This window comes from Capricornis sumatraensis, chromosome 19 (assembly GCF_032405125.1).
Source record: "Capricornis sumatraensis isolate serow.1 chromosome 19, serow.2, whole genome shotgun sequence".
NCBI classification, from domain to species: domain Eukaryota; kingdom Metazoa; phylum Chordata; class Mammalia; order Artiodactyla; family Bovidae; genus Capricornis; species Capricornis sumatraensis.
This window is the reverse complement of record NC_091087.1, coordinates 22135378-22272765: the sequence shown is the minus strand read 5'-3', so window position 1 is coordinate 22272765 and position 137388 is coordinate 22135378. Positions and strand designations below refer to the sequence as shown.

At 46.9% G+C, this 137388-nt stretch overlaps 1 protein-coding gene and 1 non-coding gene across 2 annotated transcripts; both read right to left on the bottom strand.

Annotated features, from left to right (window-relative positions):
- Positions 1-26907: 26907 nt before the first annotated feature.
- Positions 26908-136435, bottom strand: LOC138094831 (A-kinase anchor protein 13-like). The gene is made up of 29 exons (XM_068990808.1): positions 136355-136435; positions 120606-120681; positions 114227-114363; positions 106740-107110; positions 99145-99337; positions 96153-96261; positions 85899-85941; positions 84060-84189; positions 77616-77790; positions 63793-63860; positions 61531-61594; positions 57389-57524; positions 55926-56038; positions 55173-55325; positions 54325-54575; positions 52607-52732; positions 52373-52490; positions 51098-51346; positions 47787-47863; positions 46844-47025; positions 46663-46745; positions 44044-44238; positions 39476-39637; positions 38729-38799; positions 38230-38274; positions 35649-35699; positions 34206-34628; positions 32337-32670; positions 26908-31265 (listed from the first exon to the last, which is right to left on the bottom strand). The coding sequence occupies exons 1-29, from the start codon at positions 136433-136435 to the stop codon at positions 31216-31218; spliced, it is 4266 nt and encodes a 1421-aa protein (XP_068846909.1). The 3' UTR covers positions 26908-31215.
- Positions 118508-118579, bottom strand: TRNAW-CCA (transfer RNA tryptophan (anticodon CCA)). Its single transcript has one exon. It is a non-coding gene; the product is annotated as a tRNA-Trp (tRNA).
- Positions 136436-137388: the final 953 nt, after the last annotated feature.

Genomic DNA, 137388 nt, shown 5'->3' with positions numbered 1-137388 from the left:
GTGCTGAGTATTCCTTCCCTGAAAAGCCCCTGCATGAGTGTCAACTTAAAGATGATTGCCACGTTTGTGTGCTGTGAGCCCCCAGTTAATGCTAATTTGTGTGAAAGTAACAAGCAGTGTTAAGGGAGGCATCACTACTCGAGTGTCTAGCATCAATTACAACACTAATGCCCATGCTCACACATTTTCGTAGCTATTAGGCTCTGTAAACTCAAAAGGTGGGACAGACAGGGTTGTGACGACCACAGAGTAAAGAGGAGGCCCTGCACAATGTCCCACCACAGGCTCTGGACACCACACACACCCCTGATCAAGGGGACAGTGGCCAGCACACCTTGGGGAAGGATGAGGCTGGCGTCCCTTCCAACAGTGGCCCTCACACCTAAAATACTGGACTCACACAGTCTACACAAGGATGCTCCCACAGGAAGACACCCCCTTCGGAACCACAGTAAGTAACTTTTCCTTCTAAATTTATAGACACGAAAGTAAAATGGAAAAGCAGAGGACCTGATCCCCATTAAAAGAACGAGAAATTCTGTGAAAGTACCAGTAATGAAGCGGACCTCACCAGTCTACTAGACCCCAAGTTCAAAGAGCCGGTAAGAGAAGTGCTAAAGTCATTAAGAAAGATTATTGATAGAAATTATACTTCAAGCATCTTTGCTGAACGCAGTGGGTATGAAGCTCAAGATCAATCACAGAAAGAAAAAGGGGGAAAAAATAAATACATGGAGACTAAACAACACGCTACTGAAGAAGCACCGCTCAAGGATCACATCACAGAGGAAATCAGGAAACACCTCGAGACAAAAGCAATGAGAACACAAGTGCAGGAAACCTGTGGGGCGCAGCGCAACAGTCCTAACAGGGAATTTCACAGTGGTACAGGCCTCCTGAAGAAATTAGAGACTCTCAAGCAACCTCAAAGGATAAACAAAGCTAAAGTCAGCAGAAGGAAAGGAATAAAAAGTTCAGAGAGAAAACAGATTTAAAAAGAACAATGAGTGAAGTCACTCAGTCGTGTCCAACTCTTTGCAATGGACTGTAGTCTATCAGGCTCCTCCGTCCATGGGATTTTCCAGGCAAGAGTGCTAGAGTGGATTGCCATTTCCTTCTCCAGGGGATCTTCCCGACCCGGGAATCGAACCCGGGTCTCCCACATTGCAGGCAGACGCTTTACCGTCTGAGCCACCAGGGAAGCCCCAAATGGGGAAAAAAAAAAAAAACAGTGAAACTAAGCTATTTTAAAAAAAATAAAATTGACAAACCTCTAGTCAGGCTCACCAGGAAAAAATCCCAAATAATCAAAATAGGAACGGAAGAAGCGAAATACCTTCCAGTACCACAGAAACACAAACATCATGCTAGAATACTAGGAACAGCTGGTGCTGGTGAAGTCGCTAAGTTGTGTCCGACTCTTGTGACCCCATGGACTGTAGCCCACCAGGCTCCTCTGTCTATGGGATTTCCCAGGCAAGAACACTGGAGTGGGGTGCCATTTCCTTCTCCAGGGGATCTTCCCAACCCGGGGATCAAACCCAGTCTCCTGCATTGCAGGCAGATTCTTTACTGACTAAGCTATGGGGGAATCCAGTGGACAGTTAGACAGCAACAAATTGGACAACAGACGAAACAGGCACGTTTATAGAGACCTACAGCTGCCAAAATTGAGTCAGGAAGAAGTGTCGCTTTAACAAACCAATCACTAAAAGTGAAGCAGAATCTGTAGTTGTAAAAACTCCCTGCAAACTGAAGTCCAGGACTGGACAGCTTCACTGGGGAATTCCACCAAACAAAGGATTTATCCTGATCCTTCTCAAACCCTCCAAAAAGACTGACGAGGAGGGAACAATCCCAAAGTCATCCTATGAAACCACCATCACCCCGATACCAAAACTAGACAAAGCCACTAAAAAAAAAAACTACAGACGAATATCTTTGATGAATATTGATGCAAAATTCCTCGACAAAATATTAGCAAACCTTGACAACCAGCAGTCTAGTGAGAAGGATGTATCGGGATCACACTGCAGGGATTCACTGTGGGATCCCTGGCATGTGGCCTGCTCCATATCTTTCTGGTGTGCATTTCTTGGCCTGGGATTGGGGCTGGGGACCAGGAGACAGGGACTTGGTTACCTTTTACTGAATGTTCCTGGGCCAAGCAAAACTGCCAGGTGAGGGTGGACAGGGTGGGTTCCTCTCCAGCATGTCTCCTGTGCGGGCTGATTCCAGACACTGGAGTTTCACTGCAGGCATCCTGCTGGGGCCACCCTCAGCCAGCCCAAGCACTCAGAAATTTTCACCAACAGAAAGACGTCCTTCCTAAAGCAGCTTCTATCATTTGGACACCCTTTGTGCATGGAGAAAGTACTTTTTATCCTCCACTGTTGCTGGAATGAAAAAAAGTCAATAAGACTAATAAAAATATGGGAATACTTTAAAAAATCAGCAGACTGAGGGACTTCCCTAGTGGTCCTGTGGTTAAGACTCCTCGCTCCCAATACAGGGGACAAAGTTTTGATCCTAGGTTGGGGGACTAACATCCCACATGCTACATAGTATGGTCCTAAAAAAAAAAGATTAGCAAACAATTCAGCAGTACATAAGAAGGATTATACACCGTAGTCCAGTTGAATTCATTTCAGGTCTCAAGGATGGGTCAACATCCACAACAAATGTGATACACTCCACTAACAAATGACACAAACTACATGATCACCTCAATAGAGAAAAGGTGTTTGATAAAATTTAATATCCATTCGTGATAAAAGCTCTCACCAAAGTGGGTGTTGAGGGAACATATCTCAACATCATAAAAGCAATTTATAACATCCCCACAGCTAGTACGACAGTCAGTGATGAAAAGATAAAAACCTTGCTAAAACTGAGCAAGACAAGGATGCCCACTCTCACAACTTCTGTTCAACCCAGTATTGAAAGTCCTAGCTGTGGTGAATGAAACAAGAAATAATAGGTATTCAAATTGGAAAGGAAGAGGTCAAACTCCCCACAAACCTAAGGCCTAGAATAGAGAGCCCAGAAATAAACCCACCCACCTATGGTCAATCTACAAGGAAAGCCAGAGTGTACGGTGCAGAAAAGTCTCTTCAGCGGTGGTAGGAAAGCTGGACAGCTACATGTATTAACACATGAAATTAGACCACTTCATATACAAAAAGACAAAAAAGTTTAAAGACCAAAAATAAAAGATAACATCATAAGACTCCAAGAAAACATGGGCAAAACATTCTGTCATAAATTGTAGCAATATTTTCTTAGATCAGCCTCCCAACATGAAATAAAAAATAAATGATACCTAATTAAACTTAAAAGCTTTTTGCACAGCAAAGGAAACCATCAGCAAAATGAAAAGGCAACATATGGAATGGGAGAAAATATTTGCAAACAATGCAGATGATAAGAGGGTAATATGCAAAATATACAAACAGCGCATACAACTCAATAGGAAAAGAACAAACTCCTCAGTCAAAAAAAAGGGCAGAAAACCTAACTAGACATCTCTGCAAAGAAGACAGTGCCAATTGCCAATAGGTAACATGAGAAGATGCTCAACATCACCATTAGAGAAACATAAGCCAAGACCACAGTGAGGCATCACCTCACAAGGGTCGGGACCATGATCAAAAAGTCTATAAACGAATGCTAGAGAGGGTGTGGAGACGCTGGTACAGTCACCACAGAGAACAGTACGGAGGGTCCTTTCAAAATTAAAAATAGAGCCACCATATCATCCAGCAGCCTCCCCCCACCCCGGGCACATATCCAGAGAAGGTGAAAAGTAATTTAAAAAGACACGCACCCTAGAGTTCATAGAAGCACTATTTACGGTAGTCAAGACGTGGAGACCGCCGAGGCGTGCACCAGCGGACGACTGGCTTAGAATGTGGTCTATATGAATAAATATTAATCAGCTGTAAAAAATCATGAAATACTGCCATTTTTAGCAACATGGACAGACCTAGAAATGATCACACTAGGTGAAGTAAGAGAAAGACAAATAGGATACCACTTCTATGTGGAATCTAAAAAAATAATACAAGTTAATCTGTATACAACACAGAAGCAGACTCACAGAGGAGAAAACAAAACTTGCCGTCATCCAAGGGGAAAGGGAGGGGTGGGGAGAAATACATTTGGAGTATGGGATTAACAGATACAAGCTGCTATACATAAAATAAGCAACAAAGATTTACCATATAGCATGGGGAACTATATTTAATATTTTGTAATGATCTATCCTGGAAAACTATCTGGAAATGGTTTCAGGTATACACACATACATAGCTGAGTCACTTTTCTGTATACCCCAAACCAACACAATATTATAACTCAACTATACTTCAATTTTTAAAAAATTGTGGGCACAGGCAAGACACACCACTGGGCGCTGTGGGTGACCTGACCTCATGGTGCGCCCTGGTGGCAGAGTGAGGGCACCTCTGCTCTCAACCTCAGGGTGCCCAGGCCTCCAGAGCCCAAACTGGGCTTTAACACTGTGAAGTAATGCTTCAGATGCTGAGGTTGAGGTATTACAGCACGTTCCTCATAAAATTAATCACCTGAATGAGAGTGATCTCAAAAGTACAGTGCTGGTAGAATAGCCAGGAACAGCTGCCCTGCGCGGCCTCCAGCGCCGCCCCCGGGAGGACACTCCGGCCCCATCACACTGTTCACTCCTGCTGCAGTGCTGAGAACAGCCAAGGCAAGCACCTTCTCCTCCCGGGCCTGGTATCTGGACACTTGGGATTGGCCTTGCGTCAGGCTGCTGTAGAAAAGGCCGACAGGAAGCAGAGGTGTGTTTCTGCTTTATGCAGCTGTGCTGTGAGTGTAAAGAAGCCAAGACCAGAGTGGCTGCACAGGGTTGGGCCCAACCTCCTGTCTGGTGGATCTGCTGGCTTGCACTGAGGCTTCTACCTCCTGGCCCAATATGGCCACCTAGGCCCTGCCATCTCATCTGCATTCCAGGCACTGGGAGGGGAAGATTATGCTATAACCAGCAAACCTCTTTAAGGACACATAAGCCTCTTTAAGGACACTTAATTTCTGCACACTCCCAAGGAAGGCTGGGAAGTGTCAGTAAACCTGTATTACTGAACAAAGGGGAGAGATGCTATCAAGGGACAATACCATCTCCATCTACCTGCCTGGTGTGCAGTGGAACCTGCCTATGTGGACCTGCTTCTTCTTCTCTGAGCAGGACATGTGAGTCCAGCTATCAGCCCCTTGCAGAGCCTGGCCCTGCATGTGCTGGCATCCGTCAGCTGCAACTCTGCTGCCCCCTGACCAGTGCTTTACCTCACCTCCTTTAATCCTCACAGTGACCCCCTTAGTGGTGGGCATCCTTGTCCCCTTCCTGCTGGCGAGGAAACAGGCCAAGAGGTTAAAGCTGCTCGTCACAGGCTCACACTGGTGGGAGGCACCAGCCTGCAGTGGGCAGAAGGTGGCCTTCGGGGCTAAGCCCACTGGTTTGGGTCCCAGCTGTCTCATCTGTGTGCAGGCTCGGATAAACCATTTGGTTCTCTGATAGAGGCTTACCGAAGGCAGGGTTAACAGAAGGGATTGAGGTCAAGCTCTGTAAAGCACCAAACACCAGGGAGCCCTGGATACAGTTGGATGGCCACCACCATCGCAGTGGGCGGGATATGCGCCCAGTCTGTGCCCTGCAGGCCTGACTCCAGGCTCCTTGGCTTCCCAGGGGCCGGACCAACTCTGGGATGCGAGCAGGAGTCCTCCCACCCGGGATGGAATAAGGGGTCCTGGGAACCTCGGACCCAAAAGGACTGACAGGGCCTTCAAGGGGTGTGGCTTCCAAGGCAGGAAAGAGGACAGGACTAATTGGCCATAAGGCACCTTTGCCATAAAAAATAATGAAAAAGAAAAGGTCTGTTTGGTCAAAGCTATGGTTTTTCCACTAGTCAGGTATGGATGTGAGAGTTGGATCATAAAGAAGGCTGAGCACTGAAGAATTGGTACTTTCGAACTGTGGTGTTGGAGAAGACTCTTTTGAGAGTCCCTTGGACTGCAAGGAGATCCAACCAGTCCATCCTAAAGGTAATCAACCCTGAATATTCACTGGAAGGACTGATGCTGAAGCTTCAATACTTGGGCCACCTGATGAGAAGAGCTGACTCGTTAGAAAAGACCCTGATGCTGGGAAAGACTGAGGGCAGGAGAAGGGGATAGAAGAAGATGAGATGGATGGCATCACCGACTCAATGGACATGAGTTTGAGTGAACTCCGGGGGACAGTGAAGGACAGGGAGGCCTGGCGTGCTGCAGTCCATGGGGTCACAAAGAGTCGGACACGACTGAGTGACTGACAACAGAGAGCAATGTTTGAAAGGGCATGACAAAGCATGAGAGATGAAGGACAAAATTAAACGCCCTCCAACAGCAGGGTCAGTGTCTCTGGAGCTGCCGAGTTTCCCAGGGTGAGGAGAGGCGCCCACTGCCTCCCCTCCCTGCTCCTCAGCCGGGCCTTCCTGGGCCAGGGGGCCCTCCCGGAGGTTCCAGAAACTTACTCCATAAGGATCTTTGCCATCAACATCTTTGTCCCCAGCATTTTCACAGCCTAATAGGCCATAAGGCAGTGTTGGTGTAGAAAGTAAAATAACTGGTTGACAGTTTCACAACTGGTTTCATTTACCCCTTGATGCCATCCTCCTATTTGCATATCACGTAAATCTTAGGAACTTTCAGGAACCACTGGCATTTAGCATTTTCATAACCACGTATGCAGTGACAGGTAGATGTAGGGGGTCTGAAAATGGTGGATGACGGACCTCCCTGGTGGTCCAGTGGCAAGACTGAGCTCCCAATGCAGGGGGCCTGGGTTGGATTCCTCAGGGAACTAGATCCCACATACTACAGCCAAGAGATCACATGTCTCAACTAAAGATCCTGATGTAACAACTAAGACCTGGCACAGTCAAATAAATGTATATTTTTTTAATCGTGGATAAAACCACTACGTATATGGCCACGACATATACAACAGAGGGTGAGATGGTTGGATGGCATCACCGACTCGATGGACATGAGTTTGAGTAAGCTCCCAGACTTAGTGATGGACAGGGGGTCCTGGCGTGCTGCAGTCCATGGGGTCGCAAAGAGTCGGACAGGACTGAGCGACTGAACTGATATGGCCATGATGGGGCTTCCCAGGTGGCGCATTGGTAAGGAATCTGCTGCCGAAGCAGGAGGTGTGGATTCAATCCCTGGGTTGGGAAGATCCCCTGGAGGAGGAAACGGCAACCCAGCCCAGCATTCCTGCCTGGGAAACCCCATGGACAGTCCACGGGGCTCAAAAGACTGAGCAGCCGAGCACACACACAATATGGATGCGACGAAACTTACTGGAGGTGGGAAGTGAGAGAGTGAAGCCGTACTGCCTGCTGTACTAGGCAATGGTGACAGCAGTTTGCAAACCCTTCTGTGATTTGAAGACGCAGAGCTGAAGCTACATTTCCAGTAGAACTTTGGAACATCTATCAGTGGACATGTGACAAAACGCCAGAAACAGTCGTGAAAGAAGTTTTCACAACACAACACAGAGCTCACCTATGAATATGCTCTTTGTGCTTGGAAAACAGATATTTAATACCTTTCTTAATGAAGGAGGAAAGTTGAATGAAAAAAGTGTGATGTCAGCAAAACAAATGAGTGAGTCAAAAAATGTATAAAATACTATGACTTGGAAGATAAGTTCAGTTCAGTTCAGTTGCTCAGTCATGTCCAACTCTTTGCCACCCCATGAACTGCAGCACGCCAGGCCTCCCTGTCCATCACCAACTCCCGGAGTTCACTCAGACTCACGTCCATCGAGTCAGTGATGCCATCCAGCCATCTCATCCTCTGTCATCCCCTTCTCCTCCTGCCCCCAATCCCTCCCAGCATCAGAGTCTTTTCCAATGAGTCAACTCTTCACATGAGGTGGCCAAAGTACTGGAGTTTCAGCTTCAGCATCATTCCTTCCAAAGAAATCCCAGGGCTGATCGCCTTTAGAATGGACTGGTTGGATCTCCTTGCAGTCCAAGGGACTCTCAAGAGTCTTCTCCAACACCACACTTCAAAAGCATCAATTCTTCGGCGCTCAGCTGTCTTCACAATCCAACTCTCACATCCATACATGATCACAGGAAAAACCATAGCCTTGACTACATGGACCTTAGTCCAAAGTAATGTCTCTGCTTTTGAATATGCTATCTAGGTTGGTCATAACTTTTCTTCCAAGGAGTAACCTTCTAATTTCATGGCTGCAGTCACCATCTGCACTGATTTTGGAGCCTGAAAAAATAAAGTCTGACACTGTTTCCACTGTTTCCCCATCTATTTCCCATGAAGTGATGGGACCAGATGCCATGATCTTCGTTTTCTGAATGTTGAGCTTTAAGCCAACTTTTTCGCTCTCCACTTTCACTTTCATCAAGAGGCTTTTTAGTTCCTCGTCACTTTCTGCCATAAGGGTGGTGTCATGTGCATATCTGAGGTTATTGATATTTCTCCCGGCAATCTTGATTCCAGCTTGTGTTTCTTCCAGTCCAGCGTTTCTCATGATGTACTCTGCATAGAAGTTAAATAAGCAGGGTGACAATATACAGCCTTGACGTACTCCTTTTCCTATTTGGAACCAGTCTGTTGTTCCATGTCCAGTTCTAACTGTGGCTTCCTGACCTGCATATAGGTTTCTCAAGGGGCAGGTCAGGTGGTCTGGTATTCCCATCTCTTTCAGAATTTTCCACAGTTTATTGTGATCCACACAGTCAAAGGCTTTGGCATAGTCAATAAAGCAGAAATAGATGTTTTTCTGGAATTCTCTTGCTTTTTCCATGATCCAGCGGATGTTGGCAATTTGATCTCTGGTTCCTCTGCCTTTTCTAAAACCAGCTTGAACATCAGGGAGTTCATGGTTCATGTATTGCTGAAGCCTGGCTTGGAGAATTTTGAGCATTACTTTACTAGCATGTGAAATGAGTGCAATTGTGCAGTAGTTTGAGCATTCTTTGGCATTGCCTTTCTTTGGGATTGGAATGAAAACTGACCTTTTCCAGTCCTGTGGCCACTGCTGACTTTTCCAAACTTGCTGGCATATTGAGTGCAGCACTTTCACAGCATCATCTTTCAGGATTTGAAAGAGCTCAACTGGAATTCATCACCTCCACTAGCTTTGTTTGTAGTGATGCTTTCTAAGGCCCACTTGACTTCACATTCCAGGATGTCTGGCTCTAGATGAGTGATCACACCATCGTGATTATCTGGGTTGTGAAGCTCTTTCTTGTACAGTTCTTCTGCATATTCTTGCCACCTCTCCTTACTATCTTCTGCTTCTGTCAGGCCCAGACCATTTCTGTCTTTGGTACAACTCACAAAGTCAGTTATTTCTGCACTATTGCCATGAACCTACACATATTTTAAATATATTCAAATATTCTGTGTGTCACAAGAAAGTGTTTTTAATTTTGTTACTCATTTCTCATGTTTTACTATGTCCTTTTTAATGTCCCTCTTATTTTTCATTATTTTATCTCCTTGGACAAAGTTGCTTTATAGCCAATTAGTTATGCAGTGGAAATACTTGGAGGAAACATGCACAGGGCAAAAGAACCAGACATGCATCCTGGTACACCTGAGCCTGTAAATTATAGTCAGGAAAGAAGGACCTTAAAAAATAGAAAATAAGAGTGTAGCTGATTTACATTATTGTGTTAGTTTCAGATGCACAGCAGTGATTCAGTTATACGTTCAGGCGTTTTATCTGTGTGTATATACATGTGTGCGTGCTGAGTCATTTTAGTCGCGTCCGACTCTTTGTAACCCTATGGACTGGAGCCCACCAGGCTCCTCCATCCATGGGATTTTCCAGGTAAGAATACTGAGTGCGTATTGGATTCATCAAGAATACTGAAGATACCTCCAGGGGAACCTTCCCAACCCAGGAATCGAACCCACGTCTCCTGCGGCTCCGGCACTTCAGGAGGATTCTTTACGCTGAGTCATCTGGGGAAGCCCAGATGTATATTGTTCAGTCGCCCAGTAGTGGCCGACTCTTTATGACCCCGTGGACTGCAGCACGCCAGGCCTCTCTGTCGCTCATCATCTCCCGAAGTTTGCCCAAGTTCATGTCCATTGCATTGGTGATGCCATCCAGCCATCTCATCCTCTGATGCCCTGTTCTCAAATATATACGAGACCTCAAATATATTTCGTTTTCCATTATAGAAGGAGCTGGCAGGTCCCGTGGGACAGGAGCCCACAGCCCAGGCTCACTGTACCCTTCAGGGCCAGCTGGGGCCCCAGCCCCCCCGGCAACCCTCCCGCCCCTGGTACAGGAATGACAGGGCCCGCCTGGCCTTGAGGTCCACTCCAGGGCCCAGGTGGGCAGGCCTGGGCAGGAGTTGGGGTCCCTCTCCTCCCTGCCGGCTCGTGTGGCCCTGCTCCAGGGGCCCTGGCCAGACCTCAGGTGACGTGCCCAAGCGCCGGCAACCCCGTCCAGGGGTCCCAGGGCAGCACTCACTCGCTGAGCCTTCTGACCCTCAGTGCTCCCCGGGGGCCACGGCTGCACGAGCCGCTCCTGGGCTCACTTCCAGCCTTATGCACCCTGACGCAGCAGGCAGGCCCTGGACCCTGGCTGGGAGACGTGCCAGCTGTGCCTGTTGGGCCCCCTGAGTACAGCGTGTGAATCTGTAACAGGTCCACGAAGCCAAGATCCCGTTTCCCTGATCCTGAGAAGGACGTGAGGGCCAGTCAGAGCCACAAGCCCTCCCCAGGGCCGGGGCAGAGCCTGCAGGTGGGATGGTGCTGGGTCCTTGCGGCCCGTCTTCCTGTGCCCGCTCACCTGGCCGCCAGGTGCTTGCCCAGGCCAGGGCCTCCTGGCCACTTTGTAAGAAGTGACTGTGAAGGATCCAGTGGAGAAGTTTGCACCAGGTGCTCTTCATCCTTCTAGATTCACGTGCATCTGACACCAGGCTCGGGGATAACCCTCCAGCACCAGCTTTTGTATTGTTTGGCTTTTGTGTGTCCCCCTGTCCCGCTGCTCCAGACAGATAGGACCCTGTGGCTCTCACACACTTGGGCCTTGCAGCAGACACTCCAGGTCCCTGTGCTTCAACTGAGTGCATGCTGAGGCACTTCAGCCGTGTCCGACTCTCTGTGACCCCATGGATCTTAGCCCGCCAGGCTCCTCTGTCCATGGGATTCTCCAGGCAAGAATACTGGAGTGGGTTCCCATTTCCTTCTCCAGGGGATCTTCCTGATCCAGGGATTGATCCCGCAATCTCTTATGTCTCCTGCACTGGCCATTTCACTGGGTCCTTAGGAGAACTGAACACATGTGAGTCTTAGACAAAGTCCTGAGACCCGCACCTGGCACTTAGGAAACGCTCCACAAAGGTGAAAGTGAAAGTCGCTCAGTCATGTCCAGCTCTTTGCAACCCCATGGACGGTATAGTCCAAGGAATTCTCCAGGTCAGAATACTGGAGTGGGTAGCCTTTCTCTTCTCCAGGGGATCTTCCCAACCCAGGGATCGAACCCAGGTCTCCTGCACTGCAGGTAGATTCTTCACCAGGTAAGCCAACAGGGAAGCCCAAGAATACTGGAGTGGGTGGCTTATCCCTTCTCTAGCAGATCTTCCTGATCCAGGAATCAACCCGGGGTCTCCTGCACTGCAGGCGGATTCTTTACCAACTGAGCTCTGGGGCAAGCCCCACAAAGGTGAGCCATTGTTAACTCTTATCGTGAGCTTCCTGTTGGTCAGTACCTTTCCCTGAGTTGAGACCCCAGCTCGTTCCCACACACGTATCAGTGTACATCACCTGTGGTTTCGAGGTTAGGGGTTATCAGTTGGATCACCACAGGTATTTTTGTGACCATCACTCTTTCTCCTGTTGGTGCTTCGGGCCATGTTATACCCAGAGGTCAGAGTGCCGCGCAGTTTTCATGGAAAAGGCGCGGAGGTGAAAGGGAGGTGAAAGGGAGGTGAGGGTCTGCACCGGAAAAGCGTGCAGCTTCACAGCTACGCAGATCCGGGCGGATCTCTGGCATCGCCCTCAGCAGCCTGGCCTTGGGCAAGAGACTTTCTAAGACTCGTTTTTCTCGTTTGTAAAATAAAGAAGAATCCTTTTACCTACCTGGAAGCATTGGTGGTGGCGGTAGTGGTGGTGATTTAGTCGCTAAATTGTGTCCAACTCTTTGTAGCCCACCGGGCTCTTCTGTCCAGGGGATTCTCCAGGTAAGAATACTAGAGTGGGTTGCCATTTCCTCCTCCAGGGGATCGTTCCAACTCAGGGATCGAACCCACATCTCCTGCATTGCAGGAGGATTCTTTACTGCTGAGCCACCAGGGAGCCTGGAAAGATTGTTAAGGGGCTTTGTATAAGAACATGCGTATTTTTTTCTTTCCTTAACAATCGAGTTGGGTGGGGAGAAATCTGGGGGTTGTCGAGGGCGGAGGGGGGGTGGTCCTCCAGCTTCAGGCTCTGCAGGGGGCTTCAATCCCTTTGGGATGCAGACCTCGGGCCCTCAGGCATCAGGGACCTTGCTTGTCAGCTCAGGTGTCTGTCCTGTCTAGCTTAGGGCATTTTTTTCTAGGTGGGCTGCAGAGGGGGGTGGCGCGGAGTTGGGGGGATGCAGGGGAGGCCTTCAGAAGAAGGCTGAGTGAAACAGCTGTGGTCAGGACCTGGGTGGTACCAGGGAGCCTCAGCACCAAGTGGGTGGGGTGGGATGGCATTTTCTGGGGAGCATTTGGTTTAGAGAGAGTGGGTGTTTGTGCCTGTGTCCAGGACGACCACATGTCCTGGTCTCAGGATGTGGGAAAGCCCCCTGGAGACCAGAACAGTCGCTCGCTCCTCCCAAGGTCCCTCTGCCGACCCCTGGCCTTCCAGGCCCCCTGAGCCAAGGAAGCCTGGCTCTGGGGCTGCGGCTGACCTGGGCACGGCAGCTGGAAGTCAGAGCCCTGGGGTCACAGCAGAGGAGGGGGCTCTTGGGCCTCCGGCCACGTGAGGGCCACGGGAGGACCCCAGCACCTCTCTGGTCCCACGTCTGTCAGGAGGACCGGTTGCTGCTTTGCGGGGTTGATTACACACACTCCTGTCTGAACGCGCCCGGGGCGGTCCCCCAAGGCAGGCACTCAGTCACTGGCTTGTTGAGCTGAACTGGGTAAGAAGGGAGTTGTGCTGGCCTTTCTGCAACAAAGAGAGAGGAAGGGCCTTGCTCTGGGAACCCAGAAGAAGCTTCCGGACACCCCGGTACTGCACAACTAATTCATCTGATGCAGGGGGCACCACCCCACACCGGGCACTGGCTCCAGGTGGGGGCCTGTTACCCTCCCGGGGTCCTCCCCTCCCTGTGGGTGACAGGCCCACTCATGTGCTCACATCACACCTCTGCCCGCCTGTCCCCCCCCCCCTGCCCCAGCCAGACCCCCATGATTGTAAAGTTGTTTCCAGGTAGACCTGTGACACCCAGGGTGGTCCCACCCAAGCAGCACCCTCCGGGGTGGGGGTCCAGGGGAGGAAGACGGGCAGCTCTCCTGTCCCCAAGATTCATCCGAAGGCCAGCACAGAGGGGAAAGTGGGCTGAGACCGGGTGGCTTCTCTCCCCCTCGGGGGCTCATTTCAGCTTCGCAATATCTTTGAGACAAGCCTACCCGTGTCTGCAGAGAGGATACTCTGGTGCTGTGGGTCACATCTCCTACGAGGGTCTTGTCTCTTCTCCTCTCCAGCCCCAGTTCTCAGGGAGAGACATCAGAGTTTAACACGAGCGAAGAGACGGTACCCCAGAGGCCGGGCTGCGGAGTGCAATTGGGGGACCAGCTCCCCCGTTCTCCAGGCTGTGCTCTGATGCTCCGGCGGGCCATGGCACCCCTGGCCCCCGGCCCCTCCCGAGGGAGGCTGAGCTGTGCTTCAGCCTCGCAGGTGGTGTGTGCTATCCCACACCTGAGCCCCCAGGGTGCGCGGCGCAAGGTGGTCTAGGAGTACATGGGGAGTCAGGGCAGCGGGGGCCCAGGTTGCAGCCCCCCCTGTCTGTGGGTACCCTTATCCAGAAGTTTCCTTCACTCCTCAGGAAAATAAAGACCTCCTTCCACAGTGTCCTGTGCCCCCAGAGATGTTTCCAACAGTGTCATTTTGGGGGACGTGTTAGGAAAAGCATTATCAGAAAGGAGAAAGCACTCCAGAATTCTGGGGGTGTGGGAAGGGTCAGAGGAAACTCCATCAGAAATCCACGTTTGCCCCTGAACCCTGGCTGCAGGAAGCCCAGAGCTGCCTGGGAGCCTCAGCGCTGAGGCCACCATCTCCCACGTCTTGGTACACACGCCTCCTCCTCCTGCCGCGGCTCACTTCAGGAGCCAATGGTTCCTACAGTCATAGGACCTTGGCTCCTGCCTGGAAAGCGAGCAGTCTTAAGGAACCCACTCTGGCTCCTGACGCAGAGACTTTTCTCCTCCGGAAGCTGAGTGCCTCCAGGAAGGGCTCAAGCTGCAACTAAAGACTCTGCACGCTGCAGCTGAGACCCGGCACAGCCAAATAAATAAACGTGTTGGCCGCTCAGTCGTGTCTCTTTGTGAGCCCATGGACTGTAGCCCGCCAGGCTCCTCTGTCCCTGGGATTCTCCAGGCAAGAATACTGGAGTGGGCTGCCATTTCCTTCTGGGGATTTTCCCGACCCAGGGACTGAATCCGGATCTCCGGCATTGCAGGCAGCTTCTTTGCCATCTGAATCACCAGGGAAGCCCCAAATAAATAAATAAATCAGTTTTTTTTTTTTTTTAAATCAAACTTCTTCCAGGGGAAACAAATTCCAAATTGGCCAGTTTGCCAGTAAGGACTGGCCTCGTTGATTAGGTTACGTGGTAGACTTCTCCTATGAAGCAGACAGCTTAAATCTTCAGCCCTGAATCTACTCAAAGCACATAAATACTGTGACAACTTTTAAACTTTGTAACTGCTAAACTTGTGACATTACTTTAGAGACCAACTTAAAAACGCAAGAAGGGCATGTTGTTCTGCAATTATTTTCAGGGCACACGACCCTGAAAGTCTGCTGATCCCTGCCTGGGCTGCCCGCCCTGTGCTGGCACAGGGCCCAGGTGAATTTCTCTCTGCCTTCTGGGCCCCCTGGGGTAGAAGAGCCCCTGAAGCCAGAAAGGCTCAGAAGGATCATTTTGGATTCCCCTGATTGGAACAAATTTACTGCATTATTGGACTTCCCTGGTGGTACAGCGGATAAGAGTCTGCCTGCCAGTGCAGGGGAAGTGGGTTTGATCCCTGGCCCGGAGGATCCCACATGCCTCGGAGCGACTGAAGCCTGTGTGCCACAACGATGGAGCCTGTGCTCTAGAGCCCATGAGCTACCGATACTGAGCCCGCGCGCCGCAACTACCGGAGCCTGTGACCCTAGAGCCTGTGCTCAGCGACAAGAGAAGCCACCAAAATGAGAGGCCCACACACCGCAGCTAGAGTCCCCCCCTCACAGTAAGAAGCCCACGGACGGGGGAGCCTGGCAGGCTACAGTCCCCCCTCTCACAGCAAGGATCCCACGGACGGGGGAGCCTGGCAGGCTACAGTTCCAAGAGTCAGACACGGCTGAAAGACTAAGCACGTATGCATGCATCACGACTAGAGAAAGCCTGGACACAGCAGTGAAGGCCCCGCACAACCAAAAAAAAGATTAATAAATAACAAAAAATTTACTGCATTATTGAACGTAAAAGGCTATGTGGCCATCAAATATTTCCTAAGCTTTTAATGATGTGGAATGACGATCATGACACATTACCAAATGGAAAAAGAGCAGGCTTATCTCATTTTGTAAAATAAACTGCTTTCATTGAAAAGAGATTGGAAGAATATATCAAACTGTGAAGTGTGCTTATTTCTAGATGCTCACTGTAGGTGATTTTTAGAAATAGTTTTATGGGGTGTAATAGATATGCCATAAACTGCACATACTTAAACTGTACAATTTTATACCATTTGAGATACGAATATACCCATGAAATCATCACAGTCATCAACTGTCGTGTTACATCCTTCACCAAGAAAGTCCTACACCAAGGGTGTAACTCAGGGGCTGTTAGTGTACGCAGAGTTACGTGACCTTGATCAGAGTCTATGTTAGAATATTTTCATTCATCCCAAAAGAAACCCCATCCCCATGAGCAGTCACTTTCCTTCCCCACCAACTGCCGCGGTCCTAGGCAACTGAGGATCTCCCTGCCTTTGCCTGTACTCTGGACGTTTTGTATAAACGGAATAAAACAGTATGTGGTCCTCTGTGACTGGGCTCTGACTCTGCATGATGTTTTCAGGCTCATCCTTGTAGCAAGTATCCGTACACTATGGTTAACCGCTCGAGAAACTGTCAGAACATTTTCAAAAGTGGCTGCGTCACTTTATATTCCCAGGAGCAGCACACGAGGGTTCTCATTTCTCTATACCCTCCTGCACACTTGTTATCTGTTTTTTGTTTTTTTTTTTTTAACCATTATAGCCTTCCTAGTGAGTGTGAATTGATATTTCATGTTTTGTGGTTTTGATTTGCATTTCTCTGATAACTAATGATGTTGAACATCTTTGCATGAGCTTATTGGCCATTTATGTCTCTTCTTTGGAGAAATGTCTGTTCAATGGCTTTGCCCATTTTGAAATTTGGTCACTTGTCCTTTTATTATTCAGTTGAAAGTATTCTTAATATATTCTAGATAAAATTCCCATGTCAGATTAACAGTTTTTAAAAATATTTTCACCCGTTCTCTGTGCTGTCTTTTCACTTTCTTGATGGTAGCTTTTGAGGCACAAAAGTTTTTAAATCTGATGAAGCCCATCTTATTATTTTTTGCCATTTGTGGTTTTAGCCTCATATCTACGAAAGCTGTGCCTAACCTCAAGGCATGAAGATTTGACCCTGTTTTTTCCTTAGCTCTTACAGTAGTGTTAGTCCCTCAGTCATGTCCAACTCTTTGTGACCCCATGGACTGTAGCCCACCTGGTTCCTCTGTCCATGGGATTCCCCAGGTATGAATACTGGAGTGGGGTGCCCTTTCCTTCTCCATGGGATTTTCCTGACCCACGGAGAACCCATTACAGGCAGGCAGATTCTTTACCATCTGAGCCACAGGGCCCAGGTTACTTACTATGTGTGGTGTGTGTGTGGGGGTAGTATGTGTCTAATTTCAATTTTTTTCACATGTAGGTATTCAGCTGTCCCAGTATGATTTATTGAGAAGACTGCTCTTTCTACATTGAATAGTCCTGACAGCCTTGTCAAAAATCAGTTGATCACTGGAATTCCCTGGAGATCCAGTGGCCAAGAATTCACCAGTGCAGGGGACACAGATTCGATCTCTGGTCAGGGAAGATTCCACATGCTGCGGGGCAGCTAAGACCATGTGTCACAACCACTGAGCCCCCACATTCCAGAGACTGCACCCTGCAACAAGAAGCCCCTGCAATGCGAAGGTGTGTGCCACAACCCGAGAGTAGCCCCTACCCCGGCGCAGCCAGAGGAAGCCCGTGCCCGGCAACGAAGACCCGGCACAGCCAAAGCAGAGAAATAAAAGCTTCAAAACTCCACTGACCATAAACGTGACAGCCCAGTTTTGGACTCTCAATTCTATTCTGCTGGCTTAAGGACAGATCTCCGTGTCTGTCCTTGAGCCAGTAACACCGTCTTGATAACCGTAACTCTGTAGTGAGTCTTGAAACTGGGAAGTGTGTGTCTTCGAACTTGGCTCTTCTTTTTCAAGACTGTTGTAGCTGTTCTGGATCGCTGGAATTCCCATACGAAGTTTAGGGTCAGCTTGTCAGTGTCTGCAGGGAATCCCAGTTGCTGCTGGGTTTTTGACAAGGACCGTGTGAACCCATAGATTAATTTGGGGAATACTGGCCTATTAACAATGTTAAGTCTTCTGATCCATGGACACAGATGTGTTTTCACTTACTTAGGTCTTCTTTTATTTCTTTCAACACTATGTTGTTGCCTTTGGAGTATCAGTTTTTCACGTCTTTTTGTTAAATTTGTGGAACACAGTTATACTGACTTCTAACATCCTTGTCTGGTGATTCTAACATCTGTGTCAGTTCTGCATCAGGTTACAGGATTTTTATCCTCACTATGGATTAAATTTTTCCTTACATGTGTCCCGGATGCCAGACACTGTGACTGTAACTCTTGTGTGCTGGCTGTTTGCCTGGATACTCCTGAACTTCGTTCTGGGACATGGCTAAGTTATTTGGGAACAGCTGGATCCTCTTGCACGTGTGTGTACTCGGTCGTGTCCGACTGTTTGCGACCCCGTGGACTGTAGCCCACCAGGCTCCTCTGTCCGTGGGATTCTCAGGCCAGAAGACTGGACTGGCTTGCCATTTCCTCCTGCAGATCTTCCTGACCCAGGGATCGGACCTGCATCTGCTGCACTGGCAGGGAGATTCTTTACCACTGCGCCATCTGAGAAGCCCAGGCCTTGCTTTTCAAGACTCAGTAGAGCTGGAGCAGTGCTTACTCTAGCGCTAATGAGTCCCTGTTTCCTAAGAGCGAGCCTCTGTGTGTCCTCTGCCTTGTGCCCTGGGAATGGTTTTACCAGGCCAGCTGGTGGGAACAGGCCCTACGCCTGGTCCAGGGGGACACAGGCACTTTGATTCTAATCCTCTGCGCTCATTCGCCTCAGTCGTGCCTGCCTCTGCGCGACCCTATGGACTGCAGCCCGCCAGGCTCCTCTGTCTGTGGGATTCTTCAGGCAAGAATACCGGAGTGGACTGCCATGCCCTCTTCCAAGGGAGCTTCCCGACCCAGGGATGGAACCCGTTTCCCTTGTGTCTCCTGCATCGGCAGGTGGGTTCTTTACACTGGTGCCACGGGCCCATTTACTTGGCTGCACCAGGTTTTCCTGCTGGGATCTGTCATCATGGCCCTCTGATTCCTTGTGGTGGCATGCGGGCTTCTCTCTAGCTGTGGCACATGAGCTCTGTAGTTGCAGTGCAGGCACGTGGTATCTTAGTTCCCCAACCGTGGATCGAACCCATGGCCCCTGCATTGGGAGGCACACTCTTAACCTCTGGAGCACCAGGGAAGCCCCCTGTCCTGCCAGCTCCATCTTATAGCTCTCAGCTCCATCCCCGCAACTCGGGGAGTCTCCCAGATTCTACCTGTGTCTTCATCCTTGGCTGCCGCTGGGAAACTCAGGGCAGTTGCAAGGCTTAAGGTGGGCTCAGACAGGACCTTGGTCTCTCAGGGGTAACTGTAGTTTGTTGTTTGATTTCCAGTGTCCTTTAAACCGTCATTCCACGTATTTCATCTGGAGTTTTGGTTGTTGTAGGAGGTGAGGAAATCTGGTCACTATTACTCCATCTTGGTTGGAGGCAGAGCTTCCTACCATAATTTTTATTTATTTATTCTACTTATTAATAGTTTCCACATTGTCTCTAATAAATACGTGTTTACTTTGAAATAGGGGGAAAAGCAGTGGTATAAACCAGCCCTGCATGTTATTTGTAAGAGTTAAAAGTTGGAAACACCTGAATTCCCAACAGTGACGTATGTATACAGTGGGATATTAGGTACCCAGTGTTCATATGAAAATGTGAAATGAAGTAAGTAGGATATAAGTCTCTATATAGAACATGGCTTTAACTCTGATAAATAAAAATGTGTACAAAGACTGTTGGTGCGAATGTAAATTGGTGTAGCCACTATGGAGAACAGTGTGGAGGATCCTTATAAATAAAAACAGTTACCATGTGATCCAGCCATCCCATTCCTGGGAGTATAGTTAGAAAAGATGAAAACTCTAATTTAAAATGATACATGTGGGGCTTCCCTGGTGGTCCAGTGGCGACGACTCTGTGCTCCCAATGCAGGGGCCTGGGTTTGATCCCTGATCAGGAAATCAGACCCCTGCAACTAAACTGATCCTTGCAACACGCCTGTGACTGAAGATCCTGCATGCCACGATGAAAAAGATCTGGGATGCTGCCACTAAAAAAGCCCCCAAACAAAAGGGCACACGCACCCGAACGTTCACACGGCACAGGTTACAATAGCCAAGACACAGAGATGGCCAGTGCCCACCAGCAGACGGCTGGCTTAGGGAGACACAGTACACGGACACAGTGTGCTGCCACTCGGGCGTAAGAAAGCGCGAAACGGTGCCATCTGCAGCAACACGGATGGACCAAGAGAATGTTACGCTCAGTGAAGTAAGATGCAGAAAGACAAATACTATATACCACATCACTTATATGTGGAATTTTAAAACTACAAATTAATCTATATACAAAACAGATTGACAGACATAGAAAACAAACTTAACATTACCAAATGGGACTGGCTGGAGGGAGGAATTAGGAGTATGGGATTAACAGATACAAAGTACTATACATAAAACAGGTAAGTAATGAGCTTCCCAGGTGGCTCAGATGATAAAGAATCTGACTGCAAAGCAGGTGACCCAGGTTCGATTCCTGGGTCAGGAAGATTCTCTGGAGGAGGAAATGGTAACCCACTGCAGTATTCTTGCTTGGAGAATCTCATAGACAGAGGAGCCTGGAGGGCTACAGTCCATGGGGTTCACTAAGGTTTGGACATGACTGAGAGACTGACACACACACACGGATTAAATAAAACAGATAGCAATTGAGGATTTACTGCACAGTATCATGGCATCTGGTCCCATCGCTTCATGGGAAATAGATGGAGAAACAGTGGAAATAGTGTCAGACTTTATTTTTTTGGGCTCCAAAATCAGTGCAGATGGTGACTGCAGCCATGAAATTAAAAGACACTTACTCCTTGGAAGGAAAGTTATGACCAACCTAGATGGTATATTCAAAAGCAGAGACATTACTTTGCCGACTAAGGTCCGTCTAGTCAAGGCTATGGTTTTTCCAGTGGTCATGTAAGGATGTGAGAGTTGGACTGTGAAGAAAGCTGAGCACTGAAGAACTGATGCTTTTGAACTGTGGAGTTGGAGAAGACTCTTGAGAGTCCCTTAGACTGCAAGGAGATCCAACCAGTCCATTCTAAAGGAGATCAGTCTTGGGTGTTCTTTGGAAGGACTGATGCTAAAGCTGAAACTTCAACACTTTGGCCACCTCATGAGAAGAGTTGACTCATTGGAAAAGACTCTGATGCTGGGAGGGATTGGGGGCAGGAGGAGAAGGGGACGACAGAGGATGAGATGGCTGGATGGCATCACCGACTTAATGGACATGAGTTTGGGTGAATTCCGGGAGTTGGTGATGGACAGGGAGGCCTGGTGTGCTGCAATTCATGGGGTCACAAAGAGTCGGACACGACTGAGCAACTGAACTGAACAGGGCCAATATCTTATAATAATCTATAATGGAATATCATTTGCCAAAACAAACCAACCCCAAATCACTATGATGTACACCTGATTTACATATAAATTAACTATACTTCAATTTTTTCAGTATTATAAATGAACTATACTTCAATTTAAAAAAATGAGTACAAAGAAAACATGATGAAATACTAGCGGATAGTTTCTTTTCTGGCTGATGGGATTATAGGTGTTTAAAAATATTTTTAAAATAAGTCTCAATATGTCCCACATGTTTTAGAGAATATGAATTATAATATCAAACAAGGAGACCCTGCCCCCAAATGTTAAGACAGCACCCTTGCAGAGGAGCGGCTCCTATCAGGTTGGTGGAGAGGCTGTGGGTGAAGCTCTTGAAGGGCAGGTGGGGCTGAAGAAGCAGCCCTATGGTCTAGAATCCTTGGTGGAAACTCAGCTGGAGGTGGGCACCAGCTGGGACTTGTAGGCGGCACTTGACTCAGCCCCCAGAGTGGGCTGGGTGCCCTGTCTTCTCTGCCCCCCCTTTCACTACTTCTGGAGGCCCCTGGTTGGCCCCTGGGGCTATGCTCCCCAGGGCAGCACTTCAGCCTCCTGTTTGCGTGATGTTCTCAGCTGCTCTGTCGTGCCCGACTCTGTGCGGCCCCATGGACTGTAGCCTGCCAGGCTCCTCTTTCCATGGGATTCTCCAAGTAGGAATTCTGGAATGGGTTGCCATTTCCTCCTCCAAATGGGTCTTCCCCGCCCGGGGCTCAAATCTGAGTCTCCTGCATTGCAGGCAGATTCTTTACTGCAGAACCACCAGGGAAGCCCTTGGCAGCCTCTGGCGGGCGTCAAAGGCCCAAGGGGAGAGCTGTCCCCCTTCCGGCCTGGAGCACCGACTGCTCGCTCAACGCTTAGACCCTCAGCAGAGACAGAGCCAGCTCCGTCCATCCCAGGGGCTCCTGGAGACACCCAGGGAGGGAGCCTCGTCTGCAGAGCAGAGCTGACCTCTGGGATCAAGCTTGGGGATCAGTGAGCCTCTCAACCTCAGCCACACACAGGAACCAACCAGAACTGCTCAAATGTCGGGGTGCTCAGACCCCCATCTCCAAGGTTCTGGGCGGGGTGGTTCCCCATCCACCCGCCGATGAGTCCAATTTGCGCAAGGCCAAGAGCCGAGCTCTATCTAGTCCACCACCTGCTCTGTGGATGTGACCCAGCCCTCCAGTGAGAAAGAAGGTCTGCGCACACAGCAACGGGAGGAGGAATCTCCGGCGCCGTGATTCTGTGCTGCCCCGTCATCTCAGCAGCTCGGCGGGGCTGTAGGGGTCCCACCTTGCAGATGGAGAGACTGAAGCCTGTCTCTTCAGCCCAGGGTCAGGCAGCAGCTCCCATGACTTGTCAACAGACTCGTCAACAGCCAGAATGTTCACAGAGAATTACCTGCAGAGCAAGAGTGGGGTTCCATGGAGGGAAGTTCTGTTTGGAGAGTGGAGAGGACCTCGCTGCTCTGAAGGGTGGGACATGGGTGCTTCTTTCTTCACCTCCCTTCCCCCACACTTACCTCTCCTGGGTGGGGGGAGCCTGGGTGTGCACCTGGGGTCTCCTGAACTATCCCCAGGGATTTCGTGAACACTGCAAACTCCCCAGCTTCCTCCCTGGAGACTCTCAGTCATTAAACCTGGGTTAGGACCAGGGAGGTGCATTTTTAACAGACAGCTAGTTCAAACACAGGGATCTAAAGACTGGTTTGAGGAGCTTGGGCTTAAGGGAGAACCCTGTATCTGCACACTGGCAGGATGGGCCTGGCGCTGGCTCTGGCTGGGCTGGTCTAATTCCATGAGCCTTGGTGTGATCATCCCCACATGGGGGACCTGGACCCCATTCAGGCATCAAGCGTGTGAGACCTGTGCGTCTCCAGCCAGTGAGCGCCCCTCACTCTTGGGCCTTCCACAGGGAGGTCATCCAAAGCAAAAACGAGACACTGGCAAAGCTTGTTTGACCCAGAAGAACCTGAAACACCATAGGGGCCCTGGCGTCACAGTAAATACTTCCAACTAGGCCCACATGACGCACATCCCAAGATCCACGCCTTTATCTTGTCTCTTCCTGCCAAGGCCCACTGTCTGCACATCCCAAGACCCAAGCCTTTATTTTGTCTCTTCCTGCCAAGTAAAAAGAAAGAACATGCTTTTTTTTTTCTTTTTCTTTTTTTTAACAATAAAAGGCTGGAGGTAGGTGCCTTCATTCCTGTTTTACAAACTGCACTCAGAGAGTTTAAGCATGTTGGCCCGGGACACACAGGAGTAGGGCACCAGGGCATGAACTCGAGGGGATCTGTTTTCAGACCTGGCTTCTTCGCTCGCCCAGCCCAAGCCAGGGGGAGGGGACACTAGCCTAAGGCTGGGCATTCTAGGTGCTGAACGGTTCTATCGGCAGGTGGGTTCTGGATGCTAAGGGACAGGCAGGAAGGAGGGGCTGGGCTTGCCCTGGGTATCCGGGAAGGCTTCCTCTAGGCAGTGACGATTCACCTGAGCCAAGTGACGGAAGTGGGGACAGGTATTCCAAACCAGAAGCCCAGAGACAAGGAGCCCTGAGCCACGCTGGGTGATGGGAAGGTGGTCTCCGCCTCCGGGTGCTCACCTCCAGATGTGGAGACGGGGTGGGGGACGGGACTCCGGTGCGGCAGCTGCTGGGACAGGCTCCTCTTGCAGCCACGGGTGACAGGCTCGGGGCTCACCAGCATCTAGCCTGTCGTGAAACTGTCACAGCAAGTCTAAGCGACACCCTGGCTGCTGCCGCATGGAAGAGGGAACGGGGGCAGACAGGATCAGTAACTTGTCCCAGGTCATTCAGCCATCAGATGGCGAGACTGGATGTTGAGCCCAGACTCTGCAGTCTGCGCCTGTTCTCCCGCTCACCCTGTGGCCCCCAGACTCAGTCCAGGTCCCCTCAATGGTGTGGGACCCCAGCCTGGCCCCGTCCCCAGCTCCTTGCAGCTGCCAGGCTCCTGCGGGTGGAGGGAGCATTGTTTCAGGTGACTGGGGCCCCACCACTCTGGACACAGGGATGGGGCCAGGATGGGAACCCGGTTGTCCAGGCAACCACCCAGCTCCAATGCTGAAACCATGGGGGTGGGGTGGGAAATTCAAGGCCCTGGAGGGGATGTGCCGACAGAGGCAGACAGAAGCAGGTCCGTTCTCAGCGGGCCTGCAGAGCCAGCCTGCCGCTCCCTAGCTCCCCCGTGCCCCCACTTGAATCCCGCCACTCAAGGCCCTTCCCCTTCTTGGGTCCCTCTCCTCTCCCCTCCTCCCACCTCCATCCCAAGGGTCCAGAGACTCTTTCCCAGGAAGAAAGGAAGTCTCTCAAAGCTCCTGGAGGGAGGAGCAGCCCAAACCTGAGTTGGGACCATTTGCAGCCATCTGAGGAAGCGATGTCAACAGTCCAGAGGGACCTGGGGACGGCCCGGGTTAACTGGGACACCAGAGGACTTGGGAGGCCGGCAGGGCCCACAGCCTCCAAGTCTGGGGCGCACCGGGTTCCACCCCTGTCCGCTGGGGACTCCTCTCAGGGCCTCCAAGGAGGAGGACACGGTCCACCTGGATCGTTCCGCCTCTGGGCCCCTGAAGGAATGGGGGTGGGGGGGGAGGGGTGCAAACTCTCCAGGCAAGAATACTGGAGTGAGTAGCCCTTCCCTTCTCCAGGGGAATTTGCCCACTTCTCCTGCATTGCAGGCAGATTCTTCAGCGAGCCACCAGGGAAGCCCAAGGAAGAAGGACTCTCCTACGGAGCCTGGAACAGGAGGGGTGGCTGGGGAGGCAGGGGGATTTGCTGGGAAGGTGGTCGCGGCCCCAGGCTGAGCCAGGAATGTAGTGACAGAGGGAGCGCTCGGATTTTTAACTGGTCTTTGGCTGTGCTGGGTCTTCGAAGCTGCAGCTCTCTCTGGTTGTGGTGAGCGGAGGTGCAGTGTGCGCACTTCTCACTGAGATGGCTTTTCTCGCTGTGGAGCACGGGCTCCAGGCACAAACAGGCTCCAGCACCTGTGGCAAGCGGGCTCAGCAGTTGTGGTCCCTGGGCTCTAGAGCGCAGGCTCAATGGTCGGGGTGCACGGGCCTACTGGTTGCTCGGCGGCAGGTGGGATCTTCCCAGACCAGGGACAGAACGAACCCGGAACCCGCGTCTTCTGTGTTGGCAGGCGGATTCTTGACCCCTGAGCCACCGGGGAAGCTACTCTGATCCTCTTTTTGACCTTGGATCTGCTTCTATTTCCGGTTCCAAGGAAGTCACAAAACCGGGGCCCTGTTCCTCCCTGCCCAGCAGGCTCTTCTGCAGCTTGCTGGCTTCGTTCATGACTGTCTCTGTCCTGCGGCATCAGTTAGCACACTTGCTTCCTGGGTGCACGGCTGGCTTTCCCTTTGAGTGGGGTGCAGGGGTGGGGGTCCTTGGGCAGAAGTGGCCCCTTCTCCTTCGGGAGCAGGCGGGGACCCTGCACCTGGCTGGCTGGCTGGTCCTCACGGAGCCTGCCCAGCTTTGTGCTTTTGGCTTCTCCTGGAACAAAGGATGGTTTCTCCCCCCCGCCTCCTGCCTCCGGGCGATGGGAGCCTGTCCTTGGCTCAGACCCAAGCGAGGAGCTGGTGGGGGCAGGGCAGCAGAGGAGCGCGGGGCCGTGGGAACCACTCTCCCACCCCGCTGGGGGTGTCCAGACGCCGCAGCTGCCCTGACGGCCGCGAGGAGAGAAGGGACCACTGTTCCCTGGCTTCTGGGGCAGCAACTATTGCCAGGGCTACGAGACTCTTTAGAAATCCGGGCGCGTCCAAGCTCACCGAATGAGAGAAGGTACTTGGCAACCCGGCGGGACTTTCTTCTTTTTGGTTGTGGCTGTGTGGGGAGGGGCGCGGAGCTTGGGAGCACAGAGCTGCGAATCGGGCTGATTCTGTTTCCCGCATCACACCGGGTGACCAGCTGCACCCAGGGGCTTCTCGAGGGGACAGCAGGGCAGGCTCGGCTCCGGGAGGCGCCTGCAGGTGGGTTAGGGTTGGAACAGCAGCTCCTACTGTGCATTCCAGCAACTTCTGAGGATCAGACCCAGTAAATGCCTTCAGAGCTGCATGCAAACGAGAGTCTTCTCCCTGAATTCGTTTTTTTGGCAATTGCCTTGTTCGGGGGTGGGACGGGCTGGAAAAAAGTCAGCAGAAAGAAGTAAACTGACATTCATCTTTTTCACACAGTAGGATCTATGTAAAGGATTACATAGTAGGATCCGTAACAAGGACGTTTTTCACCGCACTTATTGACGGGAAATGGTTCTGACTCTTGGCACCTCCAGGCTAGGGTCTGGCTCCAGGGGGATTTGAGTTCCCCAGGAACCACTTTGTGCTCCGGGGTGGTCCTTCCTGAAGGTACAGGAATAAGGCTTCACTGGGTCGAAGGCTCCCTCACAGCTGGGCAGGGGGGCGGGCCCTTTACCGGGAACCAGAGTACCCTGGGACTCACTCCAGCAGGCCTACCCGGACAGGAATAAATCAGAGTCACCATCGAGACTTAAAGGACATTTATTATTTTTTTTTGGAAGGTGGAAGGGGGCTTTACAAGGGTCTGAAGCCGATAACTAGAAAGGAAGATAAATAAAATACAAAGCCAGTATGTTGTGGCAAAATTCCAGGAAACACACTGAAAAAAAAATCTTTACAGTTTAAAACTGCTTTTACTTTATACATAATTACAAATTAATATACAGCATCTGGGTTTTAACCCCTTTTTATTTAATAGGATTCAGCACAGAAATGTCCATTCAGCATCTGAAAATGACGAAATGACAGCAGAGGTATCAGGTGTCTGGGAACCGGCCTCCTGCATGTCCTGGGTGTCCTGCGCGTCAGGTGGGGTGACACGCCCGGAACCTCAGACGGAATGGAGACCGTGGTGGCCCGTCGGAGCCCTGGAGCCCGGGGCGGTCCGGGCGGGGGAGGGCGGGGTGAGCAGAGGCCGGCGCGGCCCAGGCAGGAGACACGTCAGCCAGCTGGGTCTGCCCGTGTTTAAACCTTCGCAAGATGGAGAAGGAACTCAAGGCCGGCTAAGCTTCTGACAAATTCGACTGGTACGCGGAAAGAAGCCTTTGTTGTTTCTGTTTTTTCCCTCTTATGGCAGCACTGAAAGACTTCTCGTCTTAAAACCTGGCCAGCAGGCAGATTTCAAAGTGCAGGTTAGCTAGGAATGTTACGCTACACTGAAAGAAAGAAAATGAAGCCAACCAAAACGAGCCGCTGGCCTTCTTTCTTGTCTCTGAGAGTCGATCGGAGCAGCAGCGCCGGGCGGGGCTGTGACCCGGGGCCGCCAGTGAGCGTGTCCCAGGGCTCCGCTGCGGGATGGTGGGCACCGTGCCTCGGCCACCGCCACCGCGACACGGAGGGTTCTCTCTGGACGTCTGCAGTCCAAGCATGTCCAGAGCCCTCGGCAGTGGCCGGGGTCCCCTCCGAACCACCCTCTTCTGGCTGCTGAAGCCCACTTTCCAGTCCGTTTCTCCCAACTTCCTCCCCGGCCCAGCCCCTGGACATGGCCGTCCATGGGGCATACCGGGCCCTCCGTCAGTGCTGTGTCAACAACCGCAGCTCCAAGCTGATAACAGATCCTTGGCAGCAAGAACCGGCTATGGGAAAAAGAACTTCGGGGTCCGAGGGATGAATTACAGAGTACTGCTGTGAACCACACCTTCCGGGCTGGAGGTCTGGCCACCTTTTAGTTAAGGTGGGGCCTATTTATAAACCAGACACACTAACACCCACCCTCCAAACAAAGGGGCAACAAATCCCAAGGGTCTTACAGTGCGTGCTCCCTACTGCTGCAACTAGGGGCTCGGGAAGACAAGTAACAGGAGAATGTCTGCAAAAAACAATTTTTAGTGGTATTACCCTGAGACATGAGAGGATAAAAGGTAAGGTTCGTACCTTTCCAAATAAAAACTGAAACCTCGTTAAGGAGTTCCTCCCCACAGACCGCTCTCATGGCGGTAGAGGGGGGAATGTTGGCAAAGGCTGAATGACGGCAACTGGGCTGTCGTTAACCCTCTCCATATTCAAAGCAAACAGTCAATAGCTGATTGTCATGGAAGTGAAGCCAACCGTGGGGAGCGTTTAAAGTGCACATGTCGCCCGACTAGGACAGCGACCACTGAGATGACGGGAGTCCTGAGAGAAGGCACAGCCTCCTTCCAGGTGACTCACTCAATTCTGGGACCCTGGGTGGTGTCTCCATCTGCCCCCCCAAATCTGAATGCAAGGGAGGTCAGGCCCGATTCCCTAAGCTGAGAAGCTTGCCTTTCCAGCTTGCGGACGCTGCGGAGAGCCGAGTCTGAGTCGCCCTGAGAGGCGGCCCCTTCTCACAGGAAAGAAACCTCAGTGACCAGGTGAGGCCTCCAGGTCGGAGGCGGCCTCGAGGTCAGAAGCAAAAGCAGGAGCAGCAACAATCCCAGGTGGCTCCCCAAACCCCACACCAGACAGGGAGAGGGGACCAAGGCACGGAGAAGCACGGGTCTGGGCCAGCGGGAGACACCCTCGGATTCAGATTCGAAACTCGTCCAACCACAACCTGACCAGGCGGGGTGCAGGCGGAGGGCTAATCGTTTCAGAAAACTGTCACCAAACAGCTGAGGCAACTGCAACTTCACAACCAGGTGGGAACAAAGGACACTTTGAAACTGAAATACAGCTGTGTGGCGACGGACAGAAACTGTCCGGGCACCTCTGGTGGAGAGCCTGTGTGAGGGCATGGATGCCGGGAGGAGGACGTGGGCCCGCCGAACCAGTGACCAGGACGGAGCGCTGAGCTCCCTGCGGGTCTAAGCAAGGCCACGGCAGGCCAGCCATCCTCGGAGCTGTAGGGACTGGCGGCGGAGGCAACCTAACCTTCTGATGTTCAGGGTCTTTGGTCGGGGGGTTGGGGCGGGGCATATCGGGGTTCAGTAGAAAATCAGGTGGTTCTCAAAGCCTTTCTGAAGGGTAAGAAATCGCCGTGATAAAACGAGGCACATGAAGCCCATGGGTGGCGAGTTTTTTTAACTCTCAAGAAAGGAAGAAGACTTCTCTCGGTCAAAGAATGAGGCTGGAGTGGGAGGAGGGAAGGAAAGGGACTCCGCCCCCTACCCTTAATTTTCCTTTGGGCCTTCAAGGCACTTTGATAGACCTGAAGGAGTGAGGATGCAGCGTGGGCTGCTTGACCGGACACAGTCAAAACCGTTGGGCTGGTGTGTTCACCCTTAACACACACATGCACACACATGGACACACACACATGCACTCGGCACACAAATAAATAAATCTAAAGCTAAAACTTTTAAACCAGACCTCTTTCAAATAAACTGAAAGATAGATATCTCCATCTGCAAGGCCAGCTTGCAATTCATCAACAAGCACCAAGGTACAGATCTGTTTGTTTTTAAAAAGGTTATGTTCAAAGACCCATCCATGCTCCTGAGGGGCGAAAGGCAGGAATCAAAGGCCACATGAAAAGCACAGAATTTTCCAGGGTCTTCCCCACCGCAATGAGGGGGTAGCAAGCGTGGCAGGTGCGGGGGCCTCACGGGGAAACGCCCTGCACCTGCCGGCTGGCGACGAGCCTCCAGGAATACAGATGAAAACACAGAAAAAGAGAGAGAGGAGGAAAAAGAACAAGCAGACAGCACTTGTGCCATCTTCAAGGGACAGAGTACAGTAACCATCAGAACTTCAGACTGCAAAACTTGGAGAAATCAAAACTGTGCCAGGCCTCCTGACAGGAGACCCTCCCAGGCCGTACCCTCTGGGCCAGCTCTTCTCCTGGTCTGAATTGGAGGGAACTACTTCATGCGCCCAACGCACCCACCTGCACCTGCTTTTCGGCCAGCTGTCTAGGATAGGGCGGCCACCCCACCCTGGAGGGAGAGGCAGGCAGCCCCAGGGCGGGCGGAGGAGCACCAGGGGGCCACCCTCTCCCCTGGTGGGGGTGCAGGCAAGAGCGGCTTCCCTGGGGAGCCACTGCGAGATCCCAGGGGGACGGCCTGGGGGTCGTGGTCACGTGCGAATGGCCAGGAAGACCAGAAAGTGTCACTCTGCAGGGGTGACAGGGAGGTGGCCGCTCTACTTCTTCTGTGCTCAGAATCCGTGGGCAAACATCTTGGAAAGCCAATACAGGATTTCTTTTAGATCTGATGACATTACTTTTTTTTTCCCCTAAAGTGACCAAAACACCAAAATCAAGGTGTTTCAGGGTCATTTGCTTTTTAAAGACAGCGAGCTTTCTTTCACTGTTTTTCACAACTGTTTGCCGTCCCTTCTGAATGAGAAATACACGCAGAAGTGGGGGGTGAAGTGTGCTTGAGTGGGTTTGCCGGGAGACAGCCTGGGGGGACCAGCGGCTGAGACTCGGAGTGCACCCACCAAGTGGTGGCGGGCAGCACCCTTGTGTGGAGCTGAGCTGAGCCCTCCAGGCGTCTGGTGTAGAGCACGCACAGTCCCGTCGTATTCCACGTGTCTATACAGACGGGTACCATACGCGCTCAGACAAAGAGCAAACTACCTGCTGTTTGATTTTTGGTTCTGCTCTCCCAAATCAAAAGGCAGCCAGAGCTTCAGTCCACATTCGGAAACACCCTCTAGGCCTCGAGGCATTCCTGACATGTCCACAACCATCGCCTGGACTTCCGGGGCCACTATCCTTGTTGTAATGTGACCTCAGCAGGGCCGGCCAGTGGTTGGGTGGCAATCCTGGGCCTCCTTCCCCACCCTGACCCCCAGGACCGTCTGTCCCTTGGGCCCAGGCCCTGGGGCAGCGAGGAGGGCCGCCGGGCGTGGGCATCGGTGGGGGGCAGTGCTCACAGCATGGTGGGGGAGGACGGTCACCGGGCGGGACAGCAGCGGGACCGGTCAGCAGAAAATCTCCTCCCCCTCCGCGGGCGCCTCTGATGCAGGGCCGTCTGGAGAAAGAAAGCCAAGAGGGAGAGAGAAGTTCAGACAAAAATGCTCTTTTCATTGGTAAATTCTGTCCTGTCTTCCCTAAATACAAGTCCCCCGGGATGCAAACACGCTGGGCAGGCAGATGATGACTGCTGCTGCGGCGCCCCCTCCACTGATACAGTCAGTGAGGTCCTCACTGATGTCCTCTGCCTATCGATCCTTGAACTCGACAGAAGACAAGCCTGGAAACAGGGATTTCTCTACAGTCTCCAGCACAGAAGGGAGAGGCCAACCCTGATGAGAAGGACTCAACCTCGTGTCGTGCAATCTGATCGTGTGCCCTGTGCTGGCGGGCACGTCAGCTAATCCCGAGCTGCAGGGTTCCTGGGTATCTGGGGTCAAAAACACCTGCCTCGTATCTCCTGCAGGATTAAAGCTGCCCTCGGAAAATGCTCACCAAGCACCTATTAGTATATTATTTTTCTTTTTCCTCCTGGGTCTTTTGGAAGACAGTGTCAGTTTTATTGCTTTTTGAAATGCTATATAAACCCTTAAACTTTACAACAGCACATAAGCAATTTGCATCTTTTATGTTTAAATATATTTATGTGGCAAGGGAAAGTACTTGCATATGAATATATAGAATCTTTAAAAAAAAATCATCCTCCTTTACAGTAGAAATTTCTTTATACAAGTATCTCAACTTGTGTCTTTAAATCAAAAAGTTAGTGACTGGTGAAGAATCTTCTGAGATTTCAACAAATTCAGCGTTCCACTGAAGTAGCTTATTACTGGACCAGGCCGAAAGGCAGGGAGGCCTGTAACTGATTCACTGAGTCTCCGCTCCTCATCTGGACAGTAAGCGTGAGAAAGGAGCCCGTGCTCCGCACTCGGCCCACACACCACACAGAATTTCAGTTCTCAGCGTCAAGTCCCAACAGTCCTCTACGGGCAGAGCAAGTGGGTCTGGTGAGACATATGGGGGTCGGCCTCTATGCGCCTGAAAGGCAGGCGCCCCCTTACGACCCCTCCTGTGCTGCCAGAGCCCCCCGGGGCGGCGCAGCCAGAGGGAGACCTGGTGTGCGACTTACCCCCGGGCTGTGAGCGGCTTCCTTTGCCCTTCTTCTTCTTCTCCTTCTTTTCCTTTGGCTTAGCTAACCCGAACAGGCGGGTGGACGTGGACGTGGACACGGGGGTCTGGCTCTGAGCCTCTGGTGCTTTGTTTGTCTGGCTGGCGGAACCCAGCATGTGAAAAGGCCCCTTTTCTTTGTGTGTCCGAGAGATGCTGTTCCTTTTGGGGGACACTGAGAGTTCTGAGTCCAACGACCCTGATTTGGCTATTGAAGGTGCAGGTGGCGAAGGGGTCTCCTCGGGGTTTGGAGAGAAGGATGGGATCCGCAGCAGCTTGGTGTTTTGATAGGAAACCTGTGCATGGTTGAGAGAAGGGATGTGACTTGGGGGACCAGCAGCATCCTCAGTAACTGCTCAGTGGGCAATGCACAAGGGCACTGGGGATGCTGGCGTGTCAGACCCGTGCACACTCACTGCCTTGGACTCTGGAGAGCTTGAAATCAATACCCTGAACTTCTCAGTTCCACTTCCCGCGCCCACCCCCTGTGGTATGTACGGAAGTGCTAAATGACCATCTTTGATACCCTGACTACATCTATCACTAGCACTGTGAAGAATGAGCAGCACCTTGGATGAGGCAGCTCGCAATTCCGATCCCCTGGAGAGGCAGGAAGAGCTGCTTATCCCATGACTGATTTAAATGAGGGAGTGGATAATTATTTCAGTGCTAAGAGATTAGAGAGGTCCGTTCAGGTTAGAGGGCAGGTGGAGATGTGCTTACACCAAGATCTTGGTCAAAGGTCAAACCGAAGATTAAAAGAGATAGACTCTGAGTTCTCTGGGTAGCCTTCCCTGGGGAACCCATTCTTGGGCCACACGAAGCACGGCCCAGCTCCTGTGCTCCCCGCACACCTGGAAACCTCTGCACGAAGCCTAATTGCCCGCCTCTGGAAGACGGCAGTGTCCTTTTCTTTCACTGTTCAAGGTCAATCGATCAAATGAATGGCAACGTGGGTATCAGGATACCCAGGAGGCTCTGGCTTCCCTGTTCTAGAATGGCCAGGGACTATCACTGAAGCAAACTCGGGGGTCAGTGTGCTCCCCACATATGGAAGGCCTTCCTTAATCAGCAGTGGCTGCAGGAAAAGGCTTCATCCACAGTGGCAAGACATATCGGGAATGAAGCAGAGCCCAGATGTCTGAGTGTCCCCGAGCAAGAATGTCCTCTTTCCCCTCTGTGGCTGGGATGGGCCTGGCCCTGTAGCTGAGGCCCACTGACCCCGCCATGTGCGTTCTCTCACTAACCTGGGCATCAGAGCCCTTACTGCTCTGTGAGCTCAGGCACCGTGTGTCTGGTGCCTACATGAGTTCTCTCTGTTTGGCTACGAGGTCCTTTAGGTTCTGATTTCTCACGTGGCACAGAGCAGAGGGGGTGCTCCCCAAATCCTGGATGGCTGACCGCCACCCTCACAGACACTGAGGCTACCCCAGCCTAAACAGGCCAGGCTCAGGGCAAGGGCCTCCCAGGTACCCCTCCTTCAGTGGCCTGGCCAAACTACAACCTTTCATGCACTTCTCAACCCCTTACAGACAAAAAGGAGAAAACCGACTCACTTCCTCACGTGCCCCTCTGCTGATGCATAACCAGATTGAATAAAATCAGCCTTTATATACTATATATTCTATCCGCCTACTTGCCCCCGTGCGGGGCACACAGAGGGTAATTTTTTAAATTGCAGGATAACTGCTTTACCATGCAGTTAGTTTCTGCTGTACAACAATGCGAATCAGCCATATGTATACACACATCCACGCCCTGTCGGGCCTCCCTCTGTGGCCCCGCATCCCGCCCTCGAGGTCATCAGGACTCCCAGGGTCCTCGCCGGTACCTGGCTGAGCCGCTCCGAGTCCCGCCGGAGCTGCTCCTGCTCGCGCTCGAGCAGCCGCTGGGCGGCACGCAGGCGCTCCAGGTCGCCCTGGTAGGCGTCCTTCCGCTGCTGCAGCTCGTCGCGCTCGCGCTCCAGGTCCTGGCGGCCGCGCCGCAGCTCGTCCTCGCGCTGCGCCAGGCGTGCCTCGCGCTCCTGCAGCGCTCTCTCGCGGGCCTCCCACTCGCGCTCGTGCCGCCGCTTCTCCTCCTGGTGCTGCGCCTGCTGCCGGTGCAGGTTGGCCAGGTCCTGGCGTTGCTTCTCCAGGCTGCGCTGCTTCTCCTGCTCGATGAGGGAGCTGGGCCTCGACGCCGTCCGCGTGAGCGCCCGCTCGCTCAGCAGCAGCTTCTGGTCCTCGATGTAGCTGTCCTGCTGCAGCACCACACCCTGCGGGGAGACGCACGAAGGGGCGATGCACACGACGGGGTGATGAGCACAAGGGGGGCAATGCCCACGAGGGGGTACGATGCCCACACGAGGGGCTGTGTGCCTAGCCCGCCTGGAGCATGGCTGGCGCCCACACCCAGACTCCAGCCCTCCCCTGCTTTCTAAGCTGCTCTAGGATAAGTGCTCTAGGATAACCCTGGGTGGCAACCAAGGGGGAAGGTCAATGGTGCCAAGACTTCGATTTTGCAGTCAGAGGCCTTGTCTGGGGTGGAGTGTGCCTTTACAGGTGGGAGGAGGTATGAAGTGGATTGGTTAGATCTTTAAGAAAGGAAGCGACCCGAATTTGAGGATACTGTGTGTGAATGTGTGCTCAGCAGTGTCCCACTCCTTGCAACTCCATGGACTGGACCTTGCCAGGCTCTTCTGTCCATGGGATTCTCCAGGCAAGAATACTGAGTGGGCTGCCATGCCCTTCTCCAGGGGATCTTCCCGACTCAGGGATTGACCCTGCTCTCGTGTCTCCTGCACTGACAGGCGGGTTCTTTACCACTGGTGCAAAAAGTCGGACACCTACAAAGGCCGTCCAGACTGGAAGCATCTCCTCTGTGAAGGCCTGCACCCCCTGCGCTCTGGGGCATGGCTGTTAACTGTGCTCCGGGTACCTGCCATCCACCATCTGCTCAGCAACTCTAGTCTCAGAAGATCAGTGAGACTTTGTAGTGTAGTGTAAGTTGCACAGTCATTTCCAACTCTTTGTGGCCCCATGACTAAGCCCACCAGCCTCCTTTGTCTATGGAGTTCTCCAGGCAAGAATACTGGAGTGGGTTGCCAGTGCCTCCGCCAGGGGATCTTAACCACTGCATTTTGGAAGCTTTCTCATCATGAGAGCTAGTCTCTCTTGTCTGAGGGCTGTATTTACCCATAAGAAATGTATAAACCTCAAAGATCCAGGCCAGCCACACCCTTGCTGGTCTCCCTCTCAACTAGGAAGTGAAGGGACAAAGGAGAAAAGGCACGTACCTGCAGAGCGCTGAGGAGCTCGTGGAGATGGACGACGCTCTGGATGACCTGCTGCAAAAGGAATCAGCAAGCCGTCACCTCAGACCCCAGCACGCTGTGAGTCACCCGACGGGAAGCCACCCTACCCCACAGCAAGGGGCCTGCGACTCAATCAAGCACTTTCAAACTGAAAGTGCTACACAGAGTAAGCCAGTGCCCAAGTAGCCAAGTTAAACAAAATAAGATCAGACAAGCGCAACTGTGTGGGGGAGGAGTTACGCACAGTGAAAAGTATCATAAAGCTCCAATTATTTAAAATGACTGGTACAAAAATGGCACACATCCCAATTTAACCCAGCAGAAAGCTCAGAAGCAAACCGCAGCATTTAGTGTAGGAGATAAGAAGCATTTCTAGTCAATGGAGAAGGAAAGACTATCAGTCAATTATTTTGAGGAAACTGGGTAAATCTTTGGAAGAACTTAAGTTGGGATCCAGCCTCACAGAAAAAAAAATTCAGTGAGCTATAAGAAAATATGAGAATGTTTTTTCATCTTGAAACAGGGAAGGCTTTTCAAAGACAGCAACAAGAAAGCACATACACACACACACACACACACACACGAAATTTCAACTTTTACTATATAAAAATGTAAAATAAAAATCTGGCAAAGAAGACAGTGAACAGAATGAGGCAAAAACAAACAAACAAAATCTTTGATTTAAAAAAGTCTCTCAGATTAATAAGCAAAAGAAAAAACATTCTAGTAGAAAAACAGGCAAGGAACATAAACCTGCGATTCACAAAAGAAGAAATACAAATGGTCGAAGATATAACATATTGAAAATGAGTCAACCTTATTTCAAGTCAGAACAATGCAAAAATTAAGAAATAACTACTTGAAATTATCAAGCCAACAAAACGTCAATTAAAAAAGAATTCCCAGTGTTGGTGAAAGCATGATGAGAATGGATGAATCCTCTTGTACTGACACGGCTGGATGCAGTATAACCTTTTTAGGGAGAGGATGGCATGCTGAGGAAATAATATAGCCTTGCCAAAAAAAAAAAGTATGAGGATGCTCTTGGCTGCATCATTTACAAAGCAAAAAAGCAGAGAAAGAATTGACCGTTGCAAAGATTAAATTATGGCAACTAGCATAATAATATACAGCTGTTAAATAGCATGTTTTGTACAAACGTCTCAGGAAAATGCTTCTCAAGTGTTAAGAGGAAAAAAAATCAGGATATGAAGTTCCAGGGAGTATTGAAACAAACTGTGCCAAACTATTTTTATGCAATTCACACTCACAGAAACTTAGACACATAAATACATGTCCTGTGGAAGAAAAGGCTGAAAATAGAGCACCACACATTTAATAATAGTAGCTATTTCTCAGGGGTAGGCTATTTACTTATTGTTTTCCTGTTTTACATTATTGGATGGTTTTCCAGTCTTCTACCATGAACCATGTATTCCTTTTATCTTATTCGAAAACACAAAAAGTTAATTATCAGGCTTAGCTCTTCGGAGAATACTTTTTGCCCCTCATTTAACTTTATTCTTAATTAACAGAGAGAAGGAGAAGTCCCAGCCGGCCAGCTGACTCTGGCTGAGCACCTGCAGTGTGCAGTCCGTGCTGGAATGCCTGGAAACCACTCATCTCCTGTGATCTCTTACCCAACTCTTCTTACTCAATGTGGGGTGGGGTGGGGGGAGTTGGCAAGTGGAAAAAACAACTAAAGGGCTGCTTTTTAAGCAGCACAGGAGTGGGGCAGTCTGTGTGAAAGCAGGTTTACTTCACTCACTGAAGGGGGTTCCTTCAGGGTGCCACAGTGTGCAGATTAACAGGCCAACACAGAAGACAAACAGCCGTCTATGTTTAGGGGAAAAAGGAACGATTCCCTGCATCTGAAATTCTGAAACGAAGCCCCTCAGGGATTTTACGGTGTTCTATGAAAAGCAGAGAGAAGCGCAGAGCACAGCCTGAGAGGTACACCCTTGCCCCTCCCTGTCCCGGGTCCAGCTCCAGCCTGCTGACAATGTCACATGTGCAGAGTCAACTAAGCTTGGAGCCTTCAGGAGGATTTCCTCAGAGGAACCCAAGGAGACGGGGAGATGGTGAAAGACCTGGGTTACCCTGCAGGGTCGGCGGAAGGCAGGGAACCTGGTCTCTGCCAGGGGACGCCTGGGCTACTTTTTAAAGTGACATATGGAGTCAGAAGCAGTGCTCAGAGAAGAAAACTCAACTGGAGTCACTGTGCAGAATCACTCACAAGTTCCTCTGCCACGCTTCACACTGCAGCTTTGGTGCCAGGTTAAAGTTACAGCCAGGCTGGCGACAAATTCTGCTCAGCGTGAGTGGATGGAGAAGCCACTGTGGGAGCTTCGCGGCCCACGTTCAAAGAAAGCAACGGGCTTCTCAAGGACAGAGGAGCAGAGGCTGGTTTAGGAGGCAGCGATTTTCTGGCAAAAAACTGACAGGACGATGCCCTGGGGCCGACGACAGCAGTTTGCTCGCCTCGGCAAAGCAGAAACGAACAGGCTCAACCCAGCAACTACAACAAAGTCATACTCCTTTAAAGAGCTCAGAGTGTCCTTACCTCACTGTTTCTCTTATGCATAAATACCAGGTTAGCATTTCCACCCTATAAAACAATAAAAAAAGTGCATGTAAAGAAAATGAAGAATGAGGCAAAAATTATATTCATTGTGTGTCTAACTTATGCTGTGACGTCCCATGTTCGTTCTTTCTACATTAGGGCAGTGAAGAGGTGACGCTGAACTGTTGCGGAAGCCTTGCAATGAGTTCAGGTGGGGGCGGTGTGTGTTTAAACAGGGCTCTCAGTGGAACCGGTCCCGCCGGCAGAGCTGTGTGCCGGAACATGACGTCCAGAACCAGAGAGGCCTGACGGCCAAGAACACGGGGCTCAGAACGGTGCTGTTTGCTTAGAAACGTGCTTTCCTCTCAAGATGAAGCAGGAAATTAAAAGGGCAAACTGGGTGTCCAAACACAATCACGGTGGACTAAATTCAAGATGACGCGCTTAGAGGAAGGGCCTGGGAGGATGTAGGGAAGGAGTGTCTCTTAGGAAGAAATACCTTTTTCAGACCACTGTCCGACTCAGTCCTCCTGAGGTCCTGGCCATCATCTCCCTCCTCCTTCTCACCTCCTACACAAACAAATAAGTGTTTTTTTCAAGTTGCAAAACAGATTAGTCAAGAAAATACTATGTGCACAGCTTAGGTACAAAATACTCCCGAATCCTAGTGATGCTGGCAGAAGAGCAGCCGCATGATTATTAAACAGGTTTACTGATACAGAAGAACTAGGAGCAGAAAGGAAAAAACCAGTCTTATTGCCTCTTTGGCTATAGCTTAGCTGAGATCCCAGGAAAATCTTTTATTACTCAAAATGAACTCAACGCAGATGGAGGTCCCTGAGTTCCAGCAGCTGGATACTTAGGAACTCACTAAAACCTTTCCTGTCTGAGCGGGACAGAGGCGATGGAGCCAGAGTACAGAGGGTTTTTCGCTGTGATGGTGAAGGACTGCCCAGAAGAGCACATGAGCTCAAAACCACTGACCTAGGGGCTTCCCTGCCGAGAATCCACCTGCCAGTGCAACAGACTCGGGTTCCATCCCTGATCCAGGAAGATCCCACATGCTGCGAGGCAACTGAGCCCATGCACCTGAGAGCCGGTGCTCCGCAGAAACCACAGTGAGAAACCCACACACCAAAACCAGACAGGAGCCCCATGAGCAACAAAGACCTAGCACCGCCAAAAATAAATAAATAAAATTATATTAAAACAACACCAACACCACCACCACCACCACCCCACTGACCTTTTGAAGCATTCATCTGATGGCTGTCAAACCCTCCAAAGGTCTCCGCTCTCCGGGGCAGGGACACAGGGCCGACCACGCCCTCCTGCTCTGCAGGGCTACTGACAACCTGCCCAAGCGAGCCTCTCAGGCTGCCGCTCACCAGACCCTGCAGGATCTCCACTGGAAGAGAGTCAACACACAACACTGACATCTCCTCTTGCAATGTGAAAAAGAAAATCTCCTGATTAACACACTGTATGCATAGGGAAGATGATCAGAAAATCCCAAAGTTGACTACGAGACTTCCTTTGTTTGGAGAAAGCTCTCAGCTAAGGATAGGTGGTGTAGTTGGATTCTGTTGGAAATGCAGAGATTAAACCTCCAGCCTTATTCATGTGAGATCCAGGAAATGTAAAAAGGTACAGGGAAGGTTGGAGAAGGAAATGGCAACCCACTTCAGGATCCTTGCCTGAAAAACCCCATGGAGAGAGGAGCCTGGCAGGCTCTAGTCCAAAAGGTCACGAGGAGTCGGACACGACTGAGTGAGCACGATACAGGGAAGGCAGAGTAATTTACTGGAACGAGCATGGCTCCTGCAGTCAGACCAGAAGCAGCCAAAAAGAAATCTCCAGGAAGTGAGGTGTGCCAATTTGAGAACAGCAGTGGAAAGTGGCAGGCTTTCTGCCCCTCCTGTAGTGACGTCAGGGGGACAGGGAAGTCTGAGCATCTGAATTATCAAACCCGACCAGCCACGGTTCTCTTCTGGAGCAGCAGTGTTCCACAGAAAGGACAAAGAGCTGAACGTGGAACAGAAAATGAGCAGGAGAGACGCAGCAGAGATGAAGGAAAAAGAAGGTCCATGTGGAAAAAGGAGGAGAAAAGAGGCCAGGAATCTAAGGAAAGTCACTGTCATCTTCTGAAACACTGCAGGAAAGCAACAGAAGAGGCCAGTGAAGTGAAAAAACCTATCTGAGCCTAAAAGTTTCAGTTCAGTTCAGTCGCTCAGTTCTGTCTTTTTGCGACCCCATGAACCACAGTTCGCCAGTCTTCCCTGTCCATCACCAACTCCCGGAGTTTGCTCAAACTCAAGTCCATCGAGTCAGTGATGCCATCCAACCATCTCATCCTCTGTCGTCCCCTTCTTCTCCTGCCTTCAATCTTTCCCAGCATCAGGGTCTTTTCTAACAAGTCAGTTCTTCACATCAGGTGGCCAAAGCATTGGAGTTTCAGCTTCAGCATTAGTCCTTCCAATGAATATTCAGGACTGATTTCCTTTAGGAATGACTGGTCTGATCTCCTTTCAGTCCAAGGGACTCTCAAGAGTCTTCTCCAACACACAGTTCAGAAGCATCCATTCTTTGGTGCTCAGCTTTATAGTCCAGCTCTCACATCCATACATGACCACTGGAAAAACCACAGTTTTGACTAGACAGACCTTTGTTGGCAAAGTAATGTCTCTGCTTTTTAATAAGCTGTCTAGGTTTGTCATAGCTTTTCTTCCAAGGAGCAAGCGTCATTTCATTTTATGGCTGCAGTCACCATATACAGTGATTTTGGAGCCCCCCAAATAAAGTCTGTCACTGTTTCCACTGTTTCCCCGTCTATTTGCCATGAAGGGATGGAACTGGATGCCATGATCTTAGTTTCCTGAATGCTGAGTTTTAAGCCAGCTCTTTCACTCCTCTTTCACTTTCATCAAGAGGCTCTTTAGTTCCTCTTCACTTTCTGCCACAACGGTGGTGTCATCTGCATACCTGAGGTTATTGATATTTCTCCCGGCAATCTTGATTCCAGCTTGTTCTTCCTCCAGCCCAGCGTGTCTCATGATGTACTCTGCATAGAAGTTAAATAAGCAGGGTGACAATATACAGCCTTGACGTACTCCTTTCCCAATTTGGAACCAGTCTGTTGTTCTATGTCCAGTTCTAACTGTTGTTTCTTGACCTGCATACAGATTTCTCCGGAGGCAGGTCAGGTGGTCTGGTATTCCCATCTCTTTCAGAATTTTCCACAGTTTGTTGTGATCCACACAGTCCAAGGCTTTGGTGTGGTCAATAAAGCAGAAGTATATGTTTTTCTGGAACTCTCTTGCTTTTTCTATGATCCAACAGATGTTGGCAGTTTGATCTCTGTTTCCTCTGCCTTTTCTAAAACCAGCTTGAACATCTGGAAGTTTATGGTTCACGTACTGTTGAAGCCTGACTTGGAGAATTTTGAGCTTGACTTTGCTAGTGTGTGAGATGAGTGCAGTTGAACGGTAGTCTGAACATCCTTTGGCATTGCTTTTCTTTAGGATCGGAATTTTTACATGAAAATGAGCGACAGAAAAATATCAAAGTCAAATCCCATGCAAAGTTAAGAAAAGAGAGAGAGAAAGAAAAAGGGGTGCAGCTGCCCTACACATAATAAAAACACATCAGAAGGCCGCGTCCATAGAGTGAGTGAGTAATAGGGTAAAAAAAACGCAAGATGCGGAAGACCCCAGTCAGAAGGAAGAGACACAGAAGGGAGGCGGCAAAACTCAAACAATTGGAAACAAAAGCGAAAAAAATACCCCTTTCTGAACACTAAACTAGACTCTGAGAGAAAGTAAACCCACCAGAAAATGACTTAAGAAAACAGGAGGTGAAAGGATATGTTTACATGTTAAAAAGATGAAGATATAAAAAAAGCACTCTGGGAAAGCAAGAAGCACTGCAGACAGGCAAAGGTGATCCAATAATATGGACAGTGGGAGCCTTGAGGAAGAAAATCAAAGCCAGCGCACAGGAAAGACACTAAGAGTTATAAGAACACATCTCTGAAATCTGAAAAGTTTGCAACTATAAATTAAAACAGAATGCTGTAAACCTGAGAACATCATTCCAGAATCACCATCACCAAGGCATATTCTAGTAAAACGACTTGGATTTAGGGAAAAATAATCCTTTGGGCATCAAGGCAAAGAGCATGTGACTTATATATATATGGGGGAAATCAAATTATGACTGGACTCTGGAATGTTTTACGTCAGAGAAAAATGAGTAACACATTTGAGGATTAGGGTACTTGAAGAAACTGGGAACCAAGGGTTTTATATCCAGTAGAACAGACTTTTAAGAGTCCTATTTAGTGACAGCAGTATTAGTGCCTGTGTGTTAGGGTAAATATAGGATACTTCATAATGTACCCTTAAGAATGAGGATTCACAGTATGGAGGAAAAGAGATACAAATGTATTACAGAAGACATTAAGTAAAAACAGGGCTTCCCAGGTGGCTCAGTGGTAAAGAATCCACCTACCAATGTAGGAGACATAGGTTCGATCCCCGGGTTGGGAAGATCCCACGAAGGAGGAAACAGCAGCCCACTCTAGTATTCTTGCCAGGATAATCCCATAGACGGGGGGGGGGGCCTGGAGGGCTATACTCCACGGGATCACAAAGAGTCAGACAGAACTGAGCACGCAAGTAAAAACACTGTAGCTCACAAGGGGAACTAAGTATATATTGGTGTAATTCATTACCAGCCAAAAGGTCCACTGAAAAGGCCCAACCTACTAACAGTGAAAACCCCAGCAGTGACAACCACCCCCAGCACCTAGATAGTGGTCTTGAGACATCATTTCTCACGAGAAGAAACCACAGCTTCTCAGAGAAAGGCTAATGCCAGACATGTGCAGAAAACAAGATGAGCCCGGGCTGGGGTCATGTCAAAAGGGTGTTCAGAGGTAACACGAAAAGGTACACGTTGGCAGAGAGTGAGGCCCTTTTAAACTTTTTCAATAAGGATAAGAAGCATAATGGCTCAAAGACCATCAGATATATTTAAATGAGTCTATAATAATATTTTAAAAGTACTGGTCACTTTCAGAGAATGACCATAAGTCAGTTCACTATTTTGAAAGCTGGTAAATAATAGGGGAAACCTACATGTTACAAAAAATAATAAAAAAAGCCAACTAGACAGCTTGTGTCTCCAGATGAAATACGATAGGAACACAGCTTGCCAAAGGCGTTTCACCTTTGAGCATCTGAGCCCCCAAACCCAGCTGAGCACCTTCTGAAGGAACCAGAAGGCTGAAGAACAGAACTGCTGCACGGATAAAGTTTAAAAAAGAGAAACCTGCAGGCCAGAAAGCTCAAGGATAAACTGTGTGGAAAAGAGGGACAGTGCGGCGGGTGGAGGACTGTAAATGAAGAACCTTAAAAATTAGTATCAAAAACCACAGACACAACTAAATCACAGTGTCTATCAACATGCCTAAAACCACATGTACGATTTTACATGGCCACATAAAACCATAAAGAAACCTAAGTAATTACTCTAAAAGTCATAATACCTATGGCTTGTAGGAGGGAGGGACAGAGCTGTGACGGGGACAGGAGATGCAGAAAGGCTTTTAGGGATCTGGCCACATTTTTATTTCTGGACCTGGGAAATAGTTAGAAGGATGCTCACCTGATAATAATTCACTAAAGCAAAACATGTTTTGGGTTGTTTTCTGTATTTTGTGCTTCATTTTACAACGAAAAAAAGTGCTCAATGGTAGATAATGCTAGCGTGCACACCGGTGGTGGGGGGGGGGCGATGCTGAATGTAAATTACCTTCATTTATTGCACTTTTCATTAAAGGTCCTCCTTTGAGAGCCTCTTCTGTGTGGGAGCGGAAGAGGGTTCTACAGCTGTGGGTTGGGGAGCAGTCCTCTGGCAAGAGCGTGCTGCACTCAGTCATGTCCCGGAAAATCATCTCCTTCTCTTCCAGCAGGAGCAGGATCTGCTGGTCCTTTTGCTGAAGTTGCTCTGTGGGCATTTGGAGAAGGGATCTGGTCATCTGACAGGTCAGCGAGAGGTGGTGACTAAGACACGCGCGCCACCTCGTGGCAACGCCCGGGACAGCAAGGAACGCGGCTTCCCCTACGCCCCCTTCCTGTTTCATCCTGAGGGCGATTTTCATCTGTCCTGAGAATTTCCGAGGTAACAAGCGTGCGCTGTGCCCCACTCTCCCACCGCGCTGCCCGTTCCTCAGCCCCTGCACTCCTCTCTGGCTCTGTCCCTCGCTGCATCTGCTTTCTCCAAGGGGCTTTCACCCCTACATCCAACCCAGCCTTCCATCTCCTCCTCTCCAGCGACATGTAAACCTGTTGCCCGCCCCGGGCCCTCAGACACTGCCAGGCTGGCTCTCTTCCTCCCACTCCTTCTCTGGCACGTTACAGACCTGCGAATGGTGCCCTTGCTCCCCCTGGACTGCCTTCCACAGCTTACACACTTCCTTCTCGGGGATCTCATCCACTCCCACAGCTTCAGTTACTTCTCACGTGCTGATAACTCAAAGTGTTAGTCGCTCAGTCATGGCCGACTCTTTGCGACTCCACGGACTGTAGCCCGCCAGGCTCCTCTGTCCAAGGGATTCTACTGGAGTGGGCAGCATTCCCTTCTCCAGAGGATCTTCCCGACTGAAACCTGAGTCTTCCACATTGCAGGCAGATTCTCTGTCTGATCCACCAGGGAAGCCCATTAACTCACACAAGACACCCAAGTCCGACTCACTTTTTGGGCACCAGACTGCTGAGTCTCATTGTCAAGTGGCACCTCCACTTAGACGCCTGGTTCTCTGCAGGTCAGAAGCCTCTGTTCTCTGCTTCTGCCCCCACCCCATCCACCTCCTCCCTGGAGCCCTGGCCTCTTCCTCGGTCAACAGCACCTTTACCCCCTGGTTACCCAGGCTGGATACCGGGGGCAGGTTTCTCTCCACACTCTGTCCCACCACCCGCAGTGGTTCCTCATCTCTCACTTGCCTCCACCCCGCCTCCAGCCCACTTCTCACCCAACTTATCCGGAGAGTCCCCCAGTTGGCGTGCCCACTCCTAGTGGGCTCTCCCAGCACCTGCAAGCAATTCTCCCAACTGGCATCAATACAGATTTTAAAAACTTGCTTACATTTTGCTAAAAAACTATCATTCCCTGCTTGAACTTCAGCCTGAGGTGGCCCCCAGGCTTAGTCTCCCGTCACTCAGCCCTGACTCCCAGACACACTAAACCTTCACTCCTTTTTCGTTTTCCACCTAACTGTTCTTCACCTGGTGAATTGGTGTTTTTTTCCCCCCAGATGTGGTTCATGTGTCAGTTTCTTGTGAGATTGACTACAGGCAGGATTCCCGGGCCCCACACACTCTCTACGTGCCTGTGGTCCACAGGGCCCATCATCTATGTAGGTCCACCCCACGGCAGGGACTCCAGTTCAGGAATCACTGCATCCCAGCACCGAGCACTGTGGATGGCCAGGTGCCTCAGTGAAGACAAGGCTGTTCCCTTCACGCTCATGTACATGGCAGAAAACCAACACGATACTGTAAAGCAATCATCCTTCAATTAAAAAGCAGGCGGGTCTCATCTCTGCCATCCTGCTCACAGGAAGCGATAACAACGAGACACTGGCTCCAGTCTCAATCTGTCCATCGTTTTTCTTTCCTCTCACTGTTGACAGAGAATGAACTGAACTCCTCAGGAGCCTACAGGTACTTGACTCTTGGCCTTACTTCTTTCCAGAGCACAATACATGCTTCTTTCAGAACACCAAAGGGGAAGACACACGAGCAGCTCAGCAGACAGCAGAACCCGGCTCTGCAGGGAGTGGGGTGTGAGGCCCTGGGCCGCTCCACCGTCATCTCACCTGCTTAGAGTACAGCCTTGCAGGGGTGGAGACAAGCTCGCACAAGACAGCAGCCTCGACAGACAGTGGTCAAACCCCACCCGGAAGCACACTTCGCCCTGAACCACCCAGGGCCACACTTGGAACGCAGGGCACCGTGGCGGGGGTGACCGATAAATGGATTAACTGGGAAATTATTTCCCTTAAGCACTTTTCTCTCCTTCCTGTTTTAATCTTAGATGTGCCTGTGAATTCCAGCAACTTCTTCCGTTACAAAGTACCGAGACTCACCAGGGCCCATAGACGCAGACGCTGAGTCAGAGAACCAACATCCCCACGACCTAGCATCAGACACGTTCCCACGGGCCATGCTCACTGTACAGGGTTCCTGCACGACCTGCGTCGGCTCAGACCTGGTTTCTCTTTTGTGACGAGCTATCCCCCTCCCTGGTTCGTGCCTGTCCGGCCAGCCGTGGGATCAACCAAAAATCTACAGGGGTTCTGTGTGACGGCACCCCCTTCCCCCCGCAATCCCCTGCCCTGAGAGGCCCTTGGGCCGTTTCCACCAGCTTCACCTTTTAACTCCCGGGCCTTGGTGTCCAACATCTTCTTTTCTTCCTCGTTCTCACTAGGAATTCCTTCATCTTCGTCTCGGTTCCTGACACAACCGCAACAGAACAGCGCGTTATTCAGAGGCCCGTTACCCGGACGGCGGCCCGCCCATCAAGCGATCCTGGAGGGCGGGGTGCGACTCACAGGGTGTTGATCGTGTCCTGGATGATCTGAATCCAGCTGCTGCGCTCCTCCTTGGAGCTGGCGTGGACTTCCACCATCTCCGGGTCCTTCATCCCCATGCTGATGAGGAACAAGCCTTTCTCCTCGTGCGCCACTTCCCTCACAATCAGCTTCTTCAGAGAGATCACTGTCGATTTCTGGTCCTGGAAAGTGGGGAGAGTGCATCCAGAAAGGCGTGGACGCAACAACCCAGCTCTCAAGACAGCTTCCATCTCAGGGCGGGCTAGGTGCCCTTGAGGAGCCTGCGGCTGACGCGCGGCGGCGGGTATGCGCCAGCGCCGCTCTCTCCACGCACCCACCCTCTCCTCCCCCACTGCGTCCACAAGCCCACTTTCTACGCTGTGTCTCTATTCCTGCCGAGACAGGTTCATCAGCACCATTCTTCTAGACTCCAAACATATGGGTTAATACATGATCTCTTGTTTCTCTCTCAAAAAAAAAAAAGCACATGGCTTAACAAACAATGGCAGATTTAGGAGAAAAACCAAATAGCTGGTTATTTCACTCACATTTTATCCAACAGAAAATGATTTCTAAAAAGGAAAACAAAAATTTAAGGCTATCAAGGTTCGAGCCCTTTCTGGTTTTTGTCATAGACTCTGGTTGGCAAGGCTATAAGGGGGAACAATTTGTAAAAACGCAATACACGAGAAACACTACAGCGACGGGCTTCTTTTGGGATCAAATGCCGAAGGCTCTCAGAAGGATTCTGAGGAAGCAGAAACATAACTGGAGGGGAGGGAGGTGGGCAGAAAACTGCAAGGGTACGTGAGAAATGACCCAGAGGACTCTGCCCTAGTCGATTCTGAGAGGGCGCCAGAACGGTAACCCTGAACTGCACTCACCACCCACCCTCACTGTGGTGGACACTGTTAATTACAGCAGAGATGAGCCACTTGCTTACCAATGACGCAAAGACGTACTTCTGGTCCTTTTCTTGAAGGAAGACCAAGATGTCAGTCAACAGGACCGCTTGGACCTCTGCAGAGTGGCGAGGGGAGAGAGCGCCACGGTCACTGGGCAGGGAAGCACCTCCAGGGCGCGCAACCAGACAATAACCCAGCAGCCCACCCACACGGCGCTTTACCACGCTCCTCCCGGGCCAGGGTCTGACACCTCCACAGGGTCCACATCTGGCCACTAGATTTCTTAGAGGCATTTTGAAATGGGATTGATCACCAAAACCCTGTTCAGGGAAGATCTGAGCACTAAGTGCTGGAAAGACGGATCCCACAAGGCAAGGTCTTTAAGAATAAAACACTTTAAAAGTTGGGAAGCAGGCTACAGCAACACATTCCTCAAAATGCTCTTGCTCACAGTGTCTCTCAGCTCCTGACCACGGTAAGGGGAAAGGCGTGGGGCAGCAGACAGGAAGGCTGCCAGGAGGTGATGCAGAGAACTATCTCAGTCTCGTCATGAAAGGCAGGCTTCTTCCATAGGCCCTGGAGGACAAGGGGGCCCCTGGCACCCACGCCATCTCGAGGACACCAAGCACCGTGCTCTGCTCGGCCCAACACGGCGCTGGCAACCTCAACCTCTCTGTGCCACAGAGACGGCCTGCTCTTCTCAACTGAGATGCAGCAAGAGGCAAATTAACATCTCTAACTGGTTACGCTTGCCGGGGGCGGGGACGGACAGTTAGGGCGTTTGGGATGGACATGTACACAATGCTGTATTTAAAACGGATAACCAACAAGGACCTGCTGTCTAGCACAGGGAACGCTGCTCAACATGCTGCGCCAGTCTGGCTGGGAGGGGTTTCGGGAGAGAACGGATGGATGCGTACGCATGGCTGAGTCTCTCTGCTGTCCACCTGAAACTACCACCTGGCTGTATCCCAATACAAGATGTTTTTCGGTGTTCAAAATTAATAAATAAATAACATCTCTAGTTGGATCCAGAAATCAAAAGAACGCCACCAACAGTTGCTCTAATTCTCAAGGTGTATGCGGTGACATTTCCCAGCACTCCCTTAAGGACAAGGTAGGACATCCCTGGAGGCGAGTAGTCTACCGAGACCTCACAGGCTGGCCCCTATCTGTACCACCTTCAGCCAGGAAAGGGGCTGGGGCGCCTATGACTCCCTGGGGAAAACAACAGGTTGACTTCTGCAGCCCCCTCCTGGGTGGTCAGGCCCCTCCCGGCCTTTTCCAACACTTCTGCCAAGACGGGGTTGCCTCCCTGTGTAATTCACGGCAAAGCTACAAGGAACAGAGGCAAGCAGGCCCGAGTCCTGGGGAGGTCTAGTTTTCAGCACAGACCACAATAATTTTCCATGCACTACTGTGAGTTTTGACAGCTTAGTTTTTTTTTAAAGTTTAAATAGTTCAGGTGTCTGCCAAAAAAAAAACTCCTAACACGTAAGTTTTCAACTTTAGTTTTGATCCTACGGTTTATGTGACCAGTGTCAGCAGATGAGAGAAAAACAGTTCCATCCTCTTTCAAGGGTTACTCGACACAGGACTGGCTGTTCTTGGCACAAGTTCACTGGGGGGGTGAAAATGACTAGAAACCAACTCCTCTTCCTGCTGGAGACGTTTTGGGCCAGGAAGCCTATCGTTCTGCCATTGCTTGGACCAGGACTTCGTTCCAACAGCTGGAATCGATTATTTTTTATTTCGGGAACGAATGAATCAACTGCTGTGTAGAGAAGGAACAGGGCGCTGGCTCTAGGCAGTGGCCACTCTAGGAAGCCTGCTCTCACAAGAGGACTGGCACTTCATGACCAGGAGGCGGCCTCGCCGCGGTGGGGAGGCCAGAGCCCCTGGCTGTGGTCTCAGGATGTCACAGGAGGGAACTCCGGGGACCACGCAGTGCATCACGGAGCAAGGAGATGCAGAGCTGGCTGGGGGCTGGAAGGGGTGTTTCTTCTCTCTGAAGTGACCCTGCCTGGAGTACCCTCCCCCGGGTCCTTGCACCAGGGACTGTCCTCAGCTTGGTCGGCGGTCCCCCAGGGCTCTGGCTGTTCTCCGGCCACCCCCAGCAGTGCACCACCCACACTCGACTCCACCCCTGTCCTGCTCAAACCCTCCGTTGTGAGCCCCTGCCACCCCGGGGATCACGGTCAGCCCCTCGCCTGAGCACATGTCCACCCCCAGCTTCTTCCTCGCTCCGCCACCCGCCCGCCCCTCCCAGGGCTCCACGCTCTCACGCTTCCTTCTCTCCCTCCTTCAAGACGTGACTTGAAAGCCCTTCTCCTGGTCACCTGTTCAGGCCTCTGTTCCAGCAGCCATCATACCGCAGGGCAAGAACCTCTTTAAACGCCTCTGCAGTCCGAGCCCAACTTCTAAGCAGGGTGTCCTGCGCTGTCCACCTGCATGCCTCGCTCTGAGCAGGGGCAGACCCGAGCTGGCTAAGGACGCTTAGGCGTTGTCGGCAGCCTACGACATCACTGACCCCATGGCTGGTTCACTCCCGAGTTTTTTGCCAGTGGGGCGGCTTTGTGTGCTCAGCTCACTGAGGGCAGGGAGGCATGCTGGGGGTACTCAAGGCTACTAGTGAGGTTAAGACAGACCCAGAGGATACGGGTTTGATGAGGAAAATTATTAAAGAAACCAAACAAAAAACCCAACAGACCAGATACACAGATGAATGAACAGACCTCCTAACTTCCTTAACTTGATGGGGCTGATCATTAAAAAAAAAAAACAACTAAGATCAAACAGGAAATGAGTTATCTTTCATGATCTCTTTTTCTTAGAGAAAAATAAAAGATATGAATAACAAAGTTTAATAATAAGTCGAGTTGTGAGTTAAACGTTTCTCTAAGGTCTCAGGAACTAAGAATTCCTCTAACATTTCTTCAGAACAATCGATGATGTATTTTTAATCTCAGAGAACCTATGAATGGGGCAGCTGATGGTGCTTCCCTCCTGGCAGTGGTTTTGCCAGAGACCCCGACCCCAAATTTGCTGCCCGTCTCTCATGGGGGATTACATCTGCCTTAGGAGCTCGCATCTGAGTATGAAGCTGACTCTTTGCTTTTTAAAAATCTTTTCATGCCCCTGACTGCACCAGGTCCTTGTTGCCTTACTGTACTCGGGGTGGTTTGTGAGCCAGCTCAGCCCAGGCCTTTCTGATACAAGACTAAGGACTGAATGACGGCTGCTCCTGGGGAACATCCGGACGAGGGTGCCTGGAAGTGGTCTGGGGACACCTGCATCCTGCCTGCTCGCCCCTGGAGCACGTGGAGCCTCAGACATGAGCGGGCCTCACCTTTCAACCTCCCGGTTGCGCTCTTCAGAAACACGCTCCCGTCTCGCACCAGCTTCTTCCGCTTCAGGTCCTCCTTGGCGAACATCTGACCGCTCTTCATCCTCATGATCGACTTGCTGTCGGTCTTCGTGTAGATCTCGTTCAGACGGACCTTCTTCTCGTAACTTGCCACCTTGCTGTCCACGGCGCTGATCACGTCCTTCACCAGGCCCAGGGACTGCGTCAGGTCCTGCTGCTCCACCTCGTTGTCTGAGGAGGAGAGGAGAGCTCGGTCCCTGCCGGGCAGGAGGGGGATGCCCTGCCTCCGTGCCCCACGGCATTGTCCGTGCTCTGCGGGCAGAGCGAGGCCGACACGCTGCGGTCACGCCCTGACCTCTGGCTCAGTCAGAATTTAACCCTAAATAAGGTTAGACGTTTCAGTGGGACAGGTGACGCGCACTCACGAGCTACGTTCTCTATATACACGTGTACTGTGCTTAGTCGCTCAGTCCTGTCCGACTCTTTGCGACCCCATGGTCCATGGGGATTCTCCAGGCAAGGACACTGGAGTGGGTTGCCATGCCCTTCTCCAGGGGATCTTCCTCATCCACGGATCGAACCCAGGTCTCTTGCATTGCAGGTGGACTCTTTACCATCTGAGTCACCAGGGAAGCCCCATATATACATATATAGATGTACAGATACTTACTTGGCCACACCAGGTCTTAGTTGCAGTACATGGGACCTGTAGTTGACGCATGTGGGATCTAGCTCTCTGACCAGGGATCAAACCTGGGCCCCGTACACTGGGAGGGAGGAGTCTGAGCCACTGGACCACCAGGGAAATCCCACAAGCTCCCTTCTAAAGTGGAAGGAATCCAACATCTTTAGGCAGGGAGAGGAGCCTCCAGTTTCTTAATCTGTGTCTTTGTTTCACCTAATCCTTAATGTAACTGTGGCGGAGCAGGATCAGCAGAGAGAGAAACAGTAGCGATCCCTGCACTTGCAGGGGAGGCGGGAGTGTCCTCTCCCAGCCGAGAGACAAGTGACCAGCTCTGCAGGCCACTGAACGCTCGGCTGGGGTCACCCAGTGGTTCCTTCCCTTCTCGCTCTCATTCACTCTAAGTCTGGTGACGTGACATTTCATGTTTGCACTCAAGAAAATCATTTTTAAGAGAAAACACAGGCTTCTCTTCTAGTCCTCCTTGATGTGGAAGAGTCCTTCTACGGGGCCTCTGCTGGACAGACAGGGAACAGGCCACTGGCAACTAAGATTGATTCGAGAGAGAGACTCACCTTTGGTACACTGCAGTATCCTCTGGAACAAAACTGGGTATTTGGTGATCCGCTGGGTTACAAGCAATATGCACTCGGGGATTCCCAGCCTCCGGACGACGGAGCTGCTCATCTTCTTCTGCAAGGGAGGGGACCAAATGTCAGGAACAACCCAGAGGGGAAGGCTCGGGCTAAACCTCATGGGGACGCCAGGCTCTGGGCAACGGCGGGCAATCCCACGTTTCACGCCACTACCTTCACGAAGGCCTGAAAGCGCTTGTCTTTGGTGTGGAGGTCTTTGAAGTAGTTCACGGACTGGTTGTGCTGCCCACAAAACTTGCCGTACGTCTTCTTTAAGCGTTCGGCATTCTCCCCCGAGAACTGCAGAGAAGAGCAAGCAAAGTTACGCCATCACTCGGGGCACTAAACCCGTGTTACCGCCATGTGCCAAGGGCCCACGCTACTTGCGTGACCCAGGAGGGCTTCCTCACTGCGCTCAGGCTCAGGGGCTCAGTCTTGTCTGACTCTGTGCGACCCCACAGACTGCAGCCTGCCAGGCTCCTCTGTCCATGGGATTCTCCAGGCAAGGATACTGGAGTGGGTTGCCATTTCCTTCTCCAGGGGATCTTCCTCATAACTTCCCCCAGAAGATTGAAATGGTCCAGGAGGTTTGGAAGACAGGCAGTTCCTTGAGAAGTTAAACGCAGAGTTACCATATGACCCAGCAGTTCCACTCCTGGCCATTAAAACATGTCCACTCAAGAACAGGCACATGAATGTTCACAGCAGCGTTGCTCACAACAGCCCCCAACCAAGGGGAACTAATCCTAGTGTCCATCAAAGGATAAACGGATAAAATGTGGTACTCACATATGAAAAGTCCAATCACTAAGGACAACATACAGTTGTATTCATTTATATACAACGTCCAGAACAGGCAAATCCAGAGAGAAAGTACATCAGTGGTTGCCTAGGGCAGGGGAAGTCGGGGAAGCGGGGGTGGGTGCTGATGATAAAAAACGTTCTACAACTGGCCCTGGTGACGGCTGCTCAAATCCATGGATATACTAAACACCACTGAACAGCACGTTTTACACGGGTGGATCACATGGCTTATGAATTATAGTTCAATAAAGCTGATATGGATATTTAAAAAATAATAAACACAGAAGTATCCATGTACTGCGCAAAACGTGTTCTAACTCCCATTTGTCATAGAAACAGCAATAAAACGAAGGGACTCACTAGAAGTCTTTCATGAGGAAGCAGGCTTAAGAATGTCTCCTTGGTAAGTTTTCTAACTTACCGTCGGAAACAGCCATGGTAAGTTACCTAGGGCTGTTCATCCTGCTTAGCTCGGGGCAGCAGTCCCAACAGTTCTGCACGGCCCTTCTATCATTCCGGTGTGTGCTACCTCATCTGAAGCTATGCTCACTGCTGGGCAGCCGCTGAGTTTCTGTAAGTGGTCCCTACAACACACGCTAGCAGCCATTCCTGCTGGACTAAGCCTCTGGAGTCAGTAAGGCTTGATCCTCACCCCAAAGTTTCAGGGGAGCCTTTCCTTTCCCCCTGACCACCAGAGAAGCTGAAAGCAGAGATGTTTTAAGTGATCACAAAGCAAACACCCTCCAAAAGCAAGGAAACCCAACTTTTATTGCATACCTAGCATGTACGCTGGGCACTTTGTATACACATGGCTTTTAAATTTTGAAATAGCGTTAGAAGAGAAAACCTACTGCCCTCAATTTCAAAAAGGGAAAACTGAGGGCTGGAGACATGGAACCACCCGCCCAAGCTCACAGAGATCCCAGGCAGTTCCGGGACGAGAACACACGGCTGCCAGTCCCCGTGTGTGTGTGTGTGTGTTTGGGTGTGTCTGTGTGCGTGCGTATGACAGAGAAGTGCCCGGGGGCCTGCTGTGTGTGTGTCTGTCTGTGTGTGTGTGAAGTGCCTGGGGCCCTGCTCCTGCTCACCTGCTGCACAAGCACGTCTCCAATCCTCTTGATGAGAAAGTTCTTCTCGCTTTTATCCACCAGGGAGTCCTTCTTCCGCTCGAGGATCCGCTGGAAGAACTGGCTGTGGATGCTGATGAGCTCGTCCAAGCAGGGGAAGAGCTTCTCCACCATCTGCTGCTCGAAGAGCAGGTCGGCCATCATGCCCCGGCTGTAGACGTCGCTCATGATCTTGAGGGTGCGGAGGTGGTGGAACTCCGTCTGCATCAGCTCTGGGTGGGGCGACAGGGCTGGACTGTCAGGGATGCCCCCGCGCCGATTTCCCCGCTCCCGAGAGCCCGGGCCTGTCTAAAGGCTGCTTACGGCCCAACTTAAACTTTAAGGCTGGGTCAAGAGCTGCCTTTTCCCTAAAGAGTTTTCATCCTATTCCTGTTTTTCACGGGACCTCTCACACTACTTTCTGACAGGCAAACTGGACTCCATCCCTCTCAAATGGTGGTTTCCAAAGTTATCTTCACTGGGATTCAGGACCTCCCGTAACTGACTGTGCTCCCATTTCCCAGAAAGGACTTGTATTTAGTCTAGTTTATGCTGCAGCTGAGGAATTTAACTGTGCTGTCACAGGGGATCGCTAAGAATACTGCATGAATAAGGACTCACACTCAATAAAATGTTCAATAAAATTCAAGCAAATCATTTTACAGAGAGGGAAGGTCAGAAATAAGAGCATGTCTCTATACCTCAAACCTTTTAAAGAAAATCTTGGAGATGGCTATAATACATACTTGAAAACTGACTTGCCAAAGTGCAATAAACCACCCACCAGACAATGTGAATAGGATCTCAGCAGAGCAGATGAGGAGTCTCACCGTAAATCACTTCTTGCCGCTTGACGACATCTTTCTTGTGCTGTTTCAGAAACTTGCTGTCCACGATCTGACTCCAAGACTCTGCTTCCAGCTGTTTGGACTCAGTCTCAAAATCTCCCATTAGCTGTCCTTCATTCATGTCTGTACCTACTCCTCAAAAAAAAAAAAAAGAAAAAGAAAAAAATTGGCGTCAGAGTCCTGCATCAGTGACCTCTAAAAAGCCTCTGCTGGACATTCCTTGGGGTGATAACTTCACGCGACTATGCACTCTGCACTAAGACAGTGATAGTCACAGTATATATATGTATTCTATTAGAAAGGAGCATTTTCTGTTCAAGAGTGACGTACACTATATTCAACTTTGGTTAAGGGTGAAAGAGTCACCTAAATCAAGGTGATTAAGACATGATTCCTATGTGAAGCAAGAGCTAGAAGGGCCCTGGTGACTTTCCTTGTTTAAGAGAGTAGGTTTACAACTGTGAACTGAACGTGTACGCAAGGCTAGGGCAGGAAGCAGTGTCTGCGGCCGAGGCAGACCACATCACTCCGTGACGTCCTTCAGTGGACGAGTACCCAACAACTGGACAAGCAGGTTCACCAGCTCACTATAAAGCACCTGCTGCTGCACAGGCAGTTCAGAGACACACCACAGGAGCCAGGAGAGCAGGCGCCATTACTCCATCAGTGCCTGTATTCCAGCTAACGGCACAGTCTCTGCAGACGCCCGCCACACAGGCTGTGGCCTCCGCTTACCCTCGTCAGTAAGGGACTCTGTGGACTCGTTGACCTTGCTGATTTTATTCAGTGAGTCTGTTGAGTGGGACAGGAACTTCCAGGTGTTCGCTATGTTCTCATCGTTGCCAACTCTAGGGACAGAAGGAAACACATATGTAAGGTGTATTCCGAGAAGCCATGGTTTGTGAAGCTCTGAAAAACTACAAAATGACAACGTGGAAGGCAAATTACTTATGTCAGGTACCTGGCAACGTGCAACATGAACTATGAAGGAGGTCAGAGGCTTTGAAATACAGCTGCAACCATGAACTTTTTGAACCTTGCAGTTTTATTTTTTAAACCATAAGTAACAAGAAGAATGCTCTTCTTTCAAACTGCGTACACATTATAAATGAAATTTCTCTGTTTGAAACTCGTGTCTAACCACAACACCTTTTCCTTGTGTTCCCTAAACACCTACAGAGCCAGCACTCAACGCTAAACCATATTCTTCGGACTTTTCTCGATCCCAGCGAGCACATCAGGCACCTGGTTTATGTTTGTGGTATGGCACAGAGGTAAGCCAGAGTCACTTAAAACTAAATTTTATTTAAAGGCCAACTTTTAAAAGTCATAATATAAACAACTGAGATGAACTTAACAACTCTGAAAAGAAGATAATCACGCCACCGAGACAGAATGATATAAAAATCCCTGGATTTTTTTTTTTCTTATGGAGGAGGAAGCACTATCCAGCACAGAGGTTAGGAAACACAGACAAAAGGAGATTTGCATCCTTCAGCTGGGAATTTTCCTCCAGCCTGAGTGAGGAGAGCTGCCAGGGACGCTTTGAGCCCTACATTTGAGGTGACTTCTTTACTTGGTAGGAAGGCAGGCACCTGACCCCGAACAGCCAGCCACATCGCAATCAGCCCTGTACTAACCACACACAGCCGGAGCCTCCACAGCCAGGGGCCACGGCAGCTTCCGCAGGGACAACCTAGGAGCTCAGGGCAGAGGAGGGGCTGGGAGCCGACTGCCGTCCTCGGCCCATTACTCACTCATGACTGAAGAGGCAAGATGCAAGGATGGAAAAAAAAAAAAAGATAAAACAGAACTACCCTCTCCTCCCAGGTTCATCTGACCAACAGGAAAATGTGACATCTGAAAATGTAAGTGGTTGCAGGCCAATATTCAGCATTAAATCCCTCCCCCCCCCATTTCCACTTCTTATTTTGATCTAAAAAATCATCCTCTTAGAAGGCAGGTTCTTTAAAGGCAGGACTGATCATGGACAAAACCTTACTTGAGATGGTGTTCAACAGGGATCCTTGTTATAGAATGGTTGCATCAAATGTAACCCTCACCCTGCTTGTCTCAGCTATGCACCGACTCGTTAGGTTACACGCTCTTTCCCAAGAGCATCTTTTTGTCAAATGGTATAAATTATGATGCTCTCATCGCCTAGATGTCACCTGTGCTGTCTCCACACCCCCACTTACCCAGCGATGTTCTGAATGGAGACGCTTTTGGAAAGCATGACGCTCTGCTGGGACCGTCTGTTGGTAAACATGGGGGCGGTAGCGGTCTCATCGGCCAGAAGGACAGCAGACCGAGGGCGTTCCTTGGGCTGGGAGGCTGCACGGGAGAGGACACCGCCAAAGTGTCAGTGACTCGGGCCCTCCAGCACGGACCCGCCTGACGAGTATCAAACAGGGACAGACCGCGTGAAAAGAGATCCACCCTGGGAGTGTTAACTGGAGACAAAAACTCTATGGAGGTCAGCGTGGCGACAGTTACTGAGACTGTGAATGCCTGTACCTATTGGTCCAGTGGTTTCCTTCAGGACGTGTTCATGCCACAAGATTTACTTGTTTACACTTGCAATGACATATGACCAAAGGTATTCAGTGCAAAGTTCAGTAAAAGCAAAGTGAGTTACCAAAATAAGGTCGGTTAATAAATCATGGTATATCCTACTGGTGGATACTATGAAGCTTTACAATAAAAATGAGGACACCCTGCCCGAACTGACACAAAAGTGCACGACGATATATTACAGGGGAAGAGAAAATCGAAGTGCAGAATAAAGGGCGCCACAGACCATGTCTATGTTTAATCCAAATTGGTTTCTGCTTTCATTTTAAGAAAAAAACCTGGAGAAGATAAACATAAGAAATGGAGTTACCTGTGGAGTGTGATGGAAATGAGGCAATAAGGATAAAGAATCACGTGAAATCGCCATGTGTTTAAAACTTTAAACTAATTCAAAGAGAAAAGGAGACTGAAAGAATCTTAAGGACACAAGCAGCCTCAGAGATGACCTAGGCCAGTGTTTTTCCTATGAGGGGCTTTTTAGTTACGCAAATTCCCAGCCCTGTCTGTCCTGTGTGGGTGGGACCTAGGAGTCTAAGATGTTTTTTACCAGCTTCCCAAGAGTTTCTTCTGTGCAATGTCTGAGAACACAGAGTTTGACCAATTCCTCTAATTCACAGGGGAGGGAAACGCAACCTGTGTTCGATGTCACCCAGCTAAGCTGTCCTCATAACTACTTCTTGTGCTGTTCAGCCACTCAGTCATGTCCGACGCTTTGTGACCCCATGGGCTGCAGCATGCCAGGCCTCCCTGTCCCTCTCCATCTCCCGGAGCTTGCCCAAGTTCACGGCCACTGCACACGCCCAAAGAGGACACTGGGGCTCTGATTTCGGGTCAGGGAGTCACACTGACATCTGGGCAACAGATGATTTTTCCGTGGTAATGAAGCTCCTGTCCCAGACGCGAGCAGCATTATCCGTCCAGCCCTAGGAGCGTCAGGAGCTGAAGGAAGTGACTGGGGCAGCTGTTACAGCTTCACTGTATTACAGGATGTGCTTGACTTAATAAAATGCATAAAGCCATTCAGATTCTATTCAGAAGAAGGTGATGGAATCATCAGAAACCTGCCACACCGCGGCATGACCAGACCCCGCTTGCAGGAAATATGCAGGACGCCAGGAGATGGGGGCCTCACCCAACAGGGAAGAAGGGCGAGAGGCGAACAGGCTCTAGTGTGAGGGGCTGGAGCACCTCAGGGCCTCAGAGGGGGGCTGGTGAGCAGACAGAATATGACGCAGGAGCAGCTCCCTGGGGGCTCAGGGCAAGAACCTGCCTGCCAACCGCAGGACACGGGGGCTTGACCCCTGGTCCGGGAGGATCCCACGTGCTGCAGGACAGCTAGGCCCGAGCGCTGCACCTACTAAGCCCTCGTGCTCGAGAGCCCGCGCTCCACAGGAAAAGCCTCCGCAACGAGAAGCCCGTGCACTGCCACCGGAGAGCAGCCCCTGCTTCCCGCAACTACAGAAAAGCCCGCGTGGCCACAAAGACCCAGCACAGCCAAAGATAAATACACGAAATTATTTAAAAAACATCAGATGGAGGGAGGAACAGCAGTCCTTGAATGGGAAAGTCCCTGACGTGAGGACGTGGACAGGCGGACGGGAAAAGAGGACATTCTGAAGAGGAGGACCGTCTGAAGGAAGGGAGAAATGCTCGCGCAGCGCTAACGTGAAATGGAGATGACAAGCAGAGGAGGCAGGCAGGGCGTGGGCATGCGGACAGGGAGATGGCTGGAGAAGCAGAACCAAGTCAGCAGAGCCCTCCAGACTGTCAAGAGCAATGTACATCAAGGGCAGCATGGGTGTGGGGGGAGGTGAGAGAGAGCTCTGTGAGTGCTGGGAAACCTTCCCCGCTCAGGAAGCTGCTCACCGTCTGAGCCCCGGCATCCTCGCCCGCGAAGGCCACGGCAGCGGACGTTCCCACTGAGGGAAGCCCACCACCAAGGGCTTCACGGGCGTCACCTCACTTAAACCCGACGACCGCCTGATGATACCACTACATCCTTCCATGGAGGAGGAAAACGAGGTGTGGGGTGTGGGGGGAGCCGTAAACATTTGTCTGAGGTTATCCAGCTGCTAACACATTATTAACTAGAGGATTTTTGCAGAAACTAATGCGTGTGGCCGGCAATTTGTGAGGTAGGTGGATACCAATAAAGTCGTAACGTTAAGGTAACGAAAGATGTATTAATATGCCTCTGGTTAGTAATTTGTTAAGTGGGGTGCTAGGACTCAAACCCATACAATCTGAGCCCACCACCTGCACTCTTACTGCTAGGTTACCTTGGTGGGTAAAAGGGGAGTAAGAATACACGTGGGGGCTGGAGGTAATGTAACAGGTAGCTTTGGGGAGGACCTTTTCATCTGATTTGAAAGAAAGCAGATTTCTGAAAGAAGAGATAAATGTCACAGAGCCATAAAAAAAAAATTTAGTAAGAGCAGGCTTGTAAAAGGCGCTGGGGTGGGCGGACCCCTGGTTAAAGTGAGTCTGGCGTAACTTTCCTCCAGAAATTTACATGCAAAGATGGGTAATAACCAGACTTCGTCTGACAGGACTCCACACCCTCGCCGGCAGCACAGCCTGAGTGGCTGTTCCGAGTCGTCTGGAAGCGCTCAGAACAGTCGGGCCTGGGGCAGCGGTTCTCACACTCAAGTGTGGACACTGTCATCACCTGGAGCGACTCCTGAAACAGAGCACCGGCTCCACCCTGGACTCTCTGATGTCGTACGTCTGGGTAGGGCCCCAAACTGGCACTTATAATTGATCCAGGAACTAGGCCTTGAAAAACACGGCCTGGGGGCGAGTCTGAACCAGGTTCTGTGAGCTAATTAACGTGGTATTCATTACTGCGGTATTTATGGCAGCGGGTGGAGACAACTCAAGTCTTTGGGGGAACTGGCAATTAAAATGTGGTGTATGTTTCTGAAAGAATACCACGAAGCAATTTGAAATGATGGCTTTCAAATAATATCACACGCAGATCTCAAAACCATATTGAGGGGAAAAGTGTAAGTCATACTGTCTAATTTAAATTCAACACACAAAACAGTAAGAGATATTTTCAGAGGTACACATATGTCTGAAGACGCGGCAGATTAGAGAGGTCTGCATTAAATAGACCACAGTGTGTACTAATGAGGGGAAAGGAGAGAGAGAACAGAGAATGAGAAGGGGAAAACATTCAGCAAAACCAAAGTGGAGCTTTGCCCAGACTGGAGAAGACAGGCTGATGCGACGAAGTGTGATGAACTCAATCGGTGTGCCCCTTGAAAAAGAGAAAAAAAAAAGAACACCCCCAAACTATATAATTTCAGTCTGTCAAGGAGTTTAAAAAGCAAGGTCTCGTTTGATGTTGAGAGCACCGAAAGCAAGTTTCACTGTGGACTCATGGAAAAGGAGCTTCAAAAAACATGGGGGTCACTTGGTTAAATAAACGAGGCTCAGGTGCTGCCTTGTAAGCTCACTCACACGCACACACACTCAGGTGCACACACACACTCACTCAGGTGCTGCCTTGTGAGCGCACACAGACACAGACACACACACAGACACACACACACACACACACACATGCTCTCTTCTAAGATCTTCCAGAGGGTCTGATGGTAGACTGCCAAGCTTTCAGTCCACGAAACTGCAGCCTTCTCTAAGTTACCACAAAATAGGTATTCAAACCGTGATTAAGCATAACAAAGGGACACGACAGGAGTGCGAGCGAGTCCTGAGCCAGAGAGGCCGCGCGCAGCCGTGAGGGGCGCCGACTACTCACACTTGCTCCTCATGATGACCGTGGGCAGCGAGGACGTGTCGTGCGCCTGCAGGTTCCCCTTGGGCTGCTGCAGGGAAAGAAATGTCGATGAATTTCACAAGTTTTGATGAATTTTACAACTTATCTTCTGTCAAGTCTCAAGAGGCCTGGAACACAAAGCCAGCTGCTCCCGTTCCTGCCAACGGTCCTCGGGGTCCTACCGAGACACAGCCACCTGTGCTGGCTGTCGCCTGAGCCCGCCCGGCCTGTGACTCTGCGAGAGCCGTCTCCTCTGCCTGGAACGCTCCTCTCCCTTCACAGGCCAGGCAGTCTCCTGTTTCAAGGTCAGAACCCGGGGGCAGAGCCACCGTGAGCTTCTGTCTTCTCCTCCCATGAGGCAGCGACTGGCACCCCTCAGAATGCTGTGCGAACCCCCCCTAGTTCTTTCCTTATTTATGGTCATTGTCTGCGGGTCCATCACCCCCACAACGCTGGTTCCCTACGAGCAGCATCTGTGCCCTTTTCATTTCCATCTCTTCAGTGACCAGCATTTATGTATAAGGTGTTAAATAATTCTTAGGGAAAGTGCTAATTTTAAGACTTTTTTGTGGCATGGAACAGAGACACCATGTGAGAAAACGGGTTGAAGCAATTCGTCTGAGATAGATCATTAGTGGAGAAGGGTCTGTTTGGAGTGGGACTCCCCCTCTTCAATGACATTCTTTTACACAGGGTAGGCTATGTCCCCATTGCTGTCTTTCTTTGGCACAGTCACAATGATGACATTCATACCAGAGGTCACAAATTCAAAGGCCCATGGGGTCAGGCAGGTGACAAGAAGAGAGGCACGTTGGAGGGGCAGGAGACAGCAGCCTGGGCCTGCGCATCTTGTCCAGAGGAGGCGGCAGCCACTCAGCCCAGTGGGCTGTCACCTCCATCCGCCTCTCCAACATCTAAGGACCTAGAGCCCAGATTCTGTTCTGCAGGCTCAGGAGCTGCCAATGGATCAAACGCTCCTGACTTCAGACTGCCTGCCAAGTTTGATGCTTACATACATTCCAGTGGGGGGAAGGTACAGATCACAGAAAGTAAACGTAATAGACACACAGACCCTAAGAAGGTGATATTTTGCGTTAGTCACTCAGTTGCGTCTGACTCTTGATGACCCCATGGACTATAGCCTGCCAGGCTCTTCTGTCCATGGACTTCTTCAGAGAAGAACACTGGAGTGGGTTGCCATTCCCTTCTCCAGGGGACCTTCCTGACCCAGGGATTAGCACTGCACTGTAGGCCAATTCTTTACTGTCTGAGCCACCAGGGAAGCCTCAAGAAGGTGATAAATACTGTGGAAAAAAAGAAAAGTTCAGCTTTCGGACAAAATTTACGTCCATGGGCTGAGTAAGATCCAGGGCACAGAAGCCTGTCGCCTTTACACTAGTTCAGTGCTTCTCAGAGTGCGGTCCTCCGACCAGCAGCCACAGCAGCTTCTGGGAAGTTATTAGAAAGGTAAATTCCGTGGCCCCACCCACCCAGAATCGAAAATTCTGGGAGGGGGTCACTGGCCCAGTGTCGTTTTATAACAAGCCCCCGAGGCGACTCTCAAGTCTGAAGCCACTTCACTAAACGTGTTTGGTTACTGGAAGCAAACAGCACGCTGAACACACGTGTAGATGGAGCTGGATAGCACTCTTCTGACAAGAACAAAGATAGTTATGAGTGACTGAAACACTGAAAAACCACACGGGCCACCTAATCGCCCATCTGCCCCCAGTCTCGCACTCTACAAGGGCCTCCTCTGACGAGCACTGGGCATTACTATGTGACGTGCATACTCAGAGCCTGGACCACCATCCACTTCCCTTGTCGTGTGATCTACGTGAGCCTGTGGAGAAAAGGGATGCCGGGCAGGCTGGCTCAAAACCCTGCCCTCCCCGCCGTCAGCACGTCAGAGCCCCTGATTTCCGCCTGCTGCCCTCATGGTCCCCAAGGAGGAAGGCCGGAGTATGAAGAGCAGAGCAGGTCTGCAGACAGGGTTAAGAAGAAAGTCACTGTACTGGCGACACAGATTACAATCACAGCGAAACGTGTGTCTAACGTGGACAAGTTCTGAAAGGATTTCATCTTCCGAAAGCCACATATTCCCGAGTGTGTCAAGAAGAGATGAAGCATTTTGGGTTACTGCAATCTCAAAGGAGGTACCGAATGATGACAAGACAAACAGAAACTCTAAGTCCAAGTCTCCCAACTCTCAGGATTTCATTGGTTCAGGCAGAAATGTCTTACCTTCATCTTGACCTTTGCACAGGAGATCAGACTTTCTCTGCAGCCTTTGTGGACCAAGGCACCACAATCTGAAAAGAGAGCAGAACGCCGGGTGACATTAAACACACAGCGACTAGAGGCCACACTGATTTTCACTGCCAGGGCGGCCTACGGACCGCCGGGGAAGCTGCTCACACCAGGGTGTGACTACCCAGGACGACAGACTGCAGCCTCCTCCAGGAAGTAGGCGTGTGACATCATTTGGAGGAGGAGAAACAAGAGCAGGTGCCATCTCTGATTAATAAAAATGAGAAACCTGGCACTTCTCAGGCAGGAAGCCGAGAGGCTACCAAAACTAAAAGTCAAAGTGTCTGCTGTCGACGGGAATCTGCGTCGCAAGTAACACACAAGTGATACGGAACTATATGTACATACAGTTCCTTCCTGGAGGAGGAAATGGCAACCCACTCCAGTATTCTTGCCTGGGAAATCCCATGGACAGAGGAGCCTGGTGGGCTACAGTCCATGGCGTTGCAAAGAGTCGGTCACGACTGAGCATGCATGCATGCATGCACGCACACACACACACAGACATTAACATAAACATGTAAGAACACCCACAAATGATATGGAAATGCACCCCCATCACAGGGGCTTTGAAATCTGTGCGACTGCATCAAAGGCGGAGTACGAATCCGAAAAGCCACCTGTTCGTGTCCTTTTGACTTGGACTCCTATCCACCTTGAGTTTTTTGCAAAACCCTGGGTCAAGAGCTGCCGGGGAAAGGTCATCAGAATTACCCCTCAGCACCTCCAGGAGCCCTGACTCAAGAGGAAGTGGGAGACTTCCTGAAAGATGAAGCCGCGCCCACGATCTGCTGAGGACATGATTTTCAGCTCAGCTCCTAGACCCACAAGGGCTGCTGACAGAAAAAACCCAGCCCTCAGGGCCTCAAGAGGGCCAGCGTCAGCTTGTACTGCTGCTATGAGGTCATAAGCTGAGCTGGGCCAGGAGGCTGAAGGGGAAGTAAAGCAAGAGATCCGTCTGTGGGGATCCCACGGTGAGAGCCTCCCCAGGGCAAGGCTCCCTGAGAAAATCAACAGACACCGCCCTGCAGCAACACTTCCATTCTGACTCAGGAAGGACCGCAGGTCCTTGAATGGTCACCCTTGAATCAAGGGCAGGATGCTCTCCTGATTTATATGCCCGGGTTCTGAGGATATGAGCGTGGAAAAGGCCAGAATCCCAGACCCCAGGGCCTTCTCCATTCCTTCCTCAACATCGGCTAGATTCATAGGCCTCTTTCCTAACACCACCAGTCACAGAGGATTGGATGATCCCACGATTTTCTCCTCCACTGAGTAAAGAACCCGCCTGCAATGTAGGAGATCCAGGTTCAATCTCTGGGTCAGGAAGATCTCATGGAGAAGGGAATGGAAACCCACTCCAGTATTCTTGCTTGGAGACTCTCATGGACAGAGGAGCCTGGCGGGCTACAGTCCCTGGGGTCACAAAGAGTCGGACACCACTGAGCGACTAACATTTTCTCTTCCACTGAGTGAGTGTTCCTTCAGGGCAGGGTCTCTCCATCTACTGCTGAAACTTAAATTAAGCCTCCCTAGGACAGTGCCTGCCTCATGCTGCCTATTTCACTGTCTGTTTTAGACTTTAAGCTTATTTTATACAAAAGCCAAATGCCCTGTCACAGCCTTGATCCCAGGTCAAATGCGCACTTCTAACACTAAAAGGCGCGCCAGAGGCACAGCCGTCATCACTTCAGGTCCTGGCTCCCCGAGTTAGCTACTGTGACTCTAGGCCGGTTCCCCCTCCATAGGCCTCAGGCCTCAGATCTCCAAAGTGAAAAGACCCCAGTTCCCTTTCTCTGAGCTTCTCTAAGACTCCTTATGTTGCATCTCTTGAAAGAGATGATTTTTCAAAGTAAATTACTTCAAAATGTTCTACAAGGCTCATGCTGCAGAACAGTTTTCAACTTCTTAGTCACCTGAATCGTCACTAGGACACACCCATCCTTCAGGGCCTGGCTGGGGCAAGTTCACACTGGAGGAATCATGGCGGACAGATACGATCCCCACGAAAGAGGCCACCAGGAGCAACTCTATTCTGGTCAACAGGATGGCCAGAGCAGGAACTAGTTTGGAAGTGGGATGGGGTGAAGCTTTATTCTGGGCCTTTCACTCTCAGGCCTACGGAGCCTTCTGTTGAGTAAACTCTTCTAGCTTCACCCCATGAGAAATCGAACCTCCAGTCATTTTCCTTGATGCCCTTCAACTAGAAGAGGCACTCAAGTTCATTTCCCAAAGTCAGCATGAGGGGAGACTCTCCTGGGAAAGGTTTATTAAAGGAATCAGCAAGAGGAAGCAACCTGGAGGGTTCTCAGTCAGAACTCCATCCTTGCTTCCACGGTCTTCTCCAGGATGACACTCCAAGGGAGCCGCACAGATGCTGTGCTCCTGGCAGTTTCTACTGTTTGTGATTATGAAGACTTCCACGTTAAGTCATGAAGTTGCTCCAGAGGTCAGCAGTTATGAAAGGGTTATACATCCCTGAATATTAATGCCAGGGTTTCTCAGCAATATCCCTTTCTGGGGACAAGGAAGCCTTTGCAGAGAGAGTCCCCTGGGGAGTGACTCATTCTAATCAGCAAAAAGGAAACCTTTTGAGGATACTTTTCTCAAGAACTGGAAATCACTGACCCTTGTTAAATTGTCAAGTTCTCTGCTATTTGGAAATAAGGATACGTTTTGATAAGAAATCATCATACTGCTCCCAGAAAAGAGAAGAATCGCAAACAGAAATCCAAATAACTCCTGAGACTCCAATGCCTTTGTGCCCTTCTATACATCATGCGATGAAACTCACATTCCAGATCTAGACTCTGAACTTTCATTAAAGGCTTTAAGCCCCATGAGCCAGTGGCCTTCCAGAAAGGGTCAAAGATTAAACAGGTGGGCCGGACCAAATTTGTCTTTATTGACTTCTATTCAAAACTTTTTTCCACTTACTTCTCAGAAAGTGAGACTCCGAGACTCTCAGAAAGTGACTTTTTTAACGGCCCCCCATCATCTTTAGGATAAGTGAAAGTGCTAGTTGCTCAGTCGTGTCCAACTCTTTGCAACCCCATGGATTGTAGCCCACCAGGCGCCTCTGTCCACAGAGTTCTCCAGGTAAGAATACTGGAGTGGGTGGGCATGCCCTTTCCAGGGATCGTCTCAACTCAGGGATCGAACCTGGGTCTCCCGTTTGGCAGGCAGATACCTCACCATCTGAGCCACACTCCTTACTCAGCTTGATTAAGCCCATCGTGCGCGTGCACTTCCAGCCCTTGCCGTGTTCTGTCACACCTCTGAGCTCTGAATAAACTCCTTCCTGCAACTGTGTCCCTTGCTCACTCTTCCTTCCCTGACTGGGTTGGCGGGACTCAGCTCTCTGAAGTCTTCTCTGACTCTCCCAGGGAAGCAGACCCCCAGTGATCTTGGAGCTTCTGGAACTCCACACCCGCCTCCATCACGTACTGTGCCATGCCTGCCTCCGCTCCTTGCTCCGCAGATGCCTGAGACTGTGGCCTAGTCCTGCTGACCCAACGTGTCCTCATGCACAGGCTTCTCAGCTCCCCTTCCTCCCTTTCTTGTCTTTCACACACATTGTCTTTAATTCCATTCTTCCTTGCTCTCTCTGAGTCTTGCCTAAGTGTCCAGAGAGAACCTCTTCTTCATAACATTTTACTTACACAAAATAATACTTTGAAACATGGGTGAAAGAAATATGAGGAAAGCTAATGAATTCATATCACGGCCAAAGAAACCACAGATTTCGAAATGGAATTAAAATGGAGTGCCACATCTAACAACTCTATCTTAAAAATGTTTAAAACTGATCATAAAACAGTAAGGCGAAGAACCAAATAGAAAAACGGAATAAAGATTATGAACAGGCAATTCACAAAACCCATAGTTTCATCACCCTCTAGAGAATTAAATAGTGGGGATGGTACAATTACTTTTAAACAGATTTTAGGAATATTCAAGTTCTCAGACCAGTGTTTGAGATTTAAAGGACAACTCCAACTGACGTACCATAAAAGCAGAAGCAGTGTTTTTAAAATGTACTTCTGGTAAACAACTTTTTACACAATCCACTGTTCTGGTTAACTGAGACACACATCTCCAAAGCCACAACCCAGCTGAAGCTTCAGCATACTTTATAACATGGCCACAAGCCTGAGACATGAATAGTCTGCACACGTGTCTGCTGAACACACTCGAGAACCTACCTGAAAACCACTCAACTTGTTACCCGGCTGTCCTGGACTCAGTTCACGGTAACGGATTTAGCGGTGCATGTGGGCGATTTAGAAACTTTGGCCCAACTGACATCAGCTGAAGTCTTGAGGTTAAAACCTCTGTTTTGGAAAACAGACAATTACCAAGAACACACGAATTGAAGACAATCTACCACCACTTTCAAGCTTCCTGTCACAAACTCTATACCATGTTGTTAGGGAGACCAAATAATTATTTGGCCTTTTATTTATTTATTTTTCAAAAAAGATTTCCTAAGAGCAGTAAGCAATATGCTCTCATTCTTCAAAGTTCTTCAAAAAGGCCTTGGCACTGTGGTTTACGGGAACAGAGCCGACCCCTAATTGACTCCTCTGAACTAAAAAGCAAACAGCCCAGCCTTCAGCTTCTTTCCTGGCTACACAGAGGCATCAAACAAAAGAATATGAAGGAAAACTCACAGGGCTGTGAGCGCGCACCTATTTTTTGCCTCACCTTTTCAAAACTGCCACCAGAGCTTTGGTGAACTGTTATATACCACACACCCATTCACCCTCAGCAGAGAAATCCAACAACCCACTAGAGAGACTGGCCTAAGAAAATCAGCTTTAAAGAAGAGTTTAGAGGAGAGGCCAGGCCAAACTGAAATGAAATTAGAGAATGGCGTGAATACTCCAGGCCTGCCTGTTAAAGGAAGGATTCACCTTCCCGAGTTGTGTCAGGTTCTGAAGAAAGGGCTCGTCCAGCATTTTTCCAGGAAGGGCTGTGCTGAAGAGCTTTGACTACCCTTCCTCCTGGAGACTGGTCCTAGCAGCAGAATCCACATGCAGGAGAATTCTCAGATCCTTCTAAAGGTTAGGGGTTAGAGAGACATTTCTAACTTTAAGGAGAAAAAGGTCCAACTTCCTGCTATCACGTCAACACTCACCAACAACAGCAGAAAAACATTTAAATACTGATAAATTTAGAAATACATGCTCAAAAAGGATTTCTGCAACTTCTGTTTTAAATTCTCTGGGGACTGTGAGACACAGCCTGGTCTGGACTGATAGAGCAAATGACTTGTAAGATATTCTCAGTAGCTGGTGTGATAACCACAGGGCTGGTGGTACGGAACAAGACCAAAGCCACAAAAGAGAGCTACATCACCGTAGCTGGAGGGCTCACCTAACAGCAGTTTTTGTAAGAATGCTGGTAAACAAATCAACAAAAAGCAAAACCCAAAGTGCTCTGCTTGGTAAGAACTGGCTTTATTGCTGAGGCTCTTCCACCCGTCGTTTCCCCTAAACACACTTCTTTTCTTTACCGGTTATATGTATTTCTTCATCTAAGCAACGAACTCTAAATGTGAGAAAACTGCTTGTCCAGAGAGCTGCCTTTCAGGACAAAATCTCAAGGTGAACCAGACCATCATAAGCAGTCTGAACTCTTTATGTTTCCTACTTGGGTTGAGGCTGGTCTGCTTGTTTCTTTTCTTCTAATCAAGAGAAGCAACCTACCACAAAAGTACTCAGAAGCTGCTAACACAACAGAAAATAAATCCACAGTGATCTCAGTTATCATCTTACATGTGTTTAAAGCAAACAAAACGGAACCACTGGCAAGATCTGAAAACCCGAATGTAGTGGATGCCTTGTGCTGAAGGACTCCACCAGGCATTCCAGAGACCAAATTATTTGTGATGGTTGGAAAATAGTTGACTTATTCAAGAGAAGCTTTACATAACTGCAAGGGGGAAGAAGTGGAAAGATGCTCTCCTCCTTTCTCTATTCAAGTTACCAAAATCCTAAATTAAGAGTAGAGTTTTGGTGGAGTTAAAACAAACGAACAAACTCGCCAAGTTTCTCCTAAATTAAATTACTTATTCCCGACAAAGGGGGAACTCTGCTTTCACCGTGTGTTTGTTTTCCAGGAGTAAACTGCAGAGGAACCAACCTCAGGGAGGCTTTGCTCCTGCCCTTTAGCTATTTCTAGCATCTGTGATCTTGACCATTTCCACCTAAGTCCACCAAAGGAACTCAGCTTTCACCACGACTATGACTTCAGACTGGTCGAGGTGTTTTCCAGTGAGGTCAAGAGTTGCTGACTTGTTTTTAAAAGTTCCAGCCTGCTGGATCTCTCAATATTTGCATGCAGAAAGATGTATTAAAGTGACTTAAGAGATGTCTGAAAGACAGGCGAAGACTGACATCAGCCATCGTCACACCGACCACAATGGACCAGGTGGCTGATCTTTCTAAACCGCGGGTCAAAACTGACTGAGCAGCCACCTGGGGTCTGAGGCTCCAGGGTCAGCAAACAGAATTATGTTAAACCAAGGAAAGGACTGCTAACAGCACAAGGGTTTCCTAGGAGGTAAAGGAACTGGAGGGATGCTGTTGTTTCCTGAGATTCCTGGGAAGATCCCGGACATGAGAGGGGATGGAAGGAAGAGAAGAAAGATTCTGAGTCCTCAAATTACTCATCGTTTCCACTTCCTGCCAAGATCACAAATGGTGCTTCACACCCACAAGCAGGCGCTGCAGGCCCTGTTCTTCAGGAAGCTGCAGAGAATCAGCCCATTACCTCTGCTCCTTGGGGAAGGTGACTACATGTTGTTTCCTTTGCTTTCAAGCCTCCTCTTTTTACAAGTGGCAGGCTGCATGCACCCTGTCACACACAGATCTTAGGGCCACCACTGAACACTGAGCTTCTTTCAACACTAACCCTGGAGCGAACTGCAAAGCCACGGTTGAGACTGGGAGCCCCTAAGTTTCTGGCGTGGGGTGGTATACAAACTGAAAATGTTATTTTTGCACCTAGGTATATACTAGGGTAACCAGGCCCTATCAAACAGTTCCTTTTTGTCATCTTTCAGTTTAAACCTAAAAGCACTAACTCTTCTTCCTTGTTGTGCTACACAGACCTAAGATAACTTGAGACATCTGTAGTTAGATCAAGTGACTACCGTAAGTCAAACAGCTGCTGGCAGAGGACATCAGGACAATACTTCCTCCCCGATAGATTCTCCAGACAGAAGACTCTTGTGATGACACACTGGACTCCATAACAGTCTGCTTCCAGAAGAAACAGACAACTTGGGTGACTCAACATTAAAACTACAAATTAAGACCAAAAAACCTCCATCCTACTATTATTAACACTGTTAACATAGAACTAGTAGTCAACCCACTATTTTATTGATCTTCCATATTTAAAAAGCCTTAATAAAATATTGCTATATTGTGTGCTATCAAATATGTAAAATATTTGGCACAGATATTTGAACTCTAATCGCAACATTTACTTTTGCAATGAAAGAGAACAGTGAAGCTGTTCCGATGGATCAAAATGTAAGCAATCAGGTGGATATTATACTTGCTGTTCATGTATCTACCTCAGCATCTAATTTATGTCTGTATTTATTTTTGTGGCTCAGACAGTGAAGAATCTGCCTGTGACGCAGGAGGGAGGACCCCTGGGTCGGAAAGAGCCCCTGGAGAAGAGAATGGCAACTCATCCCAATATTCTTGCCTGGGAAATCCAACGGACAGAGGAGTCTGGTGGGCTACAGTCCATTTGGTTGCAAAGAGCTGGACACAACTGAGCGACTTTCACTTTCACTTTTCATGCATTAATACAGAGTACAGTATCTTCGTTTTCACAGATAGGTGGGTACAAATGTTAGTAGTTTTCTTTTTTAAAAAATGGCTTGCCTTGCAATCATATTACATTCTTCAATTATTTCAAGATGGAAGGAAAAATTCAAACAAAGTAGGTAGACTGACAGCTAAAGTTAATATGTTGATGTTAAAATTTGGTGACACTTTTGAGAGTGTATTTTTAAGTAGGCTGTAAATTAGTTTTAAAAATATATAAATCCCACAATCTGTGGAACTTCCAAAACACCAGTTCCACAAAAACCATTCTGAAAACCACCGTCCTATCGAGCTATTTAATTGCTACACAAACTGGGGGCTGAGAACTTCAGTCTACAAGCCTCAAATCTCTTGAGTCAGGTTGTTCCCCATCAGTACCAGCCCCCCACAGGTGACTCTTTGTGGGTGGTTCAGTGTCCTTGGGCCACAGACATTTCCCAGAAGCTACACGGGTCCCCTCTTCAGGGGGCGACCTGTAAACACTATTACCCACAGTATAGGCACTTCAACAGTCTGAGGTGCCCTAGCTCTATTTCATCATGGAGTGAATACGGTAAAAGAGAATTTCTATTTAACAGGGAAAGGTATGGAGGGAACAAAAACGGGTTTATGATGCCTGGTTACAAGAGGTGCATTCTCCTCCATCAGAGTGGATATTCTGCTCTTGACAAAGCAGCTGCATGCCAGACGCAGGTTCAATTCCAAGTCACTGTACTCTAACACAGACTAACAATAATTCAACTCTTTTCACCTGAAAATAATGTGTATGCAAAAATCAATGACAGTAATAAGATGTTTCATATACTGACATCATCAGACAACTTTCTCCAGCCTGCACTTAAATCGAAAAGTTTTCTGGAGCTACTCGTGGAAGTACATAGTGAGTCATCCACTCACTATAACCATAAACCTATGGTTCTCTATGAAAGTCAACCAGCTGGTCGCTCAGTCGTGTCTGATGCTTGGAGACCCCACAGAGTGTAGGCTCCTCTGTTTATGGAATTCTCTAGGCAAGGACACTGGAGTGGGTTGCCGTTCCCTTGTCCAGGGGACCTTCCTGACCAATGATCGAATCTGGGCCTCCTGCATTGCAGGCAGATTCTTGACCGTCTGAGTCAGCAGAGAATAGCACAAAGAAAAGGATTCTTTGGGTCTTTAAACAAGATCTTCCATCTCTTTTGCCCCTCAACTTTCTGATAGTATTTCACATCATAACTCAGAACTGAGAGCTGGTGGGGTCTACTTCTCATCCACGCTGGTGCTACCAGGACAGTGACAGAGTGACTCTGATCTTCTCTCCAACTGCTTAAAGCCATTTCTTTCTTCAATCAACGTCAACATAGTCTGCGCTTTCTTCAGAGACCAGCTGACAAGCAGAAAAACCTTTGAAATTACCACTGAGATGACATTTACATTTTTTTTAAACTCAGTGAGCCAATATTCAAGTACAGTCTTAAAAAATTCAAACAATGCAGAAGTATAAAACAAAAACTTAGTCCCCTTCAATCTCTCCTCTAACCTCTTTTTCAAATTGTTAATAGTTTGGTGTATATCCTTATAGACATTCTCATATAGCTACATAAACAATTACTATTTACTTATCTGTTTCCTATAATTTGGGATCATACACACAGTTCCATTTATTGCCTCTCAAGTTTCCAAAATGTCGTGGAGATCTGTCGGTACCTGCAGATCTATTCCACTGGCTGAGAAACCACAGCCTGGGGGCTGAAGTCAGCTCACACCTGTTTTGCAAAAGCGGGTTCACTGGAACACAGTCATGCTCACATTTATGTATAATCCGTGGCTGCTTTTCTGCCATAAGAAGCGAGCAGGGTGATCATCACAGATGCCTAATAGCCTCCGAAGCCTAGTGTCCTAACTATCAGTTTCTTCACAGAAAAACTTTTTTAAAAAAGTTTATTTATTTGGCTGTGCAGGGTCTTAGCTGCAGCACGTGGGATCTAGTTCCCCAACTAGGGATCGAACCCAGGTCCCCTGCATTGGGAGCTCAGAGTCTCAGAGCCACTGGACAACCAGGGAAGTCCCCACAGAAAAACAGCTGATGACCTTTGAGCGATTCCATTTTTACCACTGGCCTAATATTCCACCTAAAGAATATATTATCTTTTACTGTTAGATATTTAGCTCCTTTGAAGTTTTCCACAACACGAATGCTGCTGCAATGAGTAAGTACCAAGGATTACACCTTGAGAACTCTTATTCTAAGCCACTGTGTAATAAGCAACTTGAGAACGGTGTTTCTAATTACGTATTCCAACCACTAAAAAGGATCATGTGATGTGGCAGAGGTGCTAAATATGGAAACATTAACACCAATCAGATTATAATATATAAATGCATCAAGTTAACATTTGGTACTGTTAAATTTACACAGTGTTACACGTCAAATATACTCATGGGAAAAAAAAAGAGTAAGAGAAAGGTGCTAGGCACACAGGTTGCTCAAAGAATATTTGCTGACAAACAGCTTTTGAATGAATTACACAGTGCCTTGCGTATCGCAGGCAACTCATCTTTGCTGAATAAGTTCATTTAAGATAAGGAACTCAAATGCATACTTATTGGTGCTGTTAGTCACTCAATCTTGTCTGACTCTTTTGAAACCCCATGGACTGGAACCCACCAGACTCCTCTGTCCGTGGAATTCTGCAGGGAAGAATACGTTCCTTTCTCCAGGGGATTATTCCTGACCCAGAGATCAAAGCCAAGAGTCCTGTGTCTCCTGCACTGGTAGACGGATTCTTTACTGTCTGTGCCACCAGACTTATTGACAGTTAAAAGTAAAAAAAGAGATGCAGTCTGAAGTCACCAAGATCTCCTAGAATATTCACTCAGCTCTTCCCCACTACTGAAGCAGATGACAGAATGGAAGCCACTGCTCCTCTATGTATATAAATCTAAATCACAGCAACCCACCAGTGATGCAGAACACTAAATCATGTGAAAAATCTCCATGAAGATTCTTCGAGAGCTACTTACATTCAGTTATTTATTTTTTAGTATTAGTTTTACTTTTACTATTAGTTTTATTCAGTTATCTTCCTAACCCACCCGCTGGTTGTGCGGTATGCTAAGAAGCACAGAGCGTCCCCCTCAGACACGTGGTCTCTGGGCACATAGTGGCGGCTGGAATTGAGACCCCTGAATATAGTCAAGAGCTTCAAACTAAAGACTGGAACAGCCCTGCCAAAGGGCCTGGAAAAAGCCATGTACACCTGCCCTCCCTTGGACTTAAGAGTGAGAATTCTGTGTTACCTATGAATCCAGGGTCTGGATTTATACCACTTGTATCTCCTAGAACCCTGAGTTAGGGAGCTGTGTCTAGAGGTTTGGTGGAATTCCAGTCCAGCGATGATGAAACCCTATGGGATCCCCGCTGAAACAGACGCAGGACTGCGGCACCACAGGGTCACTGCGACAGAACAGGGACTCCAGAGATTCCCACGGGAGGGGAAAAACTCTTATGAAGCTGAAGCTGAACTTATGACAAAAAAGGAAAAACCCAGATCCCATGTAAGGAAGGTAAACCGTGATGAAGAAGCATTGGCAAGTGCAGGCAGAAGATGCTGACGGTTATTAAACGGTTGAAATGAATCAAGTCCCTAATGGAGAACAGGATGTACACTGCTTGGGGATGTTCTTTTTTGCGTGCTCAGCTGTGTACTAGTTTTCTAAAACAGTTATTTTGTTGAAAAGACATTTTTAAGAACTATGTTTCATAGCAGAAAGCGGGTGTTTGGCCTGCTGTACTGCTGGGAGTTGCTGGAATATGAACTTCATGCAGCCAACCAAGAAACGTGGTCTCTCCCCGTTCTTCTCTGAGGCCAACACTCCTGTCATGGAGAGCAGGCACTTCACAGGGGAGTCAGTTCTTTGCAGTGGAGGAGGAAATTCCCACAGCTCTCACTGGTACAGATTTAAAAGAGAAATGGAATATTTAACACACAGGGTGGCTCACTCTGCCGCGCTGCTAGGCAGCCTCATGGTATGTGTGATCCTGGAGGATTCTGGAGGGAAGAAGAGGTGCCAGGATGGTAGGTCAGGGGTGTGAACAGCGACGTCCTCCTCGTGTTTACTTTAAGTACCTTGCAATGAATGCAAATTTACCTGTGCTCAATAATATCACTTATAAATTATATGTAGTTTCAACTAAAAGACAAACTCCTGTAGAACCTGTACATCTGAGAATATTAAAATAACTAGTAACTGATCAGCAAACAAGAAAATGGCAACGCTGACTTCTCATTCCTAGAATGAGCTCTTTGGAAGTATAATATAGGACACGTGTGTCATCTTTTTACAGTACACACACCCACACAGCACACACACACACACACAGCAGACATACACACACACACAGCACACACACACGTGCACACGCACACGCACACACACACACCAGACTCTTCTGCCCACGAATTATCCAGGCAAGGAAACTGGAGTGGGGTGCCCCTTCCTGCTCTAGGGGATCTTCCCAACGCAGGGACTGAACCCATGCCTCTTGCGCCTCCTGCAGTAACAGGTAGATTCTTTGCCACTAGTGCCACCTGGGAAGCCACGTGTAGTAGGCTAAGAATGTTCTAATGCTAGATAAGCATACCAAAAAGGACCTGGTGACCGCTTCCCCAGACAACCAAGTCACTCCAGCACTGAGAAACTGTGTCTAGCAGCTAAGAAACTATCCTGGCGACAAGGCACTGGTCTACTAAGAATGAGTCCTCTTAGAGCCTGAGCTGCAGACTAACGTGCTGGGGACATACTGGACAGTGACAGCTTTTTGTCTCCTCGAGGTCGCACGGAACATGTGACAGTGCTGGAGCCCGCTATTTCCTGGTAAGTCACACACGACGGAGGGCATGCATGTGTGTGATATCTGCCCACGAGCATGAATATAGACATGAGAGCTCCCCAGAGGCTTTCTTTAAGGAAAAACAGGACAGAAGAACAAAGAGGGCTGAGACAACATGTGGAGTAAAATACATCCATGCAAGGCATTTTACGAACACGTGTGTGTTAATACCAGTTGTCTAAAAAGTCACAACAGCTGCAGCACGGATAACATGGGCTCTGTGCCAGCTGTCACTCCACTCTGCCTCTAAAATTTAAGGAAGCAAGTGACTGGAAATTATTATTGTAACTCTTGACTCTGCTCAGGTACAGTTTTGAAAATTTTCAAATTTCAGTAAGTTAACTATCTTGAGTTAACAAGTCACTCGCGATTTTTCACACAAATGACTAAAATCAAGACCGGGTCGTGACATCACGGTCTGGGCAGTGCTTCTGAGGGACTGGGTTAGTCACTGTTCGGTCCAAACTGGTTACAGGTGTAACGTGACGCCCATCACCTCCGCCTTCTGATGACTGGCCCTTCACATCAGCCACGTCTGACCACAAGCGGCCTCCCTGATCTTCCCCACTGTGCACGATGAGCCCTACTCCTTTCTGTGTGCAACCGCATGTTGAGATGTAATGCCTCATAGCAAGGGTCTGCAAACTGCAGCCTGCTTTCGTATGGCCCATGAACTGCAAATGGTTAGCACTGGAGTAAAAAGTGAGCCAACATGACTGACAAGGGACCACTGGGCGGCTTCGGGGTTTGAGGCTATGAGATGGTTTTCATGCTGACATGGACTTCCAGAATAAGGCAGAGGCTTAGGGACAGCAGGAGAGGAAATTTGAAATCGGGCTCTTTGAGAGACATTAAGGGCTCCGCATTCTCTTATCTGGAATGTGTGTCTCCAATGCTGTTTAAAGGAAGACAGAAAAAGGGCTACTTCTCCACATCAAAGAGGGACAGATAAGGGGTGGGAAGGACAGGAAACTAGAAACGAACGTTTCCGAGCCTGGGGCGTTTTACTGCACAGGAACACATGCATCTCTTACTTGCACACGTGTAGGCGTCTTTGCTGGTGAAGGGCTTCATACACTGGCTGCAGACAATGGGACCCACAATCGAGATGGAACTGAAAGCGTGCCCGTTCACACTCTTCTTGTCCTTCTCCTTCTCTTTACACTCTTTTTCCTTCTCCTTAATTTTATCTTTTTCTTTTTCCTTTTCCTGCCAAAGAAAACAACCGACATTACATTGTTAACCAAACACTGGAAGGCCTTCCCTTCTAGAAGGCTACCGGGCTACCTGTGGTCAACAGTGGCTGGTCAATGTTTTGAATCAAAGTTAGGAATGCTGTCCTGGACATAAAAATTTTTTTTTTTATCAAGTTGTGTGCATTCGAGTTTCATTAGAAAAACCTTAGGAGGATTGGGCAGGTTGAACAGCTTTGTCCCTGGCTTGGAAAGTCAAAGTGTTAGTCGCTCAGTTGTGTCTGACTCTTTGCAACCCCATGGACTGTAGTTTGCTAGGCTCCTCTGTCCATGGGATTCTCCAGGCATGAATACTGGAGTGGGCTGCCACTGCCTTCTCCAGGGGATCTTTCCAACCCAGGGATTGAACCCAGATCTCCTGCACTACAGGTGGATTCTTTACTGTCTGAGCCACCAGGGAAGCTATGCCAATAGACACATTCATTGCCTAGGGACCAGCATGGGCGCTGGACGAGGAGGAGCCTGCAGGCCTCCTGAAACAGCCAGCGCCGAGCCCAGTTGCAGGGCGGGGAGCAGAAGAAAGGATGCGATGGTTCTGGGACCAGCCTGAGGGAGAGATGATTGGGCAGCGTGAAAAACGACTCAAGGTTCCCCACAACTGCTTCCCATCCATCACATACCCTTAAGAATAAGGCACACATCTGATAACTGCCTCCCGTACTCTAGCCAGAAACATGAACTATCCCCCACATAGACATTTGCTGTTCTTACTAATCAAAAGTTTCAAGGTTCAGCTTTGGCCCAGTTTTCAAACTGGAGGAGGAGGGGTTTAAACCCTAAAAATGCAAAGAAATACTAGTAAGTGTTAGATCCTTAATAAAATATCCAAAGCAGTTAGGGGCATTTCAGGTACACACTACCCTTAGGAGATGAGGACCGTGTGGTCTAATCATACACTCTTCATAAAAGGTCCTTCCCAGACATGGTTAGATAGACACTTGGCTGGTTAATCAACAGCAAATGAATAATTTTCTTTCAAACTAACTGGACCCTCAATTGCAATTTACAGAGGTAGGAGGAATGCATTTAGTAGTGGTCGTCATCACCAACTTTAGGGTACTCATTTTCCAGGGCATATAACAACACTATTGCTGTCATCCAAAACAATTCCTGAAAAGAGAGATACCCCGATGTCAGGTATCATGACAACTATCAAAGGCCTTATTGTCAATCGATGCCTTCTATCTACATTATTTCATCTGAATCAACAACTCTGAAGTGAGTAGGGTGGGCGTTATGCCTCCCATTTCCTAACTGAAAAGATAAATAACAAAGGTAATAGCAGGCAAGAGTTGGAACAATCACTATGTGCCAAGCACTGCAGAAAGCAACTGACGAGAAATTTTTCATTAACAACCCAATGGCGTGTAAGGACCAGCTATGATTTCCATGAAACACTTGAGGGCCAAGGCTGAGAGATGGCTCATGTACTAGAGGCCACACACCAGTAACTGCCCAAGCTGGAGCTAACTTCCAGATCTGCCAACTGTAAAGCTCAGCTCCTGGTCACTGCATTCTACTTCCAAGGACTAGAGACGTTTGTGCACTCACAGAATGTCACACAGCAAATGATCTGCAGTTAAAATAAAACACCCAGGTCTTCTGACTCTATTCAGAACCCATCAGCTATACTGAAATGGTGAACATTTGTTAAGTTTGTGATTCACGTAAAGTCCTTTGTTAATAGCATGCATACAATAAAAATCTAAGAATCAAATTGCTACACTTTAGAACTATAAAAAACAACCGGAGAGCAAGGGAGGGAAAACAAACCACTTCACTTTATAAAACAGGAAACTGTTCTGAGTGAAAATTCGTTAACTGCTAAAGTATCTAAAACTCTAATAAAAATCAGGATGAAGAAACTGAGTTTTTCTAATAATTTTTCTTTGAACTAAATTTTGTTAAAGGCTTCTCATATACAAAATGTTAAACTGAAGAGCACCTGACCTTTTTGCTCAAGAAAGCTAAAAAAGTTGCTCTGAGAGTTAAGGTCTGTGGGCAGCTAGCTTACTCTCCCAAACCTTGCTATGCTCTTCAAATCTGAACAGATAATCTCCCCATCCTTTGTGAGAATCCCAACCAGCTCCTCCAAGGATAAAAACAAAACAAAACAACAAACTCCACTGTCTCTCTCTGTGCTGGTCGGAAGCTAGTGCAGCAAAGAAGTCAGGCGCTTACCTCCCCATGCTTTGGTCCTATGAATCTCACTGTTATGAGGGGTGCTTCATGAAACCGACCCCATTTTGCCGACATGATTCGACCCCCATGCCAGGAAATATGCTCTCACGGGAGGAGGGGCTCATGCCGGCGGGGCAGGGCCTGGCAGTTTTGAGCTGCCATTAGAGCAACCACTAGAGAAACTGTAAGAGGAAGCTGGGGACTGGTTGAGAAAAGGAACGGGGGAGGGCTGAGGCTGCGGGTTTCCTTAAGATAAGCTTAACCATTTGCATGCTGCTGGTGCAGCCTGCCGCCCAGGCACAGAGGACCCAGGGCACGACACCGGACAAATTCCCCTGCACACGCTGAGCGGACAGTGCTAAAGTGGCAAGACGGGAGCTCTGGCAAAATTGAGGCGGATTTTTTTCTCAATGCTGGAAGTTAAGGAACACATCTATTTAAACAGAGGTCCTCATTTGAAAAACCATACATTTCTAAAGAAAACTTTTTTGGTGAAGTCGCCTGTGGAAAGGCAGTGATTGGCTGTTTTCTGAAGTTTGATTTTTCCAGGTTTAACTCCTGCCAAAATGTGTGCTGGGGAAACGGAAACTAATAGCATTTAATGGGGATAATGCAAGAGACAACTACACTGGGATACTATGAGGGGAAGTGATATTTTGATTCTTCTAAACCTGCCATTTTAGACAAGTAATTATGATTAAAAAAAAACTCTCTGGAAAACCGTGAAACATGCTATGATTAAGCGACTGAAGAAAAAAGAGAGATGATGACATCCAACATTGGTTTAAGTCTTGGCAAACACTACTTTACCCTACTTGGCACCTTTGAAAGGTTAAGATGTTTAGTTCTTTTTTAGACACTTCACGGGAACTGGGAGGTGAAGCTGAATGTCTTGTCATGAAGCCGGGGAGTAGATTAACATCTGGGCAGGAATCTAATCCTTGCATCCAAAAGGGCCTACTTCAAATCAGATTAAGAATCTATCTCAAACATCTCTGACCATCTCCTACTCATCTGCAAAGAGGAAAGCTTAAAAAAAAATAAATCGATGTGACAGGGTGGTTTAGAGAGGGTCACACCCCACTCCCTCTGTAATGAGGACATTACACACACACACACACACACACACACACACACACACACACACACACACACACACAATGTGTGTGTGTCTGTTATGAGTCTGCAGCAAGCAGACTCACTTATCAGGAAACAGTACGACCTCTTAAAGATACTGAAACACAAAAGCAGAAACTGCCTGCCAGTCTTCCTGTTTTATTTCCTGTTTAGGTTCTCCCTCTTTCACACACACACACGACTCAACATATTTATTAACTCATGCCAGTTAGTGAGAATTCTTGAAAGGACCTATAAAGGATCAGTACTCAATTTCCCCCAAATTTCTCATACTCACATGGCTACAGATATGAAAAAATAAATATAGATATAGCATGTATTGTTACACATTAGCATACTATATATAGAGTGCTTACACTAAAAAACTAGTGCTAACATCTATAGTAGCATTTCAATTTTTTAAGCATTATGGAGAAGTAACATTATTCAATGGGTAAGAAAACCAGTAGAGCCAGCATCATGACACCAGGAAAATATTCACTTATTTTTATGTTATCCTTTTAGAGAATCAAACATTTCTGAATGGAAAGGCCCTCCTGTGGGTACAATGGCAAAGACAGACAAGGTATTTAATGCAACTTAACATAAAATGTGGGGCTTTCCTGGTGGCTCAGTAGTAAAGATTCCCCTGCAATGCAGGAGACGTGGGTTTGATCCCTGGGTTGGGAAGATCCCCTAGAGAAAGAAATGACAACCCATTTCAGTATTTTTGCCTGGGAAATCCCTCGGACAGAGGAGACTGGTGGACTACAGTCTGCTGCTAAGTCGAGTCAGTCATGTCTGACTCTGTGAGACCCCATAGACGGCATAGACCCCGGGGCTATAGTCTATGGGGTCACAAAAACAGCTGGACACGACTTAGTGACTAAACAACAATACCATAAAATGCATTACTTCACCAATTCTCCTGTTTCTTACTATTTTTGGTACATAGACAAAAGCTGAGCTATCCTTTGTGACCTAACCTTCAAAAACAATCTTATTTGAAGTGAGCTGGTAACAATGATCAAAGGTGACTCTTAAGCTTCTTAATAAACTGATAATGTGGCTAAAGGGGTGCCTGCACCCCTGATAATGTGAAGTGGGTTGCAATCCAGGGTTACAGATTTGTAACTTTTGGAGAATTTCCATCACTAGAGATAACACAAGCTGCCAGAGACCAAATCTTGGGGCCAAGAGCCTGAAAGGGGAAGCAGTCTCATTGCAAAAGAGTCCAGCCACTCTGACAGAGAAGCTGGGAGGTGAGAGGTCACCTAAGGATGGCCTGCTGCTGCCGCCAGGCTGCACTTGCACACACACTACCTTCTTTTTGCCTGCCCCCTTCTCTTCAGCCCTCTCCTAGCCAGCTCCAGACTCCAGCCCTTTGAGGTTATTAACAAAATTAATAGAAAGAGACACTGTGCAGCTCACTCTTGCTGAACAGTGAACATGAACTGGACAGGACAGTATTACTCGGCAGAAGTCAGATCACAAGATATGACCTGGTCTGTGACCTGAAGCGTGCTTCTCTGGGCCGCGGTTGGGGAAATAAGGAGAGCGGTGCGAGATGTTTTGAAAGGTCGGGTCCCAGTTTCTGTGTTCAGCCTTGCGTCGTTTCGCTCATGTCTGCTTGTACTGCCTCGCCAAAGCTGTCAGTCGCGTATTCACTACTCTGCCCCTAAGCTGGCGTCACGAGGGAGATGGATGGAGAAGGGGGAATTCTCCACTTCACCCTGGTCTTCTGGTTAAAAGTTTGTTTGGAGAAGAGATTTCACGGGTTAAAACCAAAAAAAGGCAAGAGAAACACTTGGAGTCATCCGAACAGACGGTAAACATCATCCAGGTAAAGATCGTGTGCTTTGGTTCCTCCACCTGCTTGTCAGCACCTAGCAGAATGCTGACTCCATCAAACACTCTTGGCCAATTAACACTGCTCTTTCAAGGAGGCCGCCTTCTGTCGACGCCCAACCAGTGGCCAAGGCAGCTGGTAAGGGAGGCACGGCTCTATTTTGAGCCCTGCTGCCACACAAAGAATAATTAAGTGTTCTGCCTTCTTTAACCTTAACTGTTTTGAATCATAAAACAAGGCTAAGCATGAGGTTAGCGCTTAAACATGAGACTATTCTAGAAATGGTTCGCTAGACTCTTTGTGCGTCTTCCAGTTTGCCTACTTTCTGTCCATTCTGCACTTGGACAGGTGAAATGAGAAAACATAATTGTGGTGGCAGGTTTTCTGGAAAAATCTGAGTGATGACCAAACCTAGTATTTGCTGAAAGAAAAGAGATCTTACCTCATTTACAAAACTTAATAATTATGTACCTGTGCGTATGCATATAACACACAGATATATAGTGATTCCTGTGCAATAAGTCCTTAATTGAGTCCCAATTTTTTTCCTACTTATTTTGTTGGAGGCTAGATGGGTGAATAGAGTGAGTGTAGGAAAGTGAGAGGCAGAAAGTTTTCCCCACTGATTTGAAACATCTTCCGATTTAGCAATGGGAATTAGTATAAGAAAGTTAACTTTTTTTTCTTCTAAAAATACATTCAAAAAATATTATAAGAGTTTTTATCTCTAATGTGGAATTATTACAGATACTTTTTATTTCTGATGTTTTTCCCAGATGAGGTACCTTACTCCTAATAAAAGGAGATAATATCTACCTTATAGTGTGTGGAAAGGATTAAATCAGATAATACATGGGAAGCTTTCAGCATACAGTAAAAACTCAACTGATAGTGTTATCCCTTATTGTTGTTTTTCTTGCTGTTAGTTTTCTTCAGGTATTAGCTTCCTGCAGCCAGCATCTCTCAACTCAATTCCACAGGACCCCACCATGTAATTAGTTTCTGGGTGTGTGCTGCACCTGGAGCCTACTGAGAGCTGGCTGAGGGGGTCACACAGAAACGCCCACAACAGTACTTACCTTGCTCTTTTTACTGCTGGACATTTTGTTCTTGATGTAGCTGAATGTACGACTGACTTTGGTTCCACTCTTTATTTCAAAATCTTTCTTGGGGCTTTGTGGCAGGAAATTAAAGTTCTCTTCTGTTATACTAAATAGAGAACAGAAGAGTTTTTAAAAAGATTACAGAAGTTGTTTTTTTTTTTAAATTAAAACACTCTACATATAATTCTTTGTAACCATCACTGTCAGGTATTATTTTGGCTACAAGTCACAGCCAACTTATATGCTCATGTGCAAATGAGAAAAGGGGTAAGAGGTGGCCAGAGGCTGCTGAAAGGTTTTATATAATAATATCAACTCAACATAGCATATCACAATGCTCACGTCCTATTGCGAAAACTTGGCTAAATTTTCTTATGTCAGTTATTAGTGTTTCACTAATGGGTTTTCAGGGATCTGATGCTAATTGTTGATTAGTATTAATGATCAATTAGTCATTAATTACTTTATCTGAAATTGCTTAACCTAAACAGCACCCAATGTATGAACTTCTTTGCATTAAACAGGTGTCTAAAAAGAAACCAACAGACGCAAACCAATGAGTTTTTGTGACTGAATGGATGTACAAGTTCCCTCATAGCAGAGGTCACACCTTTTATTTAGGTTTCTGGCACACTGGACCGTCAACATGTGAAGTCGGCTGTGCACGATTTAAGGAGGGAATATATTGAATGGTAGGTAGAACCGACACTGAGGGCAGAACACTGAGGGCAGAAAGATCTACTGCAGGGCTTTCACAGAGACCTGGAGGTACTGACACCTATGTCCTAAGTCCATCCATGATGGGAATCTCCAGATCCTGGGAAATTCACAAAGGCTGAGTTCCTCAAAGAATGCGGGGCCCTTGTACATATTATCATTTTTGCACAAAAAGAACTACGTTGAACTGTTACATAATACATCATCTATTATACAGAAATCCATTCAAACTACTTTTCCTAGTGTCCCAGAACAGTTACGCTAGAAGTTTTCCATTGGAAAAGTAGTGTTTGCCTCGAGGGCTTCTGTGAGAGCAGAGACAAGCAGGACCACATGGGTCCTGTTCAGTAGCTTAAGTCTATTTATATTTAAAATACTGCTTGAAATATAAAGCAGTCTGTTACTAAGACAAAGGGGAAATGAAAATCACTGCTCTAGAAAGAACAAAGAGTAAGCAGAATATGGTTAAGTGCAAACAAGAGGACTCATATCGAGAGAGTTCTGGATTACTGGGTCACAGTTGATTTCTTTGTGAAAAGGAAGGCAACTTATAAGACACTGCAGGGCAACAATCAGAATCCCAATTATGCTTAAAATCAAATATTTAATCTCATAAGCTTGAATAATAAACAATGAGTCAAAATAGCAATCTTTTGCCTGCTGTTAAAAACCAAGTCACTTCCCTGGACAGAGATGTGTACTGTCTGAACCTACACAGAAGAAAACAGCTTTAAAGCTTCCGAGGGCTAAGTAGGCAGCAATACTGCGTGAATACCAACACACACACACACTGTGAAACACAATGTTCTTGGACTTGGAAATTCCCGTAAGCAAAGAGTTCAAAGTTCATAAAGTTAATACAAGTGTATCCTTATGTGAATAAGTGCACCGATAATCTCCATCTATAGGACCCCACAAAGAATAAAGGTAGAACGCTACCCAGGACATAAATTTAAACCAATATTCCAAATTTATCAATCAAGGAAGTAAAATTCCAGTAAGCGCAATTAACTTATTTTGCGTAAATGTGTTAAGACATTTTGGATTTCCTTCATTTCATCTTGAGAAAAGGAGTAGCAAAATAAACGTATATAGTACCTCCCAGTCAGATTAGAGCTGGTGCTGTGGAAGGGCCGCGAACCTGGAAAACAAGAACGGCAGGAAAAACATCAGAACAAAAGCATCTTACCTGGATAACAGATAAAATGTTTAATGTTTTTGTGACTGACACAGATAAAGCAAAAGTAGCCTCTGAAAGCCAGTGTGGGGTGCTTTTCCTTCTGAGGGTTTGGAAGAAGGAAAACTTGAAAATGAAACCCTCAAATTAGAACTGGAAATTGGCAGCAACTGGGAGTGAATTTCTCATGGGGAAAATTTTTTTAAATCCAGGATTCAAGTAACCAAAGAAACCCCAAAATGAAACAACAAAAATGCTCAAATGTATGTCTAACTCCTGTTCTTACAAAGGTTCAGAGTCCATAGGCCATCTTTCTGAGATGCTGTCAGAGAGGAATATACAACAGGAAATGACATGTCATTTTCTGCATGCTGTTAATCTTGTGTTCATATATATCTATATTAAAAGTCTAGCTAATATATGCCTGACATTTTCCTGAGCATTCCTAGAAATGGATTAGAGCATTAGGAAACCAAGAGAAAAGAGCATTAGACCCAATTTATAAGGTCTAGGGTTTGCCACTAATTTGGGGTGAGATCTCCAGACTTCATTTCTTCATCTCTGAAATAAGGAAGATAAAACAGATGCTAAAGGTCTTTCTAATTGATACTGATCAGATGAGTAGGGCAGATATATTATTCCTCCTTCCATAACCATCAGACCATAAACTGAAATGAGTCATTACATCAATGGCTAAATAAGACAGGGCATTAAATAAAACAAATACAGAAGTAGTGATACCATTATTTTACCTATGATAGGTTAATGACAAATGGTTTCCAAGTTTTAGGAGATCAGGTATAGAAACACCTTCTGTGTGTGATTCCAGGTAGGCAAAGGTTGCTCTATGTAGCTACTGTTGTAATGTGGACAAAATACGCCTTTCTCCTTGAGGTTACTGAAACTTCAGTTTGATAGAGATTTGGAAAATGTTCTACTACCAGATTATCAACATTTGAAACTCTTAAGAACTCCCAAATTGTTCCAGATTTTTGAATAGAAATGCAAAGGTGAAGCCATTACTAACACGTAGCTAACATGTATAAATAATGCATTAGAAACTTAAAAATGAATTCAAAGGCTTCAAAAGATCGCTTTTATAGTTTTTCCTTTACTTGTCTGGGGTTCTCCTTCTGTTTCACTTATGATGCACAGTAACAACAGCCAGAAGAGAGAGGAAGAGCAAGACCTGGGATCTATCTTCCAGCTCTGCATGATCTGGTGAAAACACCAACATTTAAACCTCAGAATGCCTTCATTTACCTAAACAAATGAGTGTGGTTTAGACTGGGGGCTTTAATTTTACACTTAAGGAGCCCTGAATGATATAAGCACCATCAAGTTCTCTCAGGCTGCCAGGATTCTGCTGTACACGTAATCAATTATCTAGTAAGTTACCACCTTAGTAATATGAACAAAGCAAAAATAAAACCCATAAAGAAAAACACCAACCAGCAGAGAGCCTGGCCAAGACTAAGCTCCCAGAAGGTTTCTGTCAAATAAACTAAGAACTCAACAAATACTATGAGAATCTGTAACTCCTATAAGGATTTCCAACTTTTTTGCTGCTAAAAGATACTTCAATTCATTTTAATTCATTTATCATAACCTCTCAGGTATTGTTCTGAAAGCAGTGATTAATTCACCAATGTTTCTAAAATAAATGCTTCTGACTTTCCCTAAGTGTCAAGTTTTCAGAGCATCTAAGAATGATATAACCAAAGTTACTTTCATAACATAATTACAGACAGAAGCAAAGAAATCTGTCATTGAATTTAGCCTATTAAGTACTACTGCAAGTAAATAACATATTTCAACGAGACCTATTTTGTTTTAAGGCATGAAACAACCTGCAGACCTAATACAGTAACATTCTAGAACTGGAGCTGTTAGGTGGACATAGTATTTGTAAAAGCGTGTTCTATCCATGGAACACTTTGTCTCCTGAGACATCACACATTGTCTTGCACATACTGTGGTTTACCTGGTTAATACATTTTGGAATCACAGCATATTGAACACTACCTTCAAAATTCACAAGATACACATAAGCCTTTGAAACCTGCTTAAAATAGTTTCCTAAATTTATATGGTCAAGAATCAACCCTTTCCCCCTACTGCCCCATCCCTGTACCCCATAATTCTCACTGTATTTTTGAGTTTAAGGAACACATTTTGAGGAATGCTGGATATTTGATTCAAGGGTTTCTTTGAGCTTCTATACTTTGTGATGATATTATGTTGGATTAACTGAGTAACCGGTGCTGATTAACTGAATAACCAGTCATAATTTTGTATTAGTGGTAGAAGAAATACTATTGGAACCTTAGTTTTATTTGTCATGCTAACCTATTTCCAAACATATTACGAATACTCAACAGCCTTGAGAATTTGTAAAAACTCAAAAGTTGTAGATGGAGTTTCACAACTTCCCTCCTATGACAGCTGGTATGGAGTGAAAATCTTATGTGCCCTATACCAAAGGCATTTTACTTGTGAAAAAGTGTTGAACATATAAGATACTCATTTGTGCATAAGCCACTTTCCTTTAAGAACAATGCAAAAATGTCACCTTGAAGTTGATATTGCTACATATTAAATTTTAATGTTTAAATATTAAATAAATACTGCTCAAACTTAGGATCAGCAAATGGTGCTGAATTAGGATGCTTAATCACATTTATATTATAATTGCCTAAGACTAATATGATTTATATGAAATGAAAACAATTCATTATTTAGCTTTATATAGCAAGTATTTTCTCCATTAAAAGCAGCAATCCTGGAATTGTCTAGCAATCTCATACAACTGAAAAGAGTAATTTTCATGGGGGTCAGCACTCATTTCCCCTCTGAGTTTACTAAAACTAATACTAAATTAGGTTATTATTAAGTAATGCTATAATAATCTGAAACCTACAGTGTAGTGAAAGGACTGAAAACTAAAAGTTCCACAGGAACATCTTCCAACCAATTAATTCATGTGGTTTAATCTCAAAGAAAGATATTCTTAAAGAAACGGTCTGGGGAGTTCCCTGGTGGCCTAGAGGTTAGGATTCGAGCTTTCACTCCCATGGCCCGGGTTCAGTACCTGGCTGGAGAACTGAGATCCCACAAGCCATGCAGCATAGCACCCCCGCCCCACCCACAAACAAAAAAACGGACAAAGATGGGGGGAAAAAAAGGTGAGAAGAAAGAAGTCTGACAGTGACTTTTAAATGTCACAGATGGCCATCTAGGTATCTGTCCTATGAGACAAAAAAGGAGAACAATGACAGTGAAATTCACATGACTGAATGGAGCGTTTCGAGAAGTCAGTATGCAGCGTTATAAAAGGCACAAGGTGGGATGGGAGCCCCTTATGCCTTTGCAGGTATCTCTGTTTTCAGACGATGTCTCGGGCCTTGGAACTGGGTCACTGGATCAGGCAACATCGGTGGTGTACAAGACAAAAACTTTATTGTTTATCCAAATTCATTTTCAAAGCTAAGCATGAAGGCGAATGATTCAGCAGTGGTGACATGCAAGAGGATAAAAGCCCCCCCCCGTCTCTTAGTAGGAAGCCTACGGCATTTTCAGCGCTGGTCAGGCCCTGGAGAGCAGCCACTGGACCCCAAAGTTGCTTACTTACTATGCAACTCCTCCTCCTCATCACTGGAGTAAGAAGAGCCAAGAGAAAAGAGAGTTTTAGACTTAAGGAGGAGAGGTGAGATGCTGACGGAGAGCGAGATCCGCCGTGCCGGCCGCATCTGCTGCTGGGCTGAGGAACAGGTTAACAGAAGACATTAGCGCCCGCGGATCACACCAGAACAAAGACCCACGGCACCCATGGTGCCGAGAACCGTGCCACTGGCCTGAAGGATGCCAGGGGAGGCTGTCTGGGCCTCGAGGCACCAACTATTCACACGTCCATCTTTCTTTCTCAATATGCAGCAAGGTAATGCGGCTTAAGAAAATGCCTCCAACAAAGACATGTACTTGTTAGATTATGAAAACAGGAAGCGCGCTACTTTTCACAGCCATCATTTACAGCTGGAGTTCCCCCCACCCGCTACCCCGTTCAAGGTAAGGAAACACCTTGCATGGTGGTGTTCCTCGGGATTCAGTATTGGCTCTCTTCCCGCCCACCCCAAACCTCCTCACTCACTGTTGCCTCTTCAGGTACAGTCTGCAGGTGACACAGGGATGACTCACAGCTTTCTATTTTCAAGTCTGGTCTGTCCTTTGAATTCAAGCCTCATTCATCTCACTGCCTACCTGTGGGCAGACATCCCACAGCAGCTCAAACTCAACAAGCACATATGTCAACTCAGCCCCTTCCTCCAGACTTGTTCCTCCTCGTTTACTCTCTCCTTTGGTGAGTGGTACCTAACATCTAACTCATCATACAGGACAGAAACCTGGACGCTACACTTGAATCCTTTTATCGCCTGTCACTCAGCCCTTTTAATTCTGTCTTCTAGAATCCTCTGAACATCAACTTCTTCTCTACTGCCACTGGTTTGCACCTGCTTTGGACCAGCATCTGCTCTCATGAGAATGCTGCAAGAGCCTTCTACTCACCTACCAGCCTCTCCTTCCCAACATGGTCTTCAGTGAGGCCTCTCTGCAGTGTCAGAATCAATCAGTTGATTTATCAAAAACCACTCCATTGCCCTCAGACAAGAAGCCCAGAGTCCTCAGTCTAGCTTTCCACCTGCTAACAAACCCAGTGATTCCCTCTTGGTCTTGACTTTGGTATCACTTCTCCCCAGGGCTTCCCTGGTGGCTCAGACGGTAAAGAATCCACCTGCATTGCGGGAGACCTGGGTTCGATCCCTGGGTTGGGAAGATCCCCTGGAGGAGAGCATGGCAACCCACTCCAGTATTCTTGCCTGGAGAATCCCCATGGACAGAGGAGCCTGCTGGGCAACAGTCCAAAGGGTTGCAAAGAGTTGGATATGACTGAAGCGACTCAGCACAGTACCCAGTTAGGCTTCTCTGACCCCTTGAGTAGGGGCTTCTGAGCACACAATGTTTCTTTCAACTGCCACATGTACCATCATCTGCTACCCTCAACTGTTCTCATGCCCTTGAGCTGAAGTGTGGGGAGAAAAGGAATCGTACCTGGAGGCCATGCCTCTCCTTTCACTGTCTCGCCTGGTACCTGGCAAAGGACAGGTAACTCTGACTAATTTAACAAATGAATAAATGAATTTCCTTTTGTCAGGCTTTCTGTAAGGTCAACATCCTAAATAAATGAAAGAAAAAACCCTGTACCTACTCAGCACAACAGACACTCCATACCCCAGGTAAATGCCGAGCAATGGCAGACCAAAGGGTGTAGCCACAGCGCCTAACAGAGTGCAAAGAACGCCACAAATTCACGTGCATCAGCTTTTTCAGCAGTGGCAGTCCAGTGCAAAAGGAAGATACCATTTTAATGTGTGTTCTACAGTATTCCCAAATGTGAAGCATATATATAAGAAATGAAAATAAGCTCTCTTAATTACCCAAATCTCAGAGAATCCCCTTCTTCTGTCACATAATCATGGATCATAAAGAAAAACCTACCTGTAAGAATAAGGAGTATCTCCAACATGTATGGAAAGAATATGTTCTGCTAATACAGGGATTCAGTTTTAAAATGCACTCAAATTTAATGACCATGAATATATTCCAGCCTCATACTTTAATCAAAAGGCCAATACCAAAAGTCAATCTGGGGATTTCCCTGGTGGTCCAGTGGTTAAGAGTCTGCCTTGCAATGAAGGGACACAGGTTTGACCCCTGGTTGGGGAACAAAGATCACACCTTCTGAGGGAGCTTATAAGCCTACACACCACAACAAAAGACCCTGCTTACTGCCTGAGACCTCACGCAGTCATAAACACAAATTTTTAAAAAAGTCAATTTGCTTGACCGAATTTCTGTTCTGAGGAATTTGGCAAATATTATCTTCTCCAAATAGAACTACCCTAAGAAAGCAAATGTATTCCAATAATGTCACCTCCCACCATCCGGTTAAGAGAGAGAGACTAAGCACAGAAAGCAGAGATAAAATACCGTCACTGGCGCCACTGCCCAGCTGCCCAGAGGCCCACTCTGATCTTTGGTCATGTGGGTCACTTCGTGTTGAAGATCTGGTACATTTTATACATCAAATGCCACAGTTTGGTTCTTAAGACTCACTCAGCTTTCGTGGTCAATTACAAGCGAGCGTTACTGTCCAAGCATGCCCAGGAACTTGGCCAATTCACCCACCCCGAGTGAAGGTCTGAGAACGATCCCAAGGACAAGTGCCACATGGGGACATTGTTCTCTGTGACAACAAGCCATGTGAAATGAAGGGCAAAATGAAACCTCCGTAAGAAGCCCAGGAGGTTTCACGGTGCAATGGGTATCATTCTCCCACTGACACGCTTAGCAGTGCATGCACGTGTGCATGCTAAGTTGCTTCAGCTGTGCCTGACTTTCCAGCGATGGACTGTAGCCCTCCAGGCTCCTTTGTCCATGGGATTCTCAAGAATACTGGAGTGGGTTGCCATGCCCTCCTCCAAGGGATCTGCCCAACCCAGGGATCGAACCCAATCAACCCCAGAGTTTATTGTCTGTAAGCATCTTCTGGGTGCAAGCAGTAACAAGTTTAAAAATACAGACTTGTGAAGGGATTGTCTGTAATAACTGGCTTATTCTGCGTATGCAAACATAAAGTTTATTCTTAAGTTCTAATGATAAAGCATCAGAGTCTCCTGGCAAGCTGGGAGTCTACACTCAACCCTAGGCGGCAAACACATTTCCTGGAGCGGCTTCTCTGAGGGCAGTGTCCCGCCAGTTTGGGAATAATGCCAAGTCTGTCTGTCTTTCTAATCTGGCCAGTGACCCAGTGACAGTCCAGCCAACAGTTTAGTGGATGTTTGCAGAAAAGCTCAAATGGTAATAGCTGGGAAAGGCTGTAGGAAAAGTTGCTAACTTCTTTCAAGCGGGAATCTAGAACACAAGTAAAAGCTGGGAAGTAGTGAGAGAATGCTGAGTTTAGGAAGTATTAATATATTGTACTCAGACAAGCAGGTTTGCCTGTAAGACACAGCCAGTTAAAGACAAGCGAGAGATCATGTTCCAGGTCTTCACCACTGCTTAGACCCTGGTCAGAGAAAAACGGACCCCTACACTGCTGGATGATGAACACATTCATTCCACAGTGACAACAAATGCTTCCCACAAGCCAGGAAACATGCTAGTACGAATGTAAAAGAAGTACACATTTAAGCCCTACCCCATTATTAGCCCTGCCGAATAGTTCAAGGACTCGAGGTCACAGAGCCACTAAGTATGCTTACCATAAAATACCTGAAGGGTTCCACACACTTTAGGCTTTAAAACCACAGGGTAGGTTTTAATTCTGATACTTCCAACAGGGAAGACCATGACCAAAGGTGAATCATGCAGGGTATTTAAGAGATCTGGAGTGAAGATTTGCATGTGTGGCAGAAACCAAGAACCATCCAGTTACCCTGAGGCTTAGAGGCATAGCATGCAAGAAAGAAGTTTTATTAGTCTTCTGTTAAACAGCCAGAATTTTTATATCTACCAAAAAAAATTATGTTTCCAGAGCAGAATAAAAAAAAGAAAAAGTCGGGAAATTAATTCAATTGTACATGAGGAGGGACTTAAGAGAAATACTGTCATTAAGAGTGGATAAGCCCCCTAATTATAGCCTGTGCTCACTTAGGGAAGTAGTTAGGGCCAGTTCATCATTCAAATCTACATGAAATGTACATTACAAACCAAATGAGTGGTCTCCACTTTGATGAAAGGGCTGAACTCTCTCACTCCAAGCTCTATCCATGATGGCCACCAGCCACGGAGCTCGGAGCTCAGTCCCCCTCAGGCAGGGATGGCCACCGGCCATGGAGCTCAGTCCCCTCTGGGAGGGATGGCCACCGGCCACAGAGCTCAGTCCCCCTCAGGGAGGGACAGCCACCGGCCATGGAGCTCAGTCCCCTTGGGGAGAGAAGGCCACTGGCCACGGAGGTCAGACCCCCTCAGGGAGGGACAGCCACTGGCCATGGAGCTCGGTCCCCTCAGGGAGGGACAGGCACTGGCCACGGAGCTCGGAGCTCAGTGCCCCTCAGGGAGGGACAGCCACCAGCCACGGAGCTCAGTCTCCCTCAGGGAGGGACGGGCACTGGCCACGGAGCTTGGTCCCCCTCGGGGAGGGAAGGCCACCGGCCATGGAGCTCAGTCCCCTTGGGGAGAGAAGGCCACCAGCCACGGAGCTTGGTCCCCCTCCAGGAGGGACAGCCACAGGCCACGGAGCTCGGTCCCCTCAGGGAGGGATGGGCACCAGCCATGAAGCTTGGTCCCCCTCGGGGAGGGATGGCCATCGGCCACGGAGCTCAGTCCCCCTCAGGGAGGGATGGCCACTGTCCATAAAGCTCAGTCCCCCTCAGGGAGGGAAGGCCACCGGCCACAGAGCTCAGACGCCTCGGGGAGGGATGGCCACTGGCCACGGAGCTCAGTCCCCCTCGGGGAGCTCAGCTGCCTGGTCCCCACAATAAGATGAGCCAGAGTTCCTGGCGCTCAAGGACTGTGCTTCCTGGGGAGTGGCCGCACCATTCAGAGGGTCTGGCTAGCAACTGAAAGCACAGTCAAAAACCATTTTGCTTTTTGGAGGAAAAATAAGAAAAGTCTGTGTGTCACCGAACACTGGCCACCTTCTGTTGGTTCTGGGTAGCTGTTGCTATAGAGACGCAGACCCTCCCCCAGGCCCCGGGAGGAGGGACGTGGGGCTGAACGGCCTCACTGACTGTTGGGTTATCCATTTCTAGTACTCCGGGTTCAAAGCCACTATAAACTGTTCAGTTATAATAATGTCCCTTCTATACCAGCAGAACCACTCACCCAAAGCCAAGTCAAAAGCAAACCAAACCAAGATCCAAAAAAGAACAGGAACAATGACTTCAGTTACAACTCTGTGAATCTGTGCCTATTATCTTGGCGAATAAGTCACTATTAGGCACCTTTATTTCCAACAGGCTAGGTTGACAGTTGAACTACCAATCATATTAAAATGAGAATGAAGTTAACACAATCATCCATTTATGCCTTAACGTCACTGTGGACATTAAAAAGATGAGGCCTCTAGTAAGTCATGAATTGAGACAGAACATCCCATTAACACAGGGCAGCTACTTCTGTCCTCACTCTTTTAAGATGAGTTCTATATCAGGAGATGGTGAAGAAACAGCAGGAGGGTTTTATACCCTTTATTTCAGGTTCCTGAATACATGATCTCTCAGCAAAGAATGTAATATACCATACTCTGATGAGAATTTTAATCTTCATATCAAGATCCCACACTGCAACTACTCATGAAAAAAAAAAAATCTATTTTGAAAATAAAAAAAAAGTGGGGCTTCCCAAAGACACCTGTCTGTGGCAAACATCTGGATCCAATTCAAGTATATTTTTGAGCATCTCTGATTTGCAAACACTCTGGGCCTGTGGATGCCAGACGTCTCTACGTAACTTTCATAGCTCATTGATCTTGAATCTGTATACAGTTTCAGTAATCACTTTTGGCTGTAATCCTTTTGACATCTGCTTAACTAAAAACATATCTCAGTCTCTCTCTGTCCTTCATGAGCTTGACATTTTTGAAAAGCTCAGGGAACTAGTATTGGATAATGTTTGGGTATCTGTACTATGGTAATACAAGACAGTGTCTCTGACATAAGAGCATTACATGTGTAGCTTACTTTCCTGTGTTTCAGAAAAATCTGTAAGGAAAGTGATAAAGCCAGGGAAGGGAGCAAGATGGATAAAACAAGTGTTAAAATAACACTCTGGAGGCTCCAGGTGAAGACTATGCGGTGAGTGTTAGTGCTGTTTTTTGCAACTATTTTAAAAACCAGAAATTATTTCAAAATAGAGTTTAAAAAAATAATATCTGTCAGGTTTAGGCCCAAGAATACAATGAATTTAATGTGTTAAGGAGATTTTTATGTAGTAAAAGGAGGAAGGTCTCCAAACTGAATTCTGTGTCGCCTTTTCTGTAAATGATCAGTCAGTCATTCATTCAGCGGAAGTCAGGCACATGCTCTAAGGCAATGTCACAGGTTCTTAAAGCAAAAAAAAATAAATGAAAGGGAAAATGTTCTGAATATATTTAATGAAAAAAGTAGCATACTCACTGTCCAACCCAGGATGGCTGATTGTCAGTAATGAGACGGATTTTGTCAGTGGAGAAGAAACGGCTGATGTACAGTAATTAAATCCCTGTTGTTTAGATCTGTGACATGTCTGTGAGGGAAATAAAGGTAAAAGAGTTCTCAGTTCATGCCCTTATGTTTCTAGGTTAGTACAAAACTTGACATTCCGACCCAGCAGAAGGAAATAAGGCAGTACACAGAGGAAAAGACCACAAGCCTTGTAGGCCACAAAACAGGTGCTCAGCTTCAGAGAAGCAATCGAGCTTTTCTGAGCCTCAGTGTTCTTATCTGTAAAATGGGAACAATTAGAGTATCTGCCGCTTACGGTCATTTCGTATCCTTCCTAAGAAGGACGCCTAAGGACGTCTCAAACTTCGTAAACACTTAATACATGTCTACTAAATGCACTGCTGCTGCTGCTGCTAAGTCTCTTCAGTTGCGTCCGACTCTGTGCGACCCCATAGACGGCAGCCCGCCAGGCTCCCCCGTCCCTGGGATCCTCCAGGCAAGAACACTGGAGTGGGTTGCCATTTCCTTCTCCGATGCATGAAAGTGAAAAGTGAAAGTGAAGTCGCTCAGTTGTGTCCGACCCTCAGCGCCCCATGGACTGTAGCCCCCCAGGCTCCTCCGTCCATGGGACTTTCCAGGCAAGAGTACTGGAGTGGGGTGCCATTGCCTTCTCCGACTAAATGCACAGTCAGATAAAAATAACTTCACTGGAAATATCAGACTATGTATACACTGCCTGCCCTTTGAATATTTAAATATCATGTACACATATAGTAGGATACCAGTAACATCATTCTGATATTAAAGAGTTAGAAACAGAGATACAAATAGAAAAGGTTTTAAGATCACAAGCAAAGCAGGCTCTGCATCTGGATAGAAACCTAAATCGTTTTCACTTCCTCTTCTGAGATTAAACTGCTTATATGCAAGCATGTGGGTAACTGCAACTCCCTCGGTGAATTCACAGCTACTTCAGTGTGTAATCGGACCCACTGCAGAAGACCCTGCAACAAAATCCGTTTCCGGTGATGGTGGGACTCCTCTTGTTTTGCTTGGAGAGAGGCCATCCTAATTGCTAACTAATTTTAATTATCATCCCTTCCCTTCCTAGCAGTCTCAAATTGGTATGTACTGAAAGGGAAGCAATGAAAATCCGTTACTAGGGTGAACTTGACTCAGTTACACCAAAGACTTCTCATTATTTAGAGCTTGTTCCATGGGTAACCATGGAGTCTGAGGCAAACAGTTGCTATGTTTCAAATACAACTGTGAGGTCTGAAAAATGACGTCAGTTGAAAGGCAAGAGACCTTCAGCAGGAAGCTGGCTGCTGGCGACTTGTGCACATCAGGGATACAAGCGGCTCATATACCCACTCTGAGATTGCACACGAGATGGAAGACTCTGGTGAACAGAGCCCTGGGCAGGCTGAGCACACCAGGTGCTACAGGGTCAGCACTTCATCTCGACAGACTCAGAAAGGCCACTTATACTGACACCACTCACTGAAAGAGAGGGCCATCACTCAGGCTCCTAGGAACGTCAGTTCAGGAGAAGGTTATCACATAAACATGAGTAAGAAAACGGAAATGCTCTCATTTCCTCATCAAACGTCATCTACTTCAAAGTAACAGGGAGACTAAAAGCCTGCCATTCTGAGTTTAATACTGTTCAGCTAAGAGCCAGTTATGGAGCCTCAGGCAAGTCACTTAAATGGGCTTGACTTGCTCACACACAAAGGCTTAAGCAGAATTTGAGGGGATTTACTGGCTCTAAGTAAACTCAAGTTTTGGTATTTTACCTGGTCCTACAAGTGATTTCCAAAGGACTCTGTACACATAAGATGCAACATGTTTTTCAAATGTACTTGTCAGAGATGCTGTCTGTAGTCACCAAATTTATTGTTTCCTATTTTTCCCTCTTTTTCTGTTACTGTTGGGCTGAATAAATAGACACCATCTACTTCAATAACTATATTCTCCATATTCTTGTTATTTTTCTTAACTTCCAAGAAGCCACAAAGAGGGGACAAAAGCAGGCAAAATTCCTTTAGGCCTTCAATTCCATGTCCTTTGGACCTTTACATGACTGTAAGTGATACACTCATCACTAAATCACCTAGTGCTAGACTTGAAATATTTGGTCACTTCATTGTACGTAGCAGGATGTAATAAAAAACTAGATTTCTACACAAAACCTTGGTCATTGATTCGAAGGACAGGTTGTTTAAATTTTTGTTTGTTTAGTTTGAAACGATGCCTTATACTTCTACCTAAAATGAAAGCCACCTACTCAGAGACTGGCATTTTAACTTTTTTGTTTTATTAGAAAAAAATTCACTTGGAAGTGTATCCCAGAATACTCTCAGAGGTTCATCCAGGTACTAGTTTTAAAATTAATACCTTCTTAATTTTAAAAGTTTGCTTTGCTGAAATATTTAGATCTATGCAGATTAATGGTATTCTTTAATTAACACTGGGCTTCCCTGATAGCTCAGTTGGTAAACAATCTGCCTGCAATGCAGGAGACCCTGGTTCAATTCCTCGGTCGGGAAGATGTGCTGGAGAAGGGACAGGCTACCCACTCCAGTATTCTTGGGCTTCCCTTGTGGCTCAGCTGGTAAAGAATCCACCTGCAATGCAGGAGATCTGGGTTTGATCCCTGGGTTGGGAAGATCCCTGGAGAAGGGAAAGGCTACCAACTCCAGTATTCTGGCCTGGAGAATTCCATGGAGTGTAGAGTCCATGGGATCGCAAAGAGTTGGACGCGACTGAGCAATTTCACTTTAAAGTAGCATTAAATGCTAAAAACTGCTGTTTGCAACACTGAGTATATGCGTAATTATAGCTACTAACCTTATGTGAACATAAGTCTCGCATTCTTTGTTCCTAATATGAGGATATATTTAGGGAAATGAAACGAATCTTTTCCCCAAAAATTAGCAACATACACCTCTTTCAGCCTTACCTGCTGATTAAACATTCTGTGTTCCCTCTGGCCTGACTCAAGATCCTCTTCTGAAAGCGACACCAGAGAGTCACCCCTTTCCTGGCCACCAAAAGGGTGCCTGAGTTCTTTGGTGTTTGAAGAGTTTCCTTCTAGAGATGAGGATGGCTTGTTTCCAATACCAGCTCCTCCTGTCAAGCCTTCTAGACTGAAACTGAACACAAGACATCAGAGTTAATTCATTCTGAGACTCAGAAAGGAAGGAGGATACAAAGCCCCTGCTTTTGCGTCTCCCTTGCTTGTAACTTTCTGTCACCTGGCAAAACTGTCTGCAAGGGCCTGGCCAAATGAGTGCCCCCTACGCTTCCCCCTAGATCTTGGTTGGCTGAGAAATATACTGCACTTGGTTTGTTTTTTTAAAAAAACCTCATTCAATTTACTCAAATGCTGAACTACTTCAAGTCATCTTCTCAGACATTTTTCAATATACCATATGGATAAACTGTATTATCTATAGATCTTTTGTTTTTGTTTTTTAACACTTGATCTGATGTGATCAATTTTTGCCAGACTCTGAAGCCTGCCAATGCCAAATAATTAAATGGCACAGAGAAAATATGAACATTAAGTTACCTTCTGGAGGAAAATAGGGAAGATCCAGACTTGCCCTTGTGGCCGTCAAGTGGACCTTTGTAACTTCACATTCGACTACAATCCAGGTAACATTTGTAACTTCACCTTCCATGACAGTCTAGGTGACCTTTTTAACTTCACAGGCATGCATCCACCCCAGAAACCCCACATCACATAGGCGCGTTACCATCTGTGCACACCTGCGCCAAAAGCACCGCTCTGGCAGGTTTCCTGAGAATTGTTAGTTGCAGACAGGCACATGGGACACCATAAAGGGCAAAAGTTGAAAAGTTACTGTGTCTAAGAGAGGTTTAATATCTTCTTCCTTGATACTGACAAGGTGGGAGAAAAAAGCAACCTTAAGGTTTGGTAATGGAAAATGGGATCCCTGGAATAAAGACTGTGGTTTGCAGAGTGAAAAGCATTTTTTGTGAGGAGGAGGCTACGGAGAAAGGTTGGCCAGCTTTCACCCTTGGGGATGCTAGCCAGAATAAATCACGTGTGTTACCACTGGATCTCAGAATGCAGCGGAGAGCGCCATGCCCTCAGTTACAAGCATGTGGAGTTGTGTTTGAAGGCATAATGAAGCTTTTTCGTTACCTCTGCTCAAAGTTAACTGCTACAGAAAAAGTTCATGTATGCCGGTCTAGGAGGGTTTCTATTTGCCCTTTTTCCTATGAATCACTTATTATGAACTGAAACCATATGCCTCTATAAATTAAACAATGGATTTTATTCTGATTTCAATATGACGACAGAAATCATGACTAACTCCAAGTAAATGTCTCTGCAAAACTCATTTTCAATAGCCAGGGTAAGAAGACAGACTAATTGAAGAAGAAATTTAGTTTTCTGTTATGAATTATTTCTAAAGCCTGAGAAAGCCAGATCCTACGGTTACCACAACATTTAATCCTGAAAGTGATTAAATCTGGCTGCTTAGCTGAGAGAAGAATATGTAATGATGAGCAATCTGTGAGCTTAGAATCTAAAGAGATGACTGGATTTGGAAGTGTAATTAAGAAATGAGTGCATCTTAGTAGCTGCCTTGTTTTTGTTATTGCTTTCCTCAGGATGTGCTAATTCCTAGGAGCTGGGAATTGGGATGGATGAAAACAAAGACAGAAGTGGTCTACCGCAGCATGGAGACAAGCCTGTGCAGAAAACACCCGAATCTACAGCCACTTGAGACACGCAGAATGCATTGGGGAATACCATCCAGCTCCGAGGCTGCACCCCTTGAACTGGATAGGATGCCCACAGCAGAGGCAACGCAACACTGAGCTCACAAAGCAGGCCGCCATACGCATTCCAGCCGCACACAGCCAGTCCAAAGCCGAAAGCTCGGTGCTGTGCTTCATGATCCCCCCTTTGGTGGCTGCACACGTAACAATACTATACCTTCTGTAATTAAAATCAGCACTCAGGGCAGCAGAGTACTGCACACCAGAGGGACACCAGCTCATACTGGGGATGACATCAAAGGCAGAAACAGAGATGGAAGCGGGAACAGGGGTGGGATTATTGGGTTTAAAAAGAAGGGACACAGTTAGAGACAGATGGATTTTCTGATCAGCAAAAAATTAGGAATGTAACACTGATTTAGAATTTAGAAAATGGCTAGAACAAAACACACAGTTCTTCTATTGATGTCCATCAACATAATGTGTTAGAAATGACTACATGAACTCTTTACAGGTTAACAAGTTCAGTGTTGGAAACCCCAGAATTCCTCCTAGGAAATCCTGAACAGAGTACCCACACTCCCTGTGGCTTCCTGGCTGGGCATGCTCACAGCAGTGTTTCAACCCCACTACTGGGGACACTCTCTCTATGCCGCCCACCACTCCTCCACCCTTTTAGGCTTGGATACTAAAGATGAAGCATATAACAACACAACAAAAAATCCCCTTGATCACCTCCAGACCACAGCATCTCTAATCCTTCATTTAACGGAAGGATGACGAATTGCACTGGGGTAGGCTCACTGTGTCAGGTTTTCTTTTCTCCCCGTGTTTCCACTGAGGATGAATCTAAGCCAGAAAATTCATATATCTTTCATAATGATACCCAACATCCACATCCACCTTCAAACCCTATTCACCAGGCTTGGATGCTAAAGATAAAGCATATAACAATGGTCCTATTTCGCTGTATTTTAATGATAATGAAGAGATGTCTTTCTTTGAAAGAGAATTTTACAGTATTGACCAAAGAGTCCCATAATTTTAGGTATGTATCCATTTGGTCATCTATTTCCTTGACTATCTCAGCACTTATATTTATTCTCATGCAGTAGGAACAGAAAATCTGGGGTTGGAAATGATAAGTGAACATCAGCAGACAAAAAATAACCAACTCAGAGTATCAGGTACTCTGTAAAAAGAGCTGCATCCATAGGTCAGAATTTTTGATTCATAAAAGCTATTATTTAAAAAAAAATACACACTGCTACTATTTCAGCCTTAAAGTTCTAAGTGACATGCTTTTGTTTTTGGAAAGGAGATAACAATAAAACTAATCTGCTCCCTGAACCTTCAATGGGAAGATCTGCAGACATCAAAAAAACCAACCAACAAACAAAAAGAAAGCTAAAAAAAACCACAAACAGAAAACCCAAAAAACAAAAACCACCTTGTCTTGAATACATACAGCTGATAACTCTGTGCTGACAAGTGGAAGGTTTTGATAGACAAAAAAAAAACGAGGAAAATGATGGAAGAATAAATATGAGCTAACCCTATGGATCTTCTAAAAGTAAATCTTTAAAATAATACCATTAAAAATAAATTAAAAGGTAACATATTTTAAATCAGATTATATTAATAGTGCAAAGCTCACAAGTACAAAGGCAGAGAGTGGAAGTACACAGCTGAGACATGTCTCTACAAGTCTGCTAAGCAAGACCAGACTGACTCAGGGAAGCAAGCCCTGATACAGTTTACAAACACCCATGAGCTTCACAAGTCTGTTCTTTGAAAAGTATTAATTTTATACCTCTAAGCTGTTAGTAAAAAGGCATATTATGTCTACATGGCCAATTTACTAAAAACAGAATGCGGAAAAAAGTAGAAAGTGAATATACAGGCCAATTTATCATTCATTAAAAATTAAACAATATCTTTCTATGGATTTTAAACATCCCTTTACTCTCAGAAAATGATAATGATGTGAGAGACTGGGATGAAATTTAGGATAAAGAGGATGAACAACAGGGAGACAGAAGGAGCATCAGAAAAACCTAAGGATCCAGTGAGGAAGCTGCAGATAGCCCTAGGGTCGCAGAGACTCCTTTCACAACAGTAAGAGTATTTTTCAGAGCATCCTAATTTCCTCAAATCCTCAGCTGGGGGAGTAACATTTCATGGTTCTTTAGCTTTCGGATTTAGATAGTTCCAGATTTTAAAAGAAGTATCCTGATGCCCTACCTTTTAATACTTGCTGAAATGTTTCCATTTTAGTAGCTAAGGCTTAACACAAATTTAAAATCGTAACTCCTGTTCTTCATACAGAAATAGGACAAAGGATGAAGCCGTCACTGAAGTGGCTGTGACGGCCGTGTCCACATGGTAACCTGGGCTGCATCCAGCAATGGGTCGTCTTTCAGGGTTATCCAGGGCATGTTTTTAATAAGTCCATATTGAAGAGTTTAAAGAAGAGTCAGACAAATAAATCTCTAAAGGTTTTAGATGCTTCTACTGAAAAAGGCCTTTAATAACTTGTTCTCCTGGAGACAAACGTAACCAGGCTTATGATTATCTGAGATTCGTGACAACACTGTGCTTGAGCTCAACTGTGTGCCTAAAATCTGAAGTTAAAGGAAACACCCACTTAAAAAGACCAGGTAGGCAACAAAGATCATTATCTGCCCACTTCCTAAAAAGACAGCCTCAGCTAATAATTTAAAATCTCTCTTTACAAGTATCTCCTAATATGAGACAAGAACCATAATCAAACCATCGTTTTCAGATTTCTAAATTTTTTTCCAAAAATGGGAAAAGTCACACACGACTCCTGTACAGGAAATGCACTGATAAAACAAAAACTCAGCATTTGAAAAAATTAAAGCAAATCAGTACTTTTCGACGAAAAGTGACTTTTCAGCTGATAAATCACTGCAATTTTTAGCTTCAAAATTTTATGTGACCAAAAATCAGTATGGGACTGAAAGACTGAGAGGAGCCCTGAGAAATCAGGGCCACATCCACAGTGCACGGGAGACTCCCAAGTGGCTGAGGAAGAAAGGCTTTCATCACGTTATTGAAGAATGCGCTGAAAATAGTTTAGGGCCTGGTACATACATGAGCACACTTCTATTTTCGGTTCTTCCTCTCCCCCTTTCCTTGGGAAAGAAAGAAAAAGTACTCTCCAGGGTCCATTACCTATGCACAACAGACACTTCCTAGACTCCTCCTTAGATAAAGTTGGGGAGACCCTACCCTATTATCAAAGTGATCCGAATACCAGGAAAAAAAAAAAAAAGATGGAAAAAAATATTTTAACTTTTTTTTTTTAAATAAAAGCAGAACAGGAAAAAACTTCAAATTCGAGAAACCATTTCATACAGGATGGACATCAGCAGTTAATTAGTACCTGTATTTTATTTGTCTGAAGCAGACAGGACTTATTTAAAATTAGACTGTTTAATTGTGGATGAAGCAGAATGAGATGCTTGTTAGTAAAATAAGCTCAGAGGCAAACAGTTAGTCCATCAAGTTAGTGAGCTCTGTACCTTCTCCTATGAATGGGAGGCCTCCTGACAACATCCCCAAGAACTCGCATTGAACTGAAAATGAACGGTGGAAGAGGTCAGTGTCCAGGTCAAACAAAATGGATACAAACGCATGAAACACACAAACATCACACTAGGAAGAGACAATCACCAAAGAGAAATGGTTTGGGAGTAAGGGAATGAAAGAATGTGGAATAAGGAAAACATCATCGCCAAAAAGGCCTGATAATTTCTGAGAAGGGCTACTTTAACTCCTTGGAATATGGAGGGAACAGTCAGGTGACCAGGAGTGAGGTTTATTAAGTTATAAAAGCAAAAGGACTTTTAATAAACGCCATCCAAGAATAACTTTAACAGGATTTTCTTAAAGTCTTTAAAATTCAGGTAATTCTCGATGCAGGTAACACTGTAAAAATTAGTTAAACTGATGAAAATGACCCCTAACTCTCATTCCATTATCTCCAGAGGTATTAGACAGTGGTACCAGGCAATTCTGAATGATAACTGCAAATAGGAGAGTCCATGATATTACATAGGCTGAAAATACAAGCGATTTAGGTGATAGGGTTCTAAATGTAGCTCTGCCCTAAAATCACCGTGTAATCTTGGGCAAATCTTTTAATCTGAGCCTCAATTTCCTCACTGGAGCGACATGATGCACACAGTCACATCTAGCTTGGAAATAAAGTCATGCCAAAGGGATACATCGTGGTTTATAAAGGGAAACAGATTCCATATAAAAGGAATCCTCCTTTCCCAATGCTGTTTTCATCTAGGACACGCGTATCCCGTCAAGCAGATTCTCTTGCCTCAGGAAGGGAATTCTGTCTGTAGGGATCATTTCCCCATCCTTATTTTCCCATATGAATGCTTAAGAAAAAAGAAAGAAATTACAGCTTGAACAAGTTGGGAAGGAGAGCTTTTACAAATTGCTTTTTACATACGCTAGGATTTCAAATACATAATAATTGCCCATCACACAGAGCAACTGCTTATGTTATTTTTAAGGTTTGCACCCTGAACTGTATTCCAGAATAAAATGGAGTTGTAGAAAGACTGCTTGACCAGGAGACTGGAAACCTGGATTCCACTGACACTGGGTAAATGGTTTAAACTACCTACGTAGTCTCACCTGCAAAAACGGGGATAATCCCACCTGACTCATGAAGAGGATGGGAAAATTACATGAGACAATCTGTTATTAAAGGACTCTGAAAAAGGCAGCAAATCAGGAGGGCGTAAGGTACTATATGAAGGTAGGTCTTCATTCACCTCGGGGCCTCCAGAACCTAGGGACGCCTGCTCTGCTTAATACATGTTAGCCGAATAAAAAAATACATGAGAGAATGACTGTAATCAGATTACATGTACTTACAGCTATGAAATCTGAGCCAAAATATTAGGAGGTCGAGGAATTTTTAAAAAGCAAAAAAGCCAGTAACCGCTCCAGGTGAACTGTTTATATCAGTGTTTTACAACAACTGTCAGCCTCCTCCCCTGGCTGTTTGTCCTCATTTAGAAGGCAGCCTTGGAGTAGGCACACTTTTACACAGAGTGGGCATCATGGCACCTGTTCTTCAAACTTAAACTCATCTAGGCAGCCAATGGTTAGAAACCAAACCCTCATTTCCACATAGCCTGCTTGGCAAACTGAAAGGATGACACCGAGTGCCACAACAGACCCCCAGGCTGGACGACGTGGAAAAGACAGTACCAATTCAATAATGATTGTGATCTCTTTAACAGTTAAGTGCTGGTAATGCAGACTTTATCAAAACTTTCTACACTAGAAACAGATGGCAAATCCTATGAAGCACTGTGAAAAAACTTGTGTTGAGACTGTAAGATTTCAAGTTTATTTCTTAATTTAAAATTGACAGGAAATTATTCCCTTCAAATTTCCTAACCTCTCAATTTTATGAACAAATCTGGCCTAAACAAACGTTACACCAGTGTTTACTCACTATGTGACTTATATATCTCATTGTAATCTTTACTCTTACAAATACTCTGAAAGGCAGGTGTTTTACAGATGAGAGAATTAAAGCTCAGAAGGGTCAGGTAACTTGCCCAAGGTTATCCAGGTAGTAAGTTTCAGAGCTGGAGTTGGCACACAGATTTTCCTGATTCCTATAGGAAAGCCTATATTCTTTCTTCTATACCATGGTGTCTCCTGAAAACTTTCACTAACGGTAACACCAAATCAAAAGCAAGCAGACACTGAGACGAGACGAACAGCCCGCCACCTCACCTCCGGTGGTTCATTTCTGCGTCGCTGGCTGCGTTCTTCCCGGGACCCCAGCTGTGCCTCCGGAAAGGGGACAGAGAGCGCATGGAGCTCCGCAGGACAGAGCAGCTCGCGGGCACCTCGGTGATGCTGTCCATCTCCTCCTCCTCCATCTCACCCGAGCCAGCGGGCTCGCTCTCGCTCTCTCGACCCTCAGCTCCCACCCCATGGCTGAAGAAGCCGTTGAGACACTGCGGGTCTCTGGACCTATTCAAGCTGGAAATCCGGGGGAGGGACACATCACTGCCGTGAGATGAGTGCCGGCCCAGGGACGCCGTGTCATCGGTGGAGGAGCTGGATCCAGTGGTGTCGCAGGCCAACTGCTCCTCCTCGGGCTGCAGCGGAGAGAAAGCACGCATGGTCGGAAACGGCAGGACTGAGGCCTCGGCTGCTCTCCACCGAGTCAGTGCCTCTACAGGGGGTAGGACAGGCAACATCACAGTGGGCTGCAAACAGCTTTCTTTCTTAAAGCACAATCACAGATGGACTCAGGCTCCAGTAAAGGTATGGTCCAGGTCCATCCTCTTTCTACCTTTTTACTAGAGGTGCAAAATGGGAAATATATTGTCTTTCCTTTCTTGCAGAGGAAAAGCTCTAATTCCGGCCAGTTATTTTCAGTCAAGACTATCAACTGTAATGAAGGGAACCTATGTCTCTGAGGTTTCTGATGTATGAAAACTCTAAATTCATACCATGTAAAGGTAAATATTTTTTTTACAAGCCCTAACTAAAAACAAGGTAGTGTGCTTGGCTACAACAGTGATATACTGAAGTTTATATTCAGAGAGCAAGTCTATTTTCAGTGGCATTTTCAAAAATGCAGAACAGCTTATGATCCCACCTAAAGTCTGCCACAAATGTCCAAATTCTGGGCCACAAATACCTAAATGCAAGAAATTTATCCCCCCTTTTTTCCTTCAACTGAGTACTGGCTGAGTTTTATCAAGCCAAACTGTACCTAAAGTAATGAGTCCTCTGCAGTCTTTGATAAAGTGATGGTGCTCTTTCCCTGGCCAACTTCTAGAGCCTACCAGGAATTGTGTCATTCTGATCCAGCAGACCGACAATCTCTACCTGCTGAAAAGCACCAGAACACATCATGTGACGGGTGAGGGAAAGATGAGCATTGTGGCATCCAAAAAATAGAAGATAAGTAAGTGTCTGAAAGATGCGCGCTCACCCTCTCAGCTACACAGGAGGGCACTGTACTGTCTTCGCATCTTTCTTGTGCGTTCTTACGGGACAGGGAGCAGGAAACAGAAACAGACATTGTGATTTCCCCCCGCCCCCTTCTTCACAGTATTTCCCTAATTTAGGAGTAAAGAAACTTACAGTTCTTCAAAACAGATTTTAAAAATTATAGCAACTCATGAGCCCTTTCGGAGAAGGCGATGGCACCCCACTCCAGTACTCTTGCCTGGAAAATCCCATGGACGGAAAAGCCTGGTAGGCTACAGTCCATGGGGTCGCAAAGAGTCAGACACAACTGAGCGACCTCACTTTCACTTTTCACTTTCATGCATTGGAGAAGGAAATGGCAACCCACTCCAGTGTTCTTGCCTGGAGAATCCCAGGGACGGGGCAGCCTGGTGGGCTGTTGTCTATGGGGTCGCACAGAGTCGGACACGACTGAAGCGACTTAGCAGCAGCAGCAAGAGCCCTTTTCGTCTTGAAAGAGAAAATCACTCCTATACTAAAGAGGCTGACTCCTTAAAGTCTTAATGAAACACTTCAAAAGCACTCTCTACCTTCTCAAAGCAATCTTTATACCCTTGGGGCTGAATCTCACCGGTCATAGGAGGTTTTTTTCTTTTTACTCTCTAGAATCCAGCTTCCCAGCTTAACTGCTCTTTAAACAATCAGTGAGGGATGAGACTGAGGGAGATGAGAGGGAGGGGCTGGAGAGTCAGGACTCTGAGGCCCAGACCGTCTCCTGGGCTCCCCCAAGTACAGCAGAGGCAAGATCTGAATGCAAGCTGATGTCAGCTTTTAAAAACGCCCTGTTCTATTATTATCTTCATCACTTAAAAAACGAAAACAAAAAGACCCTGTAAGAAATAAGATCTCAGAGTCTGTTATCAGAAATCCTCAGTGTTCCTTTTACTGGGCCACACTGGGCCATCTATTTTTATTTTATAGTAAAATAAAACTATACTGAGTAGATTCTAAAATAGGGTAAGTTTTGGTTTAAAATAAAATTGTCGATGACTCCTTTCAAGTTAGTGAGGAGTGATCTGGGCAACCTACAGTTTCTATTCCTGGGGTCACTCTCCATCGAGAGGAAGAATATAAATGGTCGTGAACAGCAACTTCAGAAGACACTTTTAGGATGTCTTAGCTTTTTCACTGGACTGGGTTGAATAGTGTCCTCCTCAAATTCACATCCTTCTCAGAATGTGACCTTATTTGGTTGGGTCTTTGCAAATGTTGTTCGTTAAGATGAGGTCATACTTCACACGAGAATATTTCCTGAATCCCAGAGGAGTAGGATCCTTGTAAGAAGAGAGAGCAGCCCCTCGGGTACATGGCTTTTAGGACCCCCTGCCTCCAGAACTGTGGAAGGACAGGTTTATACTGTTTCAAGCCACCAAATGTGTGGGAATTGGTTACAGCGGCCCTAGGAGACTGAAGCTGCCTAACCCAGAGAAGCAGAAGAGATGCTAAAACATAGACACAGGAAGGAAGGGGTGGATGGAGTCATATATGGGCATGGCCACTTACTCCTGCATCCTTGCCTGGAGAATCCCATGCACAGAGCAGACGGGTGGGCTCCAGTCCACGGGGCCACACAGAGTCAGACACAACTGAGAGGCTAACACACATGCGTGCAGGGAAGCAAGCTTAATGGGGAAACGAAGACCACGTCTGTGCCTGAGGCTGACACACGAATCCGTCCTCTCTCGGGCTACCATAAGCTTCTCTTTCCTTGGGGTTAATAAAATTATGAATATCTGCAAGTGGTGATCAGGCTAGAAAAACCCACTAGGTGTTGGAGAGAACGCCCTCTTGGCACAGAAAGGTGTGAAGGCGGCAGCTCTTTCCAACACTGGCCTTCCGGCTTCAAGGGCAGGGCGGAGCCAACAGACTGACCCCATCACACTTAGGTTTTATTTAATCTAAGGCCAAATAAATTAGGGAAAATGAAATTACAAACTAATTACACAAATAAAAGTTAACGTAGAAGTCTAAAATATGGCACCCCACCCCAGTACTCTTGCCTGGAAAATCCCATGGACAGAAGAGCCTGGTAGGCTGCAGTCCATTGGATCGCTGAGGGTCAGACATGACTGAGCGTGGAGAAGGAAATGGCAACCCACTCCAGTGTTCTTGCCTGGAGAATCCCAGGGATGGGGGAGCCTGGTGGGCTGCCATCTATGGGGTCGCACAGAGTCAGACACGACTGAAGTGACTTAGCAGCAGCAGCAGCCTAAAATGAATGATGTTTATAAAAAGCTTGAGAGAATCTATTTCTTAAATATATGTGCAGTATAACTATTACATAAAATTGAATAGTAATTATGTACTAGATACTCATCACTGTGAGGCTTTCACTTAGAGATTAAGATATATGATTTTTGTTAATCCTCACAACTGTTTGATTTAGTAGCTATTCTTATTTGCATCTGATGAGAAACGTGAAACTTAGTGAGATTACATAATAAACTCAAGTTTCTGAGGGACAGGCTCTTTTTTCCTTCATCTATTTCCCTTTCCAAGCTCTCCAGGTGATTCTAGGCTCAGCTAGGATTCATACACCTAAAATACACGATTTTTATTTGTCAATTATAACTCAATAAAGTTGAGAGCAAAGTCACTGAATGGTACCCTCGAGACCGTGTACTTCATTTTATGTGAATATTATAAAAAAAATCTTATAAACAAATGCTGAATTCTAAGTACTGAGAAGTGGACTGTATTGATATCTATAACTCTGAAGTGTATTAAAGAAATTAGATGACCTAATGGAAGAAGGAGGGACAGACGCACAATTATGCAATGAAGCAGATAATAAAAGGTTAACTGTAGAATCTAGGTGGTAGGGATTCACTGCAGAATTCTTTCTACTTTTCTGTTTCAAAATTTTAAAAACAGAGTATTGGCGGGAAAAAAATGCCTGACTGGCTTTCTTAACCAGAGTTACATCATGCAGGTGTGATACAGATATGTATACGGAGAGGTGTAAACACTATACACGCTTATATACACAGAAATCTAGAAATAGCTATGCACTTTATATCTTATTACTACACCTGAAGGAATCACCCTTAACACGACCAAAATACTAGTCCTTTAATTTTCACTCATTTATTCAAATACTCATAAATTATTATCTGTTATAGCATACTCAAGCACTTGGCCATGTGCCTTGAAAATAAAAGCATATATTTTAAATGCCTAGTACGTGCCAATCACTTAATCCATTTATGCGCTATACTGATGGCAAGCATCAGCCCCACTTCACAGTTCTGAAATTACAATCATTTCAACACTTGTGCCTTAAGAGTTTCCAGGTTTTCTCATCTGGATTCTGTAAATATATTTACTTGTATCTGAAAGTTTAAAAAATATAAGGTAAATTTTTGGCTTGATGTTTAAGTATTTGAGAGCAATTGACAGCACACGAAATAAAAGGATTTTCCTTTAAGAGCTAGCATGTTGGTGAAGTCACTTTGCTTTTTCTTAATCAATTGTGGGTACTATCTTATGATTTTGGGAAAAAAAAACAAAAAGCAAGGTGTAAGGGCTTTACTTTTGGGAAAAAGAGGCAGCAACTATTAGTATAATTCTGTGGACTTCAATTATCCTTTTGGATAACAGAGTGGCCAAGATCATGTATTTTACAACCACATTTTCTATCTTAGCTAGGGCCAGAAAGAACCCTAGGATTTCTTCTCACTTTAAAAGCAAAAATTAAATTTTTATGCTACTGATCTATGGAAAAGCCAAGACCTCAGGAACCAGCAAATATCCATCAGAAAAAAACATGAAGCTCGCAACACTCACCAAAGAGTCATATTTGCCAGGCGGCCAGCATGCCAAGTGGAAACATGAGGTTAAGGTGGAAAGTTCTGACAAACACTGTGGGCTGATGTTAAAGAGCCCTCTGTAAGGCTAAAGTCACACAAGTGGCTGCAGGAAGTGACCTAACGCACTACTCATGGTTCACAGAAAAGGATGGTGCAATGCCTTGCCTACAGATTAGTCTTTAGAGAAGGAGCGTGGGAGGGCTGGAGCCTGCAGAGAGACTCCGGGAGGGTCTGATGCTTCACAGCAAACGCTGTGCAGATGACCACAGGGGAAGGCCTCTAGGGAAGTAGCTGATGGCCTGTCTGCCACCACTGCCATGCTTCTGTACACAGCACTGGTTACTAAAGCAGGTGTGTGGAGACTGAGAGCAAAATCAACGAGTGGGTTTCAGAGTTGGGCCCAGCAACACATCTCAGTTTTGTCACTTACTAGCTGAGTAATGTTGAGTCAACCTTTTTACCAACCAGAGCCTCTGCTTCCTCAGGGGTATAATGAGGATAAAACCACCCACCTTGCAGGGCTGCTGGGAGCATGAAATGAGATCACCTATGTAAAAAAACTTCTGTTCAGTGCCTCACATGAAGTAAGCACCCTGGAAACATTAGCCTGTCTCCTTTTCCTCGTACATGTAAACCCTTGGTTTTGTGAATGTTAGAGAAAACGTGGTTGTAATACCTTTCCTGGTCACCAACTGCTGTGGCAGGGTGGAGACACTAAGAGGAAGGACCCTCCGAACCTCACTCCCGGCCTCCAGACATTCTCGTGTGAGCGTGAAGAGGAGAGAGCATCTCCGCCATTTCTAGACTTCCTGAGGAACCCCAGCACGGGATGCTGGCCAAAGTTTAGTCAGGGATATGCTTCAACTTTTAAAAATGCTATCTGTGCTGCCGTCCTGGAAAAAACTCCTAAAATCGAGCGCTGGCCATTTTTTATGAACAAAACCTAAGTGGTTTTGGCAGGTTGAAATAATTAAGTAACATATAGTCAATTCTAATTCTCCTCAGCTAGGAAAATCATTCAACCTAGAGATGGCAACATTCAGGGCAAGCTGGCACGCACCTAGGAGGTTCAAGCAAGTGTTTCTTCATGGAGGAAACTTTACAATTGGTTAAAAAGTTTTTTACTGAGAAAACTGTCACACGTATATAAATGTTTAACAAATCCTCACGTATCCAGGGCCCCGTGTGAGTGATTACCAATGATTCCATTTTAAAACTGGGATTAAGAGATGATATCTAATGTATTCACCAATGCCTTTTGAGAGACAGGCACCTAGAGAACGGTATTCCCCTTGGGAAGAAGCAGACACTTTTAGGAGTCCTTACAATGCAAACCTCAAAATCACCCTGGAAACTACCTAAATTCTTTAGGTTAAATAAAGAGATCATATTGATGTTCTTCTCTGTAAACAACTTCACAGAAGCATAGCTCTGCCAAGTTAATGGACTTTTCTACTTTACTTTTCCCCCCTCTACGAGGAATAATGACAGGAATGCTGAAGTCCCTGAATCTTTCCAAGGCCCCCTGTGGAAAGAGGCCAAGGGTAAGGGGAGGCCCAGCGGACACATGAGAGCCACTGAGCAGAAGGCAGGGAAAGCGCAGGTACGGTCAGACAGGCTCACGTGTGTTCCGCACCAGAGTCCCAGAAGGCCTCTGGCGTAGCTCTAGACCCAGCACCATCAGCCTACCTTGCGGACCTGATGAGCCACTGACCCAACCTCCTGCCGCTTCTCTCATGAGTTCCCGCACCCTCACAAGGGCGTCAGCACAGCCGCTGTGTGTCTGCCCCTCCCCTGCTCTCTGTTAAGACAACCTCCTGCAGCAGGTTAACAATACTGTGCGCTGACCCGGCTACGGGAAAGGCCTCTATTCTTGGGAGACAAAACGGACCTTGCTGCAACTAGACACAAACCTGAGTTAAGAGAGCATGCCTTGGAGCCTCAAATACTATGAAAACGTGAAGTGACTCATGTGGGTGGGTTTGGCTTTCCACCAGGGAGATAGCTGGATTCCCAAGCAGAGATCTAAAAAGTTCCAATTAAGCAGGCAATGAGAAGGGCTGACCTCACCAAGCTCAGCCGTGAGCTTCAGGCCTAAACACATTGACCAGCCAGGACTCTGTGGTGAGCTTATACACATGACATCTTACAGTCTGTCCTGTGGTCCTTCCTGCCCCCTGAGAAGTAGTCACTGTCATCTGATTTCTAATTCACTTGAAAGGAATGTCCATTTCTTTAGGGATCGGTGTGAGCTTCACAACCTGCATGGAACCAGCCATGATTCTATAGAAAAGGAAGTAGTCAAGGCCTCTTTCTAAGGCCTGGCCACCTGGAGCTTCATTCTCCAAAAGGGAGCTTTAAAAGTCACTGAGATCACGTAAGAGATGATGGCTAGCTGGAGTCGCACACTGAGGCTGACGGTACCTTGGAGAAGACAATGCTGTCCACGTCTTCACTGGGCGAGTGAAAAAGGTCAGAATCGCTCCCAGATTCTCTTTTAAGGACACCTGGTTTTGAGGCACACTCTCGGCCTAGTCCAACATCCAGGAAGCTGTCACATTCTGAAAAAGAAAATTCATTCAACCACTGCTTTAAAAAAAAATCAGTTTCTTTTCATTCCAGCCATCAGCCTTTTAAATTGATTGACTACCCAATCTCCTTCCCTTTCTATATTTTTTCTTTAAAAAAAAATTTATTTATTTTAATTGGAGGCTAATTACAATATTGTAGTGGTTTTGCCATACATTCACATGAATCAGCCATGGCTTTACAGGTGTTCCCCATCCTAAACACCCCTCCCACCTCCCTCCTCATCCCATCCCTCCCCTCAGGGTCAGCCCAATGCACCAGCCCTGAGCACCCTGTCTCATGCATTGAACCTGGACTGTCGATCTATTTCACATATGATAATATACACGTTTCAATTAAGAAGCTGTAAAGGACACAAATTTAGTAGCTTTCAATTCTCTGTTGATAACCTGAGTCTGTCATATAAATCATGGGCACAAAAAGGAAAACAAACAAACAAACAGTGATTTAGAACTGTAATAACACCTATGTATTTAAACATACATCTCTTCCTCTTGGTAATTAGAGAATTTATTTCTTTTGCCACCAAAATCTGAAGTTCTTTGTTAGGAAACTATGTAATAGGGTTTGCGGGCAATTTCTGTTTTGAGACGTAAGTTCTTTCTGGATCCCACTCCAGTGCTCTTGCCTGGAAAGTCCCGTGGATGGGGAGCCTGGTGGGCTGCAGTCCATGGGGTTGCAAAGGGTCGGACAAGACTGAGCGACTTCACTTTCACTTTTCACTTTCATGCATTGGAGAAGGAAATGGCAACCCACTCCAGTGTTCTTGCCTTGAGAATCCCAGGGATTGGGGAGCCTGGTGGGCTGCCGTCTATGGGGTTGCACAGAGTCGGACACGACTGAAGTGACTTATCAGTAGCAAGATGAAAGACAAAGAGGAAGCATAACTAATAAGCATGCCAGTGTATTAAACTTACAGATTTTATTATGCAATAACTGAAATATAACTATTTAACTTGTCCTAGATAGATCTGATATTGGATGAATAATGTGATGAAGAAAAATACATAATCTAGAATCTGTTTTCAGTTCAACAACTAGGATATGAACTCTGGGGAAGCAGACAGAGGGGGACCTTGATAGAAATATTGTACTGGTACCTCAAAGAATTCAAAAGGCTTAGTATACCTAAGTTAGCTCAGTATTTAACTCATTCTCTCCCTTAACTTTGTATCCAAAAGGGACATATGACCTGTAACAACAGAAATTAAAACATTGGTACACAGTGATACCAAGAAGATATCAGCCTCCTTCAGGAAGGTTTGGAAGATGACGTGATTCCATTCTAGTTGGCATGACGTGTGACTTGGAAAACATATGGAAGTTTATCAAATCTTCAGGTGCTACTAAGTGATGAGGGACAGAGCAGACAACCCAGCTGCTGAGCAGTTCAAGAGAACTCTACCTGGAGGCTTTGCTTGAAAGGAAATTCAAGAGGAGTTGACAGCACAAGGTGATGGCAAAACAAAACCCACTGAGCGTTTCCAGGCCTATTCACAGACAAAGCACAAGCGTAACAGACAGTGTACCCAAGTCCAGCATGCGGGCAGCCTGGCCACGGCCAGAGGGGCCACCAGCGCTGCACCTCCACGGCGGTGTCTGTTCCTAAACAATTCAAGCTGAAACACTGGTAAACGTGGCAATGAGGTCACAGGAGTGGAAATGCCCGAGACACATTCAGGCTGCAGAGGAGCTTGAAGAAAACGTGTATGAGGACGGCTGAAGGCTCGCGCAGTGAAAGCAGAGCTTCACTGTACCTAGGCTTCCAGGCCACAGGCTGACAGACACCTGAAGTCATCAGGCATCAGGGTCATTCACTAGAAGGGCTGGAGCAAAGAACGCGTGCCTGTGGCAAGAGGTCTCGAAAAAACCGTCTACACAGAAGAGGGAGTGGAGGCTGAACGAGATGATGCTAGTGTTTCTCTTAATTCTTAGAGTCTATGCGTAGACAGTGTGCTTCCTAAGTGGCGCAGCGGTAGAGAATCTGCCTGCCGATGCAGGAGATGCAAGAGATGCAGGTTCAATCCCTGGGTCGGGAAGACCCCCTGGAGAAGGGAATGGCAACCCACTCCAGGCTTCTTGCCTGGAGAATTCCACGGACAGAGGAATCTGTCGGGCTACAGCCCATGAAGTTGCAAAGAGTCGGATGCAACTGAGCATGCACGCACATCACACATAGGCTTAGACGGTGACTGTGTGTGGACATGTCAGTGTTCAGAGATGAGAACAGAAAGGTTTTCTTATCTAAATTAACTAACAAGTGATCATTAATTAAGTGATTAATTTTTAGCCCTGGATTCATGTCGATGTTTGACAGAAAACAACAAAATTCTGTAATGCAATCATCCTTTAATTAAAATATAAATTTATTAAAAAAATTATCAGCCCTGGATTAACCAGGAATCTAAGCCAAGGTCAAAAAGGCACTGCACTGATACAGGTCATGAATTACTTGTCAACAAAATAACCTTCTCTGTTAGTGAAGCATCTGACTGGGGACTGGGGATTATCCAAATAAAGAGCTGTCTTATGTTTGTGAGTGGGAGGGTAGGGGGCATTTTACAATCTTGGGATAGAAATGAATATATTAAGAGGCAATTTCAACACAGAAGTATTAAAACATAAATCATGCTACAGGAATTGAGGCAGGGCTTACAGATTAATCTGAAAATGTTTCTGTTTAAAGTAGAAAAGTAGTCCATTTCAATCTTGGTCCAAACTGTTTCTGTGTGTGTTAGTTCAATGGGAATAGCCCTGCTTTTAAAAGCCTGGAAATCACAGGTATTCTAGAATTTTGGGTGTTTCCCCCCACCTCACAGTTAGAGTATGTACTAACTTAGGTGGAGTCAGTGGCTGTGATTTTTCTACTTGCTCCCCCCACTCTCCACCATCCCGGCTTTCCCCACTTGGAAAAATAAAAAACTCCACTCTGTGGTTGAGGGGAAAAGAACAGGGGAGGGGGCTGTGCAAGAGCAGAAAGGGCTGTCACAGCAACTACGCCGAGCTGCTTGCTGTCCAGCTGGCAGTCAAACAGACCACGTCCAAATTCCAGACTGGAAAACACAGCGGTACAAGACATTCTAATGGAAAATTCACAGGGAAGATCCAAACTCAGTCCCAGGAGGAACACCTCACCCAGGGAACGAACCCGAGTCTGGGATGGGATACAATGCTGACTGTCGAGCTGGGGCGGAGGGAAGAGGATGAAAACAAGGAAAACGGGAGAGAAGAGGACCCGAAGGCTAATGAAACCCCCACAGATGGAAGTGCGGGGACCCTCGTCTCACATATGCTGGCAGGTTTTCAAAATGGATGAAATCTTTCTTCCTAATCCATACGGTGGAGCACAACGAAGGTATAAACAGGAAGAACCATCACGGGGTTTAGACAGAGTGAGGTGAAGGTGAAGGTGAAGTCGCTCAGTCGTGTCCGACTCTTTGCGACCCCGTGCACTGTAGCCTACCAGGCTCCTCCGTCCATGGGATTCTCCAGGCAAGAATACTGGAGTGGGTTACCATTTGCTTATCCCTGAGGTGGGTACGGCTTCAATCCAGATCTGACTACTAAAAGACCCCCAGGCAAGAAGTCATTCTTGACCTCTAAGACTCAGTCTCCTTACCAATGAAATAGGATAGTATGTCCCTCCCTAAAATAGTTGTAGTGATGGTGAGAAATAATCTATACACTTAGTAATGGGCATCTGCGCCTCGGCACACAGCAGGCATAATGTGATACACACACCTAGTGGGGTTAGCACTTCGTCACCCTTTCCTTGTGACCTGACAAATGTCCAGTGAGGACACGACACTTTGCAGTGGGCCAGTCCTATTTTATGACCCATTAATAGATCTCTTACTTTTGTGCCCTGAGCCACCACCTTTCTAAAAGCAAGCAACATGTAATGTGCACTTTCAAAGTGCTTACCGAGTCACTCGGGCTTAAATTTTACATATGCAAACAAATTATAGTTGGGGAGAGAGAGGAAGCAGAGGAAAGTCTCTCAGTCGTGACTGACTCTTTGTGATCCCATGGACTGTAGCCTACCAGGCTTTTCAGTCCATGGGATTTTCCAGGCAAGAGTACTGGAGTAGGTTGCCATTTCCTCTCCAGGGGATGTTCCCAGCCCAGGGATCGAACCCGGGTCTCCTGCATTGGAGGCAGACACTTTACCCACTGAGCCACCAGGGAAGAAGGGTAGGAAAACTCAGCAGCAGCCCGCTCACTGGGCTTTGCTGAACCACGTTAACCGTAATCCCCATGCACCTATTTCTACTTAAATAAGCGTGCATTTATCCTGGACTGAAGATTACACAAGTGAGAGCAAGTCAAAGTGTTAGTCACTCAGTCAGGCCCCACTCTTTGCAAGAATACTGGAGTGGGTTGCCATTTCCCCCTCCAGGGGATCTTCCTGACCCAGGGATAGAACTCGGGTGTCCCACACTGTGGGCAGATTTTTTACCATCTGAGCCTCTAGGGAAGCCTGAAGAGTATACAAAGTGACGTTAAATAAAGGTTATTATCTTATTTAGTCTAACACTATTGTTCTCTTGAGCTGCGTTTAAAAGCAAAAGAAACCTGCATGATTGAACATATTTAGAATTTACAAGAAACTATGCCTACAATCATCTCAGGCCTCAAGTTCAGGAACATAATTCAGGATTTTGTTAAACTGAGGTTTAAAAAGATTCAAAAGAAACAAAATCTTTCAGGGGGCTGGGGTATGGAGAAAGTCAACGATATTTAAGATTATGCCCTAGGGAAAATGCTCAGGGGTTCAAATTCACCTCTTTAAAGGAGTAAAAATAAACTGTGTCACGTGGAGAACCTTCCTGTAAATATTCTAACTGTGAGGCAACCTCTACAGGGCAGACAACTTCACAGCTTGAGTGGCTGAGAGCAACTGCACTTCTAGAAAAAGCCCCTCACAGCTAAGGAACTAAAACAGAGTGAGTCGTATACTTCCAAGTAGAAGATTCTAGGGGATTAGATGGCGAATGGGTCAGCTACGGCTGGGAACAAGGTCAATCTTACAATATTTGGAGACCCTAAACACAACAGCATGATAATATTCTTTAACTTCTGTATGAGAGAAAAACAGGAAAAAAAAAAAAAAAACACAACCTCTTGTCATATTTGTTTCCAACACTTTCTTTGGAGCAAAGTCAGAGGGTTGAGAATCAGCAAGAAACTTCTCTTTAGGAAGAGGATTTGAACCATCTTGTTCTTAAATTTCCTCCTACTGCCATATATCCACAGCTAAACTGTTTCTAAAAAGACCAGTAAATGAGAACTCAGTAATTTTTAAAGCAAGTCAGGGAAAATTGAAAAGGTTAACAGGTTTTGTTGGGTAAAGCAGACTCAAGAGCCCAAAATGCAAATTACCAGCTGCAACAAAAGGCATAGGGTACGTGAGTTACTCACCAGTCATTTGGATTCTTCCCTTAAGGAAAGCCAGTAGGCTTCAGGGATGGAAGACAATAGGGCACAGACATTAGGAACAAACCTTGCGTCACAGTGAATTAGTGGCTCAACTCGGGTAAGAAGTCAGGACTCCTAACAACCACAAAACATGTACTGTGTCATTAACCACCAAGGTCTTAAGGGCCTTTTACCCTTATCTAATGTCACCAATACCTCGTGAGTGCTTAAGGAAAGCCTCAACTGCTGACAGTATTTCCAAAGATTATGATTCTCAACCTAGGCTACCCAGCAGAGGAACCAAAGGCTCTTTTAGAGATCTGATGCTCAGACCACACCTCAGCCTAATTAAATTGGCATCGCTAGGGGGTAGGACCCAGACATCAGTATATTTTGAAAGCTCCCCAGGTAATTTCAACATGCAGCCAAAATCAAGAGACTTGGGATTAGTCCTTAATAACATGTATTTATAGTTTTATCATATTAAGAAGCCATATCACATGTACATATATGCACAGCACATATGCCTTCACAGATGAATTAATCAACTATAAAGCCACCTGTGGAAACTTACTACTAAAATGAAATGTAGGTAATTACACCTTCATTTTCAGCTCTGAGATAGATAAAAGGCCTAGAAACACAAATCACATAACACTCTTCTCACTTATGCCACTAATGCTCATGAAGGACAGATCGCCAACATTCTGCATCAGAGTGGGATGGTGACTCTGGAAGAGGGACATTTTGGATGTAGTTATTCAAGCAAACCGGAAGATGGAGAATCCCCGCTTACCTGGGCTCTGCGTGGGAGCCAGAAGAGATGCTGCGTCAGGGCACGGCTCAATGGTACACCAGTTTTCTCGGTTTATCTGGAGGGAAAGAAAGCGAGACTGAGTAAAAGTCAGGCATTAAAAAGGGAAACAGAAAAAGACATGCAAAGAGGAAGATATGGTGCGGCCAAGGGTAAGATAAAGAAAAAAGAAGTTAACAGGCAAAATGGACCAAATGTTGAAATATGTATCTCACATCCTGGTTTGCAAGTCAGAAAAAAATGCAAAAATAATTCCTGTTTATTCAAGGATTACTATATGTTGGGTATCAGGTTAAGAATTCTACAAACATTATTTCATTTCATCCTAAGAATTCTACATATATCATTTCATTTAATCCCCACACTAGCTCGAAGAAGTGTATTATTTCTCTTGCCAAAGAATAACTAGGTTTGGAGGACCTACATTTGTCAACTTCTGATCTTTGGTGAGAAGATGCTAAAGTATATGGGTGAGAAGGAACAGCAGGTTTCCCAAACATGCTAAGCGAGATAAGGTAGAAAGCTTTGGGGCATTCTGTCCAATTACAACTGTCTGACAAAGAGCAAATGCAAGAAATTAAACAGCTTGCAAATGAACTACGCAAAACCTAGAGCCACAGGAAACAAACACCAAATCACTGACTCGTTTCAGCTCTTTTCCCAGTAGAGACGAATGGAGGCTAGGACCAGGGGCCATCATCACTGTTTCAACTCCTAGTGTGTTACAGAGTGATGCCAAAAATTTGAAAGTGATCCTTGAATGGAAAAAAATATTCAGCAGGTTCCCTGGGATTATGCGAAGTATCCCCTTTCAAAATGCAATTTGAGTGTGTATGAGGAAGAAACCTCAAATTTGGTAACCTTAACAAACCCAATCCCCATCTTTCAAAGAATGGAAACAGCAAATTTTCCTTAAAAAACAAAACAGAACCTTTCATTTAGAGAAGGATTTTCTGACTTTGAATTGTGCCTCACTTGAAATGAGCCAAATTTCACTTCCAGTGAAGTAAGTTTCTCTGTCAACAGGAAAAGCAAGGATCCATAATTACTGTACTTTTGCTCCATGAACACAGCAACAAATTCTAAATAGATAACACAAATTTTAAAAGCAGACCCTTTAACAACAGTGAAGAACGCAGAGCAGCTCTGAATTATGAGGACATTGCTCTCTCCCAATCCATGACCTTCAACACCTCTCCGGTCAACATTTTAGGGAACTTTGTTAAAACTCTTGATCTGAGAATGTTTTCATCACCTTTTCAGACATTACTCTATGGTCAATGAGTAAACAGAATTTTCTTCATTGTCAATACTTGAGGGACGAACTGACTTCACTTTTCATGTCATTTTAGGCATTTGTGTGTTACAGAAAATGAATTACATATTTTGCAAAATAACACAAACATATAAATCATACAAAAAATAATGTATCACTTAACAAAAAAGTTAGCAGAGTATTATTTAATATACAATAAATATTGAAAGAAAGAAAGTCAAAATTGAATCAAATCCCTTTAATGGAACACACTGATTTCTGAATAATAATGACGAGAACATACTAGTGACGGGAGACAGCTCCTCAAGGCTCTCCCTGTGAGTGTCTAGTGAGCAAAGGACACTGCCTGCGCTGTCATTCTAGGCTGTCTTGTTAAGGAGGTCTCCATATCACACAGCCTCGGGAGACAGAGAGACTGTTTCTTTCTGTGTGATGACAGATGTGTGAAGTCAGAAGAAAAGTGAGGGAGGCTTACAGCACACAGTAAAAATTCAGGGGTCCCACGGCTGGGGTTCCTCAGCTGTAACACAGCATCTCCCCGGGCCCCTTGTGTTGCCCCCGTGGGAGCAGGGTGGCAAGCAGCACCAACAAGAAGCTGATGCTCAGGGTGCTTTCTGACTTCAGACAGCAGCCATGAAACTGTCAGGCTGACCTGGTAGCTTGCAAGTAGGGTGAAATCTCAGACCCCATCACAGTTTGGACAATTCAGTTCAGTTCAGTTGACAACTAGTATATATTAAATAGTACTGATATACTTAAAGGCAGCAGTGGCCAAAAATCTCCTGATGACATCTATGTGGCGAAAAGCTTTAATGATTCAATGTTTCATAGAGTGGTTGTGCCTGAGTGATCATAAAGAGACAACTAATATCCACTCTAACTTTTGTATAGGTTCCTGAATCTTCTTTAATGACTACTAACTGGCTATATCCCAATACAAAATGTCTTTGGTGTTAAAAAAAAAATTAAAACTTAAAGAAAGAAACCAACACTGGAACATTATTGTTAATTAACTCCAGACTTTGGATTTCATTCCTTCTTCCATTAATGTTCTTTACTGTTCCAGGATCCAGTCCAGGATCAGCTAGTTCAGTTCAGTCGCTCAGTTGTGTCCTACTGTCTGCGACCCCATGAACTGCAGCACGCCAGGCCTCCCTGTCCATCAGCAACTCTTGGAAAAAACCCATGTCCATTGAGTCGGTGATGCCATCCAACCATCTCATCCTCTGTCGTCCCCTTCTCCTTCCGCTTCAATCTTTCCCAGCATCAGGGTCTTTTTCAATGAGTCAGCTCTTCGCATGAGGTGGCCAAAGAACTGGAGTTCCAGCTTCAGCATCAGTCCTTCCAGTGAATATTCAGGGCTGATCTCCCTCAGAATGGACTGGTTGGATCTCCTTGCAGTCCAAGGGACTCTCAAGAGTCTTCTCCAACACCACAGTTCAAAAGCATCAATTCTTCGGCGCTCAGCCTTCTTCACAGTCCAACTCTCACATCCATACATGACTACTGGAAAAACCATAGCCTTGACTAGATGGACCTTAGTCGGCAAAGTAATGTCTCTGCTTTTTTAATATGCTGTCTAAGTTGGTCATAGCTTTTCTTCCAAGGAGCAAGCGTCTTAATTTCAGGGCTGCAGTCACCATCTGCAGTAATTTTGGAGCCCCCGAAAATAAAGTGTCTCACTGTTTCAATTGTTTCCCCATCTATTTGCCATGAAGGGATGGGACCAGATGCCATGATCTTCGTTTTTTGAATATTAAGTTTTAAACCAACTTTTCACTCTCTTTCATTAAGAGGCTCTTCAGTTCTTCACTTTCTGCCATAAGGGTGGTGTCATCTGCATATCTGAGGTTATTGATACTTCTCCTGGCAATCTTGATTCCAGTTTGTGCTTCATCCAGCCCAGCATTTTGCATGATGTACTCTGCATTAAGTTAAATAAGCAGGGTGACAATATACAGCCTTGATGTACCCTATTTGGAACCAGTCTGTTGATCCATGTCCAGTTCTAACTGCTGCTTCCTGACCTGCATACAGATTTCTCAGGAGGCAGGTCAGGTGGTCTGGTATTCCCATCTCTTAAAGAATTTTCCACAGTTTGTTGTGATCCACACAGTCAAAGGCTTTGGCATGGTCAATAAAGCAGAAATAGATGTTTTTCTGGAACTCTCTTGCTTTTTTGATGACCCAATGGATGCTGGCAATCTAGCATACCACATTACTTTGTGTGTGTGTGTGTGTGTGTGTGTGTGTGTGTGTGCAATTTTGCATTTTAAGACCTTTATTGAAATATATGACAAAGGTATGTATAGTCAAAGCTATGGTTTTTCCAGTAGTTATTTACAGATGTGAGAGTTGGGCCATAAAGAAGGCTAAGCATGAAAGACTTGATGCTTTCCAGTTGTGGTGCTGAAGAAGACTCGAAAGTCCCTCGGACTGCTAAGAGATCAAACCAGTCAATGCTAAAAGAAATAAACTCTGAATATTCATCAGAAGGACAGGTGCTGAAGCTCCAGTACTTTGGCCACCTGATGCAAAGTGCCAACTCACTGGAAAAGACCCTGATGCTGGGAAAGACTGAAGGCAGGAGAAGGCGGTGTCAGAGGATGAGATCGTTGGATAGCATCACTGATTAAATGGACAAGAGTTTTAGCAAACTCTTAAACTCTCTATCTTCACTCTTCCTGATAGTGAAGGACAGGAAGTCTGATGTGCTGTTTCCACGGGGTTGCAGAGAGTCAGACATGATTCAGTGACTGAACAACAACAAATTGAAACATAAGTCATATACTCTAAAACTCCTCTACTTAACTGTCTATTAAATAGTCTATTCAGTGGTCTATTGTCTTAGCACAGTTGTGAAACCATGGCTACTATCTAATTTTAGAACATTTTCATAGCACAAAAAAGAAATCTTGCATCCATCAGCAGTCACACCCTACCCCAAACCCCTCCCCTCCCAGTTCCAGGCAACCATTAATCTACGTTCTGTCTCTATGTATTTGCCTACTCTGGACATTCTGTATAAACGGAATCATACATTTTGATGTCTTTGGTTACTGGCTTCTTGCACTTAGCTTTCAAGGCTCATCTGTGTTTTAGCATTTTATCAGTACTGTACCCACTGCCTAATAATCCATAACACTGTATGGATATGCCCACACTTTGTGTATTTATTCTTCAGCTGACAGACATGTGGCTGCTTTCACTTTCTGGCTGTTATGAATAACCCTGTCATGAATATCCACATACGAGCATTGGACATGTTTCACTTCTGTTGAGTATACGCCGAAGGGTGGAACAGCTATGTCAAGTGACGATACCTTTACGTTGAATGAAGTCTGAGGGCTTGCCAGACTTTTCCAGAGTGGCTGTGCCATTCGACATTCCTACCACCAGTGTCCGAGTGTTCTAATTTCTCCACACCCGTGCCAACACCTGCTGCTCTTACCTGTTTCGATGTATCCAACTTGGCAGGTGTGAATGGTATCTCATGTGAGTATATGAGATACACTTTCAACTCTTCATTTTTTTAAATATATACATTTTATCAAAGTACAGTGGACTTTCAATGCTTCAGGTGCCCAGCAAGGTGATTCAGTTATACACATACACATGTATTGTTTTTGAAATTATTTCCCATTATAGGTTATTACAAGACACTGACTGTAGTTCCCTGTGCCATACAGTAAACCTCTGTTGCTGGTTGCATTTTTGTTTTAAATTAGAAATCTAGCATTCTATTCATACTAAGTAGAATCAAAATGTCATAAATTTTTTAAGTAGGCAAAAATTCACAAGTTTTCTAAAAATATATATATTATAAATATTATGTATATATGTATACAAAAGCTTTTCTACTAAGCTTGATAGAGGCTTGAGAAAAAAAATTAAAAAAAAAAAGATGGAGAAACTGGAAAACAAACTAACTGAAATCAGAGCACTGAATATGAAACAGAAAAAGTGAGACAAACTAAATACAAGTAAATAAAAGATGATCATGTAGTTCAGCTGGCTTTAAACATGACTGCTCACTGGAAACATACTTCCAACTTTTCTTTTAAAATGGAAACTGTTTTTTAATCTATTGATTACTTCCTAGGAAAAGGAAGACTCTATGAAGACATAATGCTGAACACCCTCAGATTTGTTTCTTTCATTAAATAAAAGAAGTACTAAATATCCTCAATGTATCAAAACAACTGTGTCAAGCCTTAAAAGCAGTAGCAGTAAAAGAACTGAGTCCTCTAAGAACTCAGTGGGTGTGAGAGAGACCTGGAAAAATTAAGTAAATACCTCTGCCACAGCATTCTGCACACATTCGGCACGGAGATGAGTGTGGACAAGGCATCCTATGATCGGTAGAAATGGGAATCAGACTGGATGAGACACTCTAATGCCAAACGATATCTGAAATTCCTTATACATTTCTGCCCAGGTCACAAACGTAACACACAGAAACACTGGGCCAGATAACAACTCTTCTCTTTCACTTTACACAAGGCATTATTGCACAATACATGTTGGGGAGGAGCCAGAGACTGCCGCACCCTGTATAAGCAGAAGAATTGAGAGATTAGAGTTTCAGGGAAGTTAAAAGCAGAGGGCGGAAGACAGAAGGTAGGACCACAGTGCCAACTGCTGCTGAGAAGTTGGAACTGATACATTTTTAAAAAGAAGTCACTGAACTGGGCAACCGTGAGGTTTATGGCAACTTTGGAAAGAAGAGTTTGAAACAAGACAGGTGATACCAGAATTAAAACTGTAAAACATCCCATTATATTTCTAAATTGATGGTACTTTCAAGTTTGCAGACTACTGTCGCCTGGATGGGACCCTTTGCCTGTCCCATTGGGAGGCACGTCGCCATTTTTGAGATGAGGCCACATGCTGAGTGAGGCTAGATTTGGGAATGGTAGATTTGTGTGCGAACTATATTGTACTGGTAACTGCATCTGCTCAAAAGACTGTAAGCTCCTTGAGAAGTGAATCCTATCTTTAAAAATTCCACAGATCTCCCCATGAGTGCACAGCAGATGCTTAGTGACTGATCTTCGAGTTTATCATCCTCAATGATTTTTATATAGAACTAAAGGGAGAACCTTTGAGATGATCACCCTGCCTCCCTTTATCAGATCCATTAGAAAGGGGGGCGGGCACAGCAGGTGAAGGGACCTGAAGGAGGCACAGAGCATTCAGAGGTGGAGTGAGGACTCACTTTCCCTCGCTCCCAGTCCGGTGCTCCTTCCCCACCCTTGCAAGTATCTCTTCTGGTTCTTCACTTTGTCTCAGAATTCAACAACTGTTTAAACAATTTTTAACAGCAATATGAAACTGAAAAAATCGGGCAAAGGAGCATTTAACATCTCTGGAGATTACTGGCTGGAAAAGAGAGTCACTGCTTAAATTAGACAAAAATATTTAGAAAGGAAAGTATTATAATGAGAAAAATAAAATATGAACCTGGGGGTGCCAATTTTCGGAACATCAAAATGCTGTAATTGAAAGAAATGTTTTGCTTGTTTGGCTTGGCTTCGTCTGCTTTCAGGAGCCTGCGTTTTCAGTCACTAACAGTTAATTACCAACGATTTGCTGAGCAGGCTCACCGCCTCCAAGCACTCAAGGAAACCTCAGGAAATCTGACAGCTCTGCAGCTCCCGCTAGTTCCTTCCGTGGAATCAGGACTCATTCACAAACACTTCCAACTAAAACCTACGCTGAAAATCAATATGATTTCAGGTAAATCAGAGACTTCCTCACCAGGAAAGGGTGAGTAAATCTAGCCCAAGAAGCCTTCTTCCTATTGCTGCCTTGTTGATTAAACCACACAGCTGGCCAGCCAGCTTTCGGGGAGGACCATGCCCACTTTAGGCAAGAAACAGCGTCAAGGTGCAGCAGGAGAAAGACGAATCGTGACCCTGGTGACAATCTGCACAACAGGTCCCACAGTTTAAAAGTACGAGGAAGCCTCCTCCATTTAAAATGCTAAGGATGGACTTCCTTGGTGGCTCAGTGATTAAGAATCCACCAGCCAATGGCAGGAGACACGGGTCTGATCCCTGATCTGGGAAGACCCCACATGCCGTAGAGCAATTGAGCCCATTTGCCAGAACTACCGAGCCTGTGCTCAAGAGCCTGGGAGCTGCCACCACTGAGCCCACGTGCTGCAAGGACCAAAGTCCACAGGCCCTAGAGCCGTGCTCTGCAATGAGAGAACCCACCGCAGTGAGAAACCCGCAACTAGAGAGCAGCCCCAACCCCCCGCCCCCGGCACCAACGAAGACCCAGCACAGCCAAAACTAAACTAACTGTAAAGCGTCAAGGGTTATACCCGCCTCCACATCGCAGGACAATGCATATACCACATGGGCCCACGGATCATCCGGCCTCACAAAACAGCTCCACAGCCATGGACTACAGACTGGACAGTCCTTCCTGTCATGGAAAAAAGAGGCTGGGCAAGGCCGCCGGGACACTTCAGGGCTGGAGTTCGTGGCCTTTGGTGGCACAGACTCCTTCAAGGATCTGACGGAAGCCAGGGACCGCTCTTTCCCAGAAACACACATGTGTGTGTCCAGTCAGCGGTTCTGGAGGTGGCTTCACAACTCAGAGTAGAGACTTGTCCTTACAAGTTTTTGAGGAGCACGAAAAGCCCAAGGTGGCCAGAGTATGACTGAGGAAAGAATGGGAGACATGGCAACCATGAGTCTCCACCAAGGTGAGCCCCTCACCCCAGTTACATAAGCAAGGGAGTAAAAAAATCCGTATTATCCTAGGAAAACTGTAGCAAGTTTTCTCTTCTATAAGACAAGAAGGAAGGAAAGCATGGAACAACCAGGACACAGCCCAGTAAGAGGAGTCTAGGCAGCTCCAGTCTGGAGGGTGCGTCCCTGGGCTGGGGAGTGTGGCCCTAGTGGGACACCGAGGAAGCAGCAGGCCAGTGAGCTGGCACAAAAGGCAGAATCCACAGAAATGAGAGAGGGATAAAGACTCCACACTTAGAAACAGACAGGAGATCCAGAGCAGACGGTGGTGGTGCCTTCTCTTTGAGTCTGAAGTGCCAAGATGTCTTTCAGATGCTTAAAAGTTATCGATATTGAGAGAAAGACTGGAGCTAGTTTCATCTGCTCTTGAGTAAAAGGTGGTGAGAAGAGTGTGAAATGGAGAGGGAGCTGCCTGGACATGCCAAGAGGGAAGACCCGCTGCTGGTGGTGCTGGTGCGGGTGACACACAGCGGCAGGCAAAGAAGCCGGGCAGGCTGGCTGCGCGCAGGCAGGACCAGCACAGCAGCGAGTGCGCAGTCACGAAGCGAAATAAAGCAAAACCACAGGCAGATACTGCACCACACCTGTCAGGATGGCTCTCATTTAAACCACACACACACACACTCAAGAAAAAAAACAACCCTCCAGAAGATAACCAGTGTTGCTGAGAATGCAGAGAATTGAGACCTGTGTGCAAGAAAGCACAGGGGTTCCTTCAAAACTTAACCAGAATCAGCATACGATCCAGCAATTCCCCTTCTGGGCACACCCCAAAGAACTGAAAGCAGGTACTCATACTTATAAATCAACATTCACAGCACCACCATTCACAATAGATAAAAGGGGAAAACAACCCAACTGGCCATCAGCAGATGAATGGATTAACAAAAGGTAGTATACACATGCAATGCAGCAGTACTCGGCCTTAAAACAAGGAGAGGATTCTGATGCCTGCTTTCACATGGATAAACCCCAAAAACATCATACTCTGAAACAGGCCAGTCATGAAAGGACAAATACTGTGCAATGCCACTTATACAAGATACCTAGGGTAGTCAAATTCTAGCACCAAAAAAATAAAACGGTCATTGCCAGGGACTGGGGGCAGGGGAAACAAGAGAGTTACTGTTTATCAAGTACAGAGCTTCGGTTTGCAAAGATGAAAAAGTTCTGGATGGTGGTGATACGACAGCTACATGGCAACGTGAACGCACTCAATGCCACTGAACTGGACACTCAAGTGTGGTCGACGCTACGTATTTCCTTACAATGACAGCAACAACAGAGTGAGTGTGCGGCAGCTCCAGAGAAGCGAGCGTGTTTAGAGAAGAGCGGTCAGGCGGCCCACAGCTGGAGGCGGCGCTGGTAATCTGGGCCAGATGATACCAGTCGCGGTCAGTGCCATTAACCAAAGGACAGAGCGCGCAGACATGGGTGTGGAAAGAATGTCGAAACTGGCATCAGCGTTTGCGACCACATCCTGTAGGCAGTGACAGCAGCACCAAGTAGATCATGTTCACGCGTGACAAGTACTGCACGGAGTGCATACAAGTAAGCCGTTCAAGAGGCAGAAGCTGAATTACAAAACCTCTCTCTCCCCTCCCGCCTGGCTTCAGAAACACTCGTGTGGCCGATAAAGTGGCCCTCGTCTCGGGTCTATTTTTCAACAACTCCACTGTTTCTCACTCATACAATGAGGTAACTTAAAGGCCACACACCCAATGTGGCTCCACTCAAACATTTTCAGAGTGCTTGCTATAGACCACAGGAAATGCCAGGCCCTGATTATACACACATCTCTTCTCATGGTAGTCTCTTCTCCAAAAGGTGACCTCTAAGACCCAGGTTTCTACATTACTGGATGATGGACTGCTCTCTGTACCACTGACACTCTTCTTAGCCATCTTGAGACTAGGCTTAGCCGGAAATTCTGATTGCCAGCCGAACTAGGAGATGGACTAGAAAGAAACAACAGTGTTGAGACTGCTAATAATTTGAGCTTAAGAGGAAAACAAAGGTAATAATTAACAATAATAAGGCCCTTTATCCAGGTTTTGCTCTATGGAATCTCTGAACTATTAGCAAAATACAAAACTGGCAACTGACTAAATGGGTAGGAGGAGTAGATCAAAACGATTCTGAAATTCTGTTTAGCAAGCAGCTGGAAATGAGGAAAACAGAGACTGCACCGTTAAATATCCACACCTCTTGGAGGAATAAGCCACCCAAACCACTTTCTGGCTCTGACTCCATTTGCGACTCTTTAGCTAAAAGACAGACTTAATCCTCTGTCCATGCTGTATCTCCAGGACAGTCAGACTGTGGACAATGCAGGTACCGAGCATCCAAAGTTCTGACGAGTGCACATGGAACATGGGATGGGAGAAGTTAACTCAAAAAAAATGTTGACCATGCTGGTAATTTTTCACGTCTATCATGAAGCCTCGGGTCCCTTGGAATGATCTAAACCACGCCTAAACTGTGTTCCCGTCAGTCAGAAAATAGAGCGTACATACTTCCAGTGGAGAGGGAACTGCCTTGTTTTTGGCAGTGCTTCTGCTACTGTTTATATTTGAACATCCTAATAACACAGCTCATGGTTACACCCAGCCTTCCCAGCCACTGCCTGTATTTACTTCCTCTGCAAATGTCTCAGGAGATGTAGCTGGAGTTACAAGGCTGAACAAAAGGAAGCAGAAACCCCACCATCTGGACAGGGGAGCCAACACTTGAGACAGAAGTCTTTTCAGGGAATCAGACTGTAACTGAGCAGACAGGCCTTCGGCCGTCTTTTGCCTCCTAATGTCTTTAGTTTGAAGCGGCATGGAAGTGTCTTTGAGCAAGTAAACTTGTTAAAGGATGTGTATTTCCTGGAAGATGACACTGGGCCTACAGACAAACTGCTCCTGCGCTACTGAGGCCAGGTGGCCTGCCTGAACATCACGGGTGGGAGGGGGTCGTCGTCCTCCATACAAATTGTCAACTCAGCGTCCACAAAACATGGCTGCAAATGTTTTCACCATTCATCTGCTACTCTGACTTACTAGTTACAAAGTATGCTGCCAGTAAATCACCAGTAACAAGAAGAATCGCATTGTTACTAGTAGGCAATATTTTTGCAAGTACCCAAAGTAATAAAGCTAGTGAAATGGAAATGGCCCCTGGATTAAAGTCAGTAGCTGATCTAGGACTCTGACTTCTTTGTCTTCGGCATGCTAGTTTTGCAGCAAGTCCCTGACACTTGGTGTGATGTCCTCCTGTGTTAAGAACAGCCTCTTAATGTGATCATGAGTTAGCCACTGAACTGTGTTAAGACAAAGGCTCCTCTCACCAACCTGTGTAGGCTTTAGAGGGACTTCCCTGGTGGTCCACTGGTTAAGAGTCCATCTTCCAATGGAAGGGACTCGGGTTCGATCCCTCGTCAGGGAACTAAGATTCCCACATCCCGAGGGGCTACTAAGGCACCACAACTACTGAGCCAAGCTGCAGCAAACCACAGAGCCCACGTGCCATAGCTGGAAAATCCCGCACGAGCAAATGAAGAGCGCTCGTCCTGCAATGAAGGCCCCGTGTGACCCCCAAACAAAACACACAAAACTAGGCTTCTGAAAGATGCTGGGGAAAATGGGCCTGTTGATACCAAAGGGTGTCTGCCAATGATTCAAATTCTTCCTTATCCCATTCTGTGCACATGATTCATAGTTACTAACCATTTACCTACCATAAGAAGCCAGAAGTCACACAGGCACGGGGGGATACTGTGAGGAGTGACACGTATGTATGTGTGTACTGGGACGGCGGAGCCAAGAACACTATTCACCTACTTTATTATCAGAAAAAATAATTCAAGGAGGTAAGACTTCAGCATCTATTGGGTTTGATGATGGGAAGCAACGGCTGATGTGAGGATAAAGACTGGTGTACCCAGCCTTGGGAAAAATCCCAAGGGAAGGCTCTGATGCAGAAGAGCTTCCATGAACGTCACTGAACAGAACTGCCAGAGGGAACGGGTCAGAATGCAGAGTAAGTCTCAGAAAGGAGGGGCACATAACAGAGGACAGGATTTTCAAGTTAATTCACAGGGAATTGTCTGGATGCCAGTGGGAAGGAATGGAGCTGTAAACATTATGATACCAGAAGGACAGGGTCACGGTCCAAACTTTGTGGTGACCATCACAACTCATCTCTCTGTTCTTTACCCCAACCATCCCAGCGCATTAAGCACAGTTCACATACCATTACGCGTTATGAACCCATACTTACAAATCTTAACAAATTAACTCATTCAACTAACAAAACTTATTGAGCATTTAACATGAATTAGGGACACTGTTTTGAGTGCTTAGACATAGTGAATAGATTAAAAAAATTACAAACTCCTCGGTATATTAAAAAAAATCTTCCACCAAAAAGGGGAGTGAGAACATAGCACACGGTCACTTGGGAACTCAAGCAGCTCACACACCCAACATAACACACCTTTAAAAACATTGATTTAAAAAAGCAAATTCAAAATGGCAGCTAAGTGAGGAGGCCACTGCTGAATGAATTAAAAAAAAAGAAAAGTTGTGGGGGAAAGGCTGTTAACAATGACGGATTCATATCTGAATTCAAAGTGCTGTAAAAGGAATCCCACATTGGGAAAGAAGTGAATGAGATCAGCTTTTCACACTGAAAAAGTCTCAGCAGTTAAAACTTTAAAAGATACATACAGATACAGATACACACATTCATGAAATAAAAGTGTTGGCCAACTCAAAGAAGACGTCTAGGGGACTAAGAAAGAACATGAGCTTTGAAAAGAATCACGTCTGGGGCTACATCCTATTACCTAGGATGAGCTGTGAGAAAATTACTGATTATCTGAAAATGTTTTTCCCCATAAGATGAAACAGATACTAGGGATGTAAACGTTAAGTGCCTGCCCACTGGAGGCCACAAAGCCATTCCATCACGCTGGGCCTACCATAATGACAGCCTGCGTGACTCCCACGTGCCAGAAGGATCTTTTGAAAACATAAGCTGAGAAGTAACATACCCAAGCAAAGCTAACCCCTCCCGATGGAGGTCAAGGCCTGGCTCTTCCAGGCCCGGCCTGCTCAGCTTTCTCCCATCACCTCGGCCTCCCCCATCCTTCCCCGCCCCAGGGCCTCTGCCAATCCTTTCTAGAATGCCTTCGCTAGGTGCAGCGCTGGCATCTTCTAGTTCTCTGGACACCAGTTTTTTTAAATGTCAGAACCTCAGAATGATCTCCTACCTGAAATGTCTTCCCATCATGTGCACTTACAGTACACACTGGTTATTTCTATCAAGTCACTTACAGTAACGTGTACTTCTTGTTTCTATTGCCTGTCTTTAAGCAATACAGAAACTTTGAAGACCTATGTGCCCCTTGGACCGAGCACCATGCTTGACACTGAACAAATCATTAATACTGTTTTCATATAGGTCTCTCAGTGACGTGACCTTCTCTGTCTTCAAAGCAAAGAATCAGCACCAAAGCTGCCCAGCTCATCTCAAACTGGAAATAGCGTATTTTTAGGACTTTTTGTGCTTCCTATTTGTAATAAATGCCTGTTTTCTGAGAAGTGAAGTTTCTTCTACTGAAATTCTTTGGTTATGTAAAGGTGGTATGGTGCAAAAAAAAAAAAAAGAATACAAATACAGGCACATGCAAAAAAAAAAGAGCGAGAGAGGAAAAAATTATGTCCTTTATGAGCTGTGGCCTTGTGCGGGGTAAAAAAAAAAAAAAAATCACATCACTCAAGTCTTTCACGGTCCTCAGCCAAGCGCAGGAGACACCTCAAACTCTTCCTAAGAAAAGGAGTCTGGGGTGGGCGTGCAGGGACCACTGCTGCCTGACCAATCCTCTCAAAGGAAGTAACGTATATAAAAGCGTTCTGTTAAAACTGTAGAACAGCATCTGTGAAGGCAGTAAGCCTGTGCTGAGTTAGCTCCACTACTAAGGGCTGTCATGCCCCAGGAGAGTGGAGAGAATTATGTATTTCAGCACGGCTTTCAATGCACCACATTCCTGTGATACTAAGACTGAGACTTTCTATCCTCCCTCCCTTCCTTCCCTTTCCTCCCCAGACAGGGAACATCATGAAGCATGCAAAGAGCTCAGTCATGTCTGACTCTCTGTGACCCCATGGACTGTAGCCTGCCAGGCTCCTCTGTCCATGAGATTCTCCAGGCAAAAACACTGGAGTGGGTTGCCATTTCCTCCTCCAGAGGATCTTCCCAACACAGGGACTGAACACTTGTCTTTAACATCTCCTGCACTGGCAGGCAGGTTCTTTACCACTAGCGCCACCTGGGAAGCCCAATATCATAAAGAGTCGAGCACATAAAAATCCTAACAACTAGACTCTTCTAAACAAAGGAGGACAAAAACAGAAAAAAAAAAAAAAAAATCACTGTGATTTCATAGCGGAGTTCACGTTTCAGAGACACTAACATGAATAGTTAAGATCCTGGATCAAGTTCAAAATGCCAAGTTGCCCACTGCTCTGAGCCTCGGCCTGGCAAGTCAGAGCACCAGCTGATGGAGGTTATGGCGGACAGAGAGCAGTTCCCCACGATCGCAACCCCTCCACTGGGCCCCTCATCTGTGTCCCAAAGGGTGGTCTTAGTTCACTGGCATCCATGTCTAGCTTTCTGAGCCATGCTTGCCCTCAATGGATCAGTGGAAAAAAGGAGGGAGTCTCAAGTAATAAACTGAACTGATCAATCAATGCGAGAGCGCCCCTACCTCCCAGACCGGGACAACATGTCCATTCCTCCTGAGCCTGCGGTCCCCTGGCTCCACACCCTCATCAGCTCAGGTACTGAGGTTCTCTGGCAACTCGGAAGCACTTGGTTGGCTTCCAGTTTCCCCTGTCTTTGCCAGAAAATGGCTAAACTTCCAAAGAGTGCTCCCTGAATCATCCAACATTCTCAGACTCCCACCTTATGGCTGGAGGAGTTCTTACTAATTTTAGACTCAAGGATGCCTTCTGTGAGCGATTAGCCGCCCAGAGGCCCCACCCCCATCCTGCCAAGACAGCCAGCATCACTAACGGGAGAAAACAAACACAGCAATTAACAGTCAGAGGCGAGACCTGTAAAGCAGTGAAACCGAGCCAGAATGGCCACTGTGCCACTTCGATAAACAGATTGAGCGGAGATCTTTCCAAAGGAAATAAATGCTATCTTCCTCCCAAGAGTTGTGAGAGAAAAAAAAAAGAGCAGAAAGAGCAAGGGGAAAAAAAAAAAAAACTCAGGCAAAAGACAGACTAGGAGACAGAGGCAGAAGGGGAGAGACCGATCGATAGATAATGACGCCTCTACAGACGGGGCCCCGGGGTGGGGACGATGGGGACCGAGGGACACAGACCTCTCTGGAAAAGAGCAACTGATGGTGAAGTTCTCCACCTGTGATTTACAAGGGTAGGAGGTTCTCTTGAGCAGAAGAATCCACTTTAAAGCAAGTAAAATGACGCTGAAACCTAAGTGACTCGATGATTCTGAAGTCCCCACTGTTTCTGGTCAGATATTCTGCTAGGAACCTTAAATCACCAACCCAACTCCACAGTCGCCACTGTGCGCGCACACACACACACGCCTCTCAGCTCTTCTCCCAGTACAGGCTGGCCAGGGCCCCGGCTACCAGATTCAGAGGCAGGAGGCGGCTGCGGCGAGGCCCTTACCTTCAGCAGCACCACGTCCACGGTCCTGTCCACCTTGGAGATGTCACACAGGCTGTAGCGCCTCTTGTGCCGCTCATACATCTTGTCCAAACGCAGAACAGAGGGCACGAGACACAGGGGCGGGACCCACTGTAACCTGGGGGGGTCAGGGTGCTCCCCCAAGCCCCCAGGTCTGAACCTCTCGCGTGGAGCCGGAGCGGGTTTCTGCCGTCCAGACTCCTCTATGAAGAAAACCTCGAGGGGGTCAAACCACGCAGGAACCCAACTCCCTCACCGGCTGGAGAGCTTCCTGGCAGTGCCTGAGCCCCGGGGCGATGCACGCACAACTCACAGGGTCCACAGCAATCGCCCCTGGATGCTATACTTTAGTCAGATCTCGACGGAGAGAGAAGCACAGACCGTTTCCATCACGGGTGATAACTCCAGGAAAAAAATGAAGGCTTAACGGGCTACGCATGCCGGCCGACGCACGTGGCGGGGAACAGCCCAGAGCAGGCAAGAAAAAATCCAGTATGTACCTTGTCGGGAAAAAGACAAGCAGAGAAGAAGGGAAGACAGCTCTACTTCGCAGGGATGGCAGGACAAAATTTTCTCATGAAAACCTCTTCTTGCTTAAAAAAACAAAAGCAAGGAAAAGCAGTATTTCCTTCACAGGAAAAAAAAAAAAAAAGGCAAGCGAACTGAAATTCTGAGATTCTGTCCAGAGAAAGAGTCTCCAGTCAGGTTCTTGATCGCCAGGCAGTAGGGCTTGGTTCTGATTTCAGCTGAAAAGTCTAAATGACAGCGGAGTGAAAGCAGGAAGGAAAAAAAAAGCCCACTCCTCCTCCCGTGCTCCCTCCCTTCTGGAGCGCGGGCCCCTCTTCCCTCCCTCCCTCAGGAACGTCACAACTGGCCCTTTCGGCTCAGCACCAGCAGCCGAGGCTTGAAAACCTAAAGGCAGTGCTGGGAACATGATTCATCCCCAGACGAAGAGGAGAAAAACAAGGCTTCCTTTTCCAGCCGGCTTCCTCCTCCTCCTCCTCCTCCTCCTCCTC

Bases quoted from the DNA above. Each gene is read 5' to 3' on its own strand.
- LOC138094831 (XM_068990808.1), bottom strand. From the start codon at position 136,435: ATGTATGAGCGGCACAAGAGGCGCTACAGCCTGTGTGACATCTCCAAG. The intron at 38,800-39,475 runs GTCAGTGGGGTG...TTGTTTGTGTAG, and splicing joins TCAGATGAATGCTTCAAAAG to GAGGTGAGAAGGAGGAGGGA. The intron at 31,266-32,336 runs GTAAGTCGCACA...TTCTTTCTCCAG, and splicing joins AAGCCGCTCACAGCCCGGGG to ACGGCCCTGCATCAGAGGCG.